General features: G+C 43.2%; 1 protein-coding gene across 1 annotated transcript; it reads right to left on the bottom strand.

The window, feature by feature from the left end:
- Positions 1 to 39,533: 39,533 nt before the first annotated feature.
- GPC4 (glypican 4) lies at positions 39,534 to 110,013 on the bottom strand. The gene is made up of 9 exons (XM_075260089.1): positions 109,600 to 110,013; positions 70,222 to 70,380; positions 60,898 to 61,289; positions 50,242 to 50,407; positions 42,929 to 43,059; positions 42,267 to 42,413; positions 41,768 to 41,898; positions 41,216 to 41,391; positions 39,534 to 39,804 (listed from the first exon to the last, which is right to left on the bottom strand). Exons 1-9 carry the CDS (start codon positions 109,754 to 109,756, stop codon positions 39,587 to 39,589), a joined length of 1,677 nt encoding a protein of 558 aa, XP_075116190.1. The 5' UTR covers positions 109,757 to 110,013; the 3' UTR covers positions 39,534 to 39,586.
- Between the last annotated feature and the right edge of the window lie 34,166 nt (positions 110,014 to 144,179).

Here is a 144,179-nt window from a genome sequence, read left to right as displayed (position 1 = left end):
ATAGTCTTTAGAAAGGCTATTCGTCTCTTACCTTTAGATGTGATCGCCGCCGCGCCGTTCCTTAGAAATACCGGTTTTTACCGGTATGCAAATTAGTTCTCTTGCAGCAATGGAGGCGGGCCCCAGCGCTGAAAATGCAATGCATCTAAATAGGAAGTTTCTATTTCCCCCCAGTTGCTTTATTCACATCAATGCAGGTCAGTATAGCTCTGTATGTCTTTGTTAATCTGCCTGCTGTTACTTCTGAGTGAGGCAGAGAAAATTGTGGAGCAGATTTTTCGTAACGTTATGTGTGCAATGTCAGGGGATAATCCTACACATTAGGGAGAGTGTGTGCCTACATAGGCGTACGGAGACTTACAAGTCATTCCTGCTCCGCTAGGGATTCTGGGTAAAAAATATGCAAATCTATTCTCCAGGGTGCAGAGGGGAAGACTACAAAACACAAGCCATATAGTGGCAGAAATAGTGTTATTCCTCCTGTACACACCCTGTACTATTGATGAATACAAAGGCTGTGTAATGGTTATTCACTATTATGTTAGAGTTCCAGGAGCAAATATCACAAAATAGCAGGATCTGTCTGATAACAAAGAGCACTGGAACAATTGCTTAAGGGTCCATTCACACTGAGTTTTTTGGCAAGGAAAAAATCTGCTTCAGGAATTAGGAAATGTTTTTTTCCTCCAGCACAGTGTATGGACCTTCAAGAAATTGCTAGTGGTTTTTCCATGTGGTTTTTGCAAATTCTGCGCCCAAATCCGCGACGTGGATTTTCCGCCTCCCATTGACTGCATTGGTTTTTGCAGGCGGAATCCGCCTAAAGGAAGCTTTTTATCTGCTAGCAGAAAAAATCCGCTAGTGGAACCCATAGAACTCTATTGGGATGGCGTTTTTTTCCATGTGGATTCTGACACGGATTCAGTACCAAAATCCTCGCCAGAAAACTCCATGTGAATAGACCCTAAATCTTATACAGTGCTGAGAAATAGGCCTAGACACCCAAACATCATCACCAGTGGACTTTGCTGAATTTGGGGTCTGAGTTTTCATCACCAAATATCGTATGAGAAATATACACTCCTCTAACTGAAACCAACAAAGAACCTACAAGTAACTTACAGGGCAGATATGCAATAGGAGAATAAATGTCCAGGCAAATGGTCAGCACCAATAGATTATGTCAGAGGTGAGATCAGGAGACGAAGTGGATATCCATACTGAGTCAAGGATCAGTTCCGAGTGGTTATATCAGAGACAGAATCAGGAGAGAAATAATAACCATAAAAAGAGTCAGAAGAAAGAAATCCATCACACAATCAGGATTCAGAGCCAGACTAGATTACTAAATTAGCAGGCACCTGATGTAAGTGGGACGGGTTCGTTAAATGCCTCCTCAGCTAATTGGTCAATCCCAGGGAGCGTCTATATTGTGTTGTAGGAGGGATATATATTGCTACGGTATGGTGACTTTGTTAGCACTTTACAACAAGGACTCACTCCCTGTGTCTTTTGCATTGTGACCCAGTTCCTTTGACACCAGACATTACTTTACTACATTCCACTGCATCAATGTCCTTTCCCTACACCAGTCCCTAGGTAGGTTATTAGTCTGCAAACCCCCTGCTATGGGGAACGGTTACAGGCCCTATATGACTAGTGTAGATTTTAAGAGATCTTTCAACTTTATTGACTCTCTGTCGCCCACAAACTGAACCTACAGTAGTCATATGCAGACTATATGCGTTCTCTCACCTAATAGTTTCCTCTAACACAACGCTGTAATATTAACAAAAGTTCTGGTTGACAGGGGGCAACACGGTGGCTCAGTGGTTAGCTTTGCAGCACTGGAGTCCTGGGTTTGAATCCTGCCAGGAACAACATCTGCAAGGAGTTTGTATGTTCTCCCCGTGTCCACGTGGATTTTCTACAAAGACATACTGATAGGAAACAACGTACATTGTGATCCCATATAGGACTCACAATCTGGTTGAAAGAACATAAAGACTGGCTTGAAGGGAGTCCGTCACCAAGTAGAGTCTATAAACCCTTCCTGAGCCAATTGAATTTGCTTCGATCGCCCACTACAAATTGAACAATGGACAATTATCTATAAAGGAAATATCTGCCCAGATGGGAATAACTGCTCCCCGTGCTGACCCCAACCGCCCATATGGGCACAGGCGAGCGGCGCCGCTCCGCGCTTCCTGTTTACCTGTTACTTACACGTCTGTAAAGAGCTTTATCTCTGAAGTCAAACCTTTCTTAGTAAACATTAGTCCTTGATCCTTTGTATGTTGTTTGTTAATATTCTATTCATATGGTTAGGGGTTATTTTTAGCAAACAGATGTAGAATTCACAAAGATCCCAACCTGCTCTGTGCGCCATTATATTGTATCAATAGAGGCTTTTATAGCGCTTTTGTATCTATGGCACTCTATTCAAAGACCAGGAAGACCATTGTTATAGGACCCTGGCGGTACATAGAATAAAGGAATACACAGAAACATAAAAGTAATAGTATGATCAGGTTATCGTTAGGGAGATACTGTATCCTGACCCATAAAGGAGGGATCGTCTGAAGTTACTAAACGTTAGGAGCTTTGGGTCATTGTTGATTTTTCAATCATAGGAAGGTAACATGCTGACTGTTAGGTTAACATTTGCTACATCTGTATAAAGCTTGCCATAGTTGTCACAATTTACGTTCAGACTGAGTTCCAGTCCGATTCTTTCGCTGTAAGTGAATTTTCCTTAAAGGTGTTATGCGACACAGCGAAAGCAGCAAGACATTTCTCCGGAACACAACCAGGCTGAATGTGGGGGCGACTGCTGGTGGCTGCCGGTGATCTCATTCACTTGAGACAGCACTCAGTTATCTGTGCAGTGGTAGAAGGACCCTTCCATTTTTGAAATTTTTCTATAAACCCTTTAAAGGGATCCTATCATTGGATACCCTTTTTTTTTGACTGACACGTAGGAATAGCCTTAAGAAAGTCTATTCTTCTCCTACCTTTAGATGTCTTCTCCGCACCGGCATTCGATAGAAATCCCGGTTTTCTTCAGTATGCAAATGAGTTCTCTTGCAGCACATGGGGCGTCCCCAATGCTGCGAGAGAACTCTCCAGTGCCGCCTCTACCTTCTTCTGGAACGGCCTCTCCCTGTGTCTTCTTCCGTCTTGGGGTTCAATCTTCTAGGCATGTGCAATCGGCTCTGCTATCGGGTCACAGGGCAGAGTCGACTGCGCATGCCCAGGCCACAAGAAAATGGCCACTTACACAGTAAGCTGGTGTAAGCAGCCATTTTCTTGTGGCCGCTTACACAGTAAACTGGTGTAAGTGGCCATTTTCTTGTGGCTGCTTACACAGTAAACTGGTGTAAGTGGCCATTTTCTTGTGGTCCAGGCATGTGCAGTCGGATCTGCCCTGCGGCCTGATGGCAGAGCCGATTGCACATGCCTAGAAGATTGAACCCCAGGACGGAAGAAGAAGTGGAGAGAGGGCGTTCCAGAAGAAGATAGAGGCGGTGCTGGAGAGTTCTCTCGCAGCATTGGGGACACCCCCAGTGCTGCAAGAGAACTCACTTGCATACTGAAGAAAAACAGGATTTCTACCGAACGGTGGTGCAGAGAAGACATCTAAAGGTAGGAGAAGAAGAGACTTTCTTAAGGCTATTCCTAAGTGTTAGTCAGAAAAAAAGGGAATCCAATGATAGGATGCCTATAAGAAGAACAATCCGTAATTATCTCCTTAGAATTTACAACTTGCCTGTTCATCGTGTCCACAGAGGCTTTCCAAGGAGCAGAGGTAGGAGTCCAATTTGCAGAGGCAGGTCCTCAATATACAAGTACAACCAATGAGTAGTTAAAACAAAAAAACGACACCTGACGCATCTTTGCAACTATCTTTTCTCAGTTACCAAAGATTAATGTTGCAGGCGTCATGTGCGGGGGACTACACCTTAGGAAGGCTATAATAGGGAATATTCCTGGGGATTTTCTTTACGAGACAACCCTTTAAGAAGAAAGCCAGCACCATGAAAGGTCTGTTTTGACAATTCCAGTCCAGCACAGGAGAAACACTAATAATGCAATGAGACGTCTTTAGATTTGCAGACTTCCTTTTGTCTCGCCCTGTAATTAACAAGTATGGGGTGGATTGCTGTTTTGTAAGCGTGCCTCTTCCAATTAGACGGATTCTGATCAATTGCCGCTGTCACTCCTCTTGTTCTTGTCTAATTCCTCATTGTTCTTCTGATGTTGTAGGCATTTCCTTGCCGATTATTTATACGACGACAAACCCCTGCTTTTATTCCGAAATTGATTGCCGCCATTTGTGCACCTGATGCTGCGGCGCGAGCGGCCCGCCGGAATCTGTTTATCTATCGCTACTATCAAAGGTCCTGCTGCTTCGAGTGATTTACATTTATGAAACGTTGCTCGAGAAGAGAATTTTTATTTGATGAACTGAGACGTACAAGCGTTCAACATATGAACAAATCATTTACAGACATAGTAACGCGACTGGTGAAATTGACCCATTTTCCCTCAAATTACGTGACGGCAGATTCATCATTCTTAAATCGTCAAGTCGTATAGAAGTGCGATGTGTTTGGGTCCCCAGCATTTGTTCTTTTCAAGGGCCTGGTAATAGAGTCTTGGAAGTGAGGCAGCAGATGGATGAGAGGCGAATTCTCTAGGAGGACGCCATCACTTTGTTAGAAGCCAGGTGTAACAACAAGACAAAAATAAATTACAAATGTAACAAAAAATAAACATGAAATGATGTAGATATCCCCTCCTAATATCCCAGGATGATGCCCAATTCAGCACAATTTAATGGACCTCTTCATTGCCCCTACATAAAATAATGGCCTCCTATTCTAATGGACTTCCTCAGTGCCCCCACACAGATCAATGGCCCCTAAACAATGCCCCCATACAGTGCTTTGTGTTGGTTCATTACTCACTGCATTGCTCCTTCTCTATGATGTGTGCACTGCTGTGATGTGTCATGTGTACCCAAGGCAGAAAGGAGCAGGCGGACGTAGACTGCACCCCTCACTTTCTGGCAGCTTACAGATCAGAAAGTGGTAGGGCAGGCAGCCTATGGCTTTCTGCTCTACCAGAGCTAAGCCCGGCTTGCTGCACATCTTCTCCCTGGCTCTGAATACCTATAGTATTTTTAACAATCAGGGAGATACGGCAGCATCCCTCTCCTGCATCAAAGGGATATCAAAGTTAGAAAGGAAAATGGAATGGAAAACACCCATTTATATCTGCAGTCTACATTTCTATAACATCTATACTTCTCATGTTATCCTTGGCTCTCTCTCTGATTGGAGACCATCTAAAGGAAATTTTTAGATTTAAAGTCTCCATGCACCTTTAAGAACCGTCATCTGAATGCTTGTTATACAGTTCTTCCTGACTCCTCCATACACATCTATGCTTGGCTCAGCTAAGTGTGCATGTGTCTATTATAGTAAGCAGTGAATGAACCCCTGAAAGTTACTTGCCATAGCCTGCCTGAGGACAAAAGGATGAAAAATGAGATGCAGCCTCCTTTTTCGTTCTTTCCTCCAACATTATGTCTTAGAAGAATGTTGGCAGGTTCCCTAAGATAGTCTTCCAGTCCATCCAAAATGGGTGGTTTTAGAGAACTCTTCTCTTATGCATCTGAGGGTCTTTGGCCTTATACCAGGCCTATGTACCACATACTATGGATTCATAATGCACTTGTACATGCATCTTACATGGTCTTGCTGATTTATAAGGAAAAATAAATGGTGTATTCCAGCCCATACCATATCACTAGCCCATGTCACAGACTCATGGAGTCTCTGTATGGCACCGTGTACGGGAAATCAAAACTAGAGTTGAGCGATCGTGTTCGGAAAAGATCAGATTCCGATCAGCGATCGAGAAAATTTCACGATCGCGATCGGAATTCCGAAGACGATCTTTTTAGGTGGGATCGAGATCGGTGATTATTTCCCACAATGCTTTGCTACTGGCCAAGCATTGTGGGAAAAGCTAACAATGTTAGCCTTCACACTGAATATACGCTCCGCTCATTCTGAGCGGAGTGTATACTCAGTGTGAAGGCTCTGCTGCGGTTCCATAGGAATGAATGGAAGCAGCCGGCACACAGCCTTAACCCCCTGTGCACCGGCTGCGTCCATTCATTCTAATGGGAGACTAGCTAACATCTCTAGTAGCTACTTACCTGCAGAGATGGCTGGTCTGGTGCCCGGTGTTCTCATTCTTCTTCCCCTCGCTGCCCCTGCCTCCCAGGTTAGTGTTAAAGAGCTAGGAAGAAGGCGGGGCTTGTGGCTTAGGCGAGTGACGTCTCCCCTCCCTGTACCCGCCCACACTCTCCTAACCTGGGAGGCAGGGGGCAGCGAAGCGAAGAAGAACGAGAACACCGGGCACCGGACCAGCCATCTCTGCAGGTAAGTGGACACCAGGGGGGACTAAGTAGCCAGAGGATTAAAAAAAAAAATCCTCTGGCTACTTAGTGATTAAAAAAATCACTACGCAGCGTGGATTCTAACAATTAAAGCGTTCAATTATTAGATTCCATGCTGTATAGTGAATAGGAGTGTTTTTAAAATCTGATCTCCGATTAGTAAAAAAATCCCATTGACTTGCATTGGGATCGGAATTGGGTTCGAATTAAAAATGATTGGAAATTGGATTTCAAAATCGATCCTGAAAAGTCAAGATCGGCTCAACCCTAGCCATGACCCATCACATATTTTAGCATTTCACTCCGTGTATACATGGTCTGCCAAAGCTGCTTTTGCAGATCTATACGTTCTATCACATCAAGGTGCATATACCTCAATCACATGGGTTGTGAAGTCCACTGAAATACATGAACTCTAAGCAAACAAATAGGATGAGTTACAAACCCATGAGCGATAGGATCACAGACACAATCCATTACTTATTGTGGAAGTGTAAAAACGGTGTGTTTTAGATCTGATATGGCGATACAAGATTGCCAAGTAAGTCGCTGAGTAGTTGAGATGCAAAGTAGCATCATTAGCATACAATAAAAGCCTGATTGCAATATACTGGGTCAGGCACCATCATCTCCAAATTGGATTCATTGTCTGTTTCAATGATAGATTCATGTTAGAGCGGAGGGCGACCTGGTAAAGATCTAGGTGGTAAGATGGAGAAGAATCGTCAGGGAGCAGCGAGATTTTTTCTCTGTCACTTCTTCGGGATCTTCTTCCCGGCCCCTGGTTGACGTTCCATCCTCCCCGGTCACCGCTGTGGCCCATCCCTGACAGGTGAGGAAGGTGACTTTATTATGTTACATCCATTCAAGCCAATACATTTGTTTCATTGAATAACTTTGCTTCACAAACCAGTGAATCTCATCGATAGAGAGAACGCAATGTGGATCTTTCATGTTCATTCAGCAGCAAAACTGAGCAGAGCTTCAATTAGATAAAATTCACCTTCATTTTAACACGATAAAGTGCAATTTGGATGGTAAAATGATCAATGAAAAATTAATCAGCGCGAGAGATTATGAGCTAGCGGTGTGTACTGGAGATGTGCCGATAATGGGAGAGAAGAGAAATGACAGCCACAGCTTTCTACTCCACCTAATATACAGTAATTATATAGAATACATTGTAGATATCGGGGTTCACTTAGTAGCCATAGGGCATCACTTTCTAAGGACATGTTCACTCTACTATTAGTGTAGTCCGTGCTATCACCCATTATAGAATCAGAACAACGGACTAAAACACAAAAAGAGCAATGCCCATCTGTCTGCATCCACTGTATTCACTGTAATGTAAAAAAAAAAAAACACAATGGAAACTTTCACCCGTTATGTTTGTGAACTTTTCTAATGGAATAGAAAATCCTGCGTGCTACTGGTAACACTTCACGATATAAGAGGGGGTTCCTGGGAAATCACAAGAGCCCTTGGCAATGGTTGAGATCAGATTATCTTTAAGGAAACCTATTCATGATAGTTAAGATGCTTATATACCAAGAGTCTATATACCAAGAATCTATATACCAAGAGTCTATATACCAAGAGTCGGTACAGGGGTGGACCAAGTAACCAGGGGACCCCATAGCTGAACTTGTAATAACACCCCACAATATCATAACCATCTGAGGGAGGAGTATGGTTAGTTTAGTCTCCTTCACCTGCAAGAAAAATGCACACAGTGATGTCACAGTATAGGAAATAATATACATCACATGACCATGGACAGTATATCACATGACTATGGACTGTACATCACATGATCATGGACAGTATATCACATGACTATGGACTGTATATCACATGACTATGGACTGTACATCACATGACCATAGACTGTATATCACATGACCATGGACTGTATATCACATGACCATGGACTGTATATCACATGACTATGGACTGTACATCACATGATCATGGACTGTATATCACATGACTATGGACTGTATATCACATGACCATGGACTGTACATCACATGATCATGGACTGTATATCACATGACTATGGACTGTATATCACCTGACCATGGACTGTATATCACATGACCATGGACTGTATATCACATGACTATGGACTGTATATCACATGACCATGGACTGTATATCACATGACTATGGACTGCACATCACATGATCATGGACAGTATATCACATGACCGTGGGCTGTATATCACATGATCATGGACAGTATATCACATGACCATGGACTGTATATCACATGACCATGGACTGTATATCACATGACCATAGACTGTATATCACATGACCATGGACTGTATATCACATGACTATGGACTGTATATCACATGACTATGGACTGTATATCACATGACTATGGACTGTATATCACATGACCATGGACTGTATATCACATGACTATGGACTGTATATCACATGACTATGGACTGTATATCACATGACCATGGACTGTATATCAGATGACCATGGACTGTATATCACATGACCATGGACTGTATATCACATGACTATGGACTGTATATCACATGACTATGGACTGTATATCACATGACCATGGACTGTATATCACATGACTATGGACTGTATATCACATGACCATGGACTGTATATCATATGATTATGGACTGTATAGCACATGACTATGGACTGTCTATCACATGACTATGGACTGTATAGCACATGACCATGGACTGTATATCACATGACCATGGACTGTACATCACATGATCATGGACTGTATATCACATGACTATGGACTGTATATCACATGACCATGGACTGTACATCACATGATCATGGACTGTATATCACATGACTATGGACTGTATATCACCTGACCATGGACTGTATATCACATGACTATGGACTGTATAGCACATGACTATGGACTGTATATCACATGACTATGGACTGTCTATCACATGACCATGGACAGTATATCACATGACTATGGACTGTATATCACATGACTATGGACTGTATATCACATGACCATGGACTGTATATCACATGACCATGGACTGTACATCACATGATCATGGACTGTATATCACATGACCATGGACTGTATCACATGACTATGGACTGTATATCACATGACCATGGACTGTATATCACATGACCAGGGACTGTATATCACATGACTATGGACTGTATATCACATGACCATGGACTGTATATCACCTGACCATGGACTGTATATCACATGATCATGGACTGTATATCACATGACCATGGACTGTATATCACATGACTATGGACTGTATATCACATGACCATGGACTGTATATCACATGACCATGGACTGTATATCACATGACCAGGGACTGTATATCACATGACTATGGACTGTATATCACATGACCATGGACTGTATATCACATGACCAGGGACTGTATATCACATGACCATGGACTGTATATCACCTGACCATGGACTGTATATCACATGACCATGGACTGTATATCACATGACCATGGACTGTACATCACATGATCATGGACTGTCTATCACATGACTATGGACTGTCTATCACATGAACATGGACAGTATATCACATGACTATGGACTGTATATCACATGACCATGGACTGTATATCACATGACTATGGACTGTATATCACATGACCATGGACTGTATATCACATGACCATGGACTGTATATCACATGACCATGTATTGATTTTTATCCACTAGAAGCAGGAAAAATGGCAGCAAGCAGAGATCTAGAAAACCGCAAGGAATTGATACAGAAGGTCTATTGGAAAACTCTACAACTTTTTATTATACAAACTATAACATTGGTCTCTCAATATTGGGCTGAGATTGTCCTCCCTTTTAAGTACCAACCTATCTGCCAGCCTTCACTGTACTTGTAGCCAGTCCTTGGTTGGCTCAAAAAACTGCAACAAAATTGGCAACAAAAAGCAGCAACGTGGAGCCTAAAAGTAACGACTGTGCGATTCCATGGAACTCCTGATGGGATTCACAAGGTTCTAGGCTGCAGATCACAGACACAATACGCTACGCCCCCCACCCCATCCCATAAGACGTCAGAGATTCCTGACATGCATCTCTCGAGGAGTGTCCCACATGCTGTGATTCACCTGACGCCACAATAGACTCATAAAGGGAACACCTGGAAAATGTTGTGAAATACTGACAGGTATAGATTGTGTCTGCCTGCACATGAAAGCCTCGGTGACAGCTCCCGAAACCCCCCAGACCACACAAAGCGAGCAGTCTCTATCCCGGGCCAGCATGTCTCATCCACAACATCTCCAGGACTTATGTTGCTCAACATGGCTGTCATTAATTAGCAAAAACAACTCGTCTCCGAATCCCGTCAAGAAAACAAAATGCTTCTTTTCAGGCTTTCGCACAGCGGAGGAGCATATGCTTCTGCTTCACAGTGGGAAGGAATGAAATGTACATTAGCACATCATTACAATGGCTATTTGCATTACATCCTTTTTTTTTTATAAGCCGCTATCCAGCAGGCCCAAGGAGAGACGCGCACCAAAGATGTTTGATGTGACATAAAGGTTATTGGATGGATTATCCTGGACAGGGGCATCTCCATTGTGTTAGCGGTGCCACGTTTAGCAAGAATCTCCCCTGGGGTGCATGTAACATCCTTAATGAACGTAGTTTGATGTAATCTGAGGCTGTTAGATGGCTAAATTCTCCCCTTTCGGCGTCCCCTGCTATCATAATAGTTACAGTACAACCATTTTATTCTATTTACTTCTTGTTACTGAAGACACCTGCAGACAAAGAAGCTCAATAATACGCATGCAATGTGCCAATTCAACCCCAGACTCGGGAAATGTCGCTCCATTTATACTCATTTCTTCTACCGCTCACTAGCCCCTTCTATTCATTGATTAAACTTGACTGCCCCCTAGTGGACAAATACAGGAACCGCATGAAAAATTGCACCCGACGCATTTATCTTGCACTTTTACAAAGTATCATCAGAAATTCTTTTTTATTCCCGGAGATGGTTTTAAAAAAAATAAAAAATTCAAGGCAAATGAAGCGCACTGAAGGGTGTCACAGCCTCAAAGTGAGCATGACAAACGTGTTGTCTTTCAATTTGGTGCATTTAATTAGCGACAATGATTTCGTTAAAAAAAAAAATGGGGAAAAAAAATGAACACAAAGAGAAGCACTTCAAAAAGACACCTCTCATTAATACAGGTTCCCGCGGAGCAGAGACCCCCGCGGGCGGCGCGCACAATAATGCAAAACATGTTTTTTGAGGACTTCAAATAGTAATCTGACGAAATTTTAAAAAATGAGACGCTGAGAAGTGTTTGAATTAAAGAGTCTTAGTACAAAGTCACATTTGGCTCCAGTTCACGTTGTGATGTGTAAATATCGCTCATCTCGTTTTATAATAGCGGTATGTTGCATCTGCAATGGATACAGTTATCACCTTATAGCGCTATAAAGTGCTATATAGTGCTATATACCCAAAGCTGCACAGACTAATGGTCATGGGGAAACATGGTGGCTCAGTGGTTAGGACTGCAGCCTTGCAGCGCTGGAGTCCTGGGTTTGATTCCTGCTCGGAACATCTGCAAGGAGTTTGTATTTCTCCCCGTGTTTGGGTGAATTTCCTCTCATACTTCAAAGACATACTGATAGGAAAAAATGTACATTGTGATCTCTATATGGGCTCACAATCTACAAAAAAAGAGGTTGCAGGGGCCACAGTGGACCCTGCAACCTCTATATAAAAAAAGACTAATGGTCATCCATGGAGTCAGGAAATGTGTACACCCCTGATATTTGTGCCTTATATTACAACAAGTCAATGGGAAAGGTTATACCCCATAGCAAAGGCCAGTCAACAGAGAGTTCCTCCATAATACGTAATCCAATAAAATTGGAGGTAAACAGAGGTGCAGAGCTATAAATTTATAGGGGATCTTAGTATAGCTCTGTGGAGCCTAGCAGCGTACTCATACAGCTTATATGTGGGGGTGTACAAGTACATCGACCTTCCCTCCAAACCAGTAAACTGGGGTTCCCAATAAATTTATACTATAATCCATATAATATTGCCAATGGGATATATATATTATTTGATCTCCGAGGTCTTACTATTATACTGAAGCTGTATGCTCGCTGCTTTGGGGTCATATTTGACTCAGCTCTCACCTTCACCCCACATATTCAGACACTTGCACCTCAAAAATATCTCCAGACTTGGCCCTTTTACCACCGTGGAAGTATCAAAACCCCTCTGATTCTCTCTCTTCTTGGGCTTCCTCTTACTAAACTCTCCCCTCTGCAATCTGTGCGGCCGCCAGTCACGTCTTTCTGTCTAGCCAGTACACAGATACATCTACCTTGGGTCAATCGCTTGCCCACAAATCCACCCAAAGCTCTGCACCTGGCACATCACATCTCCTCCCTTGTCACTATCTACCACCCTAACGGTCCTCTATGTTCTGCCAATGACCTGAGACTTGTATCCTCACTTCCATCTCTTAGTCTTTGCTCAGGCTGCACCAGTGCTCTGGAACGCTTTACCCTGGACAATCATATTAATACCCAACTAGGCCCTAAAATCCCATCTGCTTATCACGTGACCTGACCACATTGTATCACATTGTATCAGATTGTATCACATTGTATCAGATTGTATCACATTGTATCAGATTGTATCACATTGTATCAGATTGTATCACATTGTATCACATTGTATCACGTTGTATCACATTGTATCACATTGTATCACGTTGTCCTCCTCACACTATACTAACATTTCTTATCCTAAGTTGTCCTTCCTACTGTATTCCTCTATCCTCCATCCTGAAGTTACCCCGCACCCCATGCACTTACTGTCTGTATACAGATATCATACAGATTCGGTTAGATGACCTTATTCATTCATAGATGGCTCGACCTCTGTGCCAAACAAACCCTCTGACCTCATGTGTCTCCCGATTTCCACATAGACTGTAAAGCTACTGTGATCCGGGCCTTCATTCCAATTGTTTGATACATTCATTCATTGTTACATTGTATCTGTAGCTGCTTCACAGATGCAAAGAACAGATGCAAAAGTCAACCCTACTATCTGTCCAAGCATGGATCTCTATGTAGTCAGTGTTTCTGCAGACCTGCTAACCTGATGTGAATGGACCCTTAGTCCATATAATTCAGCCTTAATGCAACCTTCCTATAACTATAAGACTATTATAACACAATTAGAACAATATGACGGGATCACATTGAGCCATTAAACTAAATAGAAGGGAACTTTCCCCCGAGTGGATGGGGTGTATAGCAGGACGGTGTGCAGTCCGTGTGTCCTTACATCTTTGCAGGCTTCACGCTCGTGCACATTTCAGGAGAGGATTAGTAATGAGGTATGACCAGATTTAATGGTTTAGAAAGGTAAGAACATCAGATAGTTGGTGCACAGAGCTGTGTCGGCTCTCACCACATTCACTATTTAATCTCTCAGGTGTAACACAAGTTACTGGAGAAACCACAAAACCTACAAAGCATAAGAAAGGGACAGATAGGACAAGTCCGACATGATCAGAACTGGAATAAATATTATCTCTGAATAGAAACTTCTTATTTTTTTGCTATTTCCTTAAAGGGGTTGTCTCACAATGAGAAGTCCTTTCCATCTGGTATAGAGAGCGGTGGAACCCTTCTGTAGACCAGAATAGAGAGTGGACGCTCAGTCAATGGCTACCATGTCATTCTACCTGTAGTGGTCACTACAAGGCAATGGTATGGCACATGGCTTCCTTGGCGATAAGCAAAGAATAGGCAAATAGGACCTCATTGGTGGGAAGAAGAACTTACTCCTAGCACCACCTTTTGGAAGGTAACTCCCTATAGCGTATATGCGGATAATCTGAGATTAATAGCCAAGGCGGTGTAACTCCTCCAGAATGGAAAGAGTCCCATCTACAGACCGCTGTTATGTGGTTCTTGTCTCTCATCGTGCAGATCAGGGTGCCGGCTTTTTCCACTTTTGAACTGTCCTTGGAGGCCAAAATGGCAGCCATCTTATGCAAGTGAAGATTTTTCAGTGAGATAGATATAGAAATGAATAAAGATTAGTTCCAAAACTTTAGGAAGCCGATGAGGACATTTGTGATTTGTAGGTGAGTCATGTAATAGAATTTATGAGTCATCGCAAAGGGGTTTTCAGCCTTAAGTGCAAAGCGGCGAAACACATTTTCCCTGTACGTTTCAGCAAAACAAGATACTTATTTTTTCTTATTTTTTAGATCTTACACCCTTATTAAATGATTTGGAACAAATGTACCCCCACCCCATCTCCCAATATGTATAGCCGCGCTCTGCTAGATCAATGTCTCAATACGAAATAAACAAAAATAGATTAGTAAATTGTTATATTGGCAGAAAACGGAGACTTTCAGGATCTGCAATGAACCTCGGTGAAAAGAGCGAAGAGTCAATGAGTGAAGAGTCTATGTGCAAAGAGTCAATGTGCAGAGTCTAAGAGTGAAGAGTCTATGACCGAAGAGTCTATGATTGAAGAGTCAATGTGTAAAGCATCTATGAGCAAAGAGTCTATGTGCAAAAAGTCTATGTGCAAAAAGTCTATGAGCAAAGAGTCTATGTGCGAAGAGTCTATGTGCAAAGAGTCTATGTGCAAAGAGTCTATGTGCAAAGAGTCTATGTGCAAAGAGTCTATGTGCAAAGAGTCTATGTGCAAAGAGTCTATGTGCTAAGAGTCTACGTGCAAAGAGTCTACGTGCAAAGAGTCTATGTGCAAAGAGTCTATGAGCAAAGAGTCTATGTGCACTGAGTCTATGTGCAAAGAGTCTATGTGCACTGAGTCTATGTGCAAAGAGCCTATGACCGAAGAGTCTATGAGCAAAGAGTCTATGAGCAAAGAGCCTATGTGCAAAGAGTCTATGTGCAAAGAGTATATGTGCAAAGAGTCTATGTGCAAAGAGTCTATGAGCAAAGAGTCTATGTGCAAAGAGTCTATGTGCACTGAGTCTATGTGCAAAGAGCCTATGACCGAAGAGTCTATGAGCAAAGAGTCTATGAGCAAAGAGTCTATGTGCAAAGAGTCTATGTGCTAAGAGTCTATGTGCAAAGAGTCTATGTGCAAAGAGTCTATGTGCAAAGAGTCTATGTGCAAAGAGTCTATGTGCTAAGAGTCTATGTGCAAAGAGTCTATGTGCAAAGAGTCTATGTGCAAAGAGTCTATGAGCAAAGAGTCTATGTGCAAAGAGTCTATGTGCACTGAGTCTATGTGCAAAGAGCCTATAACCGAAGAGTCTATGAGCAAAGAGTCTATGAGCAAAGAGCCTATGTGCAAAGAGTCTATGTGCAAAGAGTATATGTGCAAAGAGTCTATGAGCAAAGAGTCTATGTGCAAAGAGTCTATGTGCAAAAAGTCTATGAGCAAAGAGTCTATGTGCAAAGAGTCTATGTGCAAAGAGTCTATGTGCTAAGAGTCTATGTGCAAAGAGTCTATGTGCAAAGAGTCTATGTGCAAAGAGTCTATGTGCAAAGAGTCTATGTGCAAAGAGTCTATGTGCAAAGAGTCTATGAGCAAAGAGTCTATGTGCAAAGAGTCTATGTGCAAAGAGTCTATGAGTGAAGAGTCTATGTGCAAAGAGTATATGAGCAAAGAGTCTATGAGCAAAGAGTCTATGTGCAAAGAGTCTATGTGCAAAGAGTCTATGTGCAAAGAGTCTATGTGCAAAGAGTCTATGACCGAAGAGTCTATGAGCAAAGAGTCTATGAGCAAAGAGCCTATGTGCAAAGAGTCTATGAGCAAAGAGCCTATGTGCAAAGAGTCTATGAGCAAAGAGCCTATGTGCAAAGAGTCTATGTGCAAAGAGTATATGAGCAAAGAGTCTATGTGCAAAGAGTCTATGTGCAAAGAGTCTATGTGCAAAGAGTCTATGTGCAAAGAGTCAATGAGCAAAGAGTCTATGAGCAAAAAGTCTATGAGCAAAGAGTCTATGTACAAAGAGCCTATGTGCAAAGAGTCTATGTGCAAAGAGTCTATGTGCAAAGAGTCTATGTGCAAAGAGTCTATGAGCAAAGAGTCTATGTGCAAAGAGTCTATGTGCAAAGAGTCTATGTGCAAAGAGTCTATGTGCAAAGAGTATATGAGCAAAGAGTCTATGAGCAAAGAGTATATGATCAAAGAGTCTATGTGCAAAGAGTCTATGTGCAAAGAGTCTATGTGCAAAGAGCCTATGTGCAAAGAGTCTATGCGCAAAGAGTCTATGCGCAAAGAGACTGACTGCAGAGACCTTAGCACATAATGCAGTAGCAGCCTGCACCATTTAGAACCTGTACTCTATCAAAATGTAATAAAGAAATCTTCGGAAGTAATATTGTCAAACCTTTATTTTCCCTGTAATATCTACCGTCCTGAAAATGAACACCTCCGTTTAGAGTGGAATGAAGAGCTTTGGGCTGACCTTTCTGCTTATTCAGCTAATGGACCTTTATTGCAAATTCAATCACCCATTTTATGTGTTGTTACAGTAAAAATCAAACTCAATCCATACATTCAGGAGGTGTCAGATCCTTCTAGGTATAAAAACATACCAGGATTTGGACGGAGTTCAGCTGTAAGTGCTTCGACTTGTGATCCAAAAAAACAACCAAAAACGACCAATTACAAATATCTATTTCAGCCAGGAGCAGAGATTATTAAGGGAAGTGCGGGCGCTGAGGTTCTGTTGGGGTTGTCAAAAAAATGTCCAGATGAAAGCATTTTCTCGGTAAAGAAGTTAAACACCCACGGGATGTGTCAATCACTCAATGCGAGCCGAGGAACGATTGTGATGTGCTTTTTCTTTGGCTCAATGTCTTGAGTCTCCACATTACAAAGCATCTTTCATGCAATCTCTGCAAAGCTCCCAATGTCAAGTCAACTTATAGAACAAGATTTGGGCCAAATGGAATAGACTATTCATAACGCCAGGTAATAGCAGCGATGGGGACTCCGCTTCCACCCCGGCTTGGTTAGTATTCGGATGGTGGCCGAGGTCTCTCTCTTCAACAAATAGTTTTAATTTAAATTTATACAATGTCTCTTTTATGTTCTACTGTCAGAATTTCTAACATCCCCAGTAAATCCCTTGGGGATCGGATTGCTTAGACTTCAATGCTTATGTGAATTTCTGAGAATTTCTGCCATTGCAGAAGAAAAAAAGAAAATAAATCTAGGACAGTAACAAATAAACAGGACATCATGGGGGGGAGCTATTCCCTCGTGCTCATGGTTGTTTCTTGGTTGGCCCTTCTTCGCTTCCTTTATGTTCCTTTCCATCTGTCCCTGTTTTTTCTGACCTCCAACCCAAAACTTGTCCTCTCTGTAGGTGCCATCTCCTCAGTTCTTTCATACCCAGCCACAGCCAGAGAAGCATGTGCCGCAGTTTTGCAGAGACCCCATGGGGTCAATGGTGAGTGCTCTCACATGTGTATGGCATATGTCTGGTGTACAGTATGTAGTGTGAATGTAGTCTATCTACTGTATAATGGCATATGTCTAATGTATGAGTGGTGTAGATGTGCCTGGTGAGTCAGTGGCATTCATGCATCATCTATCAAATATGACAATGATGGGGGGCAACATGGTGGCTCAGTGGTTAAGACTGCAGCCTTGCAGCACTGGAGTCCTAGGTTTGAATCCGGAACAACATCTGCAAGGAGTTTGTATGTTCTCCCCATATTTGCATGGATTTCCTCCCATTCTACAAAAAAATGTACATTGTGATCCTTATATAGGGCTCACAATCTACAAAAAATACATATATATGACAATGATGGATATGGGCATCAACTCAACTTGTTCAATATTGCAACTTTTTCATGCCTTGGACATCAGACAATTGGCATACAAGACATTATAAATTCCCCCAAGGCGTCGTATCAGAAGTAGTCTAAAAAGAATATTTTTCTACAATAAAGCAATTCCTCTAAAACACAAGAACGCCTTCACCTGGCTACTAGATAGAGGTGAAACAATTGGAGCAATCGGTCTAGTTACACATTAACATTTTTGGCTTCATCTGGAAGCGGACTGTCCATAAGGTAGCTACATATCGCTACATGGACAAGTATCTGCGGCCAACGCTGAAGCAAAGCGGATGTTCACTTTGGGTTTGGGGACTTGGAAGCAGATCCTCATCCATCACGTGGAACCACCAGGGAGGTGTCTAAGTCCTGAACTAAATCAATGACCCCCAACAAACCACAAAAATCATAAACTACAATATCTGCTCCTAGAAGACCTGAAGACGAGATGTTATTCACAAAACCCTGATCTCAGCATCATCAAGACATCTGGGATCCCGTGGAAACACAAGAGAGACAGGAGATATGTATCCAAGATGTTTGGCTAAACCAACCAAGTCATTTCCTTGTAACGCTGCATAACACTATAGCCAAGAGAATTGTTGCTGTTCCACTCGCCCAGGGCGCGGTATTACATTAAATCTGCATCCCGTCCGAAACGTGACATTGTCTTTAGCTAAGGAATATGCAAACTAGACGGAATATAGATCCGATTGGAGTTTATGTCCTCAAATGCAGCGTTTCAATTTACCTATGGTTATAAATACATCTGTAATGGAACTAAAGATACTTTATAGGAGCAATCCCACAAAATTATCATTCTATGGCCCGTTAGGAGTGACTTGTAGTGTTCCTCTCTGGTCAGCAATGATACTGATCTCTGAGACAGGGCCCTTTGGCAGTGCAGTCATATCGGAGCCAAAACTAACAGAACCGATATTTCTGCAACCGGGGCACAAACCTGCAAATCTTACAATGCGCTGAATTCAACTGTGGTACATAACACGCACAATGTTAGAAGGCATGGAAAGACGTCTTTAAGCAAAATCTAGTTTATACATGTCAACATTTAGTTTTCTGTTACATTGTAATATTCTGGAATGTATCAATTTAAAGGGTTTTCTTTCCAGAAAATGTGAATTTTCAGAATTCCCCTTCCTCTATCAACTCAGAAACTAAACTATTCCCTTGTAACCCGGCACTACTGAGGCACCGACATTGTCTGCATTGTTGGCAAAAGAGAATTTGCAGATGCTTGACTGTAAAGGGATCCTATCATTTAAAGAGGACCTTTCATGGTCCGGGGCACAGGCAGTTCTATATACTGCTGAATTCAGCGCACTATCGGCTTTCCCGATCTGTGCCCGGTGTAAAGCGCTATCGGTCCCGGTATCGTAGCGCTTTACAGTCAGAAGGGCGTTTCTGACACTTAGCCAGGGACGCCCTTCTGTCCAGCAGTGCCTATCGCACTGTACAGTGTGAGCGGGGAGGAAGGCCCCCTCCCTCTGCTCACAGTGCTCGTCCATAGACCAGTATTATCAGGAGGGGAGGGGGTGGGGGTGTTCCTCCCCGCTCACACTGTACAGCGCGATAGACACTGCTGGGCAGAAGGGTGTCCCTGGCTAAGTGTCAGAAACGCCCTTCTGACTGTAAAGCGCTACGATACCGGGACCGATAGCGCTTTACACCGGGCACCGATCGGGAAAGCCGACAGTGCGCTGAATTCAGCAGTATATAGAACTGCCTGTGTCCGATCTGATGAAAGGTCTTCTTTAAACACTTTACTAGCTGACACATCGGAATAGCCTTAAGAAAGGCTATTCATCTCCTACCTTTATAAGTCGTCTCTGCGCTGCCGTTCGGTGAAAAATCCTGTTTTTTCTCGGTATACAAATGAGTTCTCTCACAGCACTGAGGGCAGGCCCCAGCGCTCAAACAGCACTGGGGGCGTCCCCAATGCTGCCAGAGAACTCTCTCCAGCGACGCCTCCATCTTCTGCAGCAACTGCCTCTTCATCTTCATTTTCCAGCTGGGGTCAGACTTGTGCACCCGCGCAGTCAGCTCTGCTATTGGGACTCAGGCAAAGCCGAGTGCACAGGCTGGCCGGCGGCGATTTTTTTGGAGGCTGCTTACGTGCTCATGCGCAGTACGCTCCTGTTCTCTATAGAACTACAGGAGCGTACTGTGCATGCGCGTGTAGTGGCCTCCAAAAAAAATGGCTGCCGGCCTGTGCACTCGGCTCTTGCCTGCGTCCCAATGGCAGAGCCGACTGCACAGGCACCGGAGTGTTACCCCAGTCGGAAGAAGACGCAGAAGAGGCGGTTGCTGTTGAAGATGGAGGCATTGCTGGAAAGAGTTCTCTTGTAGAATTGGGAACACCCCCAGTGTTGTCTGAGTGCTGGGGCCCACCCCCAGTGCTGCGAAAGAACTCATTTGCTTACTGTTAAAAACTGGTATTTCTACCGAACGGCAGGCCAGAGGTGACTGATAGAGGTAGGAGACGAATAGCCTTTCTTAAGGCTATTCTAATGTGTCAACTAGAAAAAAAAGTGTTTAAATGATAGGATCCCTTTAATACTAGCGGACTCCTGGAGGATCAGAACTAAACAAGGGTGTGTTAAAGGGTTAATTGCAAGGTGTTTATTGTACAAACAGGGAACTTTTTAAATAATTGCAGGCATTAGAAAAACACCTTACAATAAGTGCACCCTAGTGTTATGTATCAGGAAGGACATGATGAAAAAACGGTCCTTAGGAGGTGTGGACATTAAATATACAGAGCAGGAAGGGTTAAAAATCACAGCAAGTCATCTGTCATTATCAGCGGGGTTACCTGCTGAAATCTACAGGGGCAGCATAGCGGAGGAGACGTCATCCATATGCTGTGACTAAGGCTGGAGACACACAGGGCGTTTTTGCAATTTTTTTTTAACACAGATTTTGCTGAAGAGTCAAAGCCAGGAGCGGCTTAAAAGAAATGGGAAATATATTGGACGTTGTTGGACTTCATACTGCTGAGTCCATTCCTGACTTTGCACCAAAAATAGACGTGTCTCCAGCCTAAACCCCCACGATGTGGCCAGCGCTGCAGGTTTTATACTTCAGTCTGCCGATTATTGCTGCAGCTTTGCAACTTTTTGAAAAATTTCTGACTGCAAGAAACCTCTCTCGGACAACCCCCCATTGCCGTCTGCTATTTTAGTTGTTATGTGAATAGGGATTTACAGCCTGGTGAGGTGGAGCACGATGCCAACCCTCTCGGCCCACTAGAGGGCAATGGTTGAACAGATCCAGCCAGTCTGCAAAGCCTGGGAATCCACAAGAGGCAGAGGTGCAGGCTCATGCAGAACACATTTTGGCATGCAAGAGGGTTGAAGTGTAAGAACAGCCTGGTCCTTGGAGGTTTAGAAGGCAGGAGCCCGGAGAGGCCTGTATCTAAAAGGGTGTATCGGCAGCTCAGTTCCTGGGGGGCACCGGTGGGTGGGTTGATAGTATAGAGATGCCTTCTGTATTTACACCAATGCCTTGCTCTGCACTTGCACACTCTCTGCAGCTGACCTTTCTTCCATATTCAGCACAGACCCTCCATCATGATCTCCTGACCTTTGTTCACTCCTGCACTCAGATACACCAGGTCCTTGACTATCACATGTACAGACCAATGATGTCCCGGTCTTGGACCTCATGCGGATTACCATGCACAACGTACTCTTTGGACTCTCTTCTGCAACCTCCTACAGCACAGGGGGCACATCAGGGCCAACAGGGTCACCTATTAGCCAGCACCATGCCCTCCCGGGCAACATATTGACATGAATATACATATGACAAATAGGTATGAGCGGATCCTAACAACACATAGAGTCCATGTAAAGGAATAATAAACTTATAAAAAGTATGTGTTGCAGTCTAATATTTGCAGACAAGGGTATTTGGGTCACCACTCATACCATGCATTATATATATAGTGTATTTTGTAGGACGCGCTACCTCTTAGTGTTGAGTTCCAGGAGTTTATTGCTTAATTCCAGATTCGATGCCCTAACAATGACTAAATGCCACATAAGAACATACTTGACCTGTCGCCTCCTTTTGTGACCTTGATTTTTTATATCACCTCTTCCTCTGTGTCTACGTTTCGGCCATAATTGTAGCGAATTCCACATTTCTTGTCTGCAGCAAAGCTCGCCTCGTTTTTTTTTTTTCCTCCCTGAAAAGCCACCAGCGAGATTGCTTTTCGGGACTAAAGCATGCAACACATTTAGAAGAGAAATTGCACCTGTCAAGTAGCAATGGGTATGAATGCCTGCGTAGCTTTACTTTTCACCTAGTAAATATCAAATAATTATTTTCCAGAATCAGCCTTTCCAGAATTCTAATCTCTTCCCATTAATATCAAAAGTTACAAACGCTCCGGAAACAGGAAGTAACAGACTGAAAGCAGATGCTGTTCATTACTTTGCTAATCACATTCTCCAACACAGCTTAAGTTAAGGTCAGCGCAGGAGCGCCAAGAAAACAAGGCTTGCATTTGCTTCATTTCGTGATAAGATGAAAGTTCACTTTACGATTTAGCGTTGGGTAGTTTAGACGTTTAGATGAGGCGTCCGACACCAACGCTAGTGTGGCCCCATCTAATAAACCGAGTCCGTGGATGATACAGTGTAACGTTCCTGCGGCCTCCTGTTACTTGGTGGTCTCTTCAGATCCATCTGTCTACATAGAGGAACCATGAACAAATAACCCAGCTGTCACTGGCCTCAATGCCTCTCTGCAGGTCCATGTGGCCGCAACATTGTCACATAGGTCAGCCTAGGATAGGTTCTGCCTCCCCGACTACTGACTCGGACAGACGTCGCGTTTACTTGTTACCTAAAAGGAATGCTGCGCTAATATTTTTTTATTTATTAAAACCAGATATTAAATTACATCAGCAAATAATCTGTGAGCTCATTTATTGTCAGCAGTAGATGTAATGATGGCTGTTATGTGATGTCTTCTGTAGAGGTGTTATCTTCTATAGTAATAATAAGAAAAAATCTCCTACAGAATTGGTAAGGGTCAGTCTATTATTAGGCTTAGTGGTCAGAGTTGAAATTGCAGCAATATATATATATATATATATATATATATATATATATATATATATATATATATTATTATTATTATTATTATTATTTATTTATTTAATTAAATATATATTTATTTATTTTTTAAATATAGATAGTGACATGGAAAATTAAAAAAAAAATCCTAAAAATATATTTCAAAATTACCTAAAAATAATTAAAAATTTGATTTAAAAAATAGGCTAATTCCTTTAGGCAATTACATTATAATATATTGTATGATATATATATATATATATATATATATATATATATATATATATATATATATATATATTCATTTTTTAATTTTTTTTTTATAGATAATGACATGGAAAATAAAATAAAATCCTAAAAATATACTTCAAAATTTCCTAAAAATATTTAAAAATTTGGTAAAAATAAATAAATAAATAGGCTATTTCCTATAGGAAATTACATTATAATATATTGTATTATATTATTATTATTATTTTTTTTTTTTTTAATATAGATAATGACATGTTAAATAAAAAAAAAAATCCTAAAAATATATTTCAAAATTTCCTAAAAATATAAAAAAAATTGGTTAAAAAGAAAATAGTTTATTTGCTTTAAGCAATTTTGGCAAGTAGCGAGATATTACTGATAGAAGTAACTGCATTAAGAACAGTCTCTGGAATTTATCTAGGAGTAATATCTGGGCTACAGTCCCAATTCTAGAACTTAAAGTATACAGAAGTTTAGGCTAAAGCCCCACATTGCGTCCCGTAGCGCATCACGGTTCTTCCCGCAGTGCTTTAGATAGAAAGTTTGTGTCTCAAGGGGCGTAACTTGAGGGGGTGCAGTCACACCAGGGGCCCAGGAGCCTTAGGGGCCACATCAGTATTGAGATTGCCGCTTCTATCTGGCCCATAAACCAAGATCAACCAATTACCCGACCACACTCCTCAGCACCCGTAACCATCACTATCAAGAATTCACTGTAGGGATGAGGTAGGGGCCCCAGACAAAAGATTGCACCGGGGCCCACAAGTCAAGTCAATAGTGTTTCCCAGGGACTTATATATAATTTAATTATAACAATAACTTTGGCCAAGGCTTCCAGAACCAGGGCTACAATGTACAGGTATTGCAATTTGCAAAAAAAATTAACCCTTTAGAACTGTAGACACATAAAAACATGGCAGAATAAAAATTGGAACGTGCTGAATAAACAAGGACGGGACGAGGCCTGTGCCAGACATGGTATATGATGAGACGTGTGGGATCAGCGCTGATCCATCCACCCACTCGCAGTCTGATCTGTACTGGGAAACTCGCATCGTCTGTCTCACGCAGGAAATTGGTTTCACCGCTTTATTTTTTTCCCGTCATTTTTTCTCAGAATTTTTCTCGTATTATTTTTTCTTCCCCTTTTGCACATTTCCTTTTATGAAGCATTTTAATGATTTCTGCTGGAGGTCATGGGAAGGTGAAGAGATCTTGAGATTTTTCCTGCCTCACACTTCGCACGTGTGTTACAAGTTTGTGGGAAATCTTCACTTACGACTCAACAACTTCCTTCGTCTTCACCTTTGACTGCAGCGTGCATGGGAAATTGTCTTCCTCCTATTATAGCTGCCCCCTACGATACCTAGAGAGAAAATTCAAGAAAGTTGTTACGGCATAGGAGATTTCTGTGGCTAAGACGAGACAGTGATATGAAGTAGATTTGTGGGGAAAAAAAAGCAAAAACGTAACAACGGAACACAATGCGCGTTAATTTGCGACAGCCGGTAACCATGGTATTCCCGGCACAGGTACGCATTTCTTAGTTGAGCTGACAGACATTACAAAGACTGGAGAGAAAAAGTTCCAGTTTTTAATTATTCATCAGGGAGTCCTTAAGATTTGCTTATGGAGAAACTTTTTACATCTCAGGTCTGTTGACTAGCGACAGAAGCCACAGGTAGCGGGGACGGCGTCATCACCTTATCACAGAACTGTTTTAACACATTAGTAGGCCCCGGTCATAAGATTCGTATTTGCCACGAGGACGACGGCGGGGTTGGAGGAGGTAGGCTCCCGGCTCTACCCTGGGTCCAAGGGGTAGAGCCATGAGGACAGCGGATATGGCTGGAGGAGGTAGGCTCCCGGCTCCACCCTGGGCCCAAGCCATGAGGACAACGGATATGGCTGGAGGAGGTAGGTTCCCGGCTCCCACTCCCTCCTGGGCACAAGGGGTAGAGCCAAGAGGACGACGGACGGGGTTGGAGGAGGTAGGCTCCCGCTCCACCCTAGCCCAAGGGGTAGAGCCATGAGGACAACAGATATGGATGGAGGAGGTAGGTTCCCGGCTCCTGGCTCCACCCTGGGCCCAAGGGGTAGAGCCATGAGGACAACAGATATGGCTGGAGGAGGTAGGTTCCCGGCTCCGGCTCCCTCCTGGGCACAAGGGGTAGAGCCACAAGGACGACAGACGGGGCTGTAGGAGGAAGGCTCCTAGCTCCCCCTCCCCCTGGGTTCAGCGGGTAGAGCCATGGGGACAACATATGGGGCTGGTGGAGGCAGGTACCCAGCTCCCGGCTCCCCCCTGGGCCCAGGAGGTAGAGCCATGAGGACGACATATGGGGCTGGAGGAGGTAGGTTCCCGCTTTCCCCTGGGTTCAGTGGGTAGAGCCACGGGGACAACAGATGGGGCTGGAGGAGGCATATATTGTCTGTACTACTTGTTAGGTGCAACCACCAATGTAACCTGCAATTACGTTTGTTAGGTAATTTGGCAACACATATATCTCCCATGATATGGCGCCATTATCCTGCGAGCAGGGGGTTTGTTCTATTGTGCATGATGCATATGTGTATATGTCATTGTGTTTCTGTTTGGAGTTGCTGGTATCAGATTTATTGTGCGGTTACCTACTGCTCTCCTTTATCTTTATATAGGTTTATAGATAGTACTGTTAATAGATTGAACATTTTTTTATTAAACTTTTTTGATTCTAGATTAGATCATCCTACTAATATTATCAATGTGTAAGTTTGTGTGTTTGGATGTTTGTTCCCGAATCACGCTGAAGTGCCCCAATGGATTACAGTGAAATTTGACACATACCTCTAATGGCACCCGGAAAGAAAGACAGGTGCATTAACATCACCGTAGCATGCCGGGTTTTCCAACCGCAAGCCCTGAAAGCACGGCCGGCAGAGGCTGAAGGACCTGCAATGATGTCATCGCAGCCATGCACGCTCTTACCCCATTGGACCATGCGACAGAGGGGGAGGTGCTGTGGAGGCGCAGGCCGGTCGCCGATCCTTCACGCCAATCTGGGATTAGAGCGGCCAATACAGGGGGCAGGCTACAGCTGTTCTACCGGGGTGCCGCGCAACACGAGCAACATGGCGTCGCATATGCGGGCTCCCGAACATGCTGGCATCGGAGGAGGCTGGAGACCATCGGTAAGTCTGGCCAGGGCCCCAGGAACTGCCACATACCTTCCCAAAGCACCCTCTACCCATGGCGCCCCATGCATGGCCGCAGCTGCTACACAACACAGTCAGTACATCCTATGCACAGCACAGTCTGGGGGTAAGCCGGGGTCGCGGCAGGAGAAGGGAGGCCGCAGTTGTGGTACAAGTCAGGGAGGAGGAGGGGGAGACCGGGGTGGCGGAGGTGAGGAGCACGGGGTCGTGGGTAGAGGCGGGGCAGGGGAAGTGGGAGGGGAGGCCGGGGTGTCTGGGGGGGAAGGGGGGAAGCAGGGTTTCGCGGCAAGGGGAGGCCGGTGTAGCAGCAGCCGTAAGGCAATAGGGGAGGGGCCAGAGCTGCGCTGTAGGTGGGTCGCGCAACGAGGGAGGGGGTCGCGGACAAAGTCGCGGGTATTGCTAGTCTCTAATACAGTATATTGCATTGTCAGTAGTGGATGCAATGATGGGTCAGTGGTGTTATCTAGAGGGGTGTTATCTTCTATTGTAACTTTGTCTGTGATGTAAATTTGGTGATTGCTGTCAAGAAACCCCCCACATTTTTTTTAATAAAATAATTCTTGAAAACTATGTATAACATAAAAACTTGTTTCCCAAATAGGTCATTTTCTGGGGACTCTTTGCCTTTAATGTAGACCGGAAAATTTTTACAGAACTCTCGGACATGGGAAAGACAAGTGTTTTATTACCTGGATCACTTTTTAAAAAAATAAAACGTCATATTGCCTGCAGGCTGATAACATGTGACGTTGTGTGACCTGTATTACTAGTCTACGGTGTGTGCATGTAGAAGTTTTGCATACGCGACGTCCTCATTGACTTGCCGCCGATTTCCATTTGCAGATTTTGCAGAGCAGTTCATAGCACATTTTCCCAGTCACTTTTTTTGGAACTTGAGCTTTGTAATTAATTGTTTTTTAATCCTGTCTTTAAGTACTCCTCCGCCTGCAGCCAGGATTTGTGCGAATTCCAGAGTGACTACAGGTGCATTAACGTAAACGCAAAATCAATGTTTTTCAATGATGTCCTCCAGTCAAACTCTGGAGTGGTTGTAAATCACATCTAATACAGCCGACATTGTTACCAAACAAGTAGTGTAGAAGTCAGTCAAAGCAAGGAGCGAGCGTGCATAATAGGTCAGGTCTAGACACAGATTTTGGTGCGGGTCCACGTCAAATTGCTGCCAATCTGCCTTGCAGCGCTGGAGTCCTGGTGTTCAAATCCCACCAAGGGCATAAAACCATCTGCAAGGAGTTTGTATGTTCTCCCCATGTTTGCATGGATTTCCATCCCATATTCCAAAAAGACATACTGATAGGGAAAAATGTACATTGTGAGCTCTGTCGGGCTCACAATCTACATTTAAAAAAAAAAAAAAATTGCTGCCAATCTGGCCAAGCCTTTCACTTTATGCGTCACAAAGGTTGAAACCTACATTGATGCAATAGTATAAGCATGCTGTGGATTTTATAACCGGATTTATGGACAGAATTCTTCCAGGACAGGGGCATGGGTGGTCAAAACCCCATCTACTTGTGTTATAAATTGGTGCAGAACCAACATAAAAAAAAATCTGCTGCATCTAAACCTATCAAACATAAGGAAGAGTCAGAACTGGCTTAATCCCAACAAAGGAAAATAATGGACACAATGTCTTGGAGATGCTTCCAATTTTGATGTTTCCAAAGATCTTCCAGCTTATCCAGTAATATCAATCTTAAAGGGGTGGTCAGTTTTGAAAAAGTCCATATTCCCTGCCATCCCGATTTCAATAAAGTGTTGGACCTGGAAAAATCGTTTGGTTTGATCACCCACCTGGGCATTCTAGGAATATGGCAGGTGCATACAGTAAAGATGGCCATGGACATGTGTGGCCCTCTCCATTATAGTTTTTGAGCGTCATTTCAGTCTGTGCTCCATACACAAGCAAATAAGATTACAATGAAGTCTATGGAGATAGAGGGTAGATAGATTTTTTTTACCGCATTTCTATCAGCAGGTTGGATAGTAACTTCTGATAACCCAGCTGTGTTGTGAAAGAAAACTGTCTCTCTGTAGTGCATATATCTCTCCTCTTCCTTCCCCTCCCCTCTCCATAGACTTCTATTGTATAGATTTGATCAGTGACAGGAAAAGGCAAATAAGTGAAGGAACATATGCCTTTCTTTAAAGGGGCTCTATCGGCAAAATTATGCTGATAGAGCCCCACATATGTGTGAATAGGAATGCGTGTAAGCGGCCGAACACCAAGGGGTTAAGCGCAGTGAATATTCGATGCGCTTAGCCCCTTGGTGTTCGGCCGCTTACACGCATTGCTATGGGAGCGAGGTATTATGAGAATATGTTCAACTTACCCAATGTGCACGGTGGGTGGGAATTCAGGGTCCGATGTCATCTTCAGCCACGCCTCCTCTTCCAGCGAAGTCCTCGGGTCCCGTCTAACTAGCGAACTGACATTGATTAAAAAAAAATGGTGCGGGTGCATGCGCAGTAGCATGCTGCTTCTACTACTAATACTGCGCATGTGGCCGCGCCATGTTTTATCAATGTCAGTTCGCTAGTTAGATGGGACCCGAGGACATCGCTGGGAGTGGAGGCGTGGCTGAAGATGACGTCGGACCCTGAATATTCACTGCGCTTAACCCCTTGGTGTTCGGCCACTTACACTCATTCCTATGGGAGCATATGTGGGGCTCTATTAGCATGATTTTGCCGATACAGCCCCTTTAAGTATGTATATTACAAAGTTTGTTATCTTCACCTGCAATATGGATTTAGGAAAAAACATAAGCATTTAGTCATGCTTTAAACATGTTCTAGTCATCTGCCTTGATCCAAACCCAAAAATTCAGCATTTGCACGAAAAGTAATTGTTTGGTTTCAGTTCATGGCATGAGGTTCATAGCAAAAAATGCATCCTGTAAAGTGATAAAGCGCCTTGAAAGGCTCGGCACCGCTCCTGCACACATACCTATCTCCTCTGCTTAGGGAGAGGTGGAGAGTGCAGAAATGTTTTTGATGGAATTGAAAGTGTTTATAAAACTTAAGTTAGAACTGGGTCAAGCAGCTGCGCGGTGACTTTATAAACACCACCCCGCCTTATACTGCTCCAGCAGAAGACATCGCTTGGGATGGGTAACAAAGAACAGACTACTTAAGCATACACAAGCACAACAAAAGTGATGGTTCATTACACCAGCTCCAAAAAGAAAGAGTTCACATTTTCTCATAAATTTAGTCCTTCAAGTTCTGCTTTTGTTCTTTTTATTTAATCTAGATGACTTTTTGATGACCATAGATTGGGCAGGTAGTTAACACTGTGAGTTCTGCTATTCCTCTCCTAAAATACCCTCAAAATGAAGAGGTCAGTGGTATGCTTGCACACACAATTAAAGGGGTATTCCTGTCTCATAACGTAATGGCAAATCACTGCCATTGGATGGGGAAAAGGGATCTGAAGGATCTCATACCTGGTCATTGTTGGACAGAGAGCCAGCCATGGGTTGAGACAGAGTTCCTTTCCCCCTCTATCGTAATCTACAGCTGCTCTACCTGGTTACCAAAGACCAGTTTCATGGTTGGGCATGTGCTCAGACTTCCCTTGCCTTTGCTTCTTGAGCACATGTTTCATTCTATCTTGTAAATCACCAATGAAAATATCCAACTCAACCTCTCTCGGGTGGACCTAGTCTATCCAGAACGGCTTGCAAAATCCTGTATGCAAACCACCACTGCAACCAAGGTTCTCCTGAAGGAAGCCAAGTGCCACTAAGGCACCATCTTAAATAAACCATCTGCCAAGAATCCACAGCGCCTCCCTCTTCCCATGCTGGGGATTATCCTTGAGCGCTCTACCATTCCATCATGCAGACTACCACACACATGGGCGCCCAACCCAACTTTACAACCCTACTGACTGACATAACTTGCACCTAAACTATTCTTCCAACTTTTTGACCACTTGCCCACTCAGTACTAGCCTAAAAGGTTCATTTGCTACCGTCTCTGAAAGAGGACTGATACCGCAATGAGATCCGAGAGAGGTGCCTTCACTTTCAGAGTAAGGAGAATGTGAGAGAGCATTAAAGAGTCTTTTAGGGTAATTGGAGATTGAAGCGATAAGAATGGTAAGAGGCTTATTTGGCAAGGTGAAGGACGGAGTTATAGGTATGGAGCATAAACTTAAATGTGGTTCATTGTTGGCTTCCAGTGCACTTGACCACTGAGGCCAATAAATGGCCTCACCAAAGGACATGTGATGTCCACATTCCGGGTCACTTCCAAATGTAGTCACAACCTCTCAGGTCAATCAGCAGCTTCAGCGGAAGAGATCCAGGATGTCACAGCCGGCAAGGACTGGACAATGCTGGGAGGAAACCAAATCTCTGGAGACAGGGGGATGGGATTTATTTATTTTCACCTCCCACGGTCTATTTTAAAAATATTTTTAATGTAAAAAAAAAATATATATATATATATATATATATATATATATATATTCTCCAAAGATGTTCAGCACATCTTGAGAACCACTGAAGAATAGCTGTTTGGGACATGAGTCAATATTGTCGGTGTCTGTGTTGGGAGGTTCCGAGGTGCTTCTTTATCCAGGCTGGTCTTGAGATTCTTGTAGTGCTTGGTGGCCAGATCAAGACAAGAGAGAGAAGAGATGGGGTGCCGAGATGACTGTAGGGTGCCTGAAAGGTGTGGAATATTAATAGTGTGTAGATTCCTGTATATGTTGTCAGGGTCTTGGGTTGCTTGGTGGGGTATATATGTATATGTGGTGGTGTTATCTCCTGGAGATGGGGTATATATATACTATCAGGGTCTGGGGTTGCATAGACACACAAGTCCAGTTTCTTTAGTCCAAAACAATAGTAGAGTTTTATTTTCACTCAAAAAGGTAGTGCAGCCACAAAAGGAAACAATACAGAAATCCCTCCCTGCCCGTCTAGGCTGTAACTGAACATAGAATAGGTGACCTCACCTAGAATAGCAGAAATCAAAAGCCAGTAGAATCATTCAGGACACAGCTCCAAAAAAACAACCTCTCTGTCAGCTCTCCAGCCAAGCTCTGCCAAAGTGTTGCCGCTGGAGCAACTTCTTAAGCCTCCTTGATGAGCAGACTCTCTGCAACTGAGTCACTGCTGGAACATTCCCAAAGTGTGGACTGGAGGGGGGTGGAATGGCAGGTCCCACTACCAATCCTACCTGCCATTCCTAAAAATCCAGCCCAGTAACTGGAACTTTGAAATAACCCTTGGCAGACAATAGTTATCTGCTGAGAAATGTTCTTTGTGGCGTTTTCTCATCTCACCCACCTTAGTAGACTGAGTGAGATGTACAACCCCCTCCATTACCTGACCAGTCATCGGCTTACAATGTGTACTGCGGTGTTTTGAGAAGGACAAGAGCCTTTGTAAAGGAAAGAAAGTTTCAATTGGATATTGAAGGAGAGTGTTAGTAAAGCCATACGATGACCAGATGAAGGATAGGACCATCTTTGTGTGAGGGAGAGGTAGTAGGTTGTGAAAGAGAGAGGGTTACAGATAGAAGTTGTGTGGCAGATGGTGAGATGGGGTGTTAATGGGAATGATAAAAATCACCTATGATGAGGGCTGGACGTTCACAGGATAGGAAATTGTGAAGCCATGACGTGAAGTGATCTAGGAACTGGTAGGGTGAGCACGGGGAGCAGGAGATTACTGGAACTCACTGGAGCATGGGCGGAAAAGTCTGATACTATGGACCTCAAAAGAGGGAAAGGAGAGTGATACAATTGTGGGAATGATCTGAAAGCCAACCCCTCCACCCTACATACTATCAGCTCTAGGGATATGTGAAAACTGTTTCTGTGACCGCTAGCAGGGTTGTCCAGGATCCGTACATTTTAGACTAAAGACTTATTAATAGGATAGATCATCAGTATCAAGTCCCAAAACAGACAGCTGATAGAGCCACTGGAAGCAGCCCTGCTCCTATTGAAGTGAATGGAAGCCGGACTGCAATTCCAGGAGCCACCGCTACATTGTACAGACCAGAAACTCCGTACATACAGTGTAGAGGTGGCACCTAAAACTGCAGACATAACATCAGAAGAGAACAGCGCTATATACCATGTAATAAAACTTGCACAAAGGAGACAGAAGTTTCAGTATACAGAGGACTAAAGGGCTGCTACTAAAAATACAAAATCAATGTTTCTGTCCAAATCTTCCCTCCTTCAATAAAGACTACCAAATCCAAATGTCCATTTTATCACCAAACCCACTAAATCTAAGCAGGTTCGAGTGCTCAGACCCCCGGTAATCCCGAGAATAGAAGTCCGGTTACCCTGTCCTGATGTAGTGGCAGGTTAAGCATGTGCTCGGATACTCCATTCATTCTCTACGGGAACGATAGCCATAGAAAATGGGCGCTCCCATAGAAAATGAATGAAAAGGCAGGGAACATGCTCAGCCTGCCCATTCCATCAGGATAGGGGGACCCTCTCCTCGGTGTTGGTGTGGATTTGAGGGAAGGGCCACTAATCATGGTGGTCTGAAGCTGATACAACCAATTTAAAGGATTATCCGATCTACTGGAATATCCATGAGTTTTTTTCTCTTGCTTATGGGATGCCATCTTGCTATTTTTCCAGATATTGGGGGCTTCTGTTTGCTGATATTACACCATGGGAAGGGAAGAATCAGGAGGTCTATGTGCCGAGTCTGCAGGCGCTGAAGTCTCCCATCTTCCTTTCAGGCCATGTATAAAGGCACAAGAACCTATGACAAAGGGAAAGTATCAATTTCCAGTCTAGGAACTAGGGTCAGCCTACCAACCATATCTACTAAACTAATAATACAGTCATTTATGGTACTGGATTTATAAGGTACAGGTCATGTACACCAGGGGTCCTCAACCGCCAGTCCACGGACCAGTACCGGGCTGCGGGACAAGGAGTCAGCAGCTGCCGGAGAGTGCCCGGGGTTGAGCCAGGACCCACCAGCCGGCTCCACAACACTGACGCTTGGTTGTTGCTCATCAGGATAAGGTGAGCAAAGTGCGGGGTTGAGCCGGGACCTGCTGTATGTCCAGGATTCTAGTACTATGCAGGACATGCAGCGGGTCTTGGCTCCACCCCGCACTTGCCTACCAAACTTTAGGCAACTACATTACACGTCACTTGTCCCTGTGACGTGTAATATAGCTGTAGTGAAGTTAATAGCAGCATTAAGAGTGATATCCATCATCAGTAGCCATCTTCATAACCTACAGTGTATGTCAGTTTGCACTCGCATGCGCAGTCGGCTCTGCCTAGGCCCCGATGCCTAGGCAGAGTGAATTCCAGCCGGAAGACACCGTGGGGGCGCTGTGCCGGGAGAAGACTTCAAGGAGAATCCAGCCCGACCGTCACTCGTGGACTTGATAAGTATAATTTTATCGAATTTTGCGTACCCCTGAAACGAGCATTTCCCCCCATAGACTATAATGGGGTTCGAAATCCGTTCGAAATCCAACATTTTAGTGTTCGCTCATCTTTAGTTGTGTCTAAAAATGTCACTGTGAATTTGTAAATTTTAAAAAAAGTCGGCAAATATGATCAGATTTTAAAAAAATTATACATATTAGTAACAAATCTTGGCCAAGATTAAACAGAAATTCCATTTTCAATCCCGTTTTAGAACAACGTAATAAAATAAAGGAATTTCTAATGTTAAGTGTCACGGCTTCTACCCCCAACCGAGCTCAAGTCAAGCCAACAAAAGCATAAAAAGACAGAAAACTCACCACACAGGAAGAAAATGTATTTCCGTTTATTTAATTCGATCTGATGGAGCAGAATGTCCAGGTGTTTAATGCCAGGAACGTTTGACAGTAAAAACAGATTGTACAACATGAACATTATAACTGAAAAGAGACGAAACCTAAACAATGAGATACCAAAATAAATGGGAATATGCCTCGTCCTGTCCTATCTTACTTTTTATATATATATCCAATGACTGTACACATAAAAAAAAAAAAAATAATTCCATTTAAATTAGCCAACTAAAGTTGTCCAACTGAAATCAGAATTTCTGATGAGACCTATAATCCAACTGGTTAAGTTCCCTAATAACTTATTTGAAGGAGTTACAAATAGGAAACCGACAAAGAAAAAAAAAAAATTCTTCCTATTGGCGATATACCAAAATTTTTTAAAAAATTGGCATATTTTGTTTTCGTTCACTGATCCTCATAAAAATACAATGTAGAAATTTGTGCTGTCCATTTAGCTATAAACCACTAATACACATTCAATTTACTTATATTGGTTTAAAAAAAACAAAAAAAAACACGACCAACAACTATTCTGCAACTAACATGACTTTACTAACAAGTTATGTAGAATTGTAAATGAAAGGGAAACATTAAAATTTCCAAATTTGATAAACATCGCTGAAATAATTTAGAAAGTACCACCGTTTTACCATAACACCGCCTACGTCTTGGCACAGATCAGGTTTCCAATAACCCTAAATACTTACAATTTTGGTAAATCTAAGCACTAAGAAGTTCTGTTCCGATCCGACACCGAAGCAGAAACTCCTGACAAAACCCTGCAAAGGCCGACAGTCTTCCTTTCCTAAATTATTTTATAGTTACTAAGTAACTGTGTCATGTTTTGGTTTGTGCAAATAAATTCGGCAAAAGCTAATGCCACTGTGTATATACTGAAAAAAACAAAACAAACAAAAAAAAAAAAAACACGGTAATTCAACTTTTTTTTTTTTTTTTTTATAGTTAGTGCATGTACATGTTCCAAAAAGGAAGGGGGAATGGGGTACTGGAATTATCCAAACTGTTCACATCTGTGGTTTTCCCAACATCTGCATGAGATTTATTTAAAAAAAAATAAAAAATTAAAACCTAAAAAGAGAAGTTTTGGTAAGAAAATGGTAACTTGAGAAGGGGGAAGCTATGATTAGTATGGCTTTAATAGTGAACCGCAAATGTGTACGCCCCACAAACCTCTGTACATGTTTATTATATAAAAATGGCTTGTCTTTATTTAAAAAAAATTCTATTTTTTTTCTTTTTTTTTTCTTTTATAGAGCATGACCGCCACAACAAAAGCACATTTTATACACTTAAAAGGCACATTGAATTAACAAAACACATTTAAGGCAGAAAGACCCATCATGATCATCACATACTGACCAAAAAAAAAAGAAAAAGTCAGCAGTGTCCACTACCTCCTGATAACTAAGCAATTTGGATTAAAAAAAAAAATAAAAAAAATTTACAAATATTTTGTATGAACATAATATGAATTTAAAGATCCCACGGGGGTGAAGGCCACAGGGATGAAAAAAAATAAATTCCGTCGCTCCAACATGATTTTCCTGTATTTTCCTTCAGATGCTCAAGGTTTTTTCCCACAATCAAAAAAAAACCTTTGAAAAATTGGTGTTTTATGAAATTGGTTACTTAATTGGCAACATGGAAATTGGATTATAATCTCCCGATAACACAGGGACCACTGTGAATTAGTAAATTCTATACAATACGTGTATTCATATAAATAATGGATAATGTTTCCAAAGACCCCCTCGGGAAAAAAAAAAAAAATTTTGAAATACAAACTTCTGTTTAGGTTTTAACATTGCGGATTACCCCTAGAAGTACCATATTATTTTATATCCAGGTTAGTTGGTAATAATGTGTATCTGGATTATATTTATACAAATTATATTCACACCTAATTTATCATAGATTAATATACACCTACGTAATCTTTCCTTCATAGCTTAAATAAATATGAACCTATGCAGACATCGCTGCCCTTTATCTCCAGGATCACCAACCAGCTACCATCCTCAATTCCTAATGGCTGCCAAATTACTCCTGGGAATAAAGAGCAAGTTTTACCATTAGAAATTTTTTTTATAAAATTCTTTGTTTCCATCATTGTATTGAGATTTTTTTTTCTTCTTACCCTTGTCCATTTAAAACAAGTTTACAAAATGTATTTCCAATTTATAGATTTTATTCTACAAAAAAAAAAAAAAATTCAAATTCCTAATGGCTGCCAAATACTCCCGGGTATACAGAGCAAATTTTAACATTAGAATTTTTTTTAAACAAATTCTTTGTTTCCATCACTGTATTTAGAATTTTTATTTCTTACCTTTGCCCATTTAAAACAAGATTATTCGAGATTGTATTCTACAAAAAAATTCAAATTCTTAATGGCTCCCGGGAATACAGCGCAAGTGTTACTATTAGAATTTTTTTTTCTTTAATATTTAATAATTGTTTCGATTACTGTATTTAGAAAAAACATTTCTTACCCTTGCCCATTTAAAAACAGGTTTACAAATTTATTTATTTTATTCTACAAAAAAAAATTAAAATTCCTAATGGATGCCAAATAATCCCGGGAATACAGAGTAAGCTTTACCATTAAAAAAAAAATTTCTTTAATTATTTGTTTCCATCACTGTATTTAGAATTTTTTTCTTACCCTTGCCCATTTAAAAACAAGTTTACAAATTTCCCATTTATAGATTTTATTCTACAAAAAAAAAAAAAAAAAAAAAAATTGTACTATTTGGTAAACAGACTTTACTATGAAATGGCAAGAATGGTAAAGCAGAGAAGCTGTAAAAAAATAAAAAAAACTAAGATGAACACAGAAATATATAATTTTTTGGGTTATTTATATGGATATGCAATTGCTATTTAATATTTATACAGCCCTTGGGTGTGTAACAAAGGTGAAAAAATGTAACTTTTTTTTAAACATTTTGAAAATTTTTTAAATGAAGACATTTTGATTTAAAAAAAAAAATTCTAACACTATATTAAGAATGCAAATATTTTGGGGTGCTATTAACGTTGGCAAAATGTGTGAAGCAAAAAAAAAGGCAACGTAAAAAAGAAAAAAAAATTCAGAACAGCTGGAAAGAATTCAGTGCTGTACGTGAAAAGAAACCTAACTAGGCCTGTAGGGAAAGCTCTACTAGTTCTATTATGGAGACCAGACTCGCTCCTACTAAAAATAATAGCCCTCAGAGCGAAAAAGGAAATTCCTCAGAATTGAGGTAGTTATTACTAAGTATTAGCACACTTTCTCATTCTCCCATCTCAAAAAGTTATTTACAACGTCTCTTTACCAAATTTTTTTTTTGTCATTTTCTTTTTTAATTTGCTTTTTAATTAGAAAAAAAATCTTTAAAAAAAAAAAGCCATGCTATGAAACGGTTTTAATAAATAATGGGTTAATTTATGATTAATCAAATTATCCCAAAAAAAAAAAAAAAGCCAGATGGCATAGCAATGAATATTCTAAAAAGAAACCTGTTGGTACGTACTCATGGCTGAAATCGATATAAATTTGTTCATGTTTATTCTAGACAAACTTACAAAGACCAGACTCCATATAACAGAAGGTTTTAACTAACTTTGTACAAAAAAATATATATATATAAAAATTACATCCCCTTGCTGTGGGTCACATTTACATTGACAGATCCTATAGTTGAATATTTTAATTTATATAGACAAGATAGTATATAAAATTTTCCTCACTGAACATAGCTAAAGTGTAATACGCGTATTGCTAGATGTACCATTAGAACCAACTTAAGGTCTCGGGTTATATTCAAACAGAGCATCTGGATGTTAAAGCCACAACATTTATACAAATGGATATAGTCCTAAAAGCTTAAATAACACACCTAGCGTTGTATAAAGAGCGGTAAGGGGTGGAAACAACAAAAAAAACAAAAAGACACCTTAGAACACCTTTAACCTTTGGGCAATCAATTCATTCCTTAACTGCTTTCCAGTACTAGGTCATCGGATGATCAGATTTGGTATTTAGTAGCCAATAAACCTCCGGTGATCCCTCAATTGGTATCAACTAGCTGAAGACGTAGAATCCTAACCGATGTTTTTGAATAAGTTCCAATGGTCGGATTGACTACTGCATAAACGTGCAGTAAACTCTCCCCAAAGAACGACCAAGTTTCCATATCAAAGCGCCAATATAAAAAAAATTGGAAATATTGTGACATATATATTGAAAAAGTTAGGAAGTAGTCATTAAAAAAACTAAACACTGAAGTGTCTCAATGTGGAAATCGTATAGATGGATCCACATTCATTAGATACTTTACATTGAAGGGTTTGTCCAGAAGAGAAAATTTGACACGTCGTCAATATACCCAATACATCACAGCCTGTAATATTACATGACCCTATTCTGTAAATACATTAGAAGAATGGTGTAACACTAAATAAATTGTATCCGTGTTGGCTGCTTGGTCATCTGATCCCGAATGATAACATGATAAATAAAATTAGCTTCTGTACAGATAACAATACAAAAAAACCAAGGTCTAGGTGTGTGACACTGGGATTAATGACATGGAAAGGTGATAGAAAACACTAAAGCTCAGCTACCTACACGTCCGTATATACAGGCCTGTTTGCCACAATAATCTTATAAGAGTCCATATTTTCCAGCACAGTGAGGAAGAAGAATGAATCCAGCACTTGACTCGGTGGCACCGCGTTTACAATAAACAATACACCTTTGTCCACTGACATACAAAGAGATAAAAACTGTCCGATGGATTTTAGAAAGAGGAAAAGGTGCATTTTCCATTTTTTTAAGAAGTCTTATTTTTTCTAGAATTGTGAAAAACTTCCATTATCTCCAAAGTCTCGCCAAGAGTAGGATACTTGGAACAATGACTGTAAGTGATGCTGTGTTGGAATAGGCGCCGCTATTTCCGTTAGTCTTAACATCAACATTGATTCTTGGATTTCTTCTGTCGGGATCATCTGTAGATTTGATGACAAAATCTCCGGGACACGGCGGTTCTTCGCACTCTCCGCTTCCACTACCTTCACCACTGTTCCCTTCATCTGGGTGAGCAAAGAAGAGATTTGTTACTGATGTATTGAAACAATCAATTTATACGTTAAAAATATATTCTATCCTACTAAACTAATTATTATTTATTATTATTATTGATAATTATATTTTTCATTAATATTTTTAATTATTAATTAATTTTTTATTTTTAATTTAATAATTTAAATTTAATTTATATTTTTAAAAAGTTTGTATGTTTGTTGCTCAATCACGGCCAAACCGCTGAACGGATTTCAATGAAATTTCACACGTACCTAGAATGTGACCCAGCATCAAACATAGGCACATTACTATCCCCGCATATTCCGAGGCTTGGCAACCGCGAGCACCGACATAATGTTCGGTGTAGGCTGAAGGACCTGAGATGACATCATCACAGGCCGTTCAGTCGATACCTGATTGGCTCGCGCGATGGAGGGGGGCAGAACTATAGAAGCTGTAGCCGGCCGCAGGGGAAACTGAAGAACATTGAGTCGCAGCCGAGTGCCGAACATGCCGCCAGCGTTTGGGCCACGCAAGCCGCATACAGTGGTGAGTACGCAGGGTGCACGGGGGGGGGTGGGGGGGGGGGGTGGGGGGGGATGGGTATGGGGGTGCTTGGGCCTGTGGGCTCCAGAGGTGGGAGGTCCGGGGCCAGGATGCTGGAGGTGGAGGCCAGAGGGGGACATTGGGTACCGCGCTTCCAGGTGAGTCGCGCAGGGAGGGGGGCTCTACTATCTTACTGAACTGACCTCTCACACCCACCAGTTTTTGGATATGGGGTAAATAAGGCAACCTAGATAGTCAAAATCATTGGTTAAAACTTCACGTATAGGTGCTCAGAGAGAAAATTGGATCCGACTCAATAAAACTCACTGTAAGACTTTGACCTCAACTACGTAAAAGCACTGTTCTTCCTGAAAAATCTGGTGGAATCTGCTCACGAGGATTAGAGGGGAGGCTGCAGGGCCATTCTATAAAAGTGGTTCCAGTTCTAGGAGATCCAAGTTGTGTTTTTATCATGGGAACATAATTCACATGGTTGGCCATGATGTTCCCCAGCCAAATCAGTTTTCAGAATTTTTAAGTAACCCGTAACAAAACCAGGTCTGGAGTCAGTAGGTCAAAGCACAGACCCCCAACTCTGGAACCGACTCCTTCACAAAAGGCTGAGAAGCCATGGTCAGAAGCAGTAAAGATTCTCTAATTTGGTAACAAATTAGGAACTGAATTCCTATGAAAGTAAATATGTAACAAACCGCACATCTAACTAATTACACAATATTAATAATTGCATAATATAAATTTCAAATTATTTATTTTTGAAGCCGGAGTCGGCATTTTTTTCCCCCCAACTTTAGCCAAAATTGGTCCCGACTCTACGACTTTGACTTCACAACCCTGAACAAAACAAATACTTACTATAGTCAATGAAATTGACATCATTGCCGTTGTAAGCGTTCTTCATTCTGTTGGTCATAACACGCAGTGCCATCTTATGACGACGAATCACAATGTCTGGGTTTGCAGTGTCCACGTGCACATCGGGATTATTCAGCTGATTTTCCAGACCATTTGCCATGACGGCATACATATACCTAAAAAAAAAAAAAAACATAGAACAAATAAGAGAAACAGAATGAAGAACTGAGACCACAGGAGGAAACGGATTAGGACACTAAAGACAATGGAGACAAAAAGTGTAAAACAATGCAGACACATAGGGGGGGGGGAATGCCCCAAAACTTTAGTTCAGAAAAATATAGTACGGGCCCATTTTTTTTTGGACCATCAACCCAGTTAGATCTGTCAGGCTATTAGTGATGAGTTTAGACTCTCTATAATGCAAATCCACAAGTCCTCATCAGATTCAGGACACAACTCAAAAATTTTCCCCTGCAATGAAGACTTTAAACATGGGAAACGGCCCTTGGAAGACCATCTGCCCCCCGGGACAAGGACAAGAATACAAACCTGCTTTTATCGCTTCCATTCCAGCAGTCGTCTTCATTCATGCCCGATGTCCAGTTGTTTTTGCATATGTTAGTGGGCAGCGAGGACCAAAACTTCTTGGCAGCCTTTAGCTTTTGTTTCACGTCAGACACCTGTAAGAAGAATATTTTCAAAAATCAAACAAGTTGAAACACTGGAAAGATTTGTTGGCCATGACAACTATGACAAATCCATATTAAACAAACCCTAAAGAATCCTAACACAGAGAAAACAAAGTCAACCAGAAAAAAATGGAGTATAAATACCAAGATCTACAAAATTTTCTGTAGGGCCACAACATCGGAACTCCGGACATTCTAACTAAAACTACTTCTCCAGAACCAAAACTGGGCAAACCCATATGATGACATCTTCGGTCAGACGGCTCCAGTATGGCCAGTTTTGTATCACCATGAAATCTCTTCTTGGAAATTTGAACAAAAGTAACCATAAAACAGAAAAAATAAATTTTTGGACTTACTAGTCTATCCAAACTTGTCCCAGCAGCAGTAGTTGGTCGTTCTTCTGGGCTGTACGATCTAAATCGATGATTGATGTTACTGTCTGATGTGGAACGGGAAACCCTAGAGGGAGGGAGTGGTTTGGGCTGTCCACAACCTTGAAAAACCTATTAAAACAAAAAAACAACAGCTTGATTGTTGGGTCTGACTACTGGAATTTGAATCACCTATTTAATAGACAAGTTGTCATCGCTGTGCTGGGAATGGGAGTCCAAGTGATCTGGACCCAACTGTCAGACACTGGTGTCACATCCAATTATGATGCCATTAAAGTATCTTGAAAATAAATTAAAGGCAATGCATGTGCTATTATTCCCGAAGCAGAATTATTCTTGTCCATGAACTTTGGGTGGCTTTCACTTGACTAGTATTTAGCACACATTTCGGAATCTCAGAAGAGGACAGATATAGAAGAACATCAGTATATAAAGAGAGGTTGTCCGATGAGACATTCCATTTGTTTGTTTTTTAAGGTTCAGATTATGACCGTGGATAGATATTTGCAACATTGTATTGAAGTCTAAAGAGAAATAAACAAAGGGATCGGTAATACAGAAGAGTATGGAGTAGAAGTGCGGTGGAGAAAGTAAACCATGAGAAGAAGGACTGCCTGGAAACAAACCTTCTGAGATACTTGGTTGCTGTTTTCCTGCATGTTCATTATGGCCTCCGAAATCTTCACGTCAATGGGATCCATCACCGTTTCAATATTGAAAGGACCTTCCAGTCGTTCAGCGACCATTAACATGGAATCTAAGAGAAAAAAAAACAAAAAAATGAATGTCTGCCCGAAACACGTAAAGCAATCTTAACGTCAAATCTTTGAGTTCTGTTATTACCGCGGGAATTGACAGCAAAGCTCGACTATTTTCTTACAAGAACTGACATTTATTGGAACCTATTGATCATTTTCGCTACAAATTGTGAATCCATTTTGCAATGTTTGCTCTTTAACTGAATTCATCCTTAAAATAAGGCTGATTGCTGAATATTTTCTCTGAAAGGGCACTTTGTGAAGTTTCGTTCTTCGTATTCCAACGCAAACTGTACATTTTGTTAAAGCAGGAAATCTACACTGGCAGAATGTCAGCCATTAATGCGGCCAAGACCATGAAGGTTTGTTGGAATTTTCTACCAGAAAGAAAAAAGGTCAAACCCATTACCCAATCTAAAGAGCTAAAGCATTTTCGAGAGCTTGGACGGTTTTTGAAAGAAATTTGAGCAGAACGTATTTTGTACCAAACCCTGATCTTAGGGGAAAGAACGCTGGGCTATTAGAGCAAAGCTGAATGGACGGAAGGGAAAAAATAGATGCGACAAGAACTTTGTAAACACCCATTCTCGAGAAAGCGCCGAAAACTAGGTCTTACTTTTTCTGGTCACAGCCTAATAAAACAAAAATAGTGATTGTAGGTTCATGGATGCGGAACGCTGCCCATTGGTGTGCCAGATTTGCCAGGCTGAACAGAATGAGACAGACTCAAAGCATCGTTATCTATGAAGCTCAGATTCCCCGCCCCCCTCCTATACTATAATCACTAACACAATTTTATGGTAAAGTGTGAATATGGTCTTAGATGAGCAAGTAGTATTCGATCGAATACTACCGTATTCCAAATACTCGTACTCTGCCGAATACCACGCGGTAAATGTAAAGCCGTTCAAACAAGTACGAATACTTCAAATACCTAGTATTAGATTGGATACCTACTCGATCGAATACTACTCGCTCACCTCTCGTCTTAATGTTGTGTTTTATTGATCGGGTGACATGGTACCTAAGCAGTCCACTGCACCGGCATTCAGTCGTGGCATTCCGCTCCGGATTAGGCCCAAACGAATGGGCCTAGTCGGGAGGGAGGTGTCACGCCGTGGACAGATTCTGTGGCAAGAAAGGGCAGGTCACTTTTTTCCACAAGCGCACAAAACCGGTCAATAGGAATGAAGTCAATGGGAGACTTTTTTTTTTTATTGGACCCATTGGTGGATTCCACTTCAAAATCCGGTCCAAAAATCCCAGTGTGAACCCAGCCTTATGGTGGCACCAAAAAGTGGTATAAAAACCCATGGAAACTTAAGAGGTGGAGATAGGGCTTCAACAGCGAGCCTGCTCGCTCATATTGCGACTATTGCCTTAGCTTGTTAGGAAAGGGGAAATTTTCTATACTGGAGCTTAAAAATGGAGGACACACATAAGACAACTGATTGTGTATATGGTGTGATATATATATATATATATATATATATATATATATATATATATATATATATATATATATTCCAAAATTTAAAAAAAATTGTAAGGTTTTCTGTCTAGTCCCTATGCAGATCTCAATCTCCACAGTTACAGACTACAATCAAACCTGTGTGTAGTCTGATCCTTCAGTAATCCCTTTGTTCCCTCTGTATTCCTTTCCAAGAATAACAGGGTAACAGAATAACCAGGCTGCCTAAAAAGGTAAAGATTTGTTTGTAGTCTGTAACCATGTAGTCACATAGCTCTGCATACAGGGCTGTATACCTAAAACAGCAGGAATTTAGATACAATGTAACAATAAAACAATTGCAAAAGTTGCACTACAAGCCCATATACTGCAGCTACAAATAGGTTTATCTATTTAGGGCAGAACCTTCTGTAAAAGCCATCATGCCAAAGCTCGTATTATGTGGAAACTGATCCTAAGAACGGTCTGTTAAATTTTAAGATGTGCAAAAAATTCAAAATTCAAAAAAAAAAAAAAAAAAGTTTTTTTTCCCTCTTTTTATTTAGAAAGAGCGATCCCCGAATCAGATTTCAAAAAGAAAATTCCCCTTTTCCCAACATATCACCAAATCTTAATAGGAACGACAATACCTCTCACTAAGGAATTCAATTGAGCCAACCTGGAGTCGGGAATCTGGCTAAATGCATATTTTGTTGAAGGCAAGAAAATACAAGAAAACAAAGGAGTCAGACATTTTTTGTGATGGCCTTCAATATAAAAAAAAAAAAAAAAAAAAAAAAAAAAAAGTTGCTTCAAATCCCTGAGCAAAGGCCGGTGGCATGAATATACCATTGTGATACAGGAGGAGAAAAATCCCTTTGATGTGTCAGCAAACGAGACTTAGTAAATAGAAACGCGTTAGCCAAACTAGCTCGCTGTTGTCAGTTCTGCCCCTTACAGAAAAAGAAACCTTGGTATTTGACAGTCCGACAGACCTCGAAAAAAAAAAAATCTCAGTTTTATGGCCCATCATAAATGTGCCAGGTACAAATCGAGGTCTCTTTTTCCACCTCCCATGTCAACTATGAGAGCAAATTATTTAATCTGGTAACTTTGTATTCCCTTAGGGGCCACAAAAGGCCCCAGATTAATAATGTGTTAGTGAGAGCCTGAAAGGAAACACAAACCCCCGATTCTTCTGGCTGTTTGGTGTCTTTGTAAACTCAGAGTTATCCAGGCCATACACAAGAGCATGGGAATTGTGTATGAACTGGCTCTTTTGTTATTCCTGATGCCATGGCAGTACATGTATCACAGCTAAAGAATGCAAGGGGTTTGGGGTTTTTTTTTCTTCTTCTTCCCTTTGACTGTTGATATAGCAAATGCATTTGGCCTCCAGCTGAGCGCCTAAAGTAAGTTATAATAGATAAGAAGTATAATAATTGGCTCACAAGAATATACTCAACTGTAGCAGATAGGCATTGATAGAGTGCAAAAGGAGAGGAACTCATTAAAAGGATAGTATGTGCCTGGGATACCGTATCGGGTCTGTCCGAATGAAAGACTACTGGAAATTGCATTTCCTATTCACATAGTCGGGGGGGGGGGGGCAGTAAATTAGATCAACGAATTATAATAATTTTACCAAAAATGCTAAAGTGCACGGGAGTATAAGTACATGGAGGAACAGACAGTAAATCCCTCCCAATAAGCCTATTCCCTTCACACCAGAAAACTGCTGCATCCCATTTTTAGGAAAGTGGATCAAGAGGGTCGGACACCAAGGTGGGCTATAAAAAAGGAAGAGAACTGAGCGCCAATCTAATGTAGGAATGTAAGACGCGGAAGTATAGAGCGGAGAGCAGCTATCATTGCACTTGAGAAAGGGCTCATATGCCCAAAACGCGTTATCAATAAAAGTGGCTTGGTTTGCGCACACTCTGACCCACCCCTCCACACCCAATTGGTCTGGTACCTTGAGGGACTCCACTGTACCAAGGTGGACTAGGACAGGGACACCAAGGCCAAACAAATTTACTGTAACTGACACCAGAATACGGGCGAGTTAAAAAGGAAACCTACACCAGTTCCTGACCAATGTAGATTTCCATTCTCCTCCGATTTCAGGTGTAGTTTGTGCCAGTATTGGAATGCAGAACACCAGTCATCAAGAATTCCCCCCAACGACCCATCCAGTTACCCGTCTGTCCAAATGTCCCATAGCAGGAGTAACACTATGCACCTAGTATGGAAGTTCGATTCTTTCGATATAATGCGCCCTAAAAATACAAAGTTACTCTCCAGTGTATGGGATTGGAGATTTGCTTGCAAAAGGGAAATACAACTCAAAATTCCTCTATTCCGTGAATATAAATGATGGGGAAACCACTTTGCAGAAGTGATTTGAGTCATAAGGAAGGACGGCAATGGTGGTTGCTCCCGTGGGCACTGTCAGCAGAATACACCGCATCCTAATTTGGAAGTTGCTCTTACAGAGAGGTTCTACCGGTCTGGTTTAAAGAGAGGGGGTCGCAAGCGTGACATCCATAGGTCATAACAAAATTTTCTAAAAAGCGCTCACCCCGTATGCATTTGCATATTTTTGTCTTGACCTTCCACAGCTTCCACTTAGACTCATCAATAGACTACGGTAAACTATAAGAGTATACAACAAAGGGTTGTTCCCGTCACTACATATCGCCATCCACAATATCAAAACTTTTAATTTCACGTCCCCACAAATGAAAAATAACCCATTAAGAAATGACAGATTCAAGCCCGTGAGTCAATAAAAGGGTTAAAATCCCAGTGGAAAAAAACAAGTTCTGCAATCTGCTGCTGGCTACAAAGCGGTTAATACGCGCACTCCTCAGGAAGTACGCCACATTCCTGGAAAATGTATTTAATTAGTTAAAAAAAAAAAAAATCTACTAAAAGAGACAAAGGCAGAAAGAAAGGATCTGAAGCAATAAAGTAAAAAGGGGCGAAACTCGGCGAGCGGAGCGCTGATTAATTAAAGCATTTTGTTAAATTCATGACATGGTTCTGGGGATTAAAGCATTGTTCAATGCCTAGGGCGTCTGAAACCTGACGTGCATTAAGTAACGAGAGTATATACCAGCAGGGCAGCCGAAATACTTCCACATAGACATCATCTCGGAGAAACGCCTAACGCAGACAGCCAGTTGGCTCGGAGATTATAGTATACAGCAGAATAAGCTCACCATTACAGTATCCTCCAGTGCGTAAGGGGAGCAAGAGCAAAAATACTCCCTGACTGCAAAGCTCGCCAAAAGATGCAGATAACCAGTATCAGACACCATGAAAAGTAAACTGTAGAACATATCAGGGGACTGCTTAAAGGGGTTCGAAAGATTAGGAAAACATGGCCGCTCTCCTCGAGAAACCAGGACCGTGGGGTCGGTAGACCAAAGCACCCGACCCGGACTCCTATTTACCCCACACTAACTCCAGCCATGGTCAGACAGAAGCAGCTTGTTAAATATGTAACAATCTAATTTTACATATCATTAATCATATATTGTAATATCGGTAATTTTTACCTCTGACATCACCCAAAATTGGCTCACTAGACACAGTGAGAAAGCAAGGACACCGGACGAAACAATAGTGCAGCACCGGAGCTGAAAGAGGCAAAAGCAAACAAATATGCAGTTGCCCTCCCCCTACAATATTATATGCGTGTCGTAAACGGCCAAAAATGGGGGTGGCATTGGGTGTCCGTAATGTCACCGAAAACTGGGCAGTACTAAGTAGACAAAAAAGCCTCAGGGGCTAATAGGGATTACTGCACTCACTGGACCGACAGAATCTGGCTGGACTGGCTAAGTCTTTTGCACTTTGAGAAAGGGCTACAAAAGCTCAAAACGCGTTGTGACAATGTTTCAATAAAAAGTGCAAACGAACACCCGCCTTCGCTTCGTTTCTGTCTGACCAGTGAGCTAGGTTATCCCTATAGCCCCTGAGGCTTTGTTGTCTGAGGTTGTGACTGGTATTTCAGCTCAGTATCTGAGCTAAACTTGCAGCAAAAACTTAACATTTCCCCTGGAAAATAAGGTAGTGGGCAAATATTGCAAAAAACCTGACCCACCACAAAAGGACAAAAGAGGAAGAGAAAGGTAGCGCAGGAATGGATATGTGCAAGAAAATTCTATTCTACAGGCATCAGCTGAATCTGCTAACTAACGTCCCAACTTTTTCCTAGTCAGGGATAAGAAGATTGGGAAAATGGATTTATACGCCCTTATTCTTAAGGGAGATGAACCCACCGCCAAGGGTCCCTTCACACCATGTGCACAGAGCCAAGTCTAGCATGAAAGTGTTTGGGGGTCTTCTGGTGTAAGGGAACAGTTGTCCAAGACTAATTAGAGTTCAATGTTACCAACAATGTAACTTTGCTACAACGTTTCAGATTTACGAGGGGCCCCCAATAGCACCAGTGAGGGACTTAGGGGAAATTCTAAGGGGAAGTATATGGAGAAGTTCAGCATTTTAGGCAGAACTTGATTCTATTTTTGGACTTCTGGAAAAACCCTAAAAATTATTATTTTTTTGCTATTAATCAAAAAACAAAAGCCAACATGGATCCAATTCTACTACATAAAACAAGGCGCTGAAAAGCTCATTCGTAAACCCTAATTTTTTAGAATTGCCTTTGCATTACAATATCCATTACTGTTTGAGATGTTGCCATTCATATGAAATAGACGAGAGATATTCCACCTGAGGGCGATAATGTTCTGTACAGTGGAGAGAAGCAGATAATGGAGCAACGCGTTTCCTGATCCCTGGAAATACCTGCATTCTAGCTCTGTATTCTCCTGCACCGCAATATTCAGCTGTAACAGCTGAGGTCTTGGTGGAAATTAAAGATAAGTCATTACAGTTACAGTACAAAGGAAACGTAATAAATCATCATCCTATTAGCCCTCAATAAAAGAAGGCAATTATGTCCGACCGGCTGATAAAGCAGCGGCAGACAAATTTCGTAGACGGTTATTGAATAAGTGTTACGATATTGTATATCATTTGATAATGGACTGAAGTCAAAGAACTAAACAAAAAATTGCTAAAATTATAGTAAAACAACTTTAAACTTAACATTGATGGAACTAAATTGTTTCCAGGCTGTCAAATGGATTCCAAAACACGGATAAAAAAAATCCAAATAACTTGAGTCAAGGACCATCAAAAACAAAGTGTCAACACAAAATCTTCTAACAGGAATTTCTGGTCTTAAAGGGGGTTTAAAGGGAGTCTACCAAAGTATGATCACCATGCCACTAACCGGCCTTCATGTATATCCATGCTCGGTTTGGTGAGCATGCGTGTGCTCTCAATGGGGAAGAAGACAACAGACTGCGAGCAGACACTTGGCAATGGCTCCTACTTCCTGAAAACAAAAGGAATGTGTTGATATGCAACATGCCTCATCCTCTCTTTCCCTGGCATCTGTCGGGAGAAGTCAGAAGATCTCCGTCTTCTGCCAAAGTTGACGGGTTCAGATGACTCTTCTCTTATGTATATGGCGGCCTTGAAGCTTACATTCATGTATACAGTACAGTACAGAATGGCGCTGAGTGCGTAAGGAGGTCAAGTATGATAGAGGTCAGACCACTAAGGGAAGCGTGAAAGTTTCTATTATACCCCAAAGGGTTCTTTCGATATTGCGTTTATAAAGCCAACTTCTATATGGAAAATCGTTACTCACCTATAAAGTTATTCCACTCAACATCAAGATCTCCGGGATTGGCCAGGCAGCCCCCCAATACGTTCAGGCAGTACTTGTTACAAGGCTTGACGGTAACAAGTCCCCGGCAGTAAGGACAGTACGTCATCTTCATCATGGCCCGGACACATTGAGGAGTGGGGTTTACCTAAAACAGACAAGTGGATACATTTTATATCAAAGTATGAAATTAATATGAAACATGTAAAACCGCGAGCAAGTGATACAATGTAGCAAATGACATCCTAGTAAATGACATATAATGATAGGCTCACCCCAACGCCCATCATTGATCTGTATTCTAGCCCGCAGCTGGAGGGCTGACGGCGTACACGCCTGTAATGTACAGTATATCACCCTTTAACCTAAACCCTTCACCATGGAAACAGTTCTCATTTGTGTATAGGCTTCCGAGGTCTGGAACTGCTCACGAGCACAATGCATTTCACTCGCTAGTGTCGCAGTAACTAGGGGAAGCTGAAAACAGCATTGTGCGGCACAGGAATAGATTAACATATTTACTGATCAGATTATCATGCCATACTTCATCTGTATGCTTACCAGGAATTTGACTTTGGAAAGCATGACAAGGCTGTGACAGGACAAAGGCGAGCCCGCAGCTACTGAGGGGTGCGCCATTCACAAACCCTGAGATGCCGCTAATACCGCTGCCAAAGGAGTTTAAATGGGGAAATGCCACAAAAGATAAAAAAAAATAAGGCCGGTTTGAAAGGTTCGTGTAATGGTATTTAAGGGAGCGTAGAAGATATTTTGTGAAAAAAAATCTCAAATTTACAATTCCTCTACCATAGTGAATATGTATAAATCTGCAATTCTGTCCAAAACCCTAAATGGAAAAAAAAAAAATTATAAAAAAAATCTACCAGTTGACCAGCCCTGTCCAAAACCCTAAATGGAAAAAAAAAAAAAATTATAAAAAAATCTACCAGTTGACCAGCCCTGTCCAAAACCCTAAATGGAAAAAAAATTATAAAAAAATCTACCAGTTGACCAGCCCTGTCCAAAACCCTAAATGGAAAAAAAAAATTATAAAAAAATCTACCAGTTGACCAGCCCTGTCCAAAACCCTAAATGGAAAAAAAAAAATTATAAAAAAAATCTACCAGTTGACCAGCCCTGTCCAAAACCCTAAATGGAAAAAAAAAAAAATTATAAAAAAATCTACCAGTTGACCAGCCCAGGGTATTCAAAAAATATACTATAGTAATTAATATATTATAAATTTGCAAAAAAAAATTTTAAAAAAATCCAACATGGTGGATCAAATTTTCAATATATCCGCCGGTATCCGGGACAAATATCATCAGGGCTGCGGAGTAGAGTTGGAGTCTAGGGTCAGTTTTAGGAATCAGTAGCTTTTTATTTCAGTAGAAGAACCTTACTGAGATAGTCCGAGATTTATGAAGTTAGAACCGGAGTCGGAGTTGGGTTGTGTAAAATAGAGGAGTCGGAGTCCAACTCCATAGCCCTGAATACCATCGGATAAGTCATTCCAATCCCTAGACGTTGGAGAACCATAGCCCAAATTCTGTTCAAAGTCCATTCCTTTCATCTGAACGGATTATGATTGCAACAAATATGCAAACAATCTTCCACATGTGACAAGTCTTATGACCTTTTAGACCAAGTCTCACCAAGGTCACCTGAAGAAGGTTAACGACTTGAAGAATGTGCAACAACCCCAGGAAAAAACACAATAAAAAGCCATTAGAATTGCAATTCGATGTATTTTTGATTTTGTTGACCACTAAAAAAAAAGACAAATCCTTCAATAGATTTTGGGCAACGTAAACCAGATAAACACGGGTCACCAAGATACAAAAGTTAAATAACAGGACACAGATAACACCAGGCTCAACCTTTATCATGTTGATTCAGGGGAAGGCAAATAGAAACCCATTTGTGCTATCGACAACCTTGTGTCAGGATGACAAAATTCCCACAATAGCCGATACCTCCTTCACTGGCCCCTTTCAATATTCGGTATCAACTCTGAGGCTTTGCAAACAGGGGAACGTTTATGACACGTAGGTATCGAGGGCAATGATGTAGAAGTGGCCTATGTGTGGTCAGGGCAGATAATCAGTTTGCCTTCATTTATATGCGGCCATCATGGTCTCCGCGTGTTGGACTGAGGATTGTTTGTCTCCGTAAATTTTTTATTTCATATGACTTTTATGTTGGCATAAAAATAACCGCGATATACGAGAATCTGCTCGTTTCAGTCTGATTTGTAAACATATCTACATGGGCAAAGATTGCAAGTGAACATCTGTTTTGGGCAGGGACAGGGAACCTCCAGCTGCTGTGAAACTACAACTCCCAGCATGCTCCATTCACTTCCATGGGAGTTCCAAGAACAGCAGAGCCAGTATGCATGCTGGGAGTTGTAGTTTTGCTACAGCTGGAGAGCCGTACGTTCCCTACCCCTGGTTTAGGGGATCGTTGCCCCTTGCAAATGGTCCTTAAAGCGTCACCAGAAAATAACATATTTTGCAAAACAAGTTGCATGTTAAACATTTTTGAGAATTTTTGGTGAGTTTTTAAAAAGGTTAAAAATTCCTAAAAAGTTCTAACTCTGGCCACCAGGGGTGCATTGGTAGAAGTTCTCTCCAGACCCCAGACCTTGATGGAGCCCCAGAAGTCCCTCTGACTCCCAAAATATACCATTATTGTAAATGGCTCAAGGTAGGGTCACGGGGCCCCGGTACAGCTTTAGCCGCCAAGCCAAATACGCTGACATCTCCCGTTTCCTGTAGGAGAATTCTTTCCTTATCAGCACAATGGTGATCACAGCTATCACGTAGATAAAACACAATATCCACCTGTTCCTATAGGTAATTTAACAACTTATCTCCGCCTACACAGGTCATAGTGCAGGTCAGAAGACTTGAAGGAAGTGGCCATGTCTATATAATACCGCACTGTATAAAAAAAAGCAATGGGGCGGGTGTAGGAACACGAACAACCACAGCTACAGAATAAGAATAAGTGGTAAATCGGATTGTCCTAGACTCCCAGCCTTTGTACACATTATATTTGCTATCTACTTAACCATTTACCATCAGTCAAGTTAACCATTAGCCAATGGCACAAACACAAACGAAGGGTCATAAAACAATGTGGGATTGAAGTCTGGCACAATGTAACATCTCGACTTTCAATGGACCAATCAGCTTATCTTATCTACTCCGACAAACGAAAGAAAACCTAAATGTGTCCTTTACCGTTATCAATATAAACTACTTACTACGGCCATTAAGGAAGCCGCGCCTGCCCAACACTCCACAATGAGATGGCTTGTTTGACCAGTCTTGTCATCCATTTGTATAGGGAATTGTTAATCTGATTGTAAAATGAGAGAATAAATGGACACAAACCAAATGGAGGTCACAAACCAAAAGATCATCTGGCCAATATGTCTGACCTTCATCACTTGCTTTGACGCCCTATTAGCCACACAGGGTTACAGTCCATGATGATATAATGCAATCTCACATCCCGTACCTGGCACCATAAAACGGAGATAAACCGCAAGATGGCACACAGTCAGGTAGCCCAGATCTCCCTAGGCCTATCCGGAGTCACACCGTCATTCTCAATGGTAGACTTGAGACTTCGAGAGTCTTCTCCTATCCATATATTTTTTTTAAAGCCTTAAAATTGGTTTTCCAGTCCATTTTAAGGTCAACCTACCCTTTAAAAATGATTCTAAATACTTGCAGGACCATGCTCAAAACCTTAGTGGTAATAGACAGAAAGCCACGTCTTCCGAACAAGGACTAGAAAGGCTGGTCTGTACATTGGCTGGATTTCATGGCCCGGTTGCGTTTTAGGGATCTTAGATGCTCGGAGCCCCTACCTCACTGCAGCTCTACTCTCCTGAGCTATACACAATAGTGGACAGTGCAGTTGCGGCGAGGCAGAGACGCCTGGTATAACAGATGACCATGGCGTAAGGAGACCAGGCCTGGAAATCTGGCCAATGCAAGGACTGGACTTTCAGGTCTGTGTGTATTTTTGCTTTCATACCCATTTGTATTAATAGTCTCAAGCATGTTCAGCATGTGACCTCGCACCCTTTCAAGGGTCTATTCTTTCACGACTGCTATCACTAATAAGAGGCCCGCTTGCACTAATGTTGGCATGACATGGACCATACATGAAGGCTCAACACACATTCAAAGAATGTCAATGCCTCCTGCATTCTGCTGACGGCTGCTGCTGGGCAACTGCAGGGATCCTGAAATTCTCTAAGGTTATTAACACACGGTCCCTGCAAAGGAAATAAATCCGATATTCTGAGGAATTGCAAATCAAGCAAATAAGAGAAACACCCCAGGGTTTTATTTTCGTTCCACTATAGAGCCAACGATGGACTCCATGTGCAAATGTAACAACGTCCTGGCTACATTTTAGCACTTGGTGCAGGGCTTCTTCAGGCACCCCTAAGTCACAGAGGAGAATGCCTACATATGGAGTTGATTTCGTCTCTTCAGCACTTTCGTCATTACAGAACGCTTGTTTTGCTAGGAAATTAGGGAGGGGGGGGAAAGCCAGAAACACAAAAGAATTCAAGAATGATCATTAAGTGGAATTTGTGTGTGCTGGAATTTAAGACATTAACTCTGCACCCACCAGGCCGAATTTATGGTGAAAGTCGGCTAACCCGACCTTATGCAGGAAGAATCCCCGGGCGAGTGTGTCTCAGTTGTCTATGCCGATTGTGACGCCCAACTAAACATATATCCTATTATACTTTGTGCTGCCAAGTTCTCTGCCTCGCTGCCATGGGACAAGTTCAGGGATCGCATCCAGTCTAGACAAAAGGAGTCAGGACTTTCCAAGCCTGGCCCAGCAGGTTTTGGGGATTACAGAGCTCAGAAACTGTGCATAGTAATTTTAGAAAGACTCTAATCCAGGTAATGCTAATGTGACCTTGAACGGTGCAAAAGCGGAATACTCAACGTTTCCAGGTTGCAAGCGATAGAAGGCATACTGTAGACTTTAGGAAAGGGTCAGACCACACCAGGAACCAGCTTGATGGGGTCGATGCCAAACACTGGGGCGGAGGATTTGATTCCAGCTAAGGCAATGCTTACACAAAACCTCCATTTTCTGTTACGGTCACTGACTTTTTAAGAACATGCACCATGCTATCTTCTCTGGGGACAGGAGCCGGTGGTAGCGCTGTTACGACATTCCCCATACTAGTAGGTCAAAACTTAGAAGATGAATGAACCTTTTTGGAGGCTAGAACAGTATTAGAATAGCTGGTCTATTTTAGTCCAGAAACAGCACCTCATTCGACCCGAGGAAGCGCCTGGTATTGCAGCTGAGCCCCCTGGGATGACTGCAATACCAAATAGTCCAATGACAAACGTGGCACTGTCTCCAGAAAAATAGATGCAGTGTTCTGATCCTGGGCAACCACAGTCGCTAACATTCACGCCTTGAGTACTGTTCTCGCGGAGGCATAAAACTTTTTTTTTAAAAAAGTCAAGTTGGCTCCTGGAGAAGTTTAACTGGAACCATCAAGGATTTCATGCACTGCTTCCAGAAAATCTAGACCCAATACAGAATTGCCAAGGGTGTACAATTTTGCAAAGTGCTTAATAGTTAGCTCCGTGGCAAGATATTCCGTTCCAAAGACAAGGAAAGCCTTAACCCTCAGCGGTTTGAGTCTGAAGCCAGAAGGTGTCAGACTTTTAGCGGGAGGGAGGTATTAGGTAAGGCAATTTAGTGAGGATTTACACAGGATGCTTCCCTGGTGACTCATTGGTCTGAGTCACACCATTCAGAATTTCAACACCTTGCACCATGACTGGTCTACAAGTGGGAACAAAGGGAACTGACTAATTATTACTTTGGGCAACAGGAGGCATAATCATTAACTCCTTCACTTCCCAAGTTACGACACTACAGGCCGAGGTGTGAAGAGATTGAAGGATTTTAAAAAAAATATTTGCAAAAAATTGGATTTTGCACTTTATGGGAATTTTTTTTTTTTTGCTTTTAATGCCGGCCCTTCTTTTAGGTAACGATAACGAACATCTGCAAAGTCGGTGACTAATTTCTTCCTAAGACCGTTTTAAGTCATTTTTTTATGTAATTTCCCCTCTTTAAATTAATTTTACAGAAATTATAAAACACATGGGTTTATTTAACAGACTTAGTAGCGACAATTAGCAGGTCACAAAAAAATACTATAAAGTGATGCAGACGAGCGAGAGTTACTTCGATGCAAAAGTTCAAAAATTCCAAAAGATCATTGCAGATGGCAGTGAGAATATATGGCCTTCAATCTCCTCTAAAAACGGACCAAATTACATTGTATGAAAGTAGTAAATCTGGGCGTACATGCAACGCTGGGTTCACATTGGGTTTTCGTCCTTTGGGTCTGCTTGGGGACCCAAAAAAAGTGGCGTAAAAGTGGTTACCCGCGGATCCCATAGACCCATGATGGTGAACCTATGGCACGGGTGCCAGAGGTGGAACTCAGAGCCCTCTCTTTGGGCACCCATCCATGGAACAGATTATATTGTGTGTGGGCCACTGTGGAGCAGATTATACTGTGTAGGGACCACTGTGGAGCAGATTATACTGTGTGTGGGTCACTTTGAAGCAGATTGTACTGTGTGTGGGCCACTGTGGAGCAGATTATACTGTGTGTGGGTCACTTTGAAGCAGATTGTACTGTGTGTGGGCCACTGTGGAGCAGATTGTACTGTGTGGGGGGCCACTGTGCAGCAGATTATACTGTGTGGGGGCCACTGTGGAGCAAATTGTACTGTGTGAGGATAACTGTGCAGCAGATTATACTGTGTGGGGACCACTGTGCAGCAGATTATACTGTGTGGGGGCCACTGTGCAGCAGATTATACTGTGTGGGGATCACTGTGCAGCAGATTATACTGTGTGAGGGCCACTGTGGAGCAGATTGTACTGTGTGGGGGTCACTGTGGAGCAGATTATACTGTGTGGGGGTCACTGTGGAGCAGATTGTACTGTGTGAGGATGACTGTGCAGCAGATTATACTGTGTGGGGACCACTGTGCAGCAGATTATACTGTGTGGGGGCCACTGTACAGCAGATTATACTGTGTGGGGGCCACTGTGGAGCAGATTGTACTGTGTGGGGGCCACTGTGCAGCAGATTATACTGTGTGGGGGCCACTGTGGAGCAAATTGTACTGTGTGGGGACCACTGTGCAGCAGATTATACTGTGTGGGGGCAACTGTGCAGCAGATTGTACTGTGTGAGGACCACTGTGCAGCAGATTGTACTGTGTGGGGGCCACTGTGCAGCTGATTATACTGTGTGGGGACCACTGTGCAGCAGATTATACTGTGTGGGAGCCACTGTGCAGCAGATTGTACTGTGTGGGGACCACTGTGCAGCAGATTATACTGTGTGGGAGCCACTGTGCAGCAGATTGTACTGTGTGGGGACCACTGTGCAGCAGATTATACTGTGTGGGGGTCACTGTGGAGCTGATTGTACTGTGTGGGGGTCACTGTGAAGCAGATTGGACTATGTGGGGGCACAGTGGAGGAGAAAGCTCTATAAAGCCTCATTCCTATGACCATATTTTGCAGGTCTGTAATTGTGTGCAATTGTGGATCTGCACATTATTAAAGTTAAATGGCCGTTTTGGCACTTTGTGATAAATGAGTGGGTTTTGGGTTGCAGTTTGGGCACCCAGTCACTAAAAGGTTCGCCATCACTGGTATAGACTATATCAGGGTCCACCGAAACCTGTTTGCTTGCAGCACATTTAGCCTCAGTGTAGTTTGGTGCAATACCTCCTTGGAATTAGATTTTGCACTGCCCTTACTTATTCCAACGCAGAAAGCAGAACCGGGCACGATCATGTCCTTAACGGGCTTCACTTACAGTTAAATTAAACTAATGAAAAAGTAAAAAAAAGTTTAATACAAGGACATTTCCTGAAACATGAGCTGACAAATGACAGCATGACTGCGCAAAGTGAGACCTACACATATAGTATTTGTCCTCCTAGGCAAAACCAGACATAAAGTCTAACTTATTCCAACTTCTAAGGATCAGCAGACTTCCATTATCCCTCATTTATCATTATAGATGCAAATCTCTCGGCCCCATACGCTTATGTAATATCCATTTATCTGGCATTCTCGCAGAATGACAAATCGTTGCGCTATCCTGGAATCAATTTATCCAGCAGATGTTCCGCACTACAAATACTGGTGCTCAAATATTTTTCCAAAACTGGTATGAAGACGTGGTGTCACTGAAATATGTAGGCGATGTGTTACAGCGGCAGCCACACATAAACATACTAAATACAAGAAATACTGGAGGGGAGGACAAGAATTACAGGCTGGAGGACACAGACACCTTTAGGGGCATTCTTAGAAGTGAAAAATATGTATTTTTGGCAAAATTTGGATTTAAATTTTCACTAGTTTATCTTTTGTGTTTTGCATGCATTCCCATACATTGCAGGCTGCTCATACCTGTCCTGTGGGGAACTGGTCAGACGGCATGGTTTGCATCCCCTCTTCCCCCGTCATCTTTGCTTTCCTGATCACAAATATGACATCTTTCTACACTGCATGTACAGGTAGGGAGTGTCACTGTCACCGGCAGGCACCAAATTAATAAGGTATAACAGAGCATACGTTATCTGTATAACAGGAAAGATGGACCAGTCTCCTCCCGGGAACAGGCAAGAACGCAGCGCTCATCCAGGTGTATAGTGTTAAACTTCTTTATTGGCACAACGCGTTTCGGGCCAACATTAGCCCAAGAATTCTACCCCAATGGGCCAGAAGTATGACCATGGACTTTATCGGTATGACCCTGTGTCCTGCAACCTTTCCAGAGCATACAGTTAACACATGGTGCAACGTAGTGTAAACAGACCCTCAAAATAAACCAAAGGGGAGGTAAGTTTCATGAGCACTCAGGAGAGCAGACTGAAGGGTAACAGGAATAGCTCTATCATATGCTCTATAACAGGGGTAGGGAACGTACGGCTCTCCAGCTGTGGTCTAACTACAACTCCCAGCATGCAAACTTACTGCTCTGAACTCTGCTGTTCTTGGAACTCCCATGGAAGTGAATGGAGCATGCTGGGAGTTGTAGTTTCACAGCAGCTGGAGAGCTGAAGGTTCCTTACCCCTGCCCTATAACAAATTTTCCAACTAAATGGACTTGAGCAGCTTGCAATGTAGGAGAATACATGCAAACTGCAGAAAACAAATAGAAAATAGCAAAAAAACACATTTATGAAACTAAAATGCACCCAAAAGGTGTCAACAGCCTTTACATAAAGAATGGGGCAGGTGCAGTTCCCTTTAAATATAGTTTTATATGGGCAGATCTGATTCCACCCCCACTTCTTTCTCAAACGTAACATATTGAAAATGTCTTTGTAGTCAGGTACATCCTGCAAGTGTGCCCTAAAGCATCAAACAGGCTTGGAATCTCTTCAAGACGTTGGTAATGTTTAATTAGTAAGAGACAGGACATGTTCCTCAGAACACGGATGGCATAGGCGGCGTCTGTTAAAGCTACACAACCAAGTGGCACCACGTGACTCAGTACGGGCATGCTAGCAGTTGTACAATAGTCAGAAATAAGACCACACAAAGGGTTAATAAGAGCCTTGGCTGCCCATTACCACAAATGAAGACAGTTCATGGACTGGCAATAGGACACATCCAAGTTAGCCTATGATTTTTGGGCGTAACATGGTCGTATGACCCAATTCTATCTCTCTAGTCTGTGTAAATGTTACGCGGCTTGTGCTGACAGGAGTCTGTAAAAGGTCACAATGTGTAAGAGTTTGGCAACGTCTTCATACTTAATACTGTTGTGTCGTGCATACACAAGCCATTTGTAGTATCAAGGTAAAGGTCTATGTTTTTGGTTGCTTGTAGCCCAAACACGAGACTGGGTAGCCAGATATCTCAGTAGTTACACATGTTAGTGACGATCCTCTATGGAGCACAAAGTACAAGGATAGGTAAGAATATAGACGTTACATATGGTATTGTTTGCATGGTAAGAGGGTCATAAAGCCATCGGTCGCCCGTATTATATTAGCAAAGTGTGTAAACCACTTCACGCCTTAACATCCACACCGCCTAAAGGTTGCGTACACAAATTCTAACATATATTGAATGAGATAACCGGCACGCTATGAAATCCCACCGACTGTACATACGAATGAATGTGCGTCTGTCACTACATTGGGAATCCGATTGCGATTGACGACGCCGTACTTCCCTCGCACGACCCATTTGAATAAAAACGTTTCAGCCACAAGCTGCCAAAAAGGAAAGCGAATGGTTTTGCTGCCATGCCTAATAACACTGCATCCGAATTGAACAGAACAGAACTTGCCTAAAGGCACAAAGTTTCCCTTTGCTGAAGCTGGCATCCATATAGGTGGTGAGTATGTGTGGTCTCCGTACATCGGTGCCAGGCCAAGGCAATTAACCTAACAATTTGTGCACAGACAAATCCCATGAGTCATGATAAAAAGCAATTCACTGACATGTACGAAAAGGACTGCCAATAATATCCAACGACTGCCAAGACTGAATGCAAACGTAAAACTCTCTTACCATGGACACCTTGTTGATCACATCTCTGGCCATGGCTAGACCTTGTGCAAAGGTGCGGGCAGCCACAAAGGCACGGGTAACTTGAAGCTTGAGTTTCCGCGGTAGATCTCCAAATGGTTTGAGCTGGTCAATGTACTTGCTGACACACTCCAGATACTCATCGGTGAAGTGATACTGTGGGTTCAACAGGGGGAACATACGTTCCAGCAGCCGAGCCCAGAAGTCGTTGAGCATTTCTTCCAAGTTTACATTTCCACCAACGTAGTATTTTCGCAGCTCCTCAAAGAAGTCCTTAAAAAGCTCAGAATTCTGCATGTACAAGCGCCCATAAGTCCTTACAAACATGTCGTTCAGAGAGGTCTCTGCATTCTTCAGAAGTTCTTTAAAAAATTCTGCAATGGAAGAGACAAAAAATGTTAGGAAAAGGGACAGAATATATTTACATAGTCAGACAATAAGTTACTAAAGAAGGGTAAACAGTGATGAGTCAAATGAGAAGAGCGCCCTGCCAACGTGCAGAATTGGCACCATAAGACGTCTGCAGTTAGAGCTGAGTGTACACCACTGTTTTGGCTTCGACATACTAAAAAAGCAACAGGTTCTGCCAGATGTGTTACATAATGGATAATACAGAAACCAACAGAACAAACTAATTTCATGGGGTCCATCATGGCAGTCCATGGAGTCTGGACATTGAATTAGAATGGAGTGTAAGGTTAACTATACAGCAGTCAGCAGGCCAAATCTCTCGATCCCCCACACACATGCACACTCATGTTACAACTCAACACACCAAGCACTTGTTTCGAGATCAAGATCGAAACCAATGGGTTGGGCCATATTGGGCTCATATTACCATCACAACTTCCATTTATAACACTCTTATATTAAATTTTTCTGCAAACCGTGAGGGTCTTCCGTTTACTGAAAGCAAACCCAAATATTGAAACCTGCAGCTTTCCACTCTAAAATGCAAACCCTTTACTTGAAGAAACCCGTAAACCTCTACATCAGGGGTAGGGAACCTTTGTCTCTCCAGCTGCTGTGAAACTACAACTCCCAGCATGCTCCATTCATTTCCATGGGAGTTCCAAGAACAGCAGAGCCAGTATGCATGCTGGGAATTGTAGTTTTGCAACAGCTGGAGAGCCGTACGTTTCCCTATCCCTGCTCTACATTAACCCCACAAACTTCTTTACATTGCAGATTGCAACACAGACTAGAACTATAGGAAAGTCGCCGTCTATATGAGAAAGACCATCTAAAATACAAAAAGAAACAAAGTTACTTGGACGAGCGCACATAAGGAGCTGCGTTTGCTGCCTGAAAGAGGAATTTGGGGTTTCTTGTAGAATGTTCGGAATTTGTGCGGCAACATCCTTCCTGGCTAAGCATTATATTCAGCGCGGTGTGGTTTCACAAAAAAATAAAAAAAATCCCTCTATCCAGCGTGTATATATTTTTGCAACATATTGCATCTTAGGATGACAAATTGCTAAAGGCTTTCAGTTTTCGTGGCTGGAGACCAATGTGGTTTTGAAAATTAAATTCCTGAATAGAGATCAATGGGAAGCTATATATATCCGAAATATGATGAGTGGGCGATGCATTACGCCACAGCCTAGGATTCTCACATAGTCCTAGATAAATGACAAAAACACTAAAAAGTTTGAAAATTGTACACCTCTAAGGCCTCGTTCACATCTGCGTCGGTAATCCGTTCGGGGGAGTCCACATGGGGAACGATCGCATTTGCAACCAGTGTGCAGTGAAAGCACACGGATCCCATAGACTATAATGGGGTCCATGTGCTTGCCGTGAGGTCTCCGCCGGGAACATGTGGACAGGAAAGTACTTCATAATCTACTACTTTCATGGCTGCATGTTCTGTGCAGAGATCTTGCGGCAAGCACACGGACCCCATTATAGTCTATGGGGTCCGTGTGCTTTCACTGCACACCCCATGCGGACTCTCCGAATAGATTACCAAGGTAAGGCTACGTTCACAGTCTTCGTTTATACTCTCTCTTTTTATTTTTCTGGATGAAAAATTCCTGCAAGCCAACTTTTTCCGTGATGCCTGTGAAAAATTAATGGTCACCCAACCGAACTCATTGTAGTGACTGGATACCCTCGGTATCCATTGCTGTTCGTATTTCCATCCTTCTAATCCTGAGATGGACAGAAAGAACAGAGACAATGGGGCAGATGGGAATGTAGCCTAATGGGCGGAGATGCCGAGGGAAAAAGCAACAAAACAAGTTACCCAAAAAATAATATTAATACTAATAATCCTAATGAAACATAAAAATGGAGGTCAACATTATGGGGGGGAGGGGGGACACGAAGACAACGAACTAAAATTTTGGTTGCTTTGCCTGAGAAGAGAAATAGATGCCGGTTTGTTCTGTCTGGACTTTTCGGTTCCATAAATTAACACCTCCGCTGCGAGTCAGTCGAACAAAGTCCTACACACAAACACACACACACAGAGGATTACTTTCCTGTTTAGCCGTGCTGTAAAAACATGTTTTATAGCAGCACGACAAATACACTACACTCATTAAATCACTACATCAACACAAGTCCAGTGTATGACTGTCACACAAAGAGCTGGAGGATGACAAATCTTACCTCGCCGCACTCTCGGGACATAAACAAAACTTTTCCTGCCTCACAATGCTACAATACGTTATTGTCTGAACAGCAAGCTAAGAAAATTCTGATGTTTCTTTGCTATTATAGTCAATATAGTTTTGGAGGATAGAAGGCTTATAAAAAATGGGGCAAATACGAATCATCTCAGAAAGTTGTTGGTCCGATATAGCTGAAAAAAAAGGTTACTGCTTTCCTTTAAAATTTAATTTTAAAACCAGATATTGAAATACATAAATTTCAATTTCTTACTATTTTATTCTATTTTCTGAACAGGATTGTGGGGTCCAAGTTTCTCCGCTGCTCAGAGTTACATTTTTCAGTATAACGGCAACATATTCCTTCTAAGTTCTACTGCCAAATTTTTCCATGGGATGGTCTATCTGGTTCCTAAAGTCTACCGTATTTCTCTAACTTTGTATCTGCACAACCGATACGGCACAAGCTAGAAGATACAAGAAGGGTTGAGCATGTTCACATTGGAGATAAGGGTCTGTTAGGGGTATTTTTTCGCTCCACATATTAAATTAAAGATGTGCGCTCAGTCGGTGCATGTTATAAGGGAGTCATGAACACCAGGGGGCGCCATAAAATGTAGCAGCACCATTGAGATACAGTGAAGTTTTTTAAGGATTCCAACTAAAAACTTGTTTTGTGTGATCTGTGTCGATTAGAGATGAGCGAACACTAAAATGTTCGAGGTTCGAAATCCGATTCGAGTAGCCCCTCAATGTTCGACTACTCGAATCGAATATCGAACCCTATTATAGTCTATGGGGGGAAAATGCTCGTTTCAGGGGTAGGCAACATTCGATCAAATTATACTTACCAAGTCCACGAGTGAGGGTCGGGCTGGATCCTCCAAGAAGTCTTCTCTGTGCAGCGTCCCCGCGACGTCTTCCGGCTCTGAATTCACTCGGCCAGGCATCGGGCCTGGGCAGAGCCGACTGCCCATGTCCGCACTACACTGCCTGGCAGAGTGAATTCAGAGCCGGAAGACGCCGCAGGGAAGCTGCACGGAGAAGACTTCTAAAGGTAGGAGAAGAACCAGCGTTGATTGGCCGACCGTATAGCATTCGGCCAATCCATGCTGGTTCTGCATCAAACTTTTCCATTCGAATAGCGAGTGGTACTCGATCGAGTACGAGTATTTCGAATACCGTAGTATTTGATCGAATACCTACTCAATCGAATACTACTCGCTCATCTCTAGTGTCGATATCTTGAGAAATGAATAGAAGAGATGGAGCCAAGAGTATGTCGGCCAACAACCGGCCTCCAGACCTGCTTCCTTGTATTGTATATGTGGGTAACACCAAATATGTACAATCAAATTCAGAAACCAAATCTTCGGAAAAAACAAAACTGATCAAACCAAAGTGATGTCCTCTATACATGGTCCTAGGCCTACACCTGGCCTCCGAGGCCTACAACACCATGGACACCTTACTGATCTTCTACTGTGAATCTTGAGAAGGAATAGGACGTACATACAGACAGTAGATTCCTTTTTACTGGTTTTACCGGGCAGTTGATTCAGCAAATCTACAAAATCTGACATGGCGGACCTTAAAGGGAACCAGTCAGGTTGAACGTGGTGTTCATTACCTGCAGACAGCATGGAGGACCTGTACAGGTTCATAAAGTTTGAAAGGAAACAAAAACTCAATATGACATTACCTTGTTGACTTTAGAAGACAATGGGTGGTCTTACTCCGGGGCTGACAGGCTACCCCATGTCTAGAAACACTGCTGCCCACACAAAGTACAGTCTTACGTGATGGGATCCCTTTAAGAGGCACATTGGAAAAAATTTGATAGGTTACAGTGTTGCCTCAACTGGACAAGGGCGGCTGTAAAAGCGAATTGGGGGACTCGAATGTTAACGCCTTATCCTTTTGGTTTTTCTATGGATAAGTGGAGAAACTGCAAGAAGTGTCTGACGGTTACGAGACTATCAGATACAGATTGGAGGAGCCTTTAAGGTCTATATGGGACACTAACCTAACCACTGGTCCTTATGGAACAGTGGCTTAATGCCCCAAATAGTCTGGTCCTAACTCTGCCCATGACTACGATGGAAAAAGCCAAAAACATTTCTATACGTCCATCGAGATGAGTTATCTGCGGTGCTCTCGACATTTGCACAGTAGTTCATTGAAGGCGGAGTAGTGACCTCATCACCAAAGTCCAGGACATGCCGAGACCCAACCTATAGCATGCAACCCTTCATGTGTCCGTCAAATATAGCCTGGCTGTATATTATATCATATCCTGTATATATGCAGCTCAGGCTCAGAAATTAGGTTCTCCGCTCAGCTGCGAGATTTATGTTACCCCTCGGGAGCTCTGCAGACTCCTACCTCGCTATATAAATGCTAATATATAGGCAATATTCCATTTTTTATTTTATTAACTTCAGCCTATGTAAAAGTTGATGAAATGACAGGAGCGATGACGAATCTTGGCCCCTTACGAGGTGCACACGTGTACTCGCTCCCAAAACAAGTACCTACAAGGTGTGGCCCGTTATTTCATGCCAGAGCAGACAGCCATATTTAGATCCTTGGGATTGTATATGTGTGTGCATGGGCTGCCCTGGATTTCCCTAGAGACAAGGTGTATGAAGTTCACTCCACCCCGCAGCTGGCGCTACACAATAAAACATCAACTAGCAGCTTGAACAGGGCTGATTAAAGGGAAATCTGAGGGGAAGACGGTAACAAGACACCAGGGTGGGGGTGGGGGGGTTAGGTTCTTATTGCAGTTATACAGCCTGCGACACATGTATATGCTGGTAACATAAAGGCAGGGAAAACCATATCTTGCACGTGTATAATATGCTTCAAGTTCCATATTGCAAACTGCAGAGGAAGAGGAGAAACTGGCTGCACGTACAATGCAAGATAAGCAGATTATAAAACAGGTTCATGGAGTATAAAGGTAAAAGACGCGCATAGAATAATAAAAAAAGCCGCCAAATTGAGTTTGCACTGAAGAACTGTATATAGCTGTCTAAATATTGTCACAGAAGGGAGAGGTAACCCAATTTACTCCTGGCTGGAATCCTAATGTACTCTCAATATGTACATACAACCCCCTCCACATGCAACAATACCGCTATAAGTAACTGCCACCAGCTGCCAAGGTCACCTCCACCCTCCGCCATCTATACAGATGTCCATTATATTCTCCTGACCCGTTCACATTTTGGAGGTTTATGATTCGGACAAGCCCATTCTACAAGGAATCCATTCTCTGGTTGGAAGCCGAAATTGATTTGGTTAAATAGCAATTAAGAGCACTTAAGGTTTGGTGGCAGCCGGGGCAAAGGTCAGCAGGCCTCACATGAAAGCTCAACTGCAACGCCAGACGTCTCGGAAAAAAAAACAAAACTCCATCCTATAAAGAACGCTGGGGGCTACAAAACCTCAGATCTCTGGCAGAACAGGACACTCCAAAACACGAGGACCAGAAACAGTTTAAAAAAACGCTAAAAAGTCATAAAAGACAAAATGTACACGACTAATGCACAGATGTAGGGAGCGAACCGCTGACGCGGAGGGCGCCCAAATCTTCAAGGTTTCAATAATTAGGGAAGATTTTCTATTAAAACCATGAATTTCTGTTCTGTCAAAAGTCTTCTGAAGATATTCCAAAAATGCCAACGAAATATGTCGTATTAAAAATACGTTCCAACTGAAGTTTTATTAAATTTCCTGAACTGGACGGGGGTGGGGAGAAATCAGTCACAGAACACGAGAAAATTCCTGGGAAAACATCATAGTGTATATTATTAGGGGGTGGGGGCTCTATGTGGGGTCTGTTAACCAAGTATTAGAAACTGGAAAAGCCAAATATCCACCTTCATATGCCCATTAAGGAAACCCGGGGTATGAAGGGCAACGTTTGCGCTAGTGGATCCGCACAGATAACGAATTATTTGTAACTAGCTGTACCCGCAACTTCGTCCGCAGCCCCCCTGACGTGAACCACCTGCAGCGCGACCCGTGGCCCCCACGTCCCTTTCCTTGCGGCCGCCACGGGCCCCTCCTACAGGATGGTGGGTCGAGAGGCCACGGCCTTGCTGCTGCGCCTCGGCCCTCCCCCTTTCCCGCTACCCCAGCCCTGCCCTTACACACCACCCGCTCCCCCGGCCCCCATTTAGAGATTAAAGTGATGACCTACATCTCCCAATCCCGCCCACGAGAGAAGGAGAGAACTTTTGAGGGTCATGGTGGCGTTTTGGGGTGAGTGATACACATTTAAAGTAGCCTATTACCCCTTTCTGGCCAATATGTAGGTGTGTGTGAAATTTGTAAGAAATCCGTTCAGCCGTTCGGGTGTGATTGAGTAACAAACATCCAAACACACAAACTTCCACATTTATAATATTAATAGGATAAGTCAGACCCAAATGGCCTCTAAATAACAATAATGCCATGTAGGGGCCTTTAATACAATTATTTCTATAGATATGCAAATCAGCCTGTAAGTGCACCGGAGGTGGAGCCTAATTTGATATATTATTGATGTACTAAGAGCTGTCATTTTGTTGCAATTCCAGGGAAGAACCAAGGCACTTGTAACTGTCTGTAGGTAAATCTGGCAAGTCAGGCCTGTATCTCTCTTCTTACTCAAGTCCTGCTCACTCCTTAAATATCCCTTCTCCTTAGGGTAAGTTCACACAGGGTTTTTTGATCAGGATTTTGAGGCCGTATCCGCCTCAAAATCCTGACCAAAAAGACGGCTACCATTGAAATCAATGGGAGCCAGTCAGTTATGCTCATTCTTCAGGTCAATTCGCTTTGTGATTCGGCCTGAAGACACTCTCGACTAGGCCCATTCATTGGGCCTAATCAGGAGCGGAGTGCGCGATAGGATGCCGATGCAGTGCACCGGCATTCAGTCGCGGCTACCTGTTTTCTGGTCCGCCTCAGGTTCGGAACCAAAAAAACCCATGTGAAGCCGGCCTTAGACTCCTATGTAAACTTGTAATATGACTCCTCGGTGAGCTGCAGCCTGGTCTTACACTATCAAGAAAGGTTCAGCAGAGATTTCAGAGTGAGTGTCAGTTTAGGAGGGAATAGAGAAGGACGATAGAAGCCGAATAAGTGGAAAAAGCAGCAATGTTCTCTTCTAAGGTATATTACAATATTTCTTAGAGTCGACTGTACTATTGATTTAAGCAAAATTTGTTAAAAAGATAATGACCCTTTAATGGGATCACACACTTTAGATTGCTGCACAGGTCAAAGGCCTCCCAAAAAACCAATTGACTGGCACACTTAGCTCAGCTGACCACGCACGTTCCTCAATGCGGAGAGGCCATAAGCTGCTTGGAGACTCCTCTAGCGCCAGCTTATATCATCTAATGTTCTGGGCCGTCATGGCATGCTGGAGGCTACGATATGGGAGAACCTTGGTGTAAGGTATATAACTAAAGTTTATAACCTACCACACGATGTTCTTACTGGAATATGGCGATCTTTATATACCCTTTAAGCTATAAGTTCAGCATTAATCCTATTGGTCAAAACTGACCCCAACTCTGACTCCACAGATCAAAAATAACTCTCAATGTCACACCACACCGGTCATAATGGTATCTCCCTAATGATCCTAAATTTCTATAATTCAAGACTAGGGTTGAGCCGATCTTGACTTTTCAGGATCGATTTTAAAATCCGATTTCTGATCATTTGTCATTCGAACCTGATCTCGATCCCAATGCAAGTCAATGGGATTTTTTTTTATTAATCGGAGATCGGATTTTAAAAGCAATCCTATTCACTATACAGCATGGAATCTAACAAGTGAACGCTTTAATTGTTAGAATCCACGCTGTGTAGTGAATAACTAAGTAGCCAGAGGATTTTTTTAATCCTCTGGCTACTTAGTCCCCCCTGGTGTCCACTTACCTGCAGAGATGGATGGTCCGGTGCCCGGTGTTCTTCTTCGCCTCGCTGCCGCTCCACACTGCTCTTCTTGCCTCGCTGCCCCCTGCCTCTCAGATTAGGAGAGTGTGGGCGGGTGCTGGGAGAGGAAACGTCACATCTCCCCACCCTGTACCCGCCCACACTCTCCTAAGCCACAAGCCCCTCCTTCCTAGCTCTTTAAACACTAACCTGGGAGGAAGCAGCAGCGAGGCGAGAAGAACAGCGTGGAGCGGCAGCGAGGCGAAGAAGAAGGAGAACACCGGGCACCGGAGCAGCCATCTCTGCAGGTAAGTAGCTACTAGAGATGTTAGTTTAGTCTCTCATTAGAATGAATGGAGGCAGACGGCGTGCAGGGGATTAAGGCTGTGTGCTGGCTGCTTCCATTCATTCCTATGGAACCGCAGCGGAGCCGTCACACTGAGTATACACTCCACTCAGAATGAGAAGAGCGTATACTCAGTGTGAAGGCTAAGCAAAGCATTGTGGGAAATAGTACCAATCTCGATCCCACCTAAAAAGATTGTGTTCGGAATTCCGATCGCCGATCGGAATCCGATCTTTTCCGAACACGATTGCTCAACTCTATTCAAGAGACATTGAACAGCCAGTCCTAGCGAACTACGGGCCAATAGATCGTGATCACGTATGTGGCCACCTTGGGTTTACAGAATCAATCACAGGGTCAGCCATATTGAGTCGTATCGAGAACAAAGTTTAATAATTTACTTACCATCAAATTTGTTGTATCTGGAAGAGAATATATTCTGCAACGTGCTGCACGGCTCTGTGACCGCAGCCTTGAAATCGTGTTTACTTTGCAGGCTGTATTTCTCTTCCATGGCTTGAGAGCAACATGTGTGTCCTTGTGAGCAGACCTTCAGATGGTCACCTGGAAATAAAAAAATTGTAAAAAACATGAGACCCCGATGGTGGACAGAATGAATGTACAGGTTTAATAAAATAGAAGGGCTTTTCGGGGACGCAATTGCTTTTGATCAGGAGAAGCGTCATGCAGCACATCACAGCTGGACCACCTAAAGGATCGGGCAAGTAGGATTTTAACATGACCAATCCGGGTATTCGGGAATAAGGCGGCATCAGAGATTTCTTACAGCCCTGTTTCAATTAGGAACACGTAGACCAATGGACCATGGAAGGAGAGTAAGGAAGATATTGCATTTTCCTTTGGCAGCTGCACCCATGAGGCTACATTCCCATATGTGTGATCAGCTGACCGGTATCATACGTGCTGACGACCCGCTTTCTTTCTATTACAGATGTATGGTCTGATTCACCCTCCTCCAGGAATGGATATTTTGCTTTATGACTGGATTAGTCACAAAATAATCATAAGTCTATCAACCCCATGCACTCCAACAATACGGCTGTATGCTGGAGAGGAAACAAGGCTCTATTATATAGTCTAGGAGATAACTGCTAAAGCGACTCAGTCTGATCTAGATTTAGGGTTAGGGCAAAGGTTCATTCAATAAAAAGACAGCAAGCGCATTTTTACAGTCACATCTCTTGGTTGGGGGCAAATTCAGAAATCCTCACTCAGCTGTTCAGGGCTCTCAAAGGATCATTTGTGTTGGTAATTGGCAGATTCACTGCACAGACAGTGACTCGGTCAGACGGGTACGCTCTTTGTAACCGCTACTGAAGAAACGCATTTTAATCTTTGAGGGGGTTTGTTCACTTTGGGACAACCCCCTTATTAAACTTTAAGCCCAAAGATGAAACAATATCATGACGACAGAGACAAAGTTTACCCTGACTATCAAAAACTAAGGCACTGGGGCCCAAGGTTTTATCAGACTGATACAATTTTATAAGATTTCTACGTTAAACGGCACAATGTAACCGTGAGTTTAGAGGAAGGAAATCGGAAATTTGGGGAAAATGTTATTTTATCATATTGTAGATTGTAAGCCTCCGCGGGTAGGGCCCTCTATTGGGCTGTACTAGTTAGATCTTTGTACTTGTCTTTACACTATGTAAACCCTCCGTATGTTCCACTCCATGGAATCAATGTTATTACAAATAAGTAATAAAAACCATAATGAAAAGCTGAACATTTGGCTGGTTACCTTGAACTATTAAGCCCCAATCAAACCACAGAGGTAGGTAAACATTTGCCACCATAGGCTTACACAGGCGTGATTCTGTGTCAATTCATAGTATACAAAAAAAAAAAAATACATATATATACATATATATATATATATTAATAATAATCTTAACGAACCTTAAAGGGATCCCATCATTAAAGGTATTTTTTTTGTCCCTAACATGTAGGAATAGCTTTAAGAAAGGCTATTTTTCTCCTACCTTTAGATGTCTTCTCCGCTCCTTCATTCGGTATAGAATCCGGTTTTCGTCGGTATGCAAATGAGTTCTCTCGTAGCACTGGGGGCGTCCCCAATGCTGCGAGAGAACTCTCCAGCGCTGCCTCCATCTTCTTCAGGAACGGCCTCTCACTCTGTCTTCTTCCGGTGGTGGCTTCAAACTTCTTGGCCTCGGGCAAAGCCGATTGTGCATGCCAGCCAGCCACAAGAAAATGGCTCTTGCGTAGTATTGTAAGCGGCCATTTTGTTGTGGCCGGCAGGCATGCATAGTCGGCTTTGCCCTAGGCCTAGAAATTTGAAGCCACCGCCGGAAGAAGACAGAGTGAGAGGCCATTCCTGAAGAAGGTGGAGAGTTCTCTCGCAGCATTGGGACCGCCCCTAGGGCTATGAGAAAACTCATTTGCATACTGACAAAAACTAGATTATATACTGAACGGCGGCCTGGAGAAGACATCTAAAGGTAGGAAAAGAATAGAGTTTCTTAAGACTATTCTGACGTGTTAGGGACAAAAAAAAAATTTGACTTTTATTGATAGGATCCCTTTAATATTTTTGTAGCTTTTCTATTGGAAAGAATGGTACTCTGACATAAATCCACCAAAAATGTGGTGCGAATGTAGCCCAATTCAGACAACACTAGAAGCAACATTTGGTTGAACCAGGTTTTGGAGTTTATTAGCACAATCAGAGGAACAGGCCTAGGACAATAAATATCTAAATAATCAAAAACAAAAACAAAAACAAAAATGTATGCAAAGTAAAAAGCGTACAAGCGGCCTCATTATACAACCAGTAGCCAGGAGGTCACATAAGGCTGCAATATTAAAGGATAGATTTGCTTTGATAATCTGTAATGAATTAAATGTAATTACGAAGAAAATACAGACATCCTTCCTAGGATATGGACGAAAACAAAAACAATAATAGGTTGCGCAATTATTAGATTAAATCGCTATAAACTTCAGACGCGCTTCTTGCTTACCATCGGAAATATCCAGTTGCCTGTGCCAATGTTAATGAACGAGAACTGCCTGGGACGACGACTATTAAGCATGGATGTGTAACAATGCGGTAAACGTAAGTACTTAAAATACTCTGAGATCTATAAATACTATCACACTGTACCCCAATATAAAATCTGAGCAACAATACAGCACAAAACAACTAGAAAAATAGTATACCAAGAACACAGCCTACTATAGAATAAGGAGGGGGTGCTCAAGACCCCATAGCGGTACCTTAATTATTTAATTTACCGTATATACTCGAGTATAAGCTGACCCAGATATAAGCAGAAGCCCCTAATTTTACCACAAAAACGGGGAAAACTTATTGACTCGAGTATAAGCCGGGGAGGGGGGAAATGCAGCAGCTACTGGAAATTTTCAAAAATTAAAATGGTCGGAGTTTTTGGGTGCAGTAGTTGATAGGAAAGGAGAGGGGGTGTTTGGTTGTCTGTCTGAACGTTCCCTGAGCTTGAGGACTGTTTTTTTTTTCCCCCAATTGGAATTCAGTCTGGCTGAATATAGGGGATCTGCAGTGCTCCTATTAACCCCTTCCTGACGGAACAGGAGCACTGCAGATCCCCTATATTTAGTAGACCGGGCACTGGCAGACACAGGATACCTAATGTGTATGTGTTTCATAGTAATTTTCTAGTTTTGTATGTATTCTAGGGAAAGGAGTGATTTAGAATTTTTTTAATATTTTTCAATTATTTTTTTTTTTGCACTATTTTATGGGAGATTTTTTTACATTGATATATATATATATATATATATATATATATATATATATATATATATAGTTATAGACCCCTACCAAAAAATAAATATATATATATATATATATATATATATATATATATATATATATATATATATATTTTTTTTTTTTTTTCTGCTGACTCGAGTATAAACCAAGGGGGGACTTTTTCAGCAAAATTCGGCTTATACTCGAGTATATACGATATTAAATATTCAATAAAATCTACCAACTAGAATGCAAAGACACCTATTATTTTATACCATCTAATAGAGCACAAGTCTTAGTTGGCAAAAAAATCAGTCAGTCCTGTCACCCTGGTATTTTACTGGCCGACTATCAAATAAAAAAAAATTACACAATTTTTTTTTTTTTTTTTAAATGTATCATCGACAAGTGCAATTTGTCCTTGTGAATAGCATAGAGTTGTTCGGCTTTGTTCTCGCGACACCCGACTCTTCGGCAAGTGAATAACTCTGAACCTGATCTCACAGCTGTGCACCCGAGTAGAACAACCACAAGTGCACGGTGTTAAGCTTCTTCCCTCAACTCCAGCAAAACCATTTTCTATTAAGGCAATAGCTTCATATGTCCAATCAACTCCCAGGGCAATTACAATATTAATTGTCTGATACAAAATGACACTGTTCAAAGAAACCCGACTCTTTGGGAAAAGGTTCTCTCCTGGGCCGGTAACTTGAGCATCCATGTGTTCTGAAGGATTTAGAAATTCTCCTTTTCCAAGGGAAAGCCGAAGAAGAAGAATACATTAAAAACCGCCAGACAGATTATTTTCAGAGGGCTAGAATAATAAAAGCACAAAAAAAAACGGGATGTATACCTTGGCTGAATGAGTATTTAATAAAGTGATATGTCAGCTGGACGTTACCAGTAACACCCTTCGCCTAATGCTGGATCATCCATATTTCGTTAATAGGGAGCCAATACAAACACTTTAGAGAAAGCCCTGGTCCAAGGCAGCATTAAGAGCGGCCATTAGAGGTGATTTGCACGCTTACCACAGGCTAGGTTTCTCTTCATCACACAAGAAAAGCTTTCAGGGAAATGGTTCCGAACTGGAAAGGGACATGAGAAAATATTTTTTTTCGTAAAAAAAGATTACTCATTGATTTCTACTTGGTATAACATAACTCGCTCATTGTTTCTTCCCTTTTAATATACAAAAAAGTTTAGTCGGGACTAAAGAAGTCCACCAACCTGATCCACTGGCTTCACGTTGTGGGCGCATGCGCTGGAGAGATCAAGTGGGGAGCAGTAAGGGAATAAAATTTTTATAGGGTTAAAAAAGCAACATGTTTCAGGCTTTCATACCCATTATCAATATTAATTTTGTACAACTCGACCATTAGGCTAGGAGATTGAGAGGAGTCATAATGTCCCCAATGCATGAGTCCTGAAGAAGGTCCCACAGAATATGCAATTTCCCTTGGATCAGTACACTGGTCAAATTACTTATAGGGAGAACACACGTTTCTGATATATCTCCCAATGATTCCAACCAGTTTGACCCTTTGGAATCGAAAACGATGACCAGCGCCATAAAACATACAAAACTGGGTCAGACCAATAGGCGTAATTATGGGAATAGAGTTAATGATCAGGAAGGGATGACAAACTACCGTATATACTCGAGTATAAGCCGAGTTTTTCAGCACAGTTTTTGTGCTGAAAAAGCCCCCCTCGGCTTATACTCGAGTCAAGCAAAAAAAAAAAAAAAAAAATATTTGGCAGAACCAGCCACAATAGTAATGTATAGAATCTCCCAAAAATAGCGGAAAAAAAACTTTAAAAAAATATAGTAAAAAAATTAAATAAATAAAAGTTGTAAATCCCTCCTTTCTCTAGAATACATATAAAAGTAGAAAATGACTGTGAAACACAAACACATTAGGAATCCTGTGTCTGACAGTGCCCGGTCTACTGAATATAGGGGATCTGCAGTGCTCCTGTTCTGTCGGGAAGGGGTTAATAGGAGCACTGCAGATCCCCTATAGTCAGCCAGGCTGAATTCCAAGTGGGGGGAAACAAACTCAGTCCTCAAGCTCAGGGAAGGGGCAGACAGACAACCAAACCCTCCCCTTCCAAGGATCCAGTAACTACTGCACCCAAAAACACCAACCATTTTAATTTTTGAAATTTTCCAGTAGTTGCTGCTGCATTTCCCCCCCCTCGGCTTATACTCGAGGTCAATAAGTGTTCCCAGTTTTTCGTGGTAATATTAGGGGCCTCGGCTTATATTCGGGTCGGCTTATACTTGAGTATATACGGCACTATAGACCTTAGAAGCCAATTTATGTAGATTACGCCAAGTTGGGAAACAGGAACACATGCAGACATCAACCTTAAAGAATGTAAAATTAGTCACAAGTAGTCCGTACGTAAGCACATTGCTTATCGGCCTCTTGAGATTTGTTTAGTTGAGATCTACTCTTTTCAAGAGATCATTTAAGGACAAGACCAGCTTTGGGTAGGTCCAAGCAACATGAGATCTCTAAAACCAACCAACTTTTAGTTGAATGGATATCTACGTAGGAGAGTTACACGCTCGGAGATGCCGATGCCTCGACAGGACCTGTCAGCAAGTCACCTACTATATTTAATTTGTGTAGTCTCCAGCAATTCACCGTCTATAGATTGTGGATCAAGATATCCCAAGATGAGGGGGTGCAGGATGACCATGATTGCTCAAAAAAAATAAAAAAAAATTTTTCCAACAGAGTAATGCAAGAGGTCAACTAATAGCACTCCTCTTGGGATATCTCAAGCCAAGAGAGAAGGTAAGGAAGGAGACGTCTGAATACATAGGATACATATACATTAACTTACAAAAAACATCTTACAACGCACCGACTTCCACCTGTTACCGGCCAAGGATACAATCTCCTGTAGAACTAGGAGAGGAACATAGTGATGGTTAGGGGAGTAGATTTCATTTTCCAGTCCACGTCCATCCATCACATTACACAAACTTATTGGTCTATAAATTCCACCACACTCCGCATGATTACATCTGGAGCAATGTTATTTTTTAATATAAAAAGGAAAAAAAAAAAAAAAAAAATATGTAGATGGTCAGAAGTTCAGAGGACTTGGTGCATTGGCAGAACACCAGTGCTGACATTAGGAAAGTGAGTGCATCGGTTTTATAAGGCTTGAGAGACGAATTCTTGGCTAACTTTTTATCTTGATTTTTTTTAATCTATCCATAGAATTTTTGAAGACTTATCCATCTAGTAGGGCACGTTTTTGTCCCTATACCATCTGTGTGGCCGGGATAGAGGGGCAGGATGAACAGTTGCTACCGAGCAACCCAGATTGGTGAGTGGGCTTAGGGCATTAGGTGGAGTTCTCTGGGATACTCTCACACTTCAAAAAATATACTGATGGCTTAATAGACTTCCATATGAAACTGGACCATCATTAAAAAATTTTTTGTTTTAATCCAAAATTCACTAGAGTACAAATAACCAAATTTCTCAAGCGTTACAGACCCCAGAATAGAATGACTGGAGGCCTAGGGCAGGTGATTAAAACAGTGGTACTTACCGTTCCTGGGCTCCGACACTGCCCCCTGTTCTCTTTGGCGCTGCTGTCTGTTGTCCGGGACCACCGAGGCCCAATCCCATGCCATCTCCAACGTCAATCAGAAACGTCAGACAGCAGAGACGCGCCAGACCCCCAAGTATAATAGGAGTTTTAGTTCAGACAAATCTTACAACGTTTGCCCATAAAAGGGGGGCCTAACCTAAATGGCCACCATTAAAGGGATTCTACCATTAATTTTTTTTTTTTTTGTGTGGATAAGACGTCGGAATAGTCTTTAGAAAGTCTATTTGTCTCTTACCTTTAGACGTAGTCTCCGCCGCGCCGTTCCTCAGAAATACCGTTTTTTACCGGTATGCAAATGAGTTCTCTCGCAGCTACGGGGGCAGGCCCCAGCACTCAAACAGCGATGAGGGCGTCCCCACTGCTGCCAGAGAAGTGTCTCCAAGCACCGCCGCCTCCTTTGTCCTCCACGTCATGTTCAGTGTTTTCTTCCGGCTCAGGCTTGTAACCTAGCGAGCAGACTGCGCAGGCGCGCAGGCCACGGGAAAATGGCCACTAACAATACTGTGCAAGCGGCCATTTTCCCGTGACCTGTGCGCCTGCACAGTCTGCTCTGCTAGAAGTTACGAGCCTGCGCCAGAAGACATTGAAGATGATGCGGGGGGCGAAGAAGGAGGTGGCGCTTGGAGACACTTCTGTTTGAGCGCCGGGGCCCGCCCCCATCGCTGCGGGAGAACTCATTTGCATACCGGTAAAAAAACGGTATTTCTAAGGAACGGCGCAGCGGAGACCACGTCTAAAGGTAAGAGATGAATAGACTTTCTAAAGGCTACTCCAACGTCTTATCCACACAAAAAAGAGGTTTTAATGGTAGAATCCCTTTAATTATAATCAATTAATTATTTTGATTTGTGCCAATCCCCCAGCCCTAGTCCATGGAATGGTTGAAGACTCTCTAAAGTGACGTCAATTTGACAAACTGCCCTAATATGATCAGCAAGACCTCGAAGATTGATATTCAGTCACTTTTTGGCTCCGAGCACCTGAATACTTTGTACAATGAAGGTTTCATATTTTTACTTGTACGCGCCTTTGTTTAGTCATTTGTATATTTCTACCAATTAAAACATTATTTTTTAAAATTCTTCTGTCTGACGTTAATTTGCATTTCATGTACAGAGTCACCCCAGCGCCAACTTAGTGGTTCATTATTATGCGGAGCACCTCTGGGGAGAACGCATCAATGGCGCACCTGAAATATTTTCACCGGCATCTTATTAACAAATCATTGAGCGCCGCATAATTCTCATAAATAATTAGTAATGCTTCTCTAAATCTGGTTAACCCTTCGTGGCTCTCTCACATCACAACTATTTACCGATGGAGTCACTATGAACTGGAAAAGAAAGGTAGAAGCATCCACCATCTTCCAGCGCCATTTTGACCATGGCATCTGTTGTATTGCTTAATATTTGGTGGCGTGGTCCTTTATTCCATCTCACTTGGTCACGTCTAACCAAGACACAAAAGGAGAACCATCGAGTCCCTGAAGATTCCCTAGACTGAGAAATATTGCTAGAGGAAACAAACACAAGCGATCCACTTACTACATAGTTGGGTGTACAAATTGACGTGTTTTAGGGAGTCAAAAACACTCCAAAAATGACATCGGGGAAGAAAAAATATTAAGAAATAGTGGATACATGACAACCCCCACGCACCCCTTGCTTCCTTCACGTACTCCTTATGAACTAGGGAAGGAACCCTTGACATTTGGTATCTCGTTAGAGTCTGTAGTCAACTAATGTTTTCGGCTAGCTTGGCATTAAGACTGTAAGATGGACAAAACTGTGGTCAAGTCAAGCAACATTGTAATTTTTTGAAACGTAATTTAATCTTAGGCCCGGTTCACCTCTGCGTTCAGGCCAAGCGGACTTCCTGAATGGAAACAAGAGCACAGATGTAAACCAGGCCTTATACAGTATACCATATGGGATAGGTCCCTTTTGGAAAATCAAAATCAAAAAGTATATACCGTCACGTTGGGAAAAGATCAGATTCTGATTGAGAAAATTTCACGATTGCGATCGGAATTCCGAACACAATCTTTTTAGGTGGGATCGAGATAGGATTCCTATTCCATAGGAATGAATGGAAGCAGCTGGTACACAGCCTTAACCCCCTGCGCCGGCTGCCTCCATTCATTCTAATGGGAGACTAAACTAACATCTCTAGTAGCTACTTACCTCCAGAGATGGCTGCTCTGGTGCCCGGTGTTGTTGTTCTTCGCCTCGCTGCCACTCCACGCTGCTCTTCTCACCTCACTGCCGCCGCCTCCCAGGTTAGTGTTTAAAGAGCTAGGAAGGCGGGGCTTAGGAGAGTGTGGGCGGGTACAGGGCGGGGAGACGTGATGTCTCCCCTCCCAGTACCTGCCCACACTCTAACCCGCCCACACTCTCCTAATCTGGGAGGCAGGGGGCAGCGAGGCGAGAAGAGCAGCGTGGAGCGGCAGCGAGGCAAAGAAGAACACCGGGCACCGGAGCAGCCATCTCTGCAGGTAAGTGGACACCAGGGGGGACCAAGTAGCCAGAGGATTAAAAAAAAATCCTCTGGCTACTTAGTGATTCACTACACAGCGTGGATTCTAACAATTAAAGCGTTCACTTGTTAGATTCCATGCTGGATAGTGAATAGGATTGTTTTTAAAATCCGATCTCCGATTAATAAAAAAAAATCCCATTGACTTGCATTGGGATCGGAATTGGGATCGAGATCGGGTTCGAACGAAAAATGATCGGAAATCGGATTTTAAAATTGATCCTGAAAAGTCAAGATCGGCTCAACCCTAGTGTTCGGTAGAGGAACGTATCAATAACTGCATCATGTCAAAGCCACACAAAAACGACTGAAAGTAAGCCTACCTCTGAACTGGACTGAGATCAAACAAGTAGACGGAGCCAAGAACGACAAGTATGAACTGTAACTTTTACCTTGAAGTATATTTGGGAACGGAGCTTGTATTGTAGATGGAATAATCTAACATGACAAAGTACACCGAGAAATAACCCAACGATGGTCACCTTCAAAAATAAAAGAGTTTCGAAACTTACCCAAACAGAGAACATGAATGGTCTCCACCGCAAGAATCCGCCATTCTATTTTAATTTGGGGAACTTACAAAAAGCCCCTCGACACAATTACACTCTCTGCAAAATGAAAAACAATTCTAGATCTCGTTTTACATTGAGAATGGAATTCCGCTGGAGCACTGACCAGGAGAGATGTTCTTTCTAGATCACAGTGTATGAAAAGCGAGCTTCAGCAGAAGGGAAGTCTAATTACTTTGTGAAGCAGAGCAGAAAAATGATAGGAGATCCAAGCATACTTAATTAGCTATGACACGGAAATTCCTTTATTCCTTTTGTGATCCTGAACGTGCAGAAAACCCGGCTCGAAGGTCAGGTCAGAGCGAGGCCCATCACCGAGTGGTCAGTGCCACCAAAAGGCATTTACTGAAAAATGTTATTGTATTCCTGACGAGGTAGAAAGTGAACAAATGGAATATTTGGGTGTTTCGTTTAGCAAGTAAGGAATGTTCTGAAGGATCTGACGTATCCTCGAGGGGTTCTGAAGCAACAAGAGCCCGATGAAAGGTAGCAAGGCGAACTATGGAAGGGTCTACTCTACAGGCATCCCTACTCAAGTAAAAGTCTACTGTTTGGCCGTCATTCTACCAAAATAACATCAACTCCCAAAATGTCACCCAACTAACCTATCAACAAAGTACATTTGACATGACCAAGAAGGAAGAAGAGATATAAAAACGAACACCCAAAGAGTTTCTTACTTCCAAGGGAAATGGAAAAGTCGGGGCTGCACGTGGCAGAAACGCCGTTGCAAAAACAGCGGCATGTTACAGTCACTGTAAAGTGGATGAGATTCTATAGAATGTTTTCTAATCTCAGACAACCCCTTTAATGGGAATCTACCATTAAACTAATTTTTTGTAGATTACACGTAGGAATAGCCTTAAGAAAGGCTCTTCTTCTCCTACCTTTAGATGTCTTCTTCGCACCGCTGTTTGGTAGAAATCCCGGTTTTCAGCGGTATGCAAATGAGTTCTCTCGCAGCACTGGGGGCGTCTCCAATGCTGCGAGAGAACTCTCCAGCGACACCTCCATCTTCTTCAGGAACGGCCTCTCTTTGTGTCTTCTTCCGGAGCTGGGTTCAAACTTCTAGGCCTCAGGCAGAGCAGGCTGCGCATGCCCGCGGCCACAAGAAAAATGGCTGCTTACGCAGTAAGTAAGCGGCCATTTTCTTGTGGCCTGTGGGCATGCGCAGTCGGCTCTGCCCGAGGCCTAGAAGTTTGAACCCAGCTCCGGAAGAAGATGCAAAGAGAGACCGTTCCTGAAGAAGATGGAGGTGTCGCTGGAGATTTCTTTTGCAGCATTTGAGACGCCCCGTGTGCTGTTTGAGCGCTGAGGACCGCCCCCAGTGCTGCGAGAACTCATTTGCATACAGATGAAAACTGGGATTTCTACCAAACGGCGGCGCGGAGAAGACTTCTAAAAGGCTATTCCTACGTGTCAAATGTGATTTTAATGGTAGAACCATTCATCGAGACAAATCTCTGGTTCTAAATATTATTGGTCTCGTTTCAGATCTTGAGATGCTGCAAAGTCTGTATTGTATTTGTGTATGAAAATCACAGCATGCCCTAAAATTTGCAAGGACTTCTTCTACATGTGAATGGGGTTTGGGAAATCTGATCTACTTGTAGAATACTGCACTTTGTTGTGGAAAATTCACATCAAATCCAAACCTCTGAAGATGGCGGCACTAGCCTTGTTACTATATATACTGCACTATTTCACACATGATCAATTTTCCAGACAAAATGACATTTTAACTCGTTGAGACGGGATAATTATCCCGATGTTCGTTAGAGTTTTCATTGGACCAATACTTGCTCCGTGTACAAAGGCCTTTGGTTAGCGGTCTATAGATTTCCTATTTGACAAGCCGGAGCTAAAGGCTTCTTTATAGTTCTGGCAGCATCTTCTATACACTAAACATATGAATCCCATTACGGACTCATGCACAGTATATGTATACCGACATACCACGCTGCTCAACTTTCATGTAAAACAGGCAAAGCCCGAAACGGGCTCCACCATACGACGACAAAAAATAAATTAGTAAGACAGATGACAAACAGATTTATGGGACTAGAGGAGACATCGGAAAGGAGCGCCATGGCGGACAGATTCCGAGCCTCAAGACACTCGCTCTCATTACTAGGAACAAATAAGCAATGATATGCCAGATTTCTAGAGGTTGGGGGGTCACCAGCATAAAAAAACATTTCCCACAGCACAAGGGACCATCTACGGAAACCAACGAGAGGATGTGACATGACTATATAGACATGGCAGACATTAAGGAGGACTGGTTCCCCTTCCCACCAGTTGGACGAGGCTCGATAACCTCAAAAGACGATTTCTCAAGTCTCCACCCTCTCCCTGAAGACTGGCACCTCGTCGTTCTCACATTAAAATTGGCCGTGCCTAGAACGATGAATTCCATACACTTAAGGAATGTCTCCTTCAAGCCGAAATGAATTCAGGCTCTTCCAAGACGCAAATGTCCACAGAACAGTTGATGATAAAAAAGCCACAGACAAGAAATAAAATACAGACTTATTAAACAAGACCGAGGGTGGGTTACAAGGGGCCAAGTTATTTAAGGACAAGATAAAATAATGTTCGCTACGCACAAAAAATACAAGTGGAGAAAAAGTTAAACTTGCGGGGGCCACACGGTGGCTCAGTAGTTAGCACTGCAGCCTTGCAGCGCTGGAGTCCTGGTGTTCAAATCCCACCAAGGGCATAAAACCATCTGCAGTGAGTTTGTATGTTCTCCTCGTGTTTGCATGGATTTCCATCCCGTATTCCAAAAAGACATACTGATAGGGAAAAATGTACATTGTGAGCTCTTTGTGGGGCTCACAATCTACAAAAAAAAAAAAGTTAAACTTGCAAAAAGACTGATGGCACATCTGCACCTCCTTACTGACCTAGACTTCATTTATGCCAGAAAACCAGCATAGATGATAATTAGAGATGAGCGAGTAGTGTTCGATCAAGTAGGTATTGGATAGAATACTACAGTATTCGAAATATTCATACTCGATCGAACACTACTAGCTATTCGCAGTAAATATTTGATTCAGAACCAGCGTTGATTGGCCGAATGCTATACAGCAAATCAGCGCTGGTTCTGCAGCAGGCTCGACCTTGTTAGTCGGGAGAGCTGGCAGCTTGCTGTTACGAGGGAGCTTACTTTTTCTCATAGGAATGAATTGGCCAGTGTTGATTGGCCAGTGTACAGCATTCGGCCAATCAACGCTGGTTCTGCCGGAGGCTTGTCTGTGAGAGGGCGGAGTCTAAAATCGGACCACAGCAGTCTCCATTGTGGTCCGATCTTAGACTCCGCCTCCTCATAGACGAGCCTCCAGCAGAACCAGCGTTGATTGGCTGAATGCTGTACACTGGCCAATCAACGCTGGTCAATGCATTCCTATGAGAAAAAGTAAGCTCCCCCGTAACAGCATGCTACCAGCTCTCCCGACTAGCAAGGATGAGCCTGCTGCAGAACCAGCGTTGATTTGCCGCAGGCTCGTCTTTGCTAGTCAGGAGAGCTGGCAGCTTGCGGTTACGAGGGAGCTTACTTTTTATCTGTGCAACTGCCAGCGCTGTGCAGTTAAAGCGTATGGACCCCATAGACTATAATGGGGTCCGTGCGCTTTAACTGCACAGCGCTCCTGCTAAACGTGGACTTGGTGACTCTCCTTTAGTCCGAAAATTTTTTCCCATAGACTATAATGGGATTCGATCGAATAGTCGAATATTGAGACTCTACTCAAAACGAATATCGAATCTCGAATATTTCACTCTTCGCTCATCTCTAATAATAATGTGATAGGAACAGCCACTGCCATGTCACCCGCTTACCCCATGCCACCCACTACCACCATGACACCCCTTTGAGAAAAGTGGTGCATAGGAAACAAAACTAAAGTCACTTTTTCTAGAAAAAAAAAAAAAAATTGCACCATTTTCCCCAGTCTATATGACAAATTTCCGACTCCAAGGCTGTGATAATTCAGCCCCATTGTGTCGGTAGTGTGACTGTAGCCTTTATCAAACTGAGTTGTGCAAAAACAAAATTTCTCCCTCGTGTGACTTTCAGGTATAAGGGAACAAAAACACATGCAAAAAAAGTTGCGAAAGCGAACACACAAGACCGAGCACACATGTTCCTATGTGATACATGTGTTGAGCAAGACACAACTAATGGAAATCCATAAACACGTTCCGCTACAGCTGGCGAGTCACATGTCTGTTTCACATAAAAGCAAAGAAGAAACTGATAAAGTATACATGTCAAATGATGTAAAACATAAAACACAACCCACCACATGAAACGTCTGCAAAGCTAAACATGAAGTCCCAAATAGAAGCAAGCCGCAATATTTGAAGCTACGCATCGTTCACTTAAAAGAAGAATATCGTGTCTTTGAGATAACGTAATTTATCTTAATGCAAACTAAAAAAAGAAAAAAAAGTGGCGTCTTTGTAGAAGTCAAAACTTGTTTGGCCGAGAAACCCTTCAATCCCATGCTCCGAGGACGACTCGGTCTCTATTGACACAGTTCTCGGTTTCACTTTGCTTACACAGACCCTGAACAAAGCCTATATGATGTCATTGATCCCAGTGGCTAAGCAATTGAGTCGAATTCTCACAAACAGGTATTCATCCTATCTTTAGGACATCTTGAGTCTCTTCTTTCTCGGAAACGCAATTTGCACATCTGAGAAGAGTTAGTTAGCAGTGTCGAAATAGGAACCATATCTTTATCACCCTTGTTCTTCAGGAGGAGGCACATATGTACGGCTTAGATCATAAAACAAGCTCCCGACAAAGGAAAGGAAGAGTGGTCTGTAGGAAGCCCGGTCTATACTGAAAACAGCGCACCATTCCAGTCTAATCCAAACCATATAGCCATCAAAAATACTCCTTCCAAACCAGTAGAGGAGTGGAAATTTCCAATTTCGAACCACATATCGAATTATGGCAGTCACGTCATTGGCTCCTTTCATCTACGGAGTGATGGCTCCAAATGACGATCTAGAACAACCCTAAACTCGAGTTCCATATTTACTAAATCTTGAACGTATTAAGGCAGAGTCGACAAATTGAAAACTAAAATGTTAACAGCTTTATGGACATGAAAATAAAAATTGCAAAAAGGTGCACACGTGTTCTACATATGAATCGCGGACGAAAAACGGGACCTAATGTAAATTCTAAGGAAGGTGAACTTCAAAAGAACAACTGCGGCAGATTGGACCATTTGTGCTGTACTTCGTGCCCGCAGCAGAAGGAGGGCGCTCTAGTACAACCTCCCGCATGGACCTTTTTGGGTGGAAAAAGAAAAAAAGTGCACATCACAATTCAGGAGTCTCCAGAGGGCGAGGACAATATCCAGCCGAGAGAATACAGCACAGACATTAGGAGCCTACAGAGATACAAGGAGAAGGGCCAGGACATACCAGACTTGTAATGGCATCCATAAATAATTGTCAAGTGAAAGTTAATCTCTGGTCTCCGCTGTGACAGATGGCCGAATATATCAGAGTAAGCACTTCAAGCTTGTTGGGTAGTTTTTACGTACAAAAGTCGGAAAATCTCTACTTGGTGTCTTCGGGGAGTTGAGATGGTTTTGCTCTTTAACGAAAGCTTCGAAAATACGGACATAAAAATAATCCCAGTAATTCATTCCACTTCCAAAAAGCTAGGCATGGGTCCTGCTACGAAAACACCAGAATCATTATAATTTGAGGGGTAAGTTGAGGACAGCGACAGGTTTCACCTACAGCCGACGCTATGGAAGAAGATCGGCAGGGCTGTCCCTTTAAATAAAAACGGGTACAGTTGTCTCGAACAATAAGTACATGAAAACAGATATGTAAGAGGACAAGAGCGCCAGATGGTCACGCTTCACACCCACCAACTTACAGCGCCAGTGGCATTTATTTTTGGAAAACGTAGAACATGCGGCATAAGTTTAGCTATGACTAGACGAAACAATGTAACAGGCCGCCTACAAAATCGTAATTACGTTGCCCTTGTAGTAATCTAACTAAACATCGGAAACAACAGAATTATCCGGCATGAATCCAACGAAAGTAAAGCTCCGTACCAAAGTAACAAATGGGAACTGGACCCGCTTCGTGCTGCCCATACAAATCAAAATGGCCAATTTTAGGCCAACGAACAATTAATAAATTATATGCAGGCTATCATTCATGATGGCGGACAGATAAAAACGTACATACAAGGCACGATCATAGGACAACTCTGCCATCAGAGAAGGGTTAGATTAAATGGTTGCCACCCTATAAGATGCAGGACTGGAAGATTGCAACGTAAAGCACCACCAGGACACACAAACATCTGCAGGTCTCCAAAAACTTTCACCGCCTCGGAAGATGTTTTATGGAAGTCTCCTAGTACTAGTAACTAGAGATGAGTGAGTAGTGTTCAATCAAATACTACGGTATTCGAAATACTCGTACTCGATCGAATACTACTAGCTGTTCGAAGTTTAAGGTTCGATGCAGAACCAGCCTGATTGGCAGAATGCTATACATTCTGCCAATCAACGCTGGTTCTTCTCTTACCTTTCCGAAGTCTTCTCCGCGCTGCATCCCCACGTCTTCTTCCGGGTGGAATTCACTCTGCCTAGGCATCCGGCATGCCCTCCCATGCGCAGTCGGCTCTGCTCAGGCGTCGGGCCGGGCAGAGCCGACCGCGCATGCGCAGTCAGCTCTGCCTAGGCAGAGTGAATTTCAGCCGGAAGAAGATGCGGGGACGCTGCGCAGGGAGAAGAATCCAGCCCAACCGTCACTCGTGGACTTGGTAAGTATTTTATCGAATTTTGCGTACCCCTGAAACAAGCATTTCCCCCCATAGACTATAATGGGGAACAGTGTGCGGCTGTTCGAATCGGATTTCGAACCCCAGACATTTTAGTGTTCGCTCATCTCTACTAGTAACATTTATGAAGCTTTTGGGACCCAGCCTAAAGATACAATATGTGTCGCCCAATAAAATCATCACTAGCCCGCCACCGTATACAACAAATAAAAACCTCTCGTTCCATTTACACGGAGTTTTATTGCAACAAGATAGAAGCTTTGCGAAGGGCGAATGTTGTTTCCTTTATTAATTCATCTCTCGGCAGATCGCTGCCATAAGCAGAGCTTTTCAGCGTTCTTTATCTTGTGTTTTATAAATTTCAGACATACTTTCCAAATCCATAATCCCGCTGTCCAAAATGTCTCAACAACTCTTCATTATGCCATTCATAAAGGTCAGCAGCGTCTTTGGTGGGATTTGCTGAACATATGTGGAGACCAGAATTTCAACACAGGACTAATTGACAGAAGGGAGAAAAAAAAATTCCACCTGGAAAGCCAACCCCAGTAATACTCCGCTATTAGCCGGGATCGCTTCTTTTCACCACTTTAATAAATTGGAGCAAGTTGAAGAACAAATGTAAATCCAAATTGACACCGGGGTCACTGGTCAATCTCTCAAAATGCCAAGTATTGCTGAAACGGGAGAGATTAATTGTTATGAGCTGCGGAGCGCAACACTAGCCAAATTCTACTTATACATGAACCGCCTGGCTAACAGAAGTATGGAAATATAGCAAGACAACAGTAATGGGGTTGTCCAGCCTAAGGCCTGGTTCACATCTGCGTTCGGTACTCCGTTCAGGGACTCCACTTGGGGACTCCCCCTAACGGAATACCGAACACGTGACAAGCGGTGAGCAACGAAAGCACACGGACCCCATAGGCTATAATGGGTTCCATGTGTTTTCCGCACGGTGTCTGCATGGAACATGCAGAGAGAAAACTACTTTCCTCTCCCCACGACTTGTGCGGACACCGTGCGGAAAACACACAGACCTCGTTATAGTCTATGGGGTCCATGTGCTTTCATAAACTCACCGATTGTCAATGCGTTCGTTATTCTGTTCAGGGGGGGGGGGGGAGGTGTCCCAAGCAGACTCCCCGAACATAGAGGTGAACGAGGCCTAAAAACATTGATGGGGGGCCACACAGTGGCTCAGTGGTTAGCACTGCAGCCTTGCAGCGCTGGAGTCCTGGTGTTCAAATCCCGCCAAGGGCAAATAAAACATCTGCAAGGAGTTTGTATGTTCTCCCCGTGTTTGCATGGATGTCCATCCCATATTCCAAAAAGACATACTGATGTATGTAATGTACATTGTGAGCTCTATATAGGGCTCAAAATCTACATTAAAAATAAAAAAATAAAAACATTGATGGCTATCTTGAGGATAGGTCAACCGTATCAGATCCTTGAAAATGAGTCAAGAAGTAGACAGTTCTGATCTCGGTGTAGTGGCTTGGCTCTGCAGTACCGGGTCTGACCACTACAGAGAGAACGGCGCTGTCCGCTTCCTGCTCCATTCTTTGTATGGTAGATCAGTAGGAATGTTGGGTGTGTATCCACCTTGGATATAATATTGATAACCAACCCTGCAGATTTCCATGGGAGGTCGGCACTGTACAGATACAGTAGGTCTTTACATTGAGAAACGCGTTCAGTACATGATAATCTAATGTAGCTATAACCACGTTATTAACGAGCCACGCTTACATGCTTATATCTGATAAGTGGCCCCATAATCTTTCAGTGTACTAGGCCCATAGCTCTTCTTCTACTATACAAGATCTCGGGCATCTTAGGTGCCTGACAAAATACTTGTCGACAGATTCCAATGACAACCTGTAGAAGAAACAGCTCTGGGCGATATTACAGGTTGTAACAGAGGATCAATGCCGGATAAGTAATGCTATGGAAATCAGACATTCCTTAAGTGTTAGCAGGTAATACACAAGATTATCGATGGCTTAGACCTGACAATTCTGGTAGGACCCGCCGACCACCTAACGTGTCGGGGAGGGGTCTCCAATCTCCTCCAACAATTGGGCCTGTTGGATTGTAACGTGTGATGTCCCCACTTAACCATTCAGCTTTAGTTCTGAGCAACCATAGTAGTTAGGGCCCAACAAATTCTTCAAAGGCCGAAAAATTCTGTCAATTCCATGAAGCCGGCTTCCATTTTATCCCAATTAGCGGGAATCTACGGAGGGCAGAAATTGTGATGAATTGTCGCCATTATCCACCTCGGAGCGGCACTTTGTGAGGTGACAAATGAGATGTAGACGTTTGTTTACTGTGAATTAGGCCTGTCAGGGCCGAGAAGGCCGCACCTACATAATTGGGATGCTAAAAGTTTTAGTGTCATTGATCTGAATTGATTTCTTTACTTGAGCTGAATACACAAAAGAATGAATTAACTGCCAAAGCTGATAATGTCAGAAATATACAGCCGACACCAAACGCGTAGATAGTACGAGGGAGAGAGGCCTGTCGTAACACGCCAACACCCAGGAACACGGCAAAGAGGCAACATCTGACTATACGGCGAGGAAAGACCACAGAAGACAACCAAAAAATGGCTAAATAAAAGTGATAGAGGAGAGAAGCTGAGCTGTGTGATATATAGGGTTATAGGATAGAGGAGAGAAGCTGAGCTCTGTGATATATAGGGGTATAGGATAGAGGAGAGAAGCTGAGCTCTGTGATATATAGGGTTATAGGATAGAGGAGAGAAGCTGAGCTCTGTGATATATAGAGGTATAGGATAGAGGAGAGAAGCTGAGCTGTGTGATATATAGGGGTATATGATAGAGGAGAGAAGCTGAGCTGTGTGATATATAGGGGTATAGGATAGAGGAGAGAAGCTGAGCTGTGTGATATATAGGGGTATAGGATAGAGGAGAGAAGCTGAGCTCTGTGATATATAGGGGTATATGATAGAGGAGAGAAGCTGAGCTGTGTGATATATAGGGTTATAGGGTTGAGGAGAGAAGCTGAGGTCTGTGATATATAGGATTATAGGATAGAGGAGAGAAGCTGAGCTGTGTGATATATAGGGTTATAGGATAGAGGAGAGAAGCTGAGCTGTGTGATATATAGGGTTATATGATAGAGGAGAGAAGCTGAGCTATGTGATATATAGGGTTATAGGATAGAGGAGAGAAGCTGAGCTCTGTGATATATAGGGGTATAGGATAGAGGAGAGAAGCTGAGCTGTGTGATATATAGGGGTATAGGATAGAGGGAGAGAAGCTGAGCTGTGTGATATATAGGGGTATAGGATAGAGGGAGAGAAGCTGAGCTGTGTGATATATAGGGGTATAGGATAGAGGGAGAGAAGCTGAGCTGTGTGATATATAGGGGTATAGGATAGAGGGAGAGAAGCTGAGCTGTGTGATATATAGGGGTATAGGATAGAGGAGAGAAGCTGAGCTGTGTGATATATAGGGGTATAGGATAGAGGAGAGAAGCTGAGCTGTGTGATATATAGGGTTATATGATAGAGGAGAGAAGCTGAGCTGTGTGATATATAGGGGTATAGGATAGAGGGAGAGAAGCTGAGCTGTGTGATATATAGGGGTATAGGATAGAGGAGAGAAGCTGAGCTGTGTGATATATAGGGGTATAGGATAGAGGAGAGAAGCTGAGCTCTGTGATATATAGGGTTATAGGATAGAGGAGAGAAGCTGAGCTATGTGATATATAGGTTATAGGATAGAGGAGAGAAGCTGAGCTGTGTGATATATAGGGGTATAGGATAGAGGAGAGAAGCCGAGTCCTGATTGCTCCGCCCACTCACAGCCTTCTGTGTATACAGGCAGATACAGGCAGAGCTGTCAATCACTGTGTGTGGGCGGAGTAATCAAGACTCACTTTCTCTCCTAGGAGTCCTGTCGGGATTTACTCTGCTTCTCAGACAAGCTTCACAAGATTGGGATCACTTTGTGACATACATGTTCCCCATATTTCATTGAACTCTGCATGGCTGCCATCCTCATAGTTATTTATGATCTAAAGCGTCACTGCTTTCCTGCAACTCTACTGTCTCCAAACAGAAAAGATGGATACAGCCTGGGAGAGGGGAGTCCTGGATAACCAGGGACTCATTGAAACAGAGGCAGACTCTGGGTCCCGGCTCAGGGTTTGGTCAAAGAAATACGGCAGCCATTCAGTCCATGCCATGGCTGGTGGACCAAGTGTCCCTATGTGAAGCTAGCCTTACTCAGAACCCCAGCACCAAACCTTATAAGACCGCACGCCCCAGAGCTCAGCTTTTCTCCCTCTATCTCAGCCAAAATCAGAAATCACCCGACAGGTTCCCTTTAAACTTTAGCTGGAACCAAGATTTTCAGAAATACAATAATATCATTACTTTAATTACCAATTACTTTTTTTTTTTTTTTTTTTAATTTCCACCATAAAAAGTCCTGATAGGTTGAAGAATCTAATTGTGGCCTCGCACAACCTGTAGACAAATCATCAAATGAACACTTCACTAGTCCAGGGCATAGACCAAACATCCAGACAGTCCCGAAATGACAGAGGTCACCGTCCAATGTATTTTCAGCCAAGGGCACTTAAAATATAAAAGCCTGTCACCAGGTGTCTGCCCTCCTACATGACTGTCTATTCTATTAGAGAGATCGCCAGTTAGTGGTTTGTTACTAATCTTATTATGATTGAAAAAAAAGATTGCTACAGTGTTACGTATACAAATACTACACGTGTCCACCCATATAAAACGTATGCAAAGACAGAGGCACTGGAAGGGTCTCCATTTCCTATAATATGGCCGGTAAGATGCAGTAACTCACCCACGTTGTACTGGTCATACCGACCATCATTCCAATACATTCTAGAGATTTAGGGTTTGACTTGTATTATCTACCGGGACCCACTAAAACCAACAAGAGCTACAAAGTACAAAGAGCTCGGTTAAACAATTGGCTCGCTATAAACAAAAACTACAAGACAATGCTCCAAGCCGAGAATGCATTTGCCCCTTAGATGAGCAACCAGGCATGACCCATAAGACCAGCATCAGACTTGCAACCAAGACCCATTAAGGAATTCCAAGAAAGCCAGGACGTCAAGATAAAATGTCTGGCTGGACAAAAACTAAAACACACTCTTCTACCTTCGAGAACTTGGAAGACAGCTTTTATTTCCAACCTCTACTCCACAGCTATAGTACAGTCTAGAATGATATCAAAGTAAATTAATCTCAGATTCCCTGGCAGCCTAATGAAACATTCTTCCATTATCTTCACATTAACATCCCCAATGGATATAGAATTTCAGTCAGTGTCATTGCATATACTAACATGTGCTCGCTCCTCCATCAAGAAGTCAAGAGTAATGGAACGCGTTCATCGTCCAATAATGCAATAGATACATGGCATTAGATTAATATCATGTAGCACATGGGGACAAGGAAAGTAAGTAAGGGAGCAAAACTGACCTAAGGAGGAAGCATTGTAGAAGAATGTCCCTTGGCCAACTTTGTAAAGGCTCCTACACCACTGGAAAGGGAAGCTCGAAGATGATTTACATTATTGAGGAGGAAGGGGACATCCTAAAAGAGGCCATACACATGAGACAGAAGTCGGCAACAAGTATTGTTATTACCGTCTTATGAGATAAGCAGACCAATCTCAAGGCATCGCAATCTCATAGCCGTATTATTCTACCAGATTCGTTAGGAAGAGTGTAGAGCGAATAGTATTTGGAACTATTCATCGCTCCCATAGGAATGGATGTAAGCGGCCAAACACCAAGGGGGTTAAGCGCTGTGAATCTTTGCCGGCCGCTAACACGCATTCCTATGTGAGCGAGGTATTTGAATCTACTATTCGCTCAACACTAGTTAGGAACTTTCTGGATTTTTTAAAAAAATTGGTTTTCCCAAATGGAAAACCAATTTCGAAACAATCTTGAACGTTCCTAAAGAATGATCTTTTTTTGCTTTTGTAAATACTTGTACAGTCGACTCTCGAAATAACGTATAACGGCTATAACGTATATTTTCTCAGGTCCGACTAATCTACATGTATTTTACCCCGTTATAACGTAGCTCTTTTTCGGACCCCCGCAGCCAATTGCGTGCATAGAACGTAGTACGTTGTGTACAGGTGGGCTCCACCCAGCCATTTTCTGCCACGTATAACGTAGTCTCTAACGAGTCTCTCGCCGCAGTGCCCTCTGGGTAGATTAGTTCGCCGTACGTCTCGTGTTGTGTGAAGTGCCGTTTTTCGTTGTTTATTGACGTCGGAATGCCTCCCAAAAATACTGTGCAGCAGAAGGCAAGTCCGACATGGAGTTGCACACTGGTGAAGATCGTTTTGTGTCGATTGCCTCGCGATTTCATTACGTGTCTATTCTCATCGATCAGGTTGAAATCGTACGGGAGCTGGAAGACAACTCTAGCCTCAAACAGATCTCGCAAATCGCTACAATATATACGATATATATACGATACGTTATATCGAAAGTCGACTGAAAATGGAAGGTTGGAAGGTGTATTACCAGTTTACAAGTATTTACGAAAGTGAAAAAATCTCATTCCATTTGATGCCAAGGTTTGGCTGTGAAAGAGAACGAAGCCCTTTACTGCAACAGAGGAACAATCCATAAAGTTCAGCTTCACTTAGAAGGGAAATAACGTCAGGGAACGCTGCCAACTTTTGCTCCTGATAAAAGTGGAATTCCAAGCTGTCAGCCATCTTGTTATCATCGGAACCGCTGAAGTGTCTTTGGCCAGAAGAGTATATGACTATTGCTTTAGGGAATGGAAGTAAGTAATCATTTCTCCCAGGCATTCACTTTCAACACAGAAGGGGGGGCTTGTGCTATAAAAACCACACCAGTATTTCTAGTCCGGGCTTCCAAAAGACAACCCCACCCCACAACATGAAAGACTGCAAACCAAAGACAATGGGATGTAAATAGGACAAAGCAATAAATGGACAATTTGCATTCCCCCCCTGAATGGTCAAGGGCCTATGGAGTGTTGGATGTGAAGTGCAAATGGAAGACTTGGTCGTTATTTGTAGTCCATGGCCAACAAGGAACACAGGAGAACGCAACTTTTGGAAAATGAGAACAGGACGCAGAAGTGCAGAAAGAGGAGAATTTATTTCCGTCTTACAAGGAGTTACATCATTGCTCGTATTCAGGAGTCGTAGTCGGCTCAATTTAACCAAATAAAACTAAACTCATCATAATTATACAGATATGCAAATTACCGTTCACGTTAAACATTCTGAGTGTAATCAGGTCATACATTAATAATTACAATATTTAGCTATATAAATATCACTTGAAGGTCAGCGGCAAAATATTTACTGTATCAGAGTAAATGTCACATCTCGGAGCGGTTATTTATAGATTTCATTAAGAACGCAACTTTAAGCAACGTCTAGAGCAGGGGTAGGGAACCTCGGCTCTCCAGCTGCTGGGAAACTACAACTCCCAGCATGCTCCATTCACTTCCATGGGAGTTCCAAGAACAGCAGAGCTAGTATGTATGCTGGGAGTTGTAGTTTTGCAACAGCTGGAGAGGCGAAGGTTCCCTACCCCTGTGCTAGCACAAAACTCCAGTCAAGGCCGACCTCAACAAATGCAATTTTGTGACACTTTACTGCACAGTCATTGGTCGGACGCCGACTCATTGATGTCTATGGGAGAGATTTCTAGACGTGCGCTGAGCAGGAAATGGAAATTGATCAGCGGTGACACCATGTATTGTCCGAAGTTGATCGAACGATAATTTAATGTTATTCACAGAAATGTTATTTTCTATTGAAATAATGTGCATTATGTAAATGAAGACTCTAATGCAGGGGTAGGGAACCTTCGGCTCTCCAGCTGTTGCAAAACTACAACTCCCAGCATGCATACTGGCTCTGCTGTTCTTGGAACTCCCATGGAAGTGAATGGAGCATGCTGGGAGTTGTAGTCTCACAGCAGCTGGAGCGCCGAAGGTTCCCTACCCCTGGTCTAATGCAAAAAAAAAAAAATCCTATAGAGGTGGCAAGTATCGGCATCAGTATTAGTTGCCAGGGTGAAAATTGCAAAATACAGTAGTTTTTATTATTTTTAGATATAGATAGTGATAGGGAAAATTGAAAAAAGGAAAAAATTCTTACATAAAATATGTTTAACATGTTGGAAAAAAAAATTGACTGGTGACGCATTCCCTTTAAGGAAGATAATAGGAGAATATATATAAAAAATAAAAATAAAATATGATTTATATATTACTGTTTTTTTGTTTTGCAAAACTTCAATCAAAATTTGAAAAAAACATGACGTATTCATTCACTATAATGTGGAAAAATAAATCCCATTTGAAGACGACGCCATTAAGTAAATCCCATAAACCAGAAGGAAGGAAGTTCGGAGATAAAGGGTCTTTCTTCAATGTCTCCCCACTTACAAGGCCAATTACAGCTAAATGTCTAGAAATTCACTGATCATATCTGGAGGTCACGAGAGGGCTTCAGCATTGATCACTGCATCATAAATCTTCTTTTATTGTTTTCCCAAGTCTCTAAGTCAAACCAATCTATTGCCGGTTGGATGAGACAATTACACAAATCAAGGCCTAATTTGTCATAGATCAATGCCTGAAAGCCAAGATGCTGCAGCCAGGGCCCTGTAATCCACTTTGCACCCAGGCGGCTTTGGGTTGCGGATCAGCAGCATTCACTTCTTATCAAGGCAATTATGACAATGGGCAATAATTTGACAATACATGGGAGTGAATAGAATGACGGCTTATTCTGGTCAAAGCATCTCCGCTTCCTCTGAAGTGCCTGCCAATGAAAACTAGACTCCCACTAACTGGACAAATGAAAGCCGTCACTGTTGTTACCCGTACGATTAACACTGCGGCGTGCGAGGCTTCAAGCATCACTCGTAATCAAATACATAACAGCTCGGAAAATACAACCCCGAGAAAAGTCACCATGTCCAAATCAGGAAACGAAAAACACCAAGAGGAAACGCTGCACAGATCAGGGCTCTCCGCGGGACGGACAAGGCGGCCTGATTTGTCAAATAACCAACTTAATTGCTTTCAGGATTAACAATACAATGTGAGCGGAGGAGACAAATGACAAAGTCTTTAAGCAAAACAAGACAAAAGGTAAAAGAAAGAAAGAAAGAAACGGCGTGTAAGGAGAAGGCGAAGGAAAGGAAACAATAGATTAAGTCTCCATTATATCCAACAACATAAGGGCAATGTATACAAGGTAACTTTTATTAAAGATAAGGCTGCGGGAAAAATCGCGGCAACGATGCATCGCAGTCTTTCTGCTTCCATTATACCTATAGGGAAACCATCAGCATTGCGGTAGGTATACCTGACATGCTGTGACAACTTTTTGTAAATCGCTGTGTATTTTTCTGCAATTATTGGGTGGGATTTGCTAGAATCCCATTGACTTTGGAGAGAATGTAAAATGCCGTGGTTTAAAATTTCAACCAAAATGGCAGAATTTTGAAGGACAGCAACTGATGGAAGACATCCATGTGGTTATCGATAGTACATAGAAGCTGAGAACACACAGAATCAAAGCGGTTCTCCAAGGTGTGTTTAAACACTGGCTTCCTCCATAGAAGTTTCAAAGACAAACTTTGGGTTTCCAGACTGGTTCCAACTTTGGGTCAAGCAATTGGACTCCGCACCCATCCCCCAAGTCACTTGCCTCCGCCCTCCAGTGGTCACAGTTATCTGGACTATGGCGGCTGGCTTTACAATTAAAATGATCTGCTTTGAAGTGAACATAGTCGAGGACATAAAAGGCAGACCGATTTGGGTGATGGTTCCGATCACAAAACCCAAGGGTGGAAAAAGCTAGGAAACCAGGGTTTCATCCCAAATAAAATAACAAGGGATTGTAAGTGTGTAAAGATTTATTGCAGAACTCATTTATAATGGATGTCAAAGACTAAGGCCTGCGATCGTGGAGTCTGCTAGGGGACCTGCCTGAACGGAATACCAAACGCATTAAAAAGCACTAAGAAAGCACATGGACCCCATAGACTATAATGGGGTCCACGTGTTTTCTTAGCTATCTGCTTTTGAATGCGTTCGGTATTCCATTCGAGGGGTCCTCAAGCAGATTCCCCAAACATAGATAAGAACCAGGCCTTAGATATTGATGATCTCTCCTAAGGATAGACAGGCAGTATCAGCTCGGTGGGGGGTGCCAAGGGAATGGAAACTACACAGTGTCCAGAGCTGTCTGCTTCTTGCAGCTGACTGTTGGGGGTGTCGAATCCACCACCTAATATTAATAACCTGTCCTAAGGATAGGCCAGCAATATCTAGTTCCTTGACAAGCCCTTTAATTTCTGAGAAGCTTCTTCAAAAGTGAGAATAACTGTTTAAAGTGTCACTTTGTAGCCATCGAAATCAAATGTTCGGGTTATAAATAATCAATAAATGACTATTTTATACTTGGTATGGAGGACATGCTGACATGTGGCAGATTGGTTGGAGAAATTTCAGCTGATTGGAAACCCGTTCCATTATCTGATGGGTGTTGTATGGGTAAGAAGTACAAGACATACTGGAGGAGATTTTTCACGCACAAAACGCCTGTGATGGCTCCATCTCTTACTATCCCCAGTGCCATAGAGCTAATCTACGATGATGCACACAATACCACAGCACGCCCTCTTCTCTGAAATTGGGAAGGGTGGAGCAAAAAAATTCCAATGACAGCTTTGGACTTTTACTCCCAACACTCCCCCCCATAGGGGGGGCAATAACTCTTCCCCATTAACAGACAACAGAGTTTCAGGACAGATAACAGGTAAACTATTGGAGTAGATTCTGCCATGTATAACGTAGGAGGTTCTTGGCAATGTTATTTTTCTTGGTTTACGTCCATTTTTTTGTAGTTTGGTATCTAACAGCAGATGCTAATTTGCTAACCCAAGAGAGATAACAGGGTAAACTATTAGACTCTCCCAAAAGAGACTTTGGTTTGAATCATAAAACCTATTACGGCAACGTGACCGGATGAAATCATCATGATCCAACTCCAGAAATATGCCAGTCTCCTTGATACGTTAAGCGAAGATGACCTACAGATCAACATAACACGGGTGTCCAACTGCAAACACAGTAACCGTAGTAGGTAGGGGATAGGGTTGATGTTATTGTTCTAACACCCTACAAACCTTTCACATCTGTTTGATAGGAGACAATACACACCCTATGTTCACTAAGAACTCGTTCCAGTCGAAGAAAAGATAACTGATGCGATGATCTCCGGACATCTCCCCATTAAGCCCATCCATTAAGTCTACACCCGCATAATACAGCAGTGTTGAACATTCATAAATATGAACAGGGCTCCTTTCAAAAAGTTAACAACACGGCAAAGTCTTCAGGATCTCTAAATTAATATTTACCAAACCTTTAAAAGAAGACGACTGTGTACTGCCAGAGCCCGGAGAACAAACAACCCAACACTTAAAAAGATCCCAGGCGCTTGGCACTCGACAGCTCTTCATTTGGAAAGACGTTTCCCCAGTATTTCTTGGCATGGATAGATAAACATGAATTCACATTACTTTTATCTGAAACAACTGTATGTCTTTGCATAAAGCAGATGCGCCATCTCAAGCTATCAAAAAGAAAAAAAATTCTGCAGGGATACAGCGCAGAATAATCGGTAAAGAATGACGACGAGCCAACAAGGACGTGCATTATGTAATACCGCAATTACCTTAATTTATGGATTCTGAAAATCGTTTTTAAGCTTCTGGACGGGTTACGCACTTGTACGGTCATAATTCAGTAAGACGTTCTTACAATAGCTCCAAAAAAATGCTTAAGATATATTACACAGTAGCTGAGCCGTGAGGGCCCGATAACATTGGAGTGACTCGAATCTGCCGGGTATTTTTTATGGCTATGCACCATGTTTAACCAGTGACTAGGGTTGAGCGATCGGGATTGGAAAAGATCGGATTCCGATCGGCGATCGAGTAAATTTCACGATCGAGATCGGAATTCCGACCCGATCTTTTCCAGTGGGATCGAGATTGGAGGTTATCAAGATCGGCTCAACCCTAAAAGTGACTTTTCCCATAGAAAAGTATTGACTAGGGTTGAAGATCGGGATCGGAAAAGATCGGATTCTTTTTTTTTTTTTTTTTAATGTAGATTGTGAGCCCCACATAGAGCTCACAATGTACATTTTTCCCTATCAGTATGTCTTTTTTGGAATATGGGATGGAAATCCATGCAAACACGGGGAGAACATACAAACTCCTTGCAGATGGTTTTTATGCCCTTGGCGGGATTTGAACACCAGGACTCCAGAGCTGCAAGGCTGCAGTGCTAACCACTGAGCCACCGTGTGGCCCCTGAAAAGATCGGATTCTGATCGGCAATTGAGCAAATTTCACGATCGAGATCGGGATCGGCTGGAAAATGATCGGAAATCGGATTTTAAAATCGATCTTGAAATCTCAAGATCGGCTCAACCCTACCAGTGACCAACAGGTAGTCCACCACGAATGGCAGAAGACTAACAAAAACCAACAAAATGGATTCAAGTGATCGTAGTCCAGCATCAATTGTATACAGGGCTTTGTAGTCGGAGTTGTAGAGTAGGGGGTCGGGAGTTGACGACTGCAACAACAAATGCAATTATTTTACCTATCATACAATTGGTAATGGACAATTAGATGGATAGTTTGTTACATAATTACTTTCTTAGGTAGTGCTCACACTTCGGGCTAGTTCACAAGGGCACAGAGGGGGCGGATTATGGCATGTAATCGACGTCATAATCCGCCCCCTCACAATGGTGGTCTATGGAGTCCGCCAGGCTACTTTTCCGTGAGCGGCAACAAAAAGCCGCAGCGTCCGCCTGGCAGCAGCAACCGCCGGAGTCGGCCCATTCATTTGAGCCTACTCCGGAGGGGGAAGCTGCGACTGTCTGAAGCTGCAACAGTAGGGTTTTGGCCCGAGAGCAACGCGGCTCCCCGATGCCAAAATCCGCCATTACAGCCTTAGGAATTTGATGAGCAGAAAATTTCTGCTTCAAACACCGACAAGGATTTTGAAGCAGAATTTGGGGAGGCGTGCTACTGTATTTTGCCCATATTGTCAAATTCCTACGGGTGAATTTCCATTAGGATAGGTTTTTTTGGGAGGAATGATGATGAAAGTTAGAGCTTCGACTATCAGACTTTGGAAAAATAGAGGCGTTGGAGGTTTTTATCACCTCACAGTAGTGATACATATTATGGAGTAAGCAGGTGGATGACAAGCTAGGTCTGTGCAGAAATCAAGGCAGTCGGAAACCAAGCAAAGTTTGGAAGAGCCTTGGGCCGCTTGTGACATGTGCATTATAAATGACTACTGGGCTGCAGTGCACATCACTACTCACAAGGAAGTGTCTTCTGCATAAAAGAAAGCCTGCAGAGGCAAGCAGTGCAAAAAGAAATACAAATCAGTGAACATGTGCGAAGAGTGAGCAGACGGGAACAAATACGACTCGAACATATGTGCAAAAAAAATCCGTCCATCATGTAACTAAATATACTAAATCTTCTGACAGAATTAAAGCTCCTTACAAGGTGTTCTTCGTATATGTGATGATATGATGACAGTATGGAGGGGGAGGAATGGAGAGGGGATTTAGTAATAGAATCAAAGGATGGAAGAGATTCCACTGAAAGTTACACGAGAGGCGTCCGGGGTTTAGGACTCTGACCTACTGGCTTGGACTTTATACGATTACTTTACAGCCAAAAAGAATCCATCGGACCTTCGCGTATGAATTTTTAGAGCATTTTTTCAGATTATATCCAGATAGATTTTGAGAGGTGGTCAATGGTCATCAGATCCATTAAATTGATGGATACAAACCATCACATGGTACACCGCACCATGCGAGTACCTTCCACCATATCTGAGAATATTGGTGTTTTACGTTACCCAAATCCATTCAGCCATTCTAAACATATAAGCCCTTTCAGTGTAGATCAGGGGTAGGGAACGTACGGCTCTCCAGGTGTTGCAAAACTACAACTCCCAGCATGCATACTTGCTCCGCTGTTCTTGGAACTCCCATGGAAGTGAATGGAGCATGCTGGGAGTTGTAGCTTTACAGCAGCTGGAGAGCCGAAGCTTCCCTACCCCTGGTGTAGATGGAAACTGGCAAGTGGGTGGTAACACTCCATGTCCGAGACCCTGCCCCCAGAGAATATATGGTTACCACCCACTTGTATGAGCACTAAAAGGGCTTATATCGTTGGAATGGCCAAATGGATTTGGATACAACCAACACCAAAACACTCATGTTAACCGTGTCTATTCTGGGAAAGTCGGGTGTGATGTTCAGGGTGCTTCCCATAGAGGGCAGCACAACAGAGCACTGTCTCCCTGTTTACATCTTGGAAGACAGATTTGCCTTCTATTATATAAGGGAACATCACTGACCTTTTCAGACAAGCGGACAGGTCTGTTTAAGGGACAATACACTGGCCGTCCATCTACCCTGGTCATAGAAAGCCCAACATGGGATAGGCAACTTTAATGGTCCACTACAGATGGGTGTTTTTGGTCTTTGATCTCTAATATACAGAAAGACTAATGGAAAGGACTATACGACAAAACAATAACTTAAATGTAACTTGTACTAAATCTTGCTGCTATTTCTGGCACGCATCCAATGGATCAGATTTGTTGTGGTGGATGACGCGAGTCCTATATACGTGCCATACAAGTAACCGTAAACACTTCTCCTCGGTTCTATTTTAGAAGCCTAGAGGTATTCGCTCGGGCCTGTCTGTGTTGTGACAGTGTTCTGGACTAAAATGAATGCTTCGACCACTCCACATTTTTGAACCATTCAGTCATGCATTTTTGTTATTGTTGAATGTGGTGCGGAGTTGCGCTGCATGAGCTCACAGTCCTTGGTGGTCTCCCAAGGTTTCTAGCTAAAAAGGCATCTCTTTTGTTCCGGAAGATAAAGCCGTCCAGTAGGTCATTCAAGAGTCCAAATAAAGGCAGCGGCAGCCTTGGGAGGGAGATGAAGGATGAGACAAAAAATAAATAGAATGTTGGGTAACACATTAGTAACCATTTCCTTAAAGCGATTTGTCCGGGATCTCCATCTCGAGAGCTCAAGTGCCAAAAAAAAATCAACGTATGACTTGATCTACTCTATCAACACATAGACAATATTAACTATACGTATACAATTTATCTTTTTTTTTTTTACGTCCCGAGCAAAGCGCCAAAACTTTAACGTTAATAAATGTCTTGTGCAGGTACGAAGCCACAAACCCAGACAAGCAAATAACTGAGCATGTCCCAAAAGGAATCAATTGCTGCATTATAAGGCAGGAAAGACGGCACCAGACTTTCCACTGCTTACGCATCCCTGGTATGAAGGGAGCCGTCCAAAATTCTAAAATATTACCGAAAATGTAAACGGTTCTTTTAGACCAGGATTTCCTGAGTAGAGAAAAAAAAAAAAAAACTTCAATTAACACAAGATGTGTATGCGACAGAGCCAGCAAACATCTCTCGATCTCTGCCATTCCAGGAACACGGAGGAGGGGAAAAAAAATGTTTCCCAGGTGTGTGTGAAGAGTTTCTAGGTTGTCAACTATGTTCACGTTACACATTAAAAATGGGAACGCAAAAGGTTACATCAGGATAACAAGAGTTACAATTTACAAACACGACGGTTACGGGGCCGGCTAATAATTGACAGCTTGCTAGTCTAAGCAAGTTTTGTGTCTAAGGATCCGATAGGCTCGGGACTCAGACGCGGTGTCTGAATCAAGGTGCATCGATAAGAAGCTCCTGACACAAGGTCTGTGTAGACGGCTAAGCTCAACGCATGGTTAAACACACGAAAGTCTTGATAATACATGGGGCGCCTACAAGGGCACTAGCGATAACCTGCAGACAAATATGTAAAAAAAAAAATCTAATTTTTTGCTACAAATTATTTTAAATGGACAAAATTTAAAAAATACAAATTGGCACAAATCTGCAAAGGAAAAAACAAGAACACCAACCATAAAATTCCACGAGTGTGATCAATCCAAGCCAAAGTCTACAACACAAATCTATCACACAGACATGCACAAGTCCTGCAAAAGAATATCAGATTTTAAAGACATGTTGACCCAGAATTTTTATTCTGACTGCCAGATTGGAGTCGGGAAGGAATTTTTTCCCTGAATTGGGGCAATTGGCCGGAGCCTCATGGGGGTTTTTGCCTTCCACTGTATCAACCCTACAATCGTAGGGTTATAGGTTGGACTTGATGGACTGATGTCTTCATCTAACCTCATCTTCTATGTAACTATGTAAGAAAGAAACATGACCCTATGGCAGCAAATAGGACAAACGTTAAAAAAAGTGAAAGCCACCCAAGGCCACAGATCAAGAAAGAAAATCTAGCGTTGCGTCTACATCCTCTACTATGGAAACCAAGGAGGTAGAGTCAAATAGGCCAAACCACCTTCGTAAATAGTGATAGACATGGTCAGACAGAAACGGCAAAGTTCCAATAAATCTCCCCAAAAAGCTGGTAAAAGCAACAAAATACAATTTTAAAACCCGAGGGCAACTCTGACGCCACTGAAAATTGGCCCCAACTCCACAGCCCCATTGGAAAGGATTGGTTTGTTGACCATAAAAATACATAAAATACTTCTCTATAAACTGGCCCCACTCATCCACCTGGTATAGATATAGGTACAAATGGACCATGGACTTCACGAATATGAGAAGGCCTTCAAAACATGGCTGATGTGGCCAGGTGTATACTGATGGGGGAGGAAACGAGTTAACAGGCCCTGGGGGAGGAGGGGGTAAACAAAGTCCAAACTCGACTTCCAATCTCCTACAAATCCACCTGACAATACTAACGTGAGCTTTACTAAGTATACCAAGTATGACCACCAAAATGTTACAAAAACAAAGATCTAAGACTATCAGTATAACGGAATATGGCAGAAAGGCTGAGCTCATCGCTTCCTTCATTTCCATTCCTATCTTCAGACAAAGAAGATTAAGACTTCCTACAAAAAATAGGGAATTTGCTGACATCTAGGAAAATATGGTGATAAACAGATAAAGGAAAGACCAAAAATAAAATAAAAGAAAGCACGTCTAATACAAAAGTAAGGGTGGCTGTCAAATGGCCAGGCCAATTTGGCAAGATACATCAACAGGTGGTCCACGTTGGCTAACGGCATGCACGCTAGGCTTGGTCGACTTATACATGTGCACTGAACAGCAAGAAAGTTGCTCCTAGACTAATCTGGCATCTGCTTATCTTCCAAAGAACAAAAGGATTTGGCACTTGGATCAAATCTGCACAATCTACACATTACATGTTGGACAAATCCGGCAAAATCGGTCATCTTAATGAACAAAAAGGCCTAGTGGACCGTTATATACTACTTTGGCTATAAACTGCAGAAACTGTCCAAACACCCAAGATGTCTCGTTTGTGGTGTTAGGTAAAGCTTTCATTGTAACCTCTAATATTTGGCCTCGCTACACTACTCGAAACAAGTGTATGGGTATGAAGCCATGTCTACCTCAAGCATAGACTATAGAGGCGGGTGTGGCAAAGCCAGACTATTCCAACATGAAACCTGAAATACGTTGAAACCTCACCAAAAGACCACCACCTTATCCTGGTGGTGAAATTTTCGGTGGCCAACTCAAAGAGGTTTCATAGCACCTTCTCTGCTAAACCATTTAAAAAGTAAACCCAAAACCTTAGGTCCATAAGATAGATACCCAGTGTAAATTGTCGTGAAGGTCATCTTTACCAGCAGCTATACTTGAGTATTCCCAGTTCCTTCTGGTCCTCAGCTGCATCATGTGACCATCAATTACACCAACAAACTGATACAATGTTTTCTGTGTGGACAAGATGTCAATGTATCCATTTGTTCCCATGAGGCTCACAAGAGATACCGACTTCCTAAGTGCACCTAAGACATCTGGAGATTTAGCGTGTTGGTCACAAGACCTAGCGGGAGGAAGTAATAGATTCACAGATAAAGCCACCAGCAAAAAGTTACCTTCGCTACAATCTACATCATGTAACTTTCTAATGGGTCCAAGGATAACTATTTTTGTTGGAGTTAAAGGGGATACAAAGTTTCTTAGGGTAGATCATCAATATTAGGTCTGTGAGAGTCTGACACCCGGGAGCCGTACTGAGGCAGTGTGTCCCCGGTATGGCTCACATGCTGGGTACGCGTAGCTCACTCATCGCACAAACTGAAGCCATTGAAGTCTATGGGGCATGTAAACAATATCGGTAGCCACTGTCTGTACTGCTGATCCGCCAGGGTCCTGGGTGTTGGACCACCCAAACCTAGTATCCCTATCCCTTAGGATAGACCATCAATGGCATAAACTGGATTCCCCCTATAATACAGCAACTTGACCCCAAACCTCATTTTCTACTAGAAAAGTTTGGGCCAGATGTTTCCTTAACGACACTAGGTAATGTTACAGTATTCTCTCTCCTATCATATGCTATAATGAACCACCTGCCTGTGTTCTCTAAACCGTAAAGATTCATAAAAAAAAATTCCACCAGAAATTTTTAATTTTCATATTTCACAAATTCTTCAAAATAAAGTCACACAAGCTCCCAAGAACCATTGGAAAAATGCTAATTGTCACATTTCAGCCTGAACTACAAAAGGTATGGCCAAAAGAACTTAAATCTTAAAAATAATAATGATTTTTATGTTATTTTTTTTTTTTTATATTTTCTTCATTATTATCTAAAAAAAAAAAAAACTAGGACTCGTAAGAAAAAAAAATACAACAAAAAATAAAATATATAAAGAAAAAAAATGCAAAAAGTGTCCGTCGTTCCCTCTACCACCAAAAACTGTGCGCATTTTTCTCATTCTAAAGGGTAGAAATATTTCTGGTGGCTTAGATCAAATTTCGCCTGGAGAAATTTAGTCTTTTTCCGGCCTCCTTTCACAGAAACAGACAAAACTAGAAGAAACAGGAGGGGACGGCTGCAACCTTTAGGGGGGCATGAAAAGGTGGTCTAAAGCACAGACAATGTTGCAACAAGTACACAATGAGGGTCATAACACACTGAACAGCTTGGCAATAAAAGGGATCCTTAAATGTCACTCCAAAAGATTTCTGGCCTGAGCTATTGGAGAGGATGGCAGAAGTTTCAAGACAGTGGAGGGAGCGGCCATCATGTGAGCAAAAGCCTACAAGGACAGACAAAAAAATAAATACACTGCCCCATTACATGGGTGAGGAGCACGGAGATTTTGGCTAACACCAATTGACCTCTCCTCAACACAGTGGTGGACCTTCAAACTGGACAAGTTGCATATGCTGAAGAGCATGACTATGTCTGTCTGTCCCTTACAGATATGTAGTGGGACACATGGCCTCGGCAAAACCACCCTGTCATCCAAACTCCTCCTTGCGGAGAACCAGGAGGCTCCAGGTCCCTTTCTAGTGATTGGTGGGAATGGCAGCAACCAAACACGATCACCGATCCTGTCGATGGGATACTTCATACCTAGCAAATGTTTGGATTTCGATCTACGATTGTCTACGAAGTCCCTGACATCTAAAGCCTACAGTATCGCGTCTCCCCCTGGCATGTGCCGAGGCTTCAACAGATCACTGGGGCCTTATAATTAATTCAGTAACAACAGCAATAAAACCAACAGAACAACATCTGCTGCTTAACCTCCAAATGGTGGAGGTTAAAGAGCAGCAATACCCACATTTTTGCATAAATGTATCATAAATAGGGCCACAATTAGCCCCCCATGGAACGCAACTGTAGCCATATGAATATATGTATGCTTTTGAAAGCTACAAGATGTAGGACTATCCTTATAAGAACCTTGAGATACAGGGAAACTAGTTTACAATTTTGTATCGATTTACCAAAAGCTTCGATAAGAGGTTGCAAACCCGTCAAAATGTACAGTACACCTACTGTATACAGTAGTCGTATACATTGGAAGCCCATATCGCTTCACTTGAATAAAAATGCACGACACAGTACAGAAATAAACAGAGCGATTGAGTGACACTTCCCATTTTTCCAACAGCGTCTATTTATGGCCCAAACGCTGTCCCTGGAAAAAACACAGGAGCCTACCAGCTGCTCTGCAAAGCACACCTACAGAGGAGAACACTGGAGGATCTGTGCTCCGCTGACTTTCCATCTTGATTGGAGGTTTTAATGGAGAATGATTATGTTAATTTCGTCTTGGATCAACTGGAAGCTTCGGGCAAGGGCGGCTTCGGTGGTAATTGGACAAGTCCATCATCATTGGGCCATTCTATGATCTCGAGTGGACACAACACTTACAGTTACAAAATCCAGGAGCCAACTAGAATTTTTTGTTTTTATTTTAGTGGCTGGTTATGAAAAACATCCAAGCCCAGAATAAAAATAGAATATCCCAAAAAGTTGGCAACTTTTTGGGGACATTGACAACTTGGTTCCTGGGATTTGTCCAGCCCTGTCATACATACAATGTGGCAATCTAGTGCAAATGATCGGGACAAATACATCTAAAAATCCCAAAAACAATACCTGGATTTCTGCAAACAGATGAATTCATTCAATTTTGCCTATTCAAAGAATATTTGGTCTCCAACGTGACAGTCCCTAATGGACTAATGCCAACTATTACCATCTATAGGAGTTGTTACTCTTTCACGGCCCATGAATAGCATGTACATCACTATTGTTATGCAGAAACGTGTTACATAACAAACCAGATTTACATGCCACTTAAGAGTTCATGGAAACTGGAATAAGGATTCTTTTCTTTGGTTTTTGCCACCACCCTCCATTACTAGTGGTGGAGACCACAACAGCTATAAAAGCATATTAAAAGGCTTAAGGACAAAGCACTGGGAAGTGATAATGTATACGGGTATATAAAACTAAACACAAGGAAACAAACACGCCTAAGACGTTGCAAGACTCCCAAAAACATCCAATAGAAGAGGACTGAAGAGGCACCATTGACATACTTGGCACCCAATGACCTACCTCCTGAATTTATTACACAAATGAATTGCTATGATCCCTAATTTTGCTCACAAAAAAATTTATACATCCCCACCAAACCCAAAAATGTGTCAAGTGTATTATCCACGGAGCTCCAGAACATTGCCCCAAGTTCAGAATCTACGACAACGTTCAAGTCATATCTTCTTAAACCAGTTTGAGAAGGAACTTGAAGGTGCCAGACGTAACTTCTCAAAGACCATCTGTAGGACTGAAAGGGTTATTGTGCCATGGTGTCCCCTTCGAAAGGCAAGAACCCACCACCACCACCACCACCACCCCCCCACCTGGCACACTCCACAACCATGAAAGTCTACAAGTATACATTATAAACTGTACGATTGTAAATTCTTCCACCTGAAGCTATGGAGAAACATGAGATGGAAACATTGAGACAACTCAATCGGCTTCTTGAAAGACCTAATCAGAATCTGGATACCACCTACCCACAAAGAGTATAAAGCCCCGAACAAGAGTATACAAGGGCTACAGCAAACAATGCAGAAAGCCGCACATGGCACAATGCATTAGGACTAACAATGGGAAGGAGTGTCCAATATAGGTAATAAGGTAGAGTGAGGAAATGCTGCCCCAAGGTGCAATTAAAGAGTGTGAACACAGGACAACACCACGTCTGCAGAACACATGCCTGATGGGACATTTGGATGACTGAACCCAATCCAGACCTTCATTCCTGTGAATCACTAGTGCCGGCCTTAACCCTGGTATGGTATGACCAACACTGAGTCCTCATCCTTGCCCCTATAATAGTCCGACATATGGTCACGGGGGATAGGGTGAGTCTTGGACGGTCGGCACATTGGACATCAAGTTGACACAAACTGATCACACAATGACGATTAATGGGATCGCTTACGGGACAGGCCAAATACTATTGTTTTATCGTCTATAAAAAATTCTTAGTGATGTCCAACAGTTCTTATGTGGCCGGTTCACAGATTGAAAACTTCCTTTAGGTCAAGGATCCAAAATCTGAAAGGGTCCACCCTGGGGGCTCTGCTCTTAAGGGGTCGCTTCATTTCCCTTTCTACCTGGCCCCATAGCCTGGAAAAGCGAGAGGTGGGGTAAGAATCCTTCCATGACGCCCTCTCTTCTCCAGCCTATTACCGGTCCGGTGCCCCCACCAACATGGAATTATGGACACATCAGCACCCTACGACCGTACGATATCCATTGTGGCTATGCCCCCCCTCCCCACAGACTCGCCGATTCCCCCCTCCCCGACTGTAGATGGCAGCACACTTGGCCAGGACCCCCACTCACCATTGATTTCATGGACTGGAGCATCATTCAGGTTGAAGCCTTTGGACTCGTAAAGTTTCCGCACCTCCACACAACTTTTGCTCTTGTCGGCCAGGACAGTCAGGCTGCAGAAGGCTAAAGTGCAAACCAGCAGAGGGGAGAAGGAAATCCAGAGCATGGTGCCGGCAGAGGACAAAGAATGCAGGAGAGGGGAACAGAGATGAGGGCGGTGGATACTAAATATCTGCGCCGCTTCCTTGTGCAGGCTCCCGGGGGTGCAGGCTCCCTCTCCCTCCTAGGGCTCGCACACACAACTTTTGCAGGGCACAAGAAGTTTGCAAAGTGCTTGTCCCCTCAGCTCTGAGCTCCGGAGTGATTGGCCGCAGCGCTGCGCTCTCGTCCCCCTCCTCCAGTCCTATGTCCGGGGCGCACTGCGTAGGGATCTGGCACTGGGCGCAAGGCGCAAAAGGACGCATGCGCAGATGTGGGAGCCGAGCCTGGAATGCTGGAGGGAGGGCGCTCAGCTGTTTAACCCCTGCAGGGCAGCCTCTACGTGTGTGCAACACAATACGTGTAGTGTTTAACACATTCACCAGGAATGCGCCCTTAACCCTTTCACTGGTGTGTGCCCGGCGCACATTAACACCTGCGAGGCTGGAGAGGATTTACAAGGCTGAGCTCAATGAGGTGCAGTCTTATGTGGGAGATTTGGGCTTGTGGGGAGACGATATTGGGGAGATTCTGAGGCATATTTGCAACATTTAAAAGCAACTTTTCCACCCTAGAGATTAATTGAAGCCGCCTTTTAAAATCGCCAGATCACCCCGCGACTACGTCACTCATGCTAGTTAATGGAGTTGCTGTGACTTCAAGAAATGGCGTCCATGGCACACCAGGGGTCACAGCGACTCGATGCACTAACATGAGGGATGGAGTCCAACAGGGACCCGGTGATCGCACCATGTAGCCCAAACTTTAAACAAGTTCAGCCCCAACTCTCATGGTGACCAAAGATCTCCGGGTCACCCTGCGACGCCTACACTCATTGCGACCACAAGAGCGCTGCAACTTCCAAATCCAACATTTTTGTGACTTGAAATCATAGTCATAGCAAATGCAAATCCATTAGTAACATGAGCAAAGGAGTCGCAAGGCAAACTGGCAATGTTGGATTGTGCGATGGGATTCGCGACCAAGAATTAGCCACAACTCCTGTCACGTGACCAAAGATCCCTGTATGACTCCGCAGCTTTGTTGCAAAAATAGAAGCAGCGGTCGCGGCTCCCTTTGGGGTCGCTGTACCACTACATTCACTGACGTTAGGGTGATTTTTAGTCACGTGAAAAAAGTTGCAGCCAAAAATCGTTGCGTAACCTTGGCCTTAGTCAGAGGGCATGTAGAGACTGTGATAGGGTCAGTATTTGCAATTGTTATAAGTCACTTTTTTACTCATAGGCAATAACTAGCCATCAATGATAGATAGAACGCTACGACTATGCTACGAATTTGGTGGCAATAATAAGATTGCATGATCACGTTGCGAAATCACGAGTGATTCAATAAGGCCAGGACCACAGCAGAGATAGTATGTGCGACTCCTTCACTAATGTAAGAGCCTGAAGTCAAGTCAAATCCTAATGTCTAGGACTGAGCGACATGGATAGCAATACGTTACGTTGCTGCGTCACATCCATGTGGTCGTGCTGCGACTGTGACATGACCGTTGCAAAAAATCCCACCCTATCGCCATTGTCGATGGAAATGCAAGAACCGTATGACTCAGGGGAAGACACAGGCAGCTGAGGACTGTGCAAGAACATCTATGGGCCCCTGTATTTCCAATATCTCAGCATAGAGTGCCCCCTCTTGCATCCGTCTAACAATCCACCTGCAATTATGTAGCTTAGACACTTACACAGACTGATAGACAATAGAAAGCTAATGACTAATGGTAGCGTCCACTTACCTACTGGGCTATGGGCTGCCCCAATGGTACGTCCACACCCGCTGTGACGGCGACGTCCCCGTGATCTGTCCTCAGCATGGTTTTTTATTTATAGCAAGTTGCACACAAATGCTGGAAGAGTCACAAATGTCAAACTATTTTTGTTGGTTCTGGGGTCGTAGTGTGCACTTTTATGGGGCACCGAGGCTGGCACTGATATAAAGCATTCATTGTCACTGATATGAGATCTGATAATCTTAGGCTGGCCATAGGAGATTAAACAGGGTTTAGAAGTCACACGCCAAACCCCGAACTCCGACTATTTTTTCACAACCCGACTCCGACTTCTTGGTCCTGGTCTGTCCGAATCAGTAAGTTCCTCTAAGTCATTGACAAGTCAGTTATTGAATCCCTATGAAGGTAAATGTGTAACAAAGTATCCGTCTACTTAATTATATGTTATACAATGTATACTGTGATTAGAATCATTTTATTTGAAACCGAATTCGGAGTCAGTAACAAAATTGGTCCCGACCCCACAAATCTGACACTATAGACCTGGTTATAGTTAAAAATACTGCAAATGACCATGTAGGAAGTTTTCAGACGATAAAAGTGTTTGGAATGGCCAATAATCTGCCAAATGAAGCTAAATTGCCCCCCTTGATTCTATGCAAAAACATGGTGGGTAGTCCTGCACATGTAAATATACATTAAGGCCGGGGATGAGCATGCTGCAAGTTTTCTATCAATTCTACAACTTGTTCCCCTGCAAGCCGCTGCAGCAAAGGGTCCCCAAAAATCACGTCAGTCGTAAGGGATTCTGTGCATGCCCCACAGCTTACAGCCTACCTTTCAATGCATGTCACTTTGCACTTTGCTGGTTTTAGCCGCAGCATGTGGATGAGATTTCTGCAAATCTTATCCCCCCCTGTTCTGCTGCTGTAGATCGCAGCAGGTTAGTCACTGGCAAGTATGTGGCTAACCTGCCCATGTGACCCCAGACTAAGGGCTCATTCACATGACTTTTATCAAAGCTACCTTGTACTAAGCTGTGATATATGGCTTCCATCAAGCCCCTATTGTGATACTGCAGGCCTCGAAATCATGGCATGTTGGAACAGGGTTATAGGTTGGATTGATGGACCTGTGTCTTCATCCAACCTCATCTACTATCTATGTATGGAGGTATTCTCCCCCTAGATGCATGAGGGGGTGCAGAGGTTGCAGTCACACCAGGACCCTGGAGCCTTAGGGGGACCATAAGCACTGGCATCAGTATTGCGATTGCACTTCCATCTGGCCCATAAATCAAGGAGACCCCCAGATTACCCGACCACACTAAGGTGGATTAGCACCCGTAACCATCACTATCAAGAATTATCTGTAGGGATGAGGTGGGGGGTCCTGGACAAAAGATAAACCAAAAAGCCCCTTTAACTGTGTCAGATTGACACATCCGGACTCAATCTTATAGAGCTCTTTCCTAATAAAATCCACATATAAATTCCACCATTCTGTAATATTTTCCCATTTGAAGGCCATCATAATATCAACAAATTAATGCAAGGTGTTAGTTCACAAACACACACATATATGCATATACAGTATTGCAACAAAAGTTTTAGGCAGGTGTAGAAAAACAATGCTGCACAGTAAGAATATTTGGTGTGACCTTTGCCCTTTGCGTTCCATCAATTCTTCTCAGCACACTTATTGCTCAGACACTGTCCTGAGGACTGAGCAGACATAAACAGAGCAGAGCTTCCTGGGATTGGCTGGACAGGTCCAAAGGTGAGCATTGTAGGCCTTCAAGTAGAAGGGAGTAAGGACAGGCCTGCCCTATGGACAGGTCCAGGTACATAAGCAGCAGCAGGACCTGCACAGCAGTGTGAGTAGGTAGGAACTGCACAATGTGTAGCTGGGAGTGAAGAGTTCCAGCATTATACTTGGCCTTGTTTCCACTTCGAAGGTATGACTTTATGAGCTGTGTGGGGAGGGGGTTACTGTGGAGCATTTAGTACTGTGTGGAGAGGGGGTTACTGTGGAGCATTTAGTACTGTGTGGCGAGGAGGTTACTATGGAGCATTTAGTACTGTGTGGAGAGGGGGTTACTGTGGAGCATTTAGTACTGTGTAGGGAGGTGGTTACTGTGGAGCATTTAGTACTGTGTAGGGAGGGGGTTACTATGGAGCATTTAGTACTGTGTGGCGAGGGGATTACTATGCAGCATTTAGTACTGTGTGGAGAGGGGGTTACTGTGGAGCATTTAGTACTGTGTGGGGAGGTGGTTACTGTGGAGCATTTAGTACTGTGTGGAGAGGTGGTTACTGTGGAGCATTTAGTACTGTGTGGAGAGGGGGTTACTGTGGAGCATTTAGTACTGTGTGGCGATGGGATTACTATGCAGCATTTAGTACTGTGTGGAGAGGGGGTTGCTGTGGAGCATTTAGTACTGTATGGAGAGGGGGTTACTGTGGAGCATTTAGTACTGTGTGGAGAGGGGATTACTGTGCAGCATTTAGTACTGTATGGAGAGGGGGTTACTGTGGAGCATTTAGTACTGTATGGAGAGGGTGTTACTGTGGAGCATTTAGTACTGTGTGGAGAGGGGATTACTGTGCAGCATTTAATACTGTGTGGAGAGGGGGTTACTGTGCAGCATTTAGTACTGTATGGAGAGGGGGTTACTGTGGAGCATTTAGTACTGTATGGAGAGGGGGTTACTGTGGAGCATTTAGTACTGTGTGGAGAGGGGATTACTATGCAGCATTTAGTACTGTGTGGGGAGGGGGTTACTGTGGAGCATTTAGTACTGTATGGAGAGGGGGTTACTGTGGAGCATTTAGTACTGTGTGGCGAGGGGATTACTATGCAGCATTTAGTACTGTATGGAGAGGGGGTTACTGTGGAGCATTTAGTACTGTATGGAGAGGGGGTTACTGTGGAGCATTTAGTACTGTGTGGAGAGAGGATTACTGTGCAGCATTTAATACTGTGTGGAGAGGGGGTTACTGTGCAGCATTTAGTACTGTGTGGAGAGGGGGTTGCTGTGGAGCATTTAGTACTGTATGGAGAGGGTGTTACTGTGGAGCATTTAGTACTGTGTGGGGAGGGGGTTACTGTGCAGCATTTAGTACTGTATGGGGAGGGGGTTACTGTGGAGCATTTAGTACTGTATGGAGAGGGGGTTACTGTGGAGCATTTAGTACTGTGTGGAGAAGGGGTTACTGTGCAGCATTTAATACTGTGTGGAGAGGGGGTTACTGTGCAGCATTTAGTACTGTGTGGAGAGGCGGTTGCTGTGGAGCATTTAGTACTGTATGGAGAGGGTGTTACTGTGGAGCATTTAGTACTGTGTGGGGAGGGGGTTACTGTGCAGCATTTAGTACTGTGTGGGGAAGGGGTTACTGTGGAGCATTTAGTACTGTGTGGGGAGGGGGTTACTGTGGAGCATTTAGTACTGTATGGGGAGGAGGTTACTGTGGAGCATTTAGTACTGTCTGGAGAGGGGGTTACTGTGGAGCATTTAGTACTGTGTGGGGAGGGGGTTACTGTGCAGCATTTAGTACTGTATGGGGAGGAGGTTACTGTGGAGCATTTAGTACTGTCTGGAGAGGGGGTTACTGTGGAGCATTTAGTACTGTGTGGGGAGGGGGTTACTGTGGAGCATTTAATACTTTATGGAGAGGGGGTTACTGTGGAGCATTTAGTACTGTGTGGGGAGGGGGTTACTGTGGAGCATTTAATACTTTATGGAGAGGGGGTTACTGTGGAGCATTTAGTACTGTGTGGGGAGGGGGTTACTGTGGAGCATTTAATATTGTGTGAGGAGGAATTTGTTCATCATTTTTTAAAACTATATTTCGGTCCTCAATGGTCTGAGGGACAGTGAACTGGCCCCCGTTTAAAACGTTTGAGGGTCCTTGCATTCGAAGGTTGTCTAGTGCCCTGGGGAATTGCCCGAGTCTGGGAGATCTCTCTTTTCTCCTGGAATCTTCTGAAGGGGTTTTAAGTGTAATTTGCCATTTTTAAATGAATTAGTTGTAATAATCCAGTTAATAACCTGTTAGGATTTGCCTCTCATTGTGTAAAGTCTGGTTTCTAATGTAGAAATTAAAGTGCTCTTTATAGAACGCTTGTTACATCTATTCTGGGCTGGATTCTCCATTATACCACCCAGCAGATATAGACCTTTCTGGAGGAGCCATTGTTCAAATGCAACCTATTGATTTTCTAAAAATAACATCAATATGCCAAGACATCTTCAAGGACCTCATGTATTGATGTACAATGTTTTACATTCTACAGTTGTGACTTCTTGCTTGACCAGTACAATCACTGTCCATACGAGGCTTGTTACGTTTGTAAATTTAATTTTTTAATTGGTATAAAATTACTTAAATTGGATATTGCCGTGTAACCAAACTTAGATGAATATAAGATCTATGAACAGTTCAATATCCGAAGCTAGCGTTGGTGTAGGAAAGGTAGATCGTGAAGCGGGACTGTCCTGGACTGTTCGGTCCAGACCCATACCCAATGCACCAATAATGGCCAATAATGCACCTAAACACGAGAAACAACCAAAAAAGAGGGGGTGGAAGTGTCACTCATCATAAAGAAATCCATAAAACCAATATAACAATGTATAAATGTTTTTTATTACAAAAAATTATTAAAATACATATACTTCCATAAATCATACTAATGGCCTGAAACAAACAGCACAAATAACCAAAGGTATCAGAGGAAATAGCAGAGACCAAAATGTAAATATTGATACTAAAGTGAATACATTGTATTTCATATAATAATAATAATAATAATAATAATAATAATAATAATACATTTTATTTATATAGTGCCAACATATGTCGCAGCGCTGTACAATTTGTAGGGTTCAAGTACAGACAAAAAAGACACATTACAAGGAAATAATCAATTCACAACATGGGACTGAGGGCCCCTCTCTCAAGAGCTTACAACCTATGATGTATATGTAATTACCCGTGTAAGGGGATTCTATCATTAAAAGTCATTTTTTGTCCCTATCCTTCTCCTACTTTTAGATGTCTTCTCTGCACCGCCGTTCGGTATATAATCCGGTTTTTGGCAGTATGCAAATTAGTCCTCTCGCAGCACTGGGGGCAGTCCTCAGCGCTCAAACAGCACTTGGGGCGTCCCCAATGCTGCAAGAGAACTCTCCAGCGTCGCCTCCATCTTCTTCAGGAATGGCCTCTCCCTGTGTCTTCTTCCAGCGGTGGCTTCAAACTTCTAGGCCTAGGGCAAAGCCGACTGCGCATGCCCGCAGGCCACAAGAAAATGGCCGCTTACACAGTATTGAGGCCTAGAAGTTTGAAGCCACCGCTGGAAAAAGACGCGAAGAAGACCCATTCCTAAAGAAGATGGAGGTGGCGCTGGAGAGTTCTCTCGCAGCATTGGGGCCGCCTCCAGTGCTGTTGGAGCACTAGGGCCCGCCCCCAGTGCTGCGAGAGAGCTCATTTACATACTGACACAACCTGGATTATATATATATATATATATATATATATATATATATATATATCTAAAGGTAGGAGAAGAATACCCTTTCTTAAGGCTATTCCTACTTGTTGGGGACAAAAAATTGACTTTTAATGATAGGATCCCTTTAATAAAGACACCCATAGAAGTGCGAGAATGTATGAACTCGCAGCTATGACATAAACGATGAAAAAGCATTCACATATCTTCTAAGTAATAGCATAATGCCATAATACTAAAGAGATATATAGTAGAATTACATACCCATAGACTATAATGGGGTCCGTGTGGTGCCAGAATATGCAAAGAGAAAAGTACGTCATGATGAACTACTTTCTTCTCTGCATGACACGTGCGGACAACACACGGACCCCATTATAGTCTATGGGGTCCGTGTGGTTTCATAAGCTCACCGCTTGTCAATGCATTCGGTATTCCATTCATGCAGACTCCCTGAACGCAGATGTGATCTGGGCCCGAGATCTCCAAAACTTTGTCCTCAGTAGTTCATCTGCTTCAGATAAGAGAGGGGGATATTGTGTTTGTGAATCATGTGAGGCATTTCCTTCATTCTTCTCATAGTTACAAAATAGCATTCTATCACAAGTACCAAGAAGTCAATCCCTTGTATCTGATGTTCGCTCAATGTGGATTCATTATTTTCACGATTATTAAAATACAATGTGTCAACTAACGTCACAATATGATATGGACCTAGATGAGAGTGTATACTGTATGGTCGGACCTACCAAGGTAACAGGTATATCAACATCTGTGAAGGTCAGCAATGAGTGACCACAGAAGAGAATGGAGGAAACAAGGAGCAATAAAGATACAATGATAACCTATCTAATCCTAGTGATCGTGTAAAAGGAAGGATGAGACCCTATTGTCATGTGGCTCTATCTGTAGCTCAATAGCCCAATAACACTCGTCTGAGCAAAATCCTGTCACCCCGAGCATTTTGATGTTTTGTTTATCCAAATCTGTTCAGCCATTCCAAAGCTATACGCCCAGTTAGTATTGATACAAAGGATAGAAACACTGCATGACATACAATACACAGAGACCCCACCCCCAGAGAAACCACATGACTCACACCCTAATCTAAGACCCCATGCACATGAGTGAGTGTACATCCAATGAGGGGCCAAGTTTGCAGCTGTGTACACAGTATGGAGTGACATCCGGGTACATTCCGTTATGTATTCTTGTCTATGGGGGCTTCAGATTGACACAATATTATAGAGCAGGTCCTATCTTGCATAGAATTAATTAAAAGACCCCATAGATGTGAATGCATCATGGAATCACGCCAAGTTTTATGCGAGTGCAAACTCGACCCCATATCAGATACACACCCGGTTGTGTGCATGAGCTCTTGCATTGATGTATATTAGGATGTACTAGTCAAGTGATTTCTCTGGGGTGGGGTCTCTGTGTATTGTGCGTGCATGTCGGCTTATATCTTTGGAATAGCTGAACGGCTCTGGATAGCTAAACCCGAAAAAGCTCAGGGTATATAGATGATGTATTTCATTATGGAATGCCTCCAAATGCATCCCGCTGCAAACTCGACCCCATATAGATTACACACCTGGTTGTGTGCATGAGATCTTGCATTGTCGTATATTAGCATGTACTAGTTAAGTGATTTCTCTGGGCATGCATGTGATCTAAAAGGGCTTATATCTTTACAATAGCTGAACGGATCTGTATAGCTAAACCCCAAATGCTCAGGGTATATAGATGATGTATTTCATTGGGCATTCCAGTCCTGGTGACCTTATTGGTGCTTGAACAAAAGAGCAGCTATAGATTTATATAAGAGGGAAATCGGATAGGACATTGAGAACACTTGGAAGAAATAACTGAAAATTAACATGTACGATGGAGCCGCAGCTAAGAAAATATTATCATAACAAGCGAACGATCTGGACGCCTTTCCACCTGTTTGGAATCGGATAGTCGGGTAATCTTGGAGTATTGTCTTGATAAGTTCGTTCCATTCTGTACAGAGAACACAGCACTCAGTCTATTGTATTTTGTCACAAGTTTAATTGCTGAACCATTGAAAACTTCCAGTACCGGAGAACAATGCTGGTGACTGAATGGCGGCATGGATTATTTCTTTATTTTGTTAACAGATGTGCTCGATTTCTAGCCCGGGATTCATCTGTTTTCAAAATCAATGTCAATTTGTCCTATTAATTGCCAGTGCTGTGAATTAGCAGCGTAGTATAGAGCCGGATAATGGCTTCTGCAGCTTTGTGCGTCGCCTCCGACGAATAGGCAGAACTATAGGTTCCTTTGTGTTGTGTCAGATGGCGGCGGGCTACAACTATTGTTGATATTTTCGGTTGTCATGTGTATAGAGATGAACAAAACATGTAGGAATACAAATAAGATCAGCAATGGAGAGGGTGGACAGTGTTTGCGCGAGCTGTCACAGCACTGGCGCCTGGCTTGGCGAAATACGATCACCGTTTTTTTTGTTTTTGTCTCCATTTTTTGGAAAAAACATTGGCTGCAAATGCAGATATTATGAACCTCAACCTAAAGTCTCATGCACATGAGTGTATAAAGACAAAACCAATGCGGCTTTCGAAAATGGACCAACTGAGCTCCATATTGCGTGCGGATTGATTCTGCGTACCTTGCCAAATATTTTGTTGTATAAGCAATTAGAATATTTGACAGTCGCGCACAAGTCAGTCGAATCTTTACTATGGATCCTTGTATAGGGTTGCCCAGGGGTTTATTGATTCTACAATGGGCCCCCTGTCTACTGCTGGAGCTTGTCATCAATTCATCGTATCTCAGGGGCCCCGGGCGGTGTGCAGGTGTGCAGGGTACTGATGCTATTCCTCCCAACCCTGGTATACATGCATGCTTGGTTTGGCCAAGTGTGCATGTGTTCTCAGTGGGAAGAGGGGATTACAAACCTTTTACATGGGCTGATGATTGGGTAAACAGATTATTAAACAAATGCTTGTCTGTAATAATGGGCTATGTAAACCGTGAACCAATCTGCCAAGATACCAGCAATGGCATGTTTGCATGCAGACTGAAATATCAACCCTTTAGATGATTGCCTTGTAAGATCTCTGATCAGCGCTCATAATGGGCCTGTTGTAAAAAGACCTTAAGTTGTTGTCGGACACCTCTGGAAGTGGTTTATCCAGGGTGTAACTTGAGGGGGTGCAGATGGTGCAGTTGCATCGGAGCCCAGGCGCCTTAGGGGGCCCGTAAGCACTGGCATCAGTATTGAGTTTGCAGCTTCCATCTGGCCCATAAGCCAAGGAGACCCCCAGATTACCCGACCACACTAAGGTGGATGAAACTTCTTAGCACCCGTAAGCATCACTATCAAGAATTCGCTGTAGGGATGAGGACATAAGATTGCACCCGGGCCCACAAGACTTTAGTTACGCCACTGGGCTTATCTCCTATGAAGATTAGCATTGTAAAATCCAACATGCCTGACCCTTCGTTTCTCCAGAATCTGCTGTAGGGGGAGAGATGGGAATCCCCCATACACATTAGATGGCCGGCTATCCTTGATAAAATTGTCAGCTTCATCATTCATCTATAATGTATGGTCAACTTAGCATTACTATTTACTATTACTACTATTTATTACTATATTAGTATTTGTACAGACCTCCTGGATCCTGCACGCACTTGTATACACGAGCCCCAAGGGCTGAGACACATGAGAAGTTTTCATTAATATGAAAACAACATGTTCACTTTACCGTGTTGTACTCGCATTTTATTAGTACATTCCAGGCAAAGTCCTAAAACATCAAATCCCAAGTGTCACAAAGCAGAAAATACACAATACAGTAATGGACAAAACATGGAGCTGATGAAGTTTGGAGTATCGGCCCTATGTAAAAAGTGATGTCTCTGGAGGTAACAAATATCCTAATATAAACACTTAGTCGTTGCGACCTGGTATATGTTTGCTTAGAATTCCTCCTTTCTTATGAGCTACATCCTCAGACATCTCTCCGATCAGAAATGCGTTGATACATTGAAAGTCTTAGGCCTTATTGCGGAATATGATGGTGGCTATTATCTAAATTTTTACAATCCGGTGACAAATGTTTCATTTCAGTAAACAGATACTAGTGAAAGTGACCGTGCTAATGGTGGCCGGCCTCTATTGTATCCATGCCTGCGGGGCGAGGTGTCCTGAGAAATCTATGGAGCTGCCCAGGGTGAGGAGCGAGGAGATATCCCAATCACCAGTAAGTGGACTTCTCTATACAACCACTTAGAGGACATATTAGAAATGGCCTAATGAGTAATTCCCCAGGATAATGATGTTGTTGTTGTCGCCTTTATCTGTAGAAGTAATCCCATAATGACGCCTGGAGTGCAGCGATTGCAGAGTCCTTATCATTCCCATGCAAAGATTTACTAGAACAGGGGCATTTCTCTGAAACGTCTTGGCCTCAATGTAAAATATGTAACATGCCATGTGCCATCAAGGATATTGGTGTCTATTTATGTTGTAGAAAGAAATATTTTTGGTATATGATAGATAATGGGCTGTCCTGGAGTTGTTGGTCCTCCTTCACTGGATGTAACTGCAACCTCTCCCTCCCCTATGGCTATGCACTGAACAGGTCCGAAGGTAAAGCTTCACATTATACTAATGGTTTAGTAATCCATACACAGAGGACTGCCCATTGTATAGGGTGGGACACGCTACTGCTTCTGTCTGGCACAACAAAGGATCAGCCATGTTGAAATCCAACATGTTGAGTTCTCCAGCATCTGCCATTAGGATACATATTAGATTGTTGTCTGAATTCTCCAATTTGAGTAGGACACCAACATTGGCAACATTGATTCTAAAACAACTGTCATGCTAATCCCTTTGTATTCACTCCTGGGTTTGTCTCGAAGAACTGCGGCCCAATCTGCAACAAAAAAAGTTGCTTTTCCGTAATGGGAGGGTTTCCACTCCTGGCCTATGAGTTGGCGGAGGTCCTACAACTTTTTGATTGCCAGAGGCAGCACAGTATATATTGTGTCCCATTCACTTGGAAAGTATAGTCAGCAGCACACGAAGCCACGAGAAAACATATTGGGGTTCATTTATTTATTAAAGGGGTTGTCCAAGGAGTATTATTGTACTTACCTGGTCCCAGGGATACCGATGATGGAATAGGGTCATGTGATATTAAACAGCATTTGGCCCTCCCCAGTCACTCTGACCCCCCCAGGTCACTCCACTTTACTACTTAGTCAGCCCCCATAGCACCAGTAAGTAATTACCTGTGAGATCGGGGGAGGAGGGGGATGAAGCAACCCAGGGGACAGAGAGACCCAAGGAGCCAAACGCTGCCTCCTATCACATTACCTAAGGTTTGTGATGTCGCTGTAACTCTCCGGTTCATCATCCATCCATCACTGGGACAATAATACTCCTCGGACAACCCCTTTAATCCCTGACTGCACAAGTTGTATCTGAATTATCATTCCCTCCTGTGCCCCAGAATGGAAAACTACGCCAGTAAGGAACTTCTGCCAATTTCAGATATAACTCACTACAGCTATCAGGCCAAGGTTGCTCTGCACCCAGTCTGCCCGCTTTCCCAAAAGCAGCGAACAGGACACAGAATGAATGTTGTAGAGCATCTTTGGCGCAGGAGAGGAATATGCACCAAAGATGCGCCACATTAACACCTGTTTGGGCCCGGATCATGCCTTCGGGCCCTTCCATTCCCTCCTCCTGCGAGCCGCATTTGTCATGCAGAAACCACACAAACCCCATTATAGGTTATGGGGTCATTAATACTTAGGTTTCCTTAGGTAACCACTTTTTATGCAGATTTGGTTTCCATTGGGGGTCCCCTGAACGGAAACCCTTGTCCAGTTGTGAACTGGGCCTATATATAGCTTCCCCCTATAGCGTTATGTCGGGTATACAATAAAGGCATCATGCCCACTGATCCATAGAGGTGCAGGACCCCTACCAATCTAGCTATTTCTATGGAAAGGTCATAGTTCACACAGAAAAGTTTTGATATAGTTTTTTTCTTTACTTGAGTCATTTTGTTTCAAACCCCAATCCTGAATTTGCAAAAACGTCTCTAGATCTGCTCTCTGTGAACATGATTTTCCCGCTTCCCTAGACCTAGGATATAATGGCATCCTATCTCGCAGTTTCCTTTACTTTCCCTGCTTCCTGATTACTACTCACTTATCTTCTGCTTAGGACTTGTTACATTGTTGCCATTTTTGTAGCACAAGGAAACAGATGGAATGGAATATATTTTTTGCACCCGTTTTCTTAATAACCCCCCTGACCCCCGGCCCCGTGCTCGGAGCCTCCAACCTGGTTATTTAATATAATGGAAGTGACACAATTAGTCTTAAAGTGTCAGAAACTGAAAAGATTGACATAGGAAGAGGGATAGGATGGCATACACGTGTAGGATCTAACTCCTAGGAGATCGGCCTCATAATCGTTCCTGATCTCTACACTTTTAGTAAGTGTCCCTGTCTTGCTTTTGTAAAGGAGAAGGGGTGAAATGATCCTCATCCTATGCATGTAATGGCTTCCTAAGGCAACAATGAGACATGAGGGCTGGGATTGCTGCCTGACTTTAAAGGGATTGAATGAGGAGGACCATGTAATTGCCATTGGCAGAGCTGACCTTTATTGGCGGCTGACAAATCCCTGACCCGGTCCTTCCTCTTTTGCCACCCCTCTGGATCCCAGCCCCCTTTCCTTTCTAGCCACAGCATCTGTTCCACATTCCTTACTAATCTCCTATCTCCCCTCTAGCTAGACCAAAGGAGGATGGAGCCAGAGTTTAGGGGATGGAAAGTATTGCAAGTAGGAAATGCTGTCAGGACCACAGAGCTGCTTGCAAGGCGGCTGCTTGGAGGGACCTGGGTTGTCGCTGCTGATTTATGAACCATTTCAGTCTGGTGGAACTTTCCATAAGTGACCCTGTAAACCTAGGTATATATGTCATGTGACCCTGTAAGCCTATGTATATGTCATGTGACCGTTCCATCAAACGACTGTAGATTTACAATTTCTTTTCATGTGTGTGCAATCAAATGCAACTAAAACGTGATAAATAATGAATATTATAACACTGCCCCTGCTTATTAGAGATATTCTCCCATACATATAATGCTTTAAGGGAAGAATATCAACAGCAGGTAACGGCCCTATTTACTTACTGATCCTTGCTCCTGCTCAAGACGTCTCCTTCTGCAGAGGTGGCTGTTCATAGGTGGTCCACAATGGGGCATAATACTGTGTGCAGGGGCCACTGTGGGACATAATACTGTGTGCAGGGGCCACTATGGGACATAATACTGTGTGCAGGGGCCACTATGGGACATAATACTGTGTGCAGGGGCCACTATGGGGCATAATATTGTGTGCAGGGGCCACTATGGGACATAATACTGTGTGCAGGGACCACTATGGGGCATAATATTGTGTGCAGGGGCCACTATGGGACATAATACTGTGTGCAGGGGCCACTGTGGGACATAATATTGTGTGCAGGGGCCACTATGGGACATAATACTGTGTGCAGGGGCCACTATGGGGCATAATACTGTGTGCAGGGGCCACTATGGGGTATAATACTGTGTGCAGGGGCCACTATGGGACATAATATTGTGTGCAGGGGCCACTATGGGGTATAATACTGTGTGCAGGGGCCACTATGGGACATAATATTGTGTGCAGGGGCCACTATGGGACATAATACTGTGTGCAGGGACCACTATGGGGCATAATACTGTGTGCAGGGGCCACTATGGGGCATAATACTGTGTGCAGGGGCCACTATGGGACATAATACTGTGTGCAGGAGCCACTATGGGGTATAATACTGTGTGCAGGGGCCACTATGGGACATAATACTGTGTGCAGGGGCCACTATGGGGGATAATACTGTGTGCAGGGGCCACTATGGGACATAATCCTGTGTGCAGGGGCCACTATGGGGCATAATACTGTGTGCAGGAGCCACTATGGGGGATAATACTGTGTGCAGGGGCCACTATGGGGGATAATACTGTGTGCAGGGGCCACTATGGGACATAATACTGTGTGCAGGGGCCACTATGGGGGATAATACTGTGTGCAGGGGCCACTATGGGACATAATACTGTGTGCAGGGGCCATTATGGGGCATAATACTGTGTGCAGGGGTCACTATGGGACATAATACTGTGTGCAGGGGCCACTATGGGACATAATACTGTGTGCAGGGGCCACTATGGGGCATAATACTGTGTGCAGGGGCCACTATGGGGCATAATACTGTGTGCAGGGGCCACTATGGGACATAATACTGTGTGCAGGGGCCACTATGGGACATAATACTGTGTGCAGGGGCCACTATGGGACATAATACTGTGTGCAGGGGCCACTATGAGACATAATACTGTGTGCAGGGGCCACTATGAGACATAATACTGTGTGCAGGGGCCACTATGGGGCATAATACTGTGTGCAGGGGCCACTATGGGACATAATACTGTGTGCAGGGGACACTATGGGACATAATACTGTGTGCAGGGGCCACTATGGGGCATAATACTGTGTGCAGGGGCCACTATGGGGCATAATACTGTGTGCAGGGGCCACTATGGGACATAATACTGTGTGCAGGGGCCACTATGGGACATAATACTGTGTGTGCAGGGGCCACTATGGGGCATAATACTGTGTGCAGGGGCCACTATGGGACATAATACTGTGTGCAGGGGTCACTATGGGACATAATACTGTGTGCAGGGGTCACTATGGGACATAATACTGTGTGCAGGGGCCACTATGGGGCATAATACTGTGTACTGGGGCCACTATGGGACATAATACTGTGTACTGGGGCCACTATGGGGGATAATACTGTGTGCAGGGGCCACTATGGGGCATAATACTGTGTGCAGGGGCCACTATGGGACATAATACTGTGTGCAGGGGCCACTATGGGGGATAATACTGTGTACTGGGGCCACTATGGGACATAATACTGTGTGCAGGGGCCACTATGGGGCATAATACTGTGTACTGGGGCCACTATGGGACATAATACTGTGTGCAGGGGCCACTATGGGACATAATACTGTGTGCAGGGGCCACTATGGGACATAATATTGTGTGCAGGGGACACTATGGGGCATAATACTGTGTGCAGGGGCCACTATGGGACATAATACTGTGTGCAGGGGTCACTATGGGACATAATACTGTGTGCAGGGGCCACTATGGGGGATAATACTGTGTACTGGGGCCACTATGGGACATAATACTGTGTGCAGGGGCCGCTATGTATTTCTATTGTAAGTTTCTATGATTCTCTTGCCTGTTTCTTATTGTTTGCTTATTATTTGTTATATTATTTGTTGTTTTGCTTATTTGTTGCTTCCACATTTGTAAAACATTAATGTGTTGACTCTTTATAGACAAATATTATTCTTACTTCTATACACATGCAGATGCTTCATATTCTGGGCTACCTCCATACTATACAATCACCTTAATCTGTTTGTGCAGTAGAATAGTCTCCAAAAGCCACCTATGTGGTCACAAATGCAAATTCTGTGATCATCAAAACCTACGTCAATATTTGTCTCAAACACCTCGCCCCTACAGTGAGATAGAGGCACCGTAGTCCTTGGTCCTTGTTCTTGGTCAGGTCCTTGCACAACACTTGCACCAACATCTGTGGTCATTCTAACACAACCATAGAAGTCAATTTAGTCCCAGTAGCCAAAACATAGGTCAGCCCAGTAGTCTAAACATTGCATAGCCCCAGATTACACAATAGGTTTCCCAGCCCCTGACATTACATAGTCTCAAAAGGTATAAACTCAAGAAATATCATCTCACAAATATAATAAGAGATGTATCTTAAATTTGCAAAGATTAGAACATAAAGTCCAATAACACATTTCATGGTCCCCGTACTAAAGCATTATTTGTCTTGCGTGTTACAGGGCAGACTACCTCTTTGACCAAGGAAAGTCAATCCCTTAGTCCCAAAGGTATATACTGTATATATGTTCCAGAGTCGTTGATCAGTCGTGACTCATTAGCAGTTTTAGTACCAAGCTTGTTCTACTATCTGGGACCTTAAGGGGGTATTCCGATCACCCCAAGTTACCCCTTATCTAAAGGTGTCAGGAAAGCCACAATGGGGAACAACGTTCTAACGATATATAGCCTGCATTGGGTTAGAGGACGCAGCAAAAGGTCTTCTTTAACCCCAGGCTCTGGTTGGAAATAGGGCCAAAGGTCCCTCTCACATCTAAAGAGACAGCAGTAAAATAAATGGCACATGATGGCTGAGAAAGATGAGCGACCTGATAGAGATTCTGCCTTGGGGCCCAACACGTTACACGATCCCTGTGGTGTATACGCCGCGACCATGCTGGCTACATAAATCTCCTATAAATATTTATGCTGCGACGCTCCCATTTCTCCATAGTCAGGATTCCCTTATCCAAATAACTTTCCATATTCTTGAATGTTTGGGATCGTTTTGGGCATGGGTTGGGCCTACCATTTAATGAAATGCTATGGGCGCACAGTTTGCTGTACAGGACATACAATTAAGGTCTGGAATTCCCGCAGAAGGTTTGTTATTGCTGCAGCCAGAAGTCTTCTCCTGCCCGGGACTGATTGATCTGCAGAGGCGTTCATGCACGACATTCCCTAAACAGCTTCTATAATCCACAAACAAGGACTGGACAAGGAATGTTTTTCAAGCACCAAGGCCCGAAAATACCATTTGTTTTAGTAGAGCTCCACCTTCCTATGGGATAGAAGCTGAAAAGACTCGGCGACCGATGGACACTCCAAATAGATTCAAAACAACTTTGCAAATTTCCCAGATTTTAGTTTATTATGGACGTGTCTTTTCGATGTTGCGATGTCTGATAACAAAAAACAATGGGGCAGATTTATGACAGGGTCAGATTGTCATCTTCAAGAGTAGAATATAACCTGACAGGTGAGCTCATGGTGATGCACCGAAACATTGGCTACCCAACATTTGCCAGGTTTATCCAGAAATTTTTAGTAAAATTTGCAACAAATTTGGCTTGCCCTAACCCAAAAAGGGGCAACGATAGTGAAAATTCTGCCCAAAAATGGGGGTTCCTGGGCAGGTTGGGCACGGTCCCGGACTTGGTCTTCTACCAACAAAAAGTTGGCACGTGTGAGAAATTTGAGTGTAAGCCCGCTGGCCACAAGAAAATGGCTACTTACACAGTATTGTAAGTGGCCATTTTCTTGTGGCCAGCGAGCATGCGCAGTCGGCTTTGCCCTAGAAGTTTGAAGCCAACCCCTGGAAGAAGATGCATGAAGACCTCATTCCTGAAGAAGATGGAGGCGGCGCTGGAGATTTCTCTCGCAGCATTGGGGACGTCCCCTGTGCTAATTGAGCGCTGGGGACCGCCCCCAGTGCTGCGAGTGAACTCATTTGCATACCGGTGGAAAACAGGATTTTAATCGAACGGCGGGGCGGAGAAGACATCTAAAGGTAGGAGAAGAATAGACTTTCTTAAGGCTATTCTGTCGTGTCAATGAGAAAAAAAAGTCTTTAACGGTAGAATCCCTTTAAACTATGCAACTCGCTTCATACACCTCCCCACGTTCTTCATCGGCCACTACTTTTCCACAATATGGTATCTCAGTCTTAAAGAGATTTTTCGGGTTAAAAATATTTATGACATATCATAAGGATAGCTCATCAATATCATATTGGTGAGGGTCCGGCACCTGGCACACACATGAATCAACTGTTCTCAGAGAGAACGGAGCAGGAAGCAGACAGCGCTGTTCACTGTGTAGTGGCCACACCGGGTATTGCAGATTAGCTCCCTTTCATTTGAATAGGGCTACCAATACACAGAGACAATAGACGGCTTCCAGATGAGTAGAATGCTGATCTCTAGGGGTTATGGGTGTTGGACCCCCGCCAATCTGATACTGATGATGTATCCTACTAAGCTTCTCAATAATTTGATCCTGGAAAACCCCTTTAATATTAATAGTAAAGAAGCCCACAGAGTCCCTATGACTATAGACCCATAGACTCTTTATGTGCCTCCAATGATACAAGTCTATGGAATCAGAGGCGCATGGAGGTACAGAATAGGTTCCTATAGAGTGGCCTAACTGTGCATTTACCTTTCCAGAATCTTAGAAAGCTGGGTGACAAACCCTGGATACATTCTAAAAGCAGAACGAAATAGCCGGACAGATGAGCACAATGCAATGATTTATATATATATTAGTAACTTTTATGAATTTTAGGGGGAAAATGTATATTTGTGCCCAGATTGATCCTAATGGGACTTGTTGTTTAACCATCTGTCTTGTTGTTGAGGCCGAGTCTGCACAGTCTTCACAAGCCCCGGATCTGTTTGCATACTTATTCTTACACCAAGCAGGTGTGGCGGCATTTTCTGCTGCATAATTATGTTTACTTAGAAGAAACCACATAAGTAACTCGCTGCAACCTTGTCAGGAATATAATGACACCGTGATAAATATGGATGATACATTGTACACATAGTGAGTAATGGCGTGTGCAAACGGTCAGCTTGTCTTATTAGAATCTCCGCTGACAGACAATGCGCTACAGATCAGGGTGTTGTCATCTATAAAGCAATGATCTATCACTGCCATAGCCGGAAATGATCTGATCGGTGGGAGATTGACCTCTGGGGTCCCCTTCAGTCCTGAGGATATGGAGGACTGCATTGCTTTGGGTTGTGAAAGTAGACTTCAGGGCGGACAGGGCGAGGTTAGGTGAAGTTTGGGTGTCGTGGGAAATAACATAGGATTATGTAAACTGTAACTGTAGGTTCACACCTGCGTTTGGGTTTCCATTCGTGGGGTCCGCTTGGGTATAGAAACTGAATCATCTTAAAAAAGCAGTTACCTGCAGATCCTATAGATTATAATGGAGTCCACTGGGTTCCTGCCCGAAAATGGCGGACAATTGCAGAGAGAAAAACCCAGCTGGCTAGCAGATTCGGGGACGAAAACCCCAATCGTAGATCAGGAGCAGCTTTAAGTAGAACTTTCTCCCAGACCAGCAGCCTGACCACAAATGTCCAGCAGATGTGGGTCCCACCACTGGGGCGTTCATCTATCTCAAGAACTTGGGTCCTCCAAATGCCATCTCACAGCTGAAGTGAGTGGAGAGTTGACGTTGCACGTGTCCATCTCTCTACTCACTTCTATGGGAGTTCTAGAAGTAATCAAGCAAGGAGGTCAATGTCAAACATCCCATAGAAGTGAATGGAATGAGCGGTACACGAGCGGCCACCTCTCCATGGTCAACCCTTGTCCTTGTCATTGGTGCACTCCTTTAATGAAGTGTTGGCCTTCCCAATGGGATAGTTCCCAGAAGAAACAGGTTGTGTAGTATACAGATACAGTTGCAAATTGAGATTGGTGGAATTGTGCTCTGCACCTTGCCAGACCTCCCCGACCTTCTGCATTGCACAAGGGGTGACCTAGAGCCCTGGATAAACAGTAAAGGAGACCCCCTGGCAGCTCTTTTACTTTCGGGATGGGTATGGATCCTAATAATCGAATAGTTGGAAATATGTAACCATAACAGAGGACGTAGCTTAGAATAAAACAAAAAGATAGAAGCTGCGGAACAAATAGCTGTTTCCCAAATATCGCTAATGGAATAGACCGCCATGTCACAATACTGAAGAATACTTGTACTAATAAGTACTGACAATGGATTTATTCTGTAACTGCTGAAATCGCTGCACTTGTAAATCTTACATTTTACCTAATGAAAATACATCTAGTTCCTAAAAAGTGTTTTTAAGAATTTCCTTCCAAACCTCTGAATTTCTGCATTGACTGCCTGTTAGAACAATGTTGTTCGTGGGTAGAGAATAGGAATTGTGAGATCAGACAGTGCTATGACTTACGCAAGCAAAAACTAAGACCTCGCTGCAATCCGTCTTGGTGTATTCTACTCTACGGACCATATTATGTCATCTGCAGTTATAAAGATAGGTAACTACCAACCATCATCCCCTCTCTTAACAAATGTCCTTGTGCAAACTTTACTTTCACCTTATAAGAGTGAGCGCTGTCATATACAACTCCTCTAACAGGTTATCAATATAGTCTGCAGTCATGTCCTTATCTCACTCACCCATAGGCCCCAATTTCATGGGAAGCCAATTTTCTTATCAGTATATTTATGGGATGTCAAAGGAAACCCAAGCACTAACAGATGGAGAAAATAAGAAAATGCAAATTCCAGATATTGCCCGTTGGTTACATTTTAACCCAAGGCCCCGGGGCTTTGAAGGAGTTGTGCAAGTTCTCCAAAATTTTAGGTATGTGCAGGAAATGTTACAAAATGATACTTAGCAGAATTGCCCTGGTCTTCAGAGATGGGATCTGTTTACATGGCTATGGGTGGGAGATAGTCTATGCATATCAATTATTTCAGTACTTACCTAGGCTATACTGGTGATCTGTGCACACAGCAATCTCCCTCCTGCAACCATGCATACAAATCCTGGAATGTACAACTGGAGGGCAAGTAAGTTGCCGGCCTGGTTCACATCTGCGTTGGAGTTTCTGTTTGGGGAGTCCCCTATAGACATTAGAAAGCTGTTACCTGGGAATCCTGCGGACCCCATAGACTAGAATGGGGTCCATGTGGTTTCCATACAAAACATTCCTGCAAGCAGGAATCCGAGTGGAAACCCCACAGAACCCATTATAGCATTGGGGTCCACGGGTTTCCTTATGTAACCGCTTTTTAATGTGTATAGCTTTCCATTCGAGGGGTCCCTGAATGGAAACCTGAACGTAGATGTGAACTGGGCTTTAGTGTATTTATTACTTCACAACAATCCCTGCACCTGCTCAAGTTTTTGATGAAGTTGGACATCCCCTTTAAGGTAACGGGATACCTTACTTGAAAAAATATTACAATATACAATATTACAGTATTTGTTATTGGCTTGCTCTGGATCAACGCACTAGGGTTATAGACTGGACTTGTTGCAACTATGTAACAATGATAACCACGGAGACATCACGGATTGAACCTTAACCATTAGGTTTGAATCAAATTTCCCCATAAATAGTGGATGAGTTCTGGGGAACAGGGATATGGTTGGAAACATCAGGGATATTTACATGTAGCATCAGCAACAGTGACAAACAGCCTCGGTTCTAAGTCATTTCATCTGAGACAAGGCGCAGTGATACATTGTATCCAGTTCACCGTCTCGCTCATTGTAATGCCTCGTAATCTTTCTTTCATTTGAAAACTTTTAAAGTAACTCATGTCATGGCTTGTGGGAACATGCTGAGACTTGTGAGCCGAAGGGAGGAGAAGATGGATCTCAGTGGGAAGGCAACAATAGCCTGCTGGTGGGGGGAGACTTTCACATACAGGAAAAGGTTATTTGTCCAGCATTTAGTTGCAGATTTGCAGGAGTGAAACCTGAGAACAAGATGTCGCCAAACAGCTTGAACCGGCCAGGGATATAGATGGGCTTCTTTGTGGTCGGTAACATGGGAAGGTCAACTATACCGAGGAGATAAAAGCTGGTGGAACTGGGACTTTACTCACATTTCTCGCGCGGTAGCTCAGTATCAGATAATGCTCAGTGTCTCAGTTTAAGGGAAGCTTTGTGCTCCAGGCTTAGAGCCATCAACCCGCTCGCTTAATGTGACAGCCGGCAAGACAAGGTTTAAAGGGGTGCTCATAATATAAGTTTTCTGTATTCATCACTGGAGACTAAACTCATGGGGTCAAACCGTAAGAGCCGCCATTTTGTTGTAGGCTTTCGTAGACATGCAATATACGAAACATAAGACACAAAGCTGACAATGACTGTAAAGCACCGTAGAATATTTTGGGACTATACAAGGATGTAATATAGATAAATACAGCTTATGAATATGACATCACTTGGTTTACAAGAAAGTACCTGATTTTTAATGTAGATTCCCAGAACTGGAGATATATGAAATTACCGAGCGATGGCGCGGGCAGACGGTTTCCTAGACTTCCTGAAAGTAACCTAATTTAGGAACAGCCTGACATGACTGACAGGAGAGAAGATTGGATTGCTTTCAACCGCATGCAAATGAAGAGAGGATGCAAACCAGCAAGCTCGAGATATTCACAAGACAATTCTGTACATTCATGTAGTAATAATAAGAGGGGGTTTAGGAGTAGAGATGAGCAAACCGGAACAGATTGAACTGGACTCCACCCCAACTTTTGGGGGTTGTCGCCTACAAACTACTATTATACTTGGGGTTTAGTATAATAAGTGAAGGTCTTGGGGTTTGGGATTCGGCAACATAGTAAACACCTATATTCTCCTTGTTTCACCTCTCCTGGCCTATGATTGGGCCTCAGTGGTCATGGGGGGCTCAACGACATTGGCTTGCCCCAGATAACCACTAAGACCCAATCATAGACGTCAGTAGATTCCCAGGGTGCATGATATCAGTTGGAAAACTGGACACCGGGAGGGAGCCCAGAGAGGTGATGCAAAGGGAGTCTGTTGTCACTGAGCTAGATGGGACTTGCTCCATATTTCATAGAATGGTGCATTGCTTTGCACTAGATACACAGTCCTTTGCAGGGGGCTTTAGTCCACCTTCCATGTTACTTGCTTACCAATGTTAGTGGACTGGCGCATGTCCTATCCAGCTCAGTGACAACAGAACAGTAACAGGATACTCCATTGAAATCAATGAGGGCAGGCAGTTCTCAGATGGGGCAAAAGGTTGCGTACATGAGGCCTAAGTATATTATATGTTGGTCGAACCCACCAATTTTGGCAGTAACGGCCCTCTAATGTGCAAGGGGCTTCTTTGACTGTGCCCCAATGCTGGATGTTAGGGGAGATAAGGATCAGACAGTTGTATTTCTATAGATTTTTTTTGTTTTAATATAAGTTTTCTACCCTCTCCCCATTCGATATACACGCACTCCTCGGTATCCATGTGTCTGGGGAATCAGGTGACGTAGCTTGAGGCCAAACAAGGATTTGAGTGACATGTATGTTATGTTATAGCTAGTGGTCTTCTGACTTTTCCAATGTAAGGCGTTGCGACTGGTTTTGCAGCCGGTATAATCATTCTATAATATAATAACAATGTAACAATTCTATAATAATATTGATACTCCAGGAGATACTTTATTCTATGGCGCACCGTTGAGAATCCTGACTTTGTACATCCGATTTATAACTATGACAATTGCACCTTTGCATCTGATTACAAAATTGTCACTTTCTCAGCATCTGTATTTAATAATGGAGTTGGAATTTGTGCACAAACTGTTCAGGACATCTCGGGTGGGCAAGACATCGGACACATCTGTTTGTTAATCATCCCATGTCATACTTGAGCTTTCATGCAGATATACAGATATGACTCAGGCAGCCAGCTGTAGGGATTTTATCATAAGCTAGTTCCTCCCATACTGATGTCATCACCAACTACACAAAAGTGTAAGGCTATGGGACTGAGGACCTGGCTCGCAAGAGCTTACAATCTATGATGTGGAGTGGATGATCTAGTGTGACATCCACGTAGGGCTCCAATCCGATAATTATAATAATGATATTGAATCAGAGCAGGATGGAAACTCTCATGGTAGTGTGGTGGCTCTGTGGTTAGCACCGGAGCCCTGGGTTTGAATCCTGAACAGCGCAACATCTGCAAGGAGTTTGTATGTTCTCCCCGTGTTTGTCTGGGTTTCCTCCCATGCTCCAAAGACCTACTGATAGGAGGGTGGGGAGAATGCAATCAAATGGTTATCCTGTTACATAGAGATCAAGGTAAAAAAAAATGTCTGTCTGTTTTTACGTGGTATACTATACTTTGTATCCGTCAGAAAAAAACAGACACATTTGTTTTCATTGATCTTTATATAAATGGATGACCTGTCTGCATCCATTAAACGGATCTAAAAAACATGATATGGATGGACTCTCAAAGTGTATATTGTAGTGTCTGATACTGGATGATTAATGTGAAAAAAACAGCACCACGGTGGCTCAGTGGTTGGCACTGCAGCCTTGTAATGCTGGAGTCCTGGGTTTGAATCCTGCCAAGGATGACACCTGCAAAGAGTTTGTATGTTCTCCCCGTGTTTGCGTGGATTTCCCCCCATACTCCAAAGACATACTGATAGGAGAAAAAATGCACAAAATTTTAGTGCATACTGTGCTGCAACTTAAAGAGAAACTTTCATATCCTCCTGCACGTGCGGCTTTACAGTATATACCGCTAGAAAGCCGCTGAATTCAGAGCACTGTCAGCTTTCTAGCCGTATATAAAACCGCATGTGCCTGACAACATGAAAGGTCTCTTTAAACCTTGTTCACTTTCTGATAAGCCGCACCTGCTTCCTACTAAACCGCACCCATTCATTTGTCCTAAAAGTGTCTATAACACTCGCTACATGCGGCACACGGAATATTAGATGGAAGGAAATGACTCCACAATCCGGTGCCATTTGGTTTGGTAACTCTGTATTCCCAGCGCTAAATCCTAGGGGGCTGCAGCACTTTTGTTGGTGTCATAACAGTGTGAACAACCCCCTAACACATGATCATGACATCACCAATGGTCCATTAACCCCGTAGGATCGGCCTCCCGGCAGGGGGATTGTCTGGGACTTTCAGAGCACTCTGTGTATATTCGGATACTGTGATTGCCATTTTGTGACCTGCAAACAGGTCTCAAAACAGACAGGTGGCCACTTGTAACAGAAGGGAACCAGGTACGTTTACTATACTTTGGTTATTTAAGGTCACATTTTTATCTGAGACTGGAGGATCACTTTAAGGCTGAGGCCGCACATTGCAGGGTTTTTTGTTTCAGATTTTGCTGCAGTTTTTTGAGCCAAAGCAAAGAATGGATACAAAAGGAATGGGAAATATCTAGGACGTTCTTATATTTCTGCACAATCCAGTACGTTTTAGCAAAATCTGCAACAAAAAAAAACTTTCCTCCAATGTGGGGGCTCAGGCTAAGACACACTGAGTTTTTTTGCGGGTGGATTTTTGAAGTGGAATCTATCTAAATAAAAATTCCTCCCAATGCTCCCATTCACTTCAATCGGCATCAAACAGATTTTGTTCCTCTAGCTGACTGTTTCAACTAAAGGGAAAAAAAAAAATTTAAAGGCCAAGGCCCCACGTTGTGGAATCGCGGCTTCTTTTGTTGCAGATTTTGTTGCGTTTTTTTTGAGCCAAAGCCAAGAATGGATACAAAAGGAATGGGAAATCTATAGGACATTCTTATACTTCTCCCTTCTGCTCCATCCATTCCTGGCTTTGGCTCCAAAAATCTGCAACAAAAAAAGCTGTGTTTCTGCACCGTGAGGCTTCAGTCATAAAGTGTTTTTTGTTTTGTTTTTTGCAAAACCCGCCTCCCATTCCTTTCAATGGGCTTTGCAAGGTGGAATCTGCCTGAAGCAAAACACTACAGGAAAAATTTTTTTTGCTCCTGACTCCCATTGAAATAATTGGGAGATTTAGGAAGTGTTTTTTGGATGCAGATTCTGCCTCAAAATCAATCTGCTGAAAACTCAGTGTGAACTTACTCCAAAGCTGATAACTGCATGTAGCATAAAATTAGTTCCTGTGAGACCTACAATAGGAGTATACAAAGATGGGTATATATAATGTACAGGGGCGACTTCATTTCCTCCCATCACTTCTTATTTGTGGGGTTTAGAAAAGTTCCATTTTTTTTTTTTTTTTTTTTTAAGAAGTCGCCGGATTCCCTAGCTAATTGGTTACATATTCATCCAAATATTCCCCCCCCCCCCCGTCCCATTCTCTGTGTGTCTATTTGATTACTCATAGAATATGAGGTCAAAGGTGTCGTCCAGCCGCTGTTGCTCCAGTCCCCTGGGCCTGCAGGTTCTGTTATCAGTGTGGGGAGAGGCTGACAGACATGTGTTTCTTCTACAGATCCCCACATACATGCGTGTAAATCAGCAATGAGTAAGACGTCTCAGATTGTATTCTAGTTGGTGGGTATTGTGGAGCTCAGATTGCAGAATCGGGGGAGGTGTAGGACAGGATATTGCTTCCTTATGGCGGTCATAGGCCTTCCTCCTTGGGGCAGTCTAACAGTTTGTGCCTTGAACACAACTTTATTTTTAGTTATTTATTTTCTTAGCATGCTAAACTGGTTCTCACGTATGCGGCTCGAGTACAGGATGTCGGGGAACGCAGCAGAATATGACTCTGTAGGAAAAGCGTTCCACATACCAGACGCGAGTAGGACATCTGTGCAACAGGCTGGGGATTGTAGGCAATAATCTGAGCATCCATATTTCCAAGAACACTTTACAGCTTGTCGAATTGGGTCTCCGAGGTCAAGAGATGTCATAAAATGGTTCAAAGTACCTGGTAGGATTTCCTCTTTCAGCTGAGAGTGGACGCACGAGAACGTAAATCAGACCAACTTAAAGGAGGAAACCGCTGGCAGGTTCTGAAGGGCGCTCGGAATGGAAAACGTTAGATATGTATTGTTTCACTTTGCCTACGTAAATTGGTGACTGTGTATAAATTTGTAGATGTTCCGCTCTGGAGTAAGGCGTAAAATCGGTAATGTTTACAGTAGCGGCAAAGTGGATGAGATGGAAGCAAATGTCAAGCACGCACCGCGCAAAAGTATCCAGCCTGGTGTATGGATGTAATAGTGGCAGGATGTCAATTTATGCGATTGTTACAATAGTTGACAAAATTTGCAACAGAACCGTCCTGACTTGTTTCGAGTCCTTTGACCAAAAATAGGCAGCGCGAGTCCCATGTGAATATACGGTGGCTCGGTGTTTAGCACTGCAGCCTTGCAGCGCTGGAGTCCTGGGTTCGAATCCTTCCAAGGACAACATCTGCAAGCAGTTTGTATGTTCTGTCCTCTCACACTCCAAAGACATTGCTGGGGGGAAACAAAACAATTGGCTATCACTCAGCTTTCCCAATCTCTGAACAAGGTTCTAAGATTAAAATTGGACAGAAGGCACCTTTAAAGGACTTAAGGTTTTCTAGTGATTGACTCCATCATCTTATTTCCATTGTGACGGGATCTCTCAATCCATTCTACAATCGTTACTCAAGTTTCTTATTACAAATTGACACATTTTGTGAAATAACATCCAAAGTTCTGCTTCAAGGACCACTTAATGTGTATGTTGTACAAGATATAGCTCGAATGATATAACCACAGGGTCAATTGTCTCGTCTGACGGCGCCTTGACAGGTCGTGTAATGTGGATATGTTCATTTAGATACAATGTAACACAATACAAAACACATCTCATTGTTCTTAAGGGAATCACCCCGAGGTGTCACCCATGACTCGCTTATCCAATGTATCAGGTATCTCCTATTCATGGCAATATATGATAGCTTTTCTTTATGCTATACTTGAAGACCTGCAGGGTTCTCCTTTATGTTGGCTCGTTTGACTCTGTTTTGTTACAGTTTCTCATTTGCCGCCATGAGCTTTTCCTCCTCCTATTAGTATCATTTAGGGATATTCTTTACGGCATAGCAGGGATGTAAATACCGGGGTAGCGCCTGAGCTTGCCACAGGACCCGGGACATTAGGGGGCCCAGCGGGCCCTTGATGTTTTTTTCATAGGCCATTAACTGCTGTAGTTTACTTTACTATTCACTTACCGATCCTTGTTCCTGTTCACCGGAGGCGGCTGTGAGCAGGAGAGGGAATGGGTAAGTGAGGCCGTGGGCCCACAAACCTTACAAACACTCCTATCATTGTTCAGACCCCAGAGTATAATGATCGGAGGTCTAGGAGAGGTGAAGGAACTTAAAAAATACTGTTACCTCTCCTGAGTTCCAGAAGGCTTCAGGCCCATTTGGTGAAGTCACGTGGGCCAGGTTTGCGTCATTATGTGTCGCAACGTCCAGTCGATCATTGAAGATGGCCGACATCAGCAGGGACTGCACTTGAGCCCAGGAGAGGTAAGTAACAGTGTTTTTATGTTTGTATCCTTCCCTGGATCTCCAATCGTTATACTCTGGTGTCTGAAAGGAATACGGAATACAAGATGGAAGAAAAGAAAGATGCAAGCTCATCGACATGTTATCATAATGCCCTATGGATATAAAAGAGAGGAGTTGCTCGGTGGTTGGGCCTCTCATTTACTAATCAGAGTAGAGAGTCATTGCAAAGAGTCATTTTTGCTATGATGTTCTTCATGGTCACAATACTGAGAGTCTATTGTTAGAATAGGACATTAATACCACATTGGTGGGGGTCTGACTATTGGCACCCAGGCCCATAATCTGTTTGATGAGGTCACACCACTATGTTGAGCATTGTAGAATGTTTGTTGCTTATGTCAGTCTACGTATAGCAGTGTAGTAGTAGTAGAGGACGGAAGAGACAAAATCTGCATGAAAATTTCCATGAATACCTTCCTAGTGTAAATTGTGTGAAAAATTGCGCCCTCACATAGTATAATGCCTTTTTGTGGCCCTCAAACAATATAATGCCCCTACACAATACAATTGCCCCTTACTTCCCAATAGGGTATAATGTCACCTGAGGCTGCTACAGAATGTCACCTCTTTGTGCCCCACATGGTAAAATGACCTCCACAGTATAATGTCCTCTATTGTGGCCCCACACAGTATAATGCCCCCTCCTTGTAGTCCCACACAGTATAATGCCCCCTCCTTGTGGCCCCACACAGTATAATGCCCCCTCCTTGTAGTTCCACACAGTATAATGCCCCCTCCTTGTAGTCCCACACAGTATAATGCCCCCTCCTTGTAGTCCCACACAGTATAATGCCCCCTCCTTGTGGCCCCACACAGTATAATGCCCCCTCCTTGTAGTCCCACACAGTATAATGCCCCCTCCTTGTGGCCCCACACAGTATAATGCCCCCTCCTTGTGGCCCCACACAGTATAATGCCCCCTCCTTGTAGTCCCACACAGTATAATGCCCCCTCCTTGTGGCCCCACACAGTATAATGCCCCCTCCTTGTAGTCCCACACAGTATAATGCCCCCTCCTTGTGGCCCCACACAGTATAATGCGCCCTCCTTGTGGCCCCACACAGTATAATGCCCCCTCCTTGTAGTCCCACACAGTATAATGCCCCCTCCTTGTGGCCCCACACAGTATAATGCCCCCTCCTTGTGGCCCCACACAGTATAATGCCCCCTCCTTGTAGTTCCACACAGTATAATGCCCCCTCCTTGTAGTCCCACACAGTATAATGCCCCCTCCTTGTGGCCCCACACAGTATAATGCCCCCTCCTTGTAGTTCCACACAGTATAATGCCCCCTCCTTGTAGTCCCACACAGTATAATGCCCCCTCCTTGTAGTCCCACACAGTATAATGCCCCCTCCTTGTGGCCCCACACAGTATAATGCCCCCTCCTTGTGGCCCCACACAGTATAATGCCCCCTCCTTGTGGCCCCACACAGTATAATGCCCCCTCCTTGTGGCCCCACACAGTATAATGCCCCCTCCTTGTGGCCCCACACAGTATAATGCCCCCTACTTGTGGCCCCACACAGTATAATGCCCCCTCCTTGTAGTCCCACACAGTATAATGCCCCCTCCTTGTGGCCCCACACAGTATAATGCCCCCTCCTTGTGGCCCCACACAGTATAATGCCCCCTCCTTGTGGCCCCACACAGTATAATGCCCCCTCCTTGTAGTTCCACACAGTATAATGCCCCCTCCTTGTAGTCCCACACAGTATAATGCCCCCTCCTTGTAGTCCCACACAGTATAATGCCCCCTCCTTGTAAGCCAGTATTGTCCTACTGAATTTGGGATGGTGCAGCTTTCGAATAGGGAATAAGTGGTTGTTACTGAGGGTTTCAAAATTCTGACCCATAACTTGTCCGGGTCACCTCTTTAACAAAGCGAGGATCCCTTTTACTTCTGTTCCTTGATGGGACTATTTATGAATTTATTAAAATAAAACTGTGTTAGGGTGAATGCACATAAGGCAAATTTGTAGCAGAAATTTCTCCAACTCAAATCTAGTCCCATTGCAGTGGTTTTGGTAGCAAGCACAGGAATTTCTGCAAACCTCATAATAATGGAACAGCTGCAAAATTTTTGCAATAAATCAAGGCATGTGAATGTGTCGTAACAGAAGACTCAATGCGCCCCGCACGCCCTCAATAGCTGTCAGCCTAATGAGCTACTTGGTCCACCTCTATTCCACCCGCCTCCCCAGGACTTGTTCATTTTGGTCTTGGGTATACAAGTTTTCAATGGAGGGAGTGGAGTAAGACGATGCCAGACACCTCTGGCGGCAGCTTATCTCCAGGGAGGACAATACGATCAGGTGCCCGGTGTAGATGATGTTGGAGGACACCCTACAATTAGATTGGACTCTGCCAATTTTTTTTTCCTAATAAACGCCCTTTAAAAGGAGGTTTTCTTCTCCCCACCGTAGATAGAGTGTGAGACCCATTTGTCTGCAAATTGTAATATTTGGAGTCTCGTCTTCAAGTGGAAGCAACACAATCCGCATTGAATAGGATTAGACTCTCTCCACCATTACGTAAAGGCTGAAGGTAATGCGATGCTTGACTGAGAATAATCCTTTCTTCTTTTCTTTTCCTTCTTTATATTGACTTATAATAACATTGCCGTGGAATAAAACCCCTGACTCAGTGAGGTAATGAGTCACCGAGGTGGTATATTAGCATTTAATGTATGCAGGATTTTTTTTTTCCATCCACATGGCAGGGAATCTACTTTAGTGTGCGGTTTTCTGCATTATAATTTAAGGTTAGCAAGAGCCAAGGGACAGCTCGAGGATTCAACATTTATGATTTTCTACCAATGATCACTAATTTTACAACCAGCATAAATTTTTGGAAAGACTTAACACCTACCGAGAATCTAAATCTACTTGGAAGTTTTGCTTTTTTATTATAACAGAAATACCAAAATTAAAGGGGAGGTCTGTCCCGGACAATTCACTTTTGTTAGAAGAGCGCAAGATAATAAGATGATGACAGATAGTCTCGCTGGTAGAACCTCCAGGGCTTAGCTGCAAACGTTCAATTTCCATGCAGCGCCGTCACAGAAGAAACGATGCATCACACAATTCTTAACTGAATAAGTGAGATGTATTAGAAAATCTGGGCAGATCCTTCAGCGCTAGAGAAACATGTGGGCAGATCCTTCAGCGCTAGAGAAACATGTGGGCAGATCCTTCAGCGCTAGAGAAACATGTGGGCAGATCCTTCAGCGCTAGAGAAACATGTGGGCAGGTCCTTCAGCGCTAGAGAAACATCTGGGCAGGTCCCTCCGCGCTAGAGAAACATCTGGGCAGGTCCCTCCGCGCTAGAGAAACATCTGGGCAGGTCCCTCCGCGCTAGAGAAACATCTGGGCAGGTCCCTCCGCGCTAGAGAAACATCTGGGCAGGTCCCTCCGCGCTAGAGAAACATCTGGGCAGGTCCCTCCGTTCTAGAGAAACATCTGGGCAGGTCCCTCCGCGCTAGAGAAACATCTGGGCAGGTCCTTCAGTGCTAGAGAAACATATGGGTAGATCTTTCAGTGCTAGAGAAACATATGGGCAGGTTCTTCAGCGCTAGAGAAACATCTGGGCAGGTTCTTCAGCGCTAGAGAAACATCTGGGCAGGTCCTTCAGCGCTAGAGAAACATCTGGACAGGTCCCTCCACACTAGAGAAACATCTGGGCAGATCTTTCAGCGCTAGAGAAACATCTGGGCAGGTCCTTCAGCGCTAGAGAAACATCTGGGCAGGTCCTTCAGCGATAGAGAAACATCTGGGCAGGTCCTTCAGCGCTAGAGAAACATCTGGGCAGGTCCTTCAGCGCTAGAGAAACATCTGGGCAGGTCCCTCCGCGCTAGAGAAACATCTGGGCAGGTCCTTCAGCGCTAGAGAAACATCCGAGCAGGTTCTTCAGCGCTAGAGAAACATCCGGGCAGGTCCTTCAGCGCTAGAGAAACATCCGGGCAGGTCCCTCCGTGCTAGAGAAACATCTGGGCAGGTCTCTCCGCGCTAGAGAAACATCTGGGCAGGTCCCTCCACGCTAGAGAAACATCTGGGCAGGTCTCTCCGCGCTAGAGAAACATCTGGGCAGGTCCCTCCGCGCTAGAGAAACATCTGGGCAGATCTTTCAGTGCTAGAGAAACATATGGGCAGGTTCTTCAGCGCTAGAGAAACATCTGGGCAGGTCCTTCAGCGCTAGAGAAACATCTGGGCAGGTCCTTCAGCGCTAGAGAAACATCTGGGCAGGTCCTTCAGCGCTAGAGAAACATCTGGGCAGGTCCTTCAGTGCTAGAGAAACATCTGGGCAGATCCCTCTGCGCTAGAGAAACATCTGGGCATGTCCCTCCGCGCTAGAGAAACATCTGGGCAGGTCCTTCAGCGCTAGAGAAACATCTGGGCAGATCCCTCCGCGCTAGAGAAACATCTGGGCATGTCCCTCCGCGCTAGAGAAACATCTGGGCAGGTCCTTCAGCGCTAGAGAAACATCTGGGCAGGTCCTTCAGCGCTAGAGAAACATCTGGGCAGGTCCCTCCGCGCTAGAGAAACATCTGGGCAGGTCCCTCCGCGCTAGAGAAACATCTGGGCAGGTCTCTCCGCGCTAGAGAAACATCTGGGCAGGTCCCTCCGCGCTAGAGAAACATCTGGGCAGGTCCCTCCGCGCTAGAGAAACATCTGGGCAGGTCCCTCCGCGCTAGAGAAACATCTGGGCAGGTCCCTCCACGCTAGAGAAACATCTGGGCAGGTCCCTCCACGCTAGAGAAACATCTGGGCAGGTCCTTCAGCGCTAGAGAAACATATGGGCAGGTTCTTCAGCGCTAGAGAAACATCTGGGCAGGTCCTTCAGCGCTAGAGAAACATCTGGGCAGGTCCCTCCACACTAGAGAAACATCTGGACAGATCTTTCAGCGCTAGAGAAACATCTGGGCAGATCTTTCAGCGCTAGAGAAACATCTGGGCAGGTCCTTCAGCGCTAGAGAAACATCTGGGCAGGTCCTTCAGCGCTAGAGAAACATCTGGGCAGGTCCTTCAGCGCTAGAGAAACATCTGGGCAGGTCCCT

Source organism: Leptodactylus fuscus, chromosome 11, assembly GCF_031893055.1.
Source record: "Leptodactylus fuscus isolate aLepFus1 chromosome 11, aLepFus1.hap2, whole genome shotgun sequence".
Taxonomy (NCBI): domain Eukaryota; kingdom Metazoa; phylum Chordata; class Amphibia; order Anura; family Leptodactylidae; genus Leptodactylus; species Leptodactylus fuscus.
Note: the sequence above shows the minus strand (reverse complement) of the source record. Positions and strands in the feature narration are given on the sequence as shown.

Excerpts from the sequence above, each read along its gene's own strand:
- GPC4 (XM_075260089.1), bottom strand. The coding sequence starts at position 109,756 with ATGCTCTGGATTTCCTTCTCCCCTCTGCTGGTTTGCACTTTAGCCTTC. Across the intron at positions 42,414-42,928 it reads GCAACCAAGTATCTCAGAAG|GTTTTTCAAGGTTGTGGACA; the intron begins GTTTGTTTCCAG and ends TTGTTTTAATAG. Across the intron at positions 39,805-41,215 it reads TGTCAATTTCATTGACTATA|ATGAAGGGAACAGTGGTGAA; the intron begins GTAAGTATTTGT and ends TTGCTCACCCAG.